The 144,179-nt window shown below is 42.7% G+C and overlaps 2 protein-coding genes across 2 annotated transcripts; both read right to left on the bottom strand.

The window, feature by feature from the left end:
• Positions 1-6,945: 6,945 nt before the first annotated feature.
• LOC145402168 (uncharacterized) lies at positions 6,946-99,469 on the bottom strand. The gene is given in 25 exon segments (XM_080274284.1): positions 6,946-7,182; positions 7,898-8,074; positions 14,618-14,803; positions 17,356-17,457; positions 26,212-26,232; positions 27,370-27,483; positions 28,378-28,438; positions 29,925-29,999; positions 31,276-31,593; positions 33,140-33,280; positions 37,211-37,353; positions 39,005-39,257; positions 39,965-40,161; positions 41,194-41,350; positions 43,961-44,088; positions 44,680-44,799; positions 45,645-45,776; positions 46,088-46,243; positions 46,941-47,251; positions 49,045-49,181; positions 49,490-49,710; positions 65,904-65,997; positions 68,424-68,539; positions 90,690-90,806; positions 99,296-99,469. Coding segments are annotated over 25 exon segments (3,888 nt in total).
• Positions 99,470-126,740: 27,271 nt separating this feature from the next.
• Positions 126,741-138,414, bottom strand: LOC145402216 (mitochondrial glutathione transporter SLC25A40-like). The gene is made up of 7 exons (XM_080274334.1): positions 138,265-138,414; positions 135,220-135,407; positions 134,032-134,308; positions 133,150-133,248; positions 131,517-131,614; positions 130,406-130,466; positions 126,741-127,137 (listed from the first exon to the last, which is right to left on the bottom strand). Exons 1-7 carry the CDS (start codon positions 138,332-138,334, stop codon positions 126,938-126,940), a joined length of 993 nt encoding a protein of 330 aa, XP_080130460.1. The 5' UTR covers positions 138,335-138,414; the 3' UTR covers positions 126,741-126,937.
• Between the last annotated feature and the right edge of the window lie 5,765 nt (positions 138,415-144,179).

Genomic DNA, 144,179 nt, shown 5'->3' on the forward strand with positions numbered 1-144,179 from the left:
CCGCCTTAAGCCAACTGGGTGCAAGTATACTAGTATGCGACACTGGTTCAACCACAGCACCCATTATGTCCGCCAAAGCGGTCAGTGGCTCAGTGAATGCTTCCCAAAGTTTTTACAACTCTGGCGGAAGGTGAACCCACATCCACCAGCGTGCGAGACGCACACTCTACCACTGTACCACAAAGGCTCAATATATATATATATATATACAGTAATCACTCTAATATCCGGACGCCCAATAACCGAACATCCCCACTAACCGAACCTTATCGTCCTGGGATCAAACATTCCCAAAATGGTCCGAAAATCCAAAAAAAATGGAAAAAAAAACGATTTTTTGCCGTCCGTAATTTGAACTTGCCGCGCGCGCCGCGTGAGAGCATTGTTTTGGTTCGTCATTCCTCCGACGTCCGATAGAGCGCCGCTGCATCCTCCCCACTTCCCGCCTGTCTCTCACCGCGACTGGACCTGCGCTCTTCGTAATGGCTGCCCACGTGCTCGCTTTTGTGGTGGTGCCGTACTTGCTGCAAGGCCTCCTGCTGCTCTCTGCCCTACTCTTAGTGTGTGTGATGATGGCCCCGCCTCCTGAGAAAAGGAAGAGAGTGGTGTTGACTCTGGAGAAGAAACGGGAGATATTGGAGAAGGTTGATGCGGGTTGGTCTTCCTCTCGCATTCTCCGCGAGTTCAACCTGGCCCGGTCGACTTTGTTTGATATCAAGCGTTCCCGAGACAAGCTCATGCAGTACACGGCTGACTTCTCGTCGAGAAGCAAACGCAACGTGGAGAGGAAGGTTATGTTTACTCCCAAGTATGCAGAGATCGACCGCCTCCACGTTGATTTGGTATCGACAGCAACGTGCAGCTGGTGTGATGGTACGTGGAACGGAGCTGAAGGCTGCTGCTGAGAAGTTTGCAAGGCTTCACGACGCCCTAGACTTCAAGGCATCCGAGGGTTGGCTCTTCGCGTTCAAGTTGCGACATGGCCTTACTAACCGTAAAGCACATGGCGAAGCATTGGACGCTAACGAGGATGGAGTGGACGAGTTTCGGCACAAGGTGAAAGGCTTGATCGACAGGGAGGGCCTCACTCTCGGTCAAGTCTATAACGCTGACGAAACTGGCCTATTCTATCGCTCGGTGCCAACGAACACTCTCGCCGATGAGACGGAGAAGCGTGTACCTGGCCGCAAGCTTTCTAAGGAACGGATATCTGCTTTGTGTTGTGCCAATGCTAACGGCATGCACCGGCTTAAGCCCGTTATTGTTGGCCGTGCAAAGCAGCCTCGGTGCCTTCGTGGGGTGATGGATGTCCTTCCTGTCGTATGGTACCATTCTTTGAAAGCATGGTTCACAGCTGTGATTTTCAAAGACTGGTTTCACCATCACTTCAAGGAGGTCATACATTACCAGACGAAGACACTGGGAATTCCTCGCGACCAGGTAAAGGCTCTCCTTCTCCTCGACAATGCACCTGCCCACCCGTGCGACAAGGACTTGGTTGCTGAGAATGGCCGTATTAGGTGCATGTTTCTGCCACCTAATACGACTGCTCTCATTCAACCAATGGACCAAGGAGTGATCGTGGCAACAAAGCGCCTGTACCGTCGGAAGTTCCTGGACGAGGTGATGGTGGTTCTCGAGGACGAGGACGAGCGCAGGGAAGGACGTGACACTCGAGGCAAGCGGACTTTGGAAAACCTTCGCCGCTACAACATCAAGTCTGCGCTGTACAACTGGGCTAGTGCATGGAAGGAAGTCCCTGTGAAAACTCTTGAAAATGGTTGGTCTCGTCTGCTTCTCGGAACAGATGTGGAGTACGATTTCCTAGGGTTTGACGTGGATGACTTCCATGCACGGCCACGTACGCACGGCGACGATGTTGATGTGGACGATGTTCGTGAGTGGTTGGACGACGACGAGGGCGATCCTGGGTATCAGACGTTGTCTGATATCGAGATCGCGTCTTCGGTTGCTGGTGTCAGTCCCGAACTTGAAGATTCCGACGACGAAGGCGATGATGATGCAGACTCCGCCCAGCAGGACACTACTCCAGCCATCCCCAAGCTGAGCGCACTCCGGGAACATCTAGAGTTCGTCCTAGACTACCTGGAACACCCGGACTGCGACAGGGAGATGGGGCCCTTGGGACTCGTGGAGGAAGTGCGTGCTTTCCGGCAGCGCATCATCAATCGCCAGAATCGTCGGTCCTTGCGTCAGTCAACGATTGACAGTTTTTTCAGGCCCGTGACCCCCGCTGTGCCAAGCCCTGGTTCCACTCCGTTGCCTCCCCAAGACAGGCCCTCATGCTCCGAGCCACAGCCCAGCACATCAGCTACAGTGGAGTCACCGCTCGACGTGAGTTTGCGGCTGTCTTCAGAGTCTTCTGTAGTCGGTACGCCATCACCACTACCCACCGATGCACCCCTTGGACGCCTGCCAGTGATACTCTCGGGCTCTGACAGTGAATAAACAGCAAGAACTTCTCCACTAGACCACACGGGAATTTTGAGTGTTGTGCAGTGAAAAAAACGGTGTGTTGTGTTAAGGTTTTCAAGTTGGGAGAAAAGACTAAGTAGAAAAGAAATTTAACGTAACTAACCTTCTTTGTTTTGGCTTTGGAAACTTAAAAAAATTGGGAAAAGTTAATGTGCAACACTTAAATTTAATGGAACATTATTTGGACTAAAGTGAACACTGTGAAAAGAACGGACTTCTGTGTGTTAGTGACTAAGTTCAGTGCAAGACTTCAGGAAGAGTGTAGTGCAAGTGCTTCAGGAAATCGTTCTTACTGTCAGAGTCCGAGAGGAGGCGGTTATTCATCGAGGTGGCCAGGGACTTGCTGTAAGTAGCCAAAATGTTTCATGTTGTACTATTTTCCATACTATATTTACCAGAATGTTTCATATTGTATTTTTTCCCATACTATACTTACCAGAAAGTGTCATACTGTACTTCTTTCCATACTAAACTTACCTCATGCATGTGCAGTAGGAATGTGTTTTTCAGAGTTCGGTTAGGTTCGGTTAGGTTAGGTTCGGTTAGAGTCCATAAGTACCAGAATGTTTATTAATGTATGAACATACTTCTAAACCCACATTTTATGTGTCTATTGCATTTATTTCAGTCATTTATGTGCCTTATTGGTGTGATTTGGGTGTTAAATAGGTGCTATGCATGTCCGGAGGGAGTTGTATAGGTGTTTCTCTGTGTTAGGGTCCGTAAGTACAAGTCCATAAGCTGGGGCCCAATATCCGGACAAAACCAATATCCGAACCTACCGATGGCTCTATTGATCCGGATATTGGAGTGATTACTGTATATATATATATATATATATATATATATATATATATATATATATATATATATTCCAGAAGTTCGCTCTGGAAATGGTGGGTCGTTATATCCAAAGTTCTCTATAAGAGGGTTTGTTATATATTGGGTTTACTATATACGGTAAGCCCTTAATTCACGCGAACTTTTTTCACGTAATTTCAGTTATCCACGAATTTTTCACACAATAATTAAAATATAAAATTATAGTATTCAAATAAATAATTTTAATATACAAGAGAAATAAATAAAATATAAAAGTGCCTACCTGCTGCCCATGTATTTACCTATTTGTATTTACCTATTTGTAGTATACAGGAATTGAGCAATGCTCGTGTTGTCCTGTCTCCATATCCACATTTATCAAGTCTACCTTTACACACATGAATGTTTTTCTCATGCACCACCTCTTTGTCTAAGTCATTCCAAATATTTAAGAATATACCTAATTGTGATATACACGGAATGTACTATGCTCGTGGGTTTCCGTCGCTGTTTCTCAATAAGTCGAATTTAACTTTAAACTCGTTTATGCATACATGTGTGTGTGTGTGTGTGTGTGTGTGTGTGTGGGAGGTCGGTCTACGACGCACCACACAGTTTGAATCCGACAGACGAAATATGCGTGACTTGCGAATCGTTATTTGTGGCTTATTTTTCTGCTTTCCAGTGATTGCTTGCCTTGTCTGCCAACATGGGGCCTAAGCGTGGTGCTAGTGATGCATGTGGTAACACATCAAAATGGACTAGCACAGTGATGTTGCTGACAGAGAAAGTTAAAGTGTTGGACAAACTTAATGGAGGAATGTTGGCGACAATTCTCCATCAGGACGATTCCCCGTCATTTATTTACATACCAGTTTATTTAGCAAGTACAATACACTGGTTTTAATATTTACATGAGTTATAAAATCCCCCTGAAAATTAGTTACTAAAGTATTAATTAATTAATAATAAGTATATTTATAGAATGACAGGAAATCGTCCATGTTTTGATGGTGAATTGACTTCGTGGTGAATTGTCTTGGAACCGTGTGTTTGGGGTGGGTCAACTGTTCTTACAATAAAGAAGGCAGAACGTAGCATACGGGAGGCAGTGAGGGCTAGTGTACCAGACTGTGCTGAAGTGTCTCCACCTACGCCTGTGAACTGGCTTGGAACCGTATGTTTGGGGTGAATGAGTCAACTGTTTGGACAATAAAGAAGGCAGAATGTAGCATATGGGAGGAGTGAAGGCTTGTGCACCAGACTGTTGAAGTGTCTCCACCTACACCTGTGCTTCTCAGGTTTCAGTGTTAAATTTCTTACATTTTTGTTGTTTTTCATACTTTCTGCTAGTTTATAAGGTGTATGTAGTGCATAAACAGTATTATTCAGATGTAATATACTTAGTAGACATGCATAATTATGTGCACACAAGGGCAGAACATATACGCGAATTTACCACATACGCGAAGGGTCTGGGAACATAACCCTTGCGTGAATTAAGGGCTTACCTGTATATATATATATATATATATATATATATATATATATATATATATATATATATACATATATATATATATGTATATATATATATATATATATATATATATATATATATATATATATATATATAGTAAACCCACTATATAACAAACCCTCTTATAGAGAACTTTGGATATAACGACCCACCATTTCCAGAGCGAACTTCTGGCAGATATAGCAGTCTTTAGTCACCATACCCAGCGGAAGTTCACTCCCTGGCATAGTAAGTGTACTGTAACAATACTACATTACATTATAGGCATTGTATTTATATGTACAACTTCATACAGGATGGTATTTACTGTACACGGACTGTATAACTATATTAACAACTGATTTCTCTATGTGAAACTTCATAAAGTAAGGTGTGGTTGTGCACGTAGGACCAAATGACTCCACAGATATAGCAACCTTCGGTTGGTAACCCTTTAGTAACTAATGACCATCGGATATAACGAACCTTCAGATATAATGACCTCCCCCTCAATTAGTTCATTATATCGAGGGTTTACTGTGTGTGTATATATATATATATATATATATATATATATATATATATATACGTACAGGCATACCTGTTTAACGATGTAATTGGTTGGGTAAAACCCCATCATTAGGCGGGGTATCATATATCGGGGTACTTTTAACATGTACAGTAATGTGGACCATTTACCAGTCTTAGGTTTCCCCCCAAACCAAGCCTAAAACCCACCCAAGCCCAAAAACAAGTTTAAAGGGAATCTAAATGGCCCAAAAGCTGTCAAGGAAGCTAACCTCACCCTGTAAATAACTCACTGAAACCAACAAATAAAGTCTGAAAATCATAAGGAATAGGTTAGAAAATACCAAACACCGCTCATCACTTACTTCTTGTAAGTCCATGTCCGGTCCTGGTCATTATCCTTGCTATCCCCCCCGAGGCTAGGGGACATGTAGTGCTCCCTACAACTCAATCCTCCTCCTCAAAGCCCTCAAACCCCACCTCTAAGGGAGAGTCAGAGGGGGTGGGGAAGCCTGGTGAGGTGGAGTGGTCGTAGCGGGAGACCGATGCATTGGCTCTGGGGGTGGCGATGGAGTGTGATGCGATGAGGCAGGCAGTGGTGACGAGTTGTGATGCGATGGCTCAGGCAGTGGCGATAAGATGTGATGCAATGGCTTTGGGGGTGGCGATGGAGTGCAATGCAATGACAGAGGAAGTGGTGAGGGAGACAGCTGCAATGACCAGTGAGGTGGCGAGGGAGAACGCTGCAATGGCTGATGAGGTAGCAATGGAGTCAGTTGCGGTGGCTCATGTCACTGCGAGGAAAACAGAGACAGTGGCTGAAGTGGTGATGGAAATGGAGGCCTGAGTGAGGAAGGAAGCGATGGAGTGGTGCAGTGCCTTAGTGGAGAGACAGGTGACTGGGATCGGATGGAGGTTAGGTCCAGCACTACGGGTTGAGCACGTCCTCGGTGGGAGGAGACCCTGGGTGTTTCTCCGCTGTTCGATGGCAGGCGAGATGCTCTGCTGGTTGAAGGTTGGCGAGATGCTCTGCTCTTCGAGGTCTGGGGAGATGCTCTGTTCAAGGGCTGGAGAATTCCTTTGTGGCTTGCTGGAGTGGTGGGGGCCTGTTTGAAGAAGGCAGTGATTGTTGTGTGCCTGGCAGCCCTGTTCTTCTCTGGCATCATCCTGTATACCTTTATCCCCTCCTCCAGATGATGAGATGAATCCCTGCTTCATCCTGGGAGAGGGTGGTGTGTGAGCATCAGTGCAATGATTTTGTCCAGCTTCGTTAGCATCTCCCTGAGGATTGTAATATTGAGAGCTCACACTTCAGGGACGACCTCTTCCTCCTGTGCCTCCTGGTGCACCTGCTGAATCTCCATATTGAGAAGCTCTACATTGTGAAGCTGCTCCTTGTAGCTTTCCAGGACCTCCTCCATGTCATCCTCATGGACCTCCCCAAAGCCAGCCTCGTGAGATGATTCTACTATGTCCTGCCACATAAGCTGCACCGGCGGAGCTTGCATGCTCTCGGGGAAGCTGGTGCAGGAGTGGACAAACTCTGGTCACAGCTTCCGCCACACACCGTTCATGGTGGCCTAGCTAACCCCACACCATACAGCAGTGATGTTCTCTAGGGCGTGGCGTATATTGTAGCCCTTCCAGAACTGCTGCACTGTTGTCCTATCATCACTTTCACAGGCCCTCACCAACTGGTGCATAGTGCGGCTGAGATAATACGCTTTGAACGCGACGATCGTCCCTTGCTCCACTGGTTGCAACAAGGACGTTGTGTTGGGGGGCACGAACACCATTTCTATGTTGCTTGCCCATTCCTGCATTGCAGGAGAGTGGCTAGGCACGTTGTCTACCACCACGAGAAAACTGTTCGCCAAATTCTCCCTAGAGGCATACGACGAGAGAGGTTCATTCACCATTCCTTCATCATCCAATCCCACATTGCCCCATAGGAGCGTAGGAGCCCAGGGCTAGGAAAGTTGGCCCTGATATTTAAGATGACACTGACCAGCTTCACTCATCCCTGAATGGCATTACATGAGCAATCAACCCCAACCACCCCTTTATATAAACCTTCACCGGCTCAATCCGACTGGAGCGCCGTAATTACCCACTAAACCACCATGTGCCAAAATTTGGTTATATTGTTACCACCCAGCATAGTAAATGGTTTTCTGGTGGACAGGAAACCATTTGGTTTGTCACTCAGTGTAAAGTCACCCACAGGCAGAAGGAACTGGAAAGAATGAAGGAAAGAAAGACAGAAGAGGAGGAGTAAAGTCAACCGTAGGCAGAAGGACAAGGAAAAAATTAAGGAAAGAAAGACAGAAGAGGCTGGAAGGAAAGAAAGATGGAGGAAAGGAAAGGACAGACACCCGAGAGCGGAATTACATCTAGTGAGTGAATGGTGAGCGCCCCCACTTAACACGCGAGAAGTACGAGTGAAAATATGATAAACAGATATTGGAAGTCAGCCAGGCCTTCTTGTTTGACTTCCAAATCGCCCCAAGGTTCTCTTTGACAATACCCCACCAGAGCCCTGGGATTCTCAGAGTGGTAGACAAGGAGCGGCTTCAACTTGAGGTTGCCCTCGGAGTTGCCCCCCACCAGGAGAGTCAGCCAGTCCTTCGAGGCCATGAACCCTGGCACAGACTTTTCCTCTGTTGTAAGATATGTCTTGGTGGTCATTCCCTTCCTAAAGAGCCCAGTCTTGTCAAAATTCAAGACCTTCGAACTTTAGCCACCCTCTGCGATGATGTGTTTCAGTTCGTCAGGAAACGCTGCCACTAACATCATACCTGCACTCGCTGCCTCACCATACAACTTCACGTGGTGGAAATTAGCTCATCACCTGAACTGGTCAAACCACCCATGGCTTGCCTTGAAGGTCTCGCTATCATCAAGATTCCACCTCACCAATCATCATTATCATCACCACATCACCAATCATAATCATCATCAGTATTATCATCAATCACCATCACATCACCAATCATCATTATCATTAATCATCAATTACCATCACATCATTATCAACACCAATTGCCATCATCACTGTCATCATCATAATCACCATCACCATCATTAATTATCATTACATCATCACCAATCATCATAAATCATCACCAATCATCATCATCATATCATCAATCATCATCATCCCCACATCACCATCATCAATATCACAGCTTGGTGTGAAGTGGGAAAAATTCATGAGACTGCTCTGGCAATTTCAATGAAAGTCAGACAAATTACAGAGATAGCCTGATATCCGGGCTATATGGTGTGAAGGGGTGCCTGATTAGTCCGAAATCACGATTAATCCGGCGGAAACAAAATACAAGTACTGTACTATTAGACTGATTTATTTACTGGTAAATGTACACTTAAAGTAGCACAAAGACCTTCCCAGTTCAATGTATATTCCTCCAGCTTGTGTCTGTATTTTTCAGACTACAATCAGTTTGGTAAATTACTTTTTCTTGCTGAAAAATTTCCTCCCTGTTATTATCGTCACATTCTTTAACCCCTTAACCACGGGGCGTCACTTTCGTGACGCTCGGCTACAATGGATCATACCGCGGGGCGTCACTTTTGTGATTCTGTGTTATTTTGAATTATCCCGGGCTCTCAAGTGGTGGCTTGTATCATATATCAGTACTGCCAATGTCCAACACTAGTCAGCACTTCAAATCTCATCTGTACTCCCATCCATTGTTGACATTTTAGCTATTTTACCCCCTTCCTGACACCCCTCCCTACCTGCCCTCCATTACCCTCTCCTCTCACCTCCCACGCCGCGCTGCGCTACGGAAATTTCCCCCTTCTCTTTCCACAGATTTCATCCATTGAAATAAGCCCTATGCCCTATATTTTTACCCAATAATATATACCAAAAAAAAAAAAAGGTAAGTGATAGTGTTATACTCCAGAAATTGCCTAATTATCACCTGACAACACCTCACGTGCATTCATTCGCTACATTACCACGGTAATTTCCCCTTTGATTTATGCCTTGTAATCGATGTCTGTAATAATATATATATCAGAAAGGAAGGGAGAATCCTAATTGACATTTACATTCACCTGGAACTACCTATTTCTTTATTCATTGCCGAGATTTTCTACCTATAAAAAATTAGCATGTAAGTTAGCAGCAGTAAGCCTAAAGTGTCATTGTCAACCCTTCCCTTCTCAGATAATTTACCCCCTTCGTGACTCCCCTCCCTACCTGCCCTCCATTACCCTCTCCTCTCACCTCCCACGCCGCGCTGCGCTACAGAAATTTCCCCCTTCTTTTTCCACAGATTTCATCCATTGAAATAAGCCCTATGCCCAATATTTTTACCCAATAATATATACCAAAAAAAAACAGGTAAGTGATAGTGTTATACTCCAGAAATTGCCTAATTATCACCTGACAAAACCTCACGTGCATTCATTCGCTACATTACCACGGTAATTTCCCCTTTGATTTATGCCTTGTAATCGATGTCTGTAATAAAAATATATATCAGAAAGGAAGGGAGAATCCTAATTGACATTTACATTCACCTGGAACTACCTATTTCTTTATTTATTGCCGAGATTTTCTACCTATAAAAAATTACCCTGTAAGTTAGCAGCAGTCAGCCTAAAGTGTCATTGTCAACCCTTCCCTTCTCAGATAAGCCGCGGCATTTAGTTCCTTGTCCTCCACTGCAGAGACAACATGTCGCACTCGCGCCCCGCCATTCCTGCCGCTTCTGCGCCCATTGCAAAGGGCCCCGTGACCTCTACCCCCAAGAAAAGTGTTGAGGCAAGCAGGAAAGGCCTCAGTGACTCTGCAGTGGCACGAGAACTTGCTGAATTGTCAATGATAATAATGGACAACGATTTTGATGATTCCGGTGAATCGTGTGATGAGCCGGATGAAGTTATCGCGCCAGAAACAGCGACAACAAGTGCTCCTACCAGTGAATCTGTGTCTAGCTCCAAGGGAAAGGAGCCTTTAGTGCAGGAAGGAAAAGAATTTGGGAAGGGAGTGAAAAGGCGGCGTGTTAGCCCCAGAACAATGCCCCCACGTGACCCAGCCCGCCATGAGTCACGAGAGCATTCACCTCCCCGTTCCCCAAGCCCCGCTTTACTCATCTCATCATCATCGTCGGCCGAGTTATCTCCGGAGTCTTCGTCGTCGGAGTCACCACCAGCATCAACAGTGAAGGCCGGCCGTAGAGGTAGAGGTAGATCTAAGAGAGTGAAAAGTAGTGTAGCTAGTAGGGTAAGGGCTACTAGTGCTGTACGGCAACCTAGGGTCAGTGCGAGTGACCTTGACCGAGATAAGCCTCCCTCTCAGCCAACCTCCACCACCACCATCCCTCCACCGCCACGCCAGGGAATCCTGGACGCCTTCGCGTGGACGGAAGGGTCAGATTTTGTCCCCGAAAACCTGGTTTTCGATGAGAGCTCGTCAGGAGTTCAGCCTGCCTTCACTATGGACGAAAATGCTGAGTGTGTCGACTACCTTTTGGCCTTCCTAGATGACGAAGTCATGCAGCACATATGTGATGAGACCAACAGGTTCGAATCACAACGTGCTGCTAGTGGTAAAGGTGCAGCCAAGATGCAACAATGGACCATGCTGGGAGTGCAGGAGCTGTATGTGTTCTTTGCCCTCATGCTTCTTATGCCACACTCCAAGAAGCATGAGTTGGAAGAATACTGGTCCATGGACCCCTTACTACCCTCACCGACCTTCAACAAGTACATGGCCAGAGATCGGTTCCGGAACATCATGGGAAACCTGCACTTTGCCGATAATGATGTACCTTCCCAAACCGACCCACTCTGGAAGATCCGGGAGATTCTGAACAGAATGAAGGATAAGTTCATGTCATTCTTCCACCCATTTCAGAAGGTTGTCATTGATGAGTCCTTGGTTCTGTTCAGAGGACGTCTTCGGTTTGTCCAGTACATTCCAAGCAAACGCCATCGCTTTGGAATTAAGTTCTTTGTACTGTGCGACTGTAAGACGGGGTACATCCTTGACTTCGTCATATATTCAGCCAGCACTGTCGATCTCGATAAAACACACCCCTTGGCTTCTCAGGCTGTGTAGTGAAAGTGCTCCTAGAAAAGTATTTTGGTGGGAATCATGTGCTGTATACAGACAACTACTATACAGCACCGAAACTTGCCAAATACCTTTCTGAGCACGGCATTGGCTCCTGCGGCACTGTGAAAAGTAATCGTGCCAACTTCCCCAAATTCCCAGAGGCGGGAAACTCGCAGCGAGGAGACGTGCACCTACGCAAGTCTGAGAAGATGCTGGCAATACGGTGGCATGACAAGAGAGTCGTGCACATGCTCACCACCGTACACAAGGGGGAGATGAGAGACAGTGGGAAGGTCGACCGTAGGACAGGCGAACCTGTGATGAAACCTGATGCTGTGTTGGACTATAATATAAACATGCGGCTGGTGGACAAGTCTGACATGATGATTGGTGAGATCGACTGCCTCAAGAAGAATACTAGGTGGTACAGGAAAGTTTTTCTGCATCTCATAGATATGACGATGCTGAACGCCTTAATCCTGTACAAGATGAAAGTAAAGCCACCCAAGTCCTTCTCCCTGAGGTTGTTCGCCAGGACTTGTGTCCAGCAGCTGCTGGAAAAATATGGTAAGGTGCAAGCAGCAACTCCAAGGCGCCATCCAGTTACACTTCCCAACCGACTTGAGCAGAGGGCGTATATGGATTGGCACAGACTTGAGCTAATGCCTGCCACAGGGAAAAGGAAGGCTGCGATTCGCAGGTGTCAGGTATGTGCGCATACCACACGCCGCACACCTGAGCATAAACGCACCTCTTGGCAGTGCGCTGAATGCCAGGTTCCCCTCTGTGTAACCTGCTTCTTCGATTATCACAGCCAGAAGCAGTTCTAACAGTGCAAGTGTGGAAGCAGAATTATTTGGAAATAATGTGTAAATAATGTGTAAATAGCAGGTGAAAGCAATGGATGTTCAGTTCATATGATTGAACAGTGTATTATAGTTTTATCTTACTGAAAGTGACAGTGAATAACGTATTGTAAGTAAAATAGAAGGGTAAATATTGAAAATAGAATAGAAAATGTAAATAGTAATGTAAGTAATTAGTAATATAAGAATATGAGTACAAATAATTTATGTTATAACAGTGAGAGTGAATCCGTGGCTCTCTACGTATTTTACTGACTGAAAAATAGAAGGACTTCAGTGACAATAAAATAATACGACTGAAGGAAACTTAAGGAGAAAGACTCCAGATATATATATGTGTGATATAGTAATAGAAATATAAAGTGTGAGGGGTTTTATGAATAATAAATGACAGAGTGCCTAGAGCGAACTAGCGCAAGTGCGGCGATCAGACGCGCTCGTAGTTTCCATTGCTTTCACACTGTTTTTTTTTTTAGTATGGATCCCAAACTACTTGAAAATGGTAGAATAGTGTTTATAGTGTTTGTATCTGGCTGTGGTAATCATATAACGGGTTGTCGGGAAGTGTAAAGTGGAGACTTAGTTACCCTACTTCAGAGGTCTCCACAAGTCCTACGGAAACTGACGAAGGCTCAACAATCATTCCAGGAGAAAGCTGAAGGTATGTGCTATAAGCATATATAATTTTATTATTCTAGGACTAATAACTGATTTTTAGCAAATATTTTTTGAGAGTCTGTCGGAGCCCAAATAACCCCGCGGGACACGCAAGTAACTGGTAAACAAGCCCGCGGTGTAGGGGTTAAAGGTCACTATACAATAATTTGTTCTCTTTAACTCTGCCTAAAACTGCCCTCTCCTCCCCTTGAATTTTGTGCTGTAACAAGAGTTTAACCTGCCCCGTCCCGACCACTTTTTGACCACTGGTACCCCCCAATCCCGGCCATTTTTCGACCCTTTTTTTTTTTTGCTAAAACTTTCGCTTTTGGTGAGAAACATCGAAAATTCATAGAGAAATCGCTCACCTGAGGTTTAAAATACTCATTACAGGTAGGAAAGCCTCCTTACCTTACTGGGTTTTCCATCAGGCTGGCACCAAAGAAAACGAGTTCTATGGGAGGATAACTATTTCACACCATTCATAAACGGTATTTATTTATTTACTGTTACGAATTTATATGTAGTACAAGAGTATATTGGTTTTCAAGCAGTAATATAGGCATTATAAGCATTGTTTCACTCACTAATACCTGACCTTTTTTTGCCACATTACCTGATCATCATTTCTAACTGTTTCTTCCTCTAATGCTATGTAAAGTTTGTCCTCCACATTGTCATTGATTGGGGAATCACTCTGGCCCTGAATTTCGTACCGTGGCATGACATGGCTATACTGGCCAGGTCACTGATAACAGGTGAATTGCTGAGAAAAGGGCATGCAGGGGGGGGGGGGAGGTCATGCTGGGTAAGGCATTGTCTCTGCCTGGCATCTTGTTGAGGAACGTGTCCCGTGTATACGTACCAAAAATGACTCGCGAAAATTGAAAATTGTGGAAATTATGAACCTTGCAATTGCAGGACGTTGAAGTACGTCCTCGGGATTAGCTGTGACAAAACGTGAGGACGTGGAAGTACGTCCTCAGGACGGCACGGGTTAATACAAGAATATGGTGCTTATCTCAAAGTGCTTTGGAAAAGAGGTAGAACTGTAATACTGTCTTATTCTACCAATGAGCAATGGGAAATTGCCTGGAAAAAAAAAAAAAAAAAATACCCACCAAATTAAGGCAGATGAACTATAAACATCCTTCCTCTGTCTCTGTCACATATCACATTAAGCACACACAGTAATGGCTCTTTAACAGTGAGTTCAAACTCCTTTCCACATATGATTTTTCACTGATGCCCCTGACAATGCCTTATTTCTGTTCCATGCAGTGTAAACTTAATGAAAATAGCATGTAATACCAATATAAGTTAAGAATCTGGGGCTGGGTAGGAATAGGTCATATTACGAGGTCCAAAAGAGGCACTCAGCTGAAAATTGGGAAGAGTAAGTTTATTTGCATTGCTCTGATATTCTTTTTGGTATGATCTTTCTTATGTGCAGCATGATATTGGAACCAACTAGGTGCAGATAAGGTGCATCCACTGTACTGTATTTGTGGGAAATTCCATCTGGACGAAGATGATAATGATGAATAATGAAATATACCCCATCTCACCTTGGAAAGAAAATAAACTGTTTAAATAATCTGAGCACAATACTGAAATGTAACCTTTTAAACTCACCGTGTAAAAACTGAGAGCAAAAGCAATAATGAACAGGAGGAAGACGGTGAAGAATCTGAGGAACGTGGCGAAGATATCCGTGAACATGACGACATAAATCCCAAAGAAGGGCAGCTTGCGGATTAACAACAGCAGGTTTATCCACGCCAGGAAGATGGACACTGCGCCAACTTGCCACTGCCAGTCCTGTATGGGGAAATTACAATAAGTAATCCTTATATGTTTCCTTCTTGGCATTCTTTTTTACCATTAAGCCCCAGCTAAATACAGAATGACTGTCTTAATCCCCTCACTCCAATGATGCAGTTATCATCTTATTCTTGCTTTCTCCAAACAATTTTAGTTAACTTACAAAACACTTTTGAGCTGATGGGGTTAGATATAGTCTCCATTAACCTTCTTACCACAAGAGTTGGTACCAAACAGAACATAACAGTGGCTAGACTATATCAGTAAAACTTGTTACTGGACTGACAAGGGAAACAAAGTGCCACTGTTAGCTATAAAGCTGATATGCCAATATCCTTTCAGTCTGCAGTATTAGTTCTATGGGAAAAAAGTGTGTTATGTTTCAGAACACATTACCGGTACATACTTAAAATAAGGACTGCCTGTAGTATAATCAAACAGTTTGATGATAAAACCATGCAACAGTCATCCATCCCATCATCCAATCCTATGTTGCCCCATGACGAACACAGGAGCCTGGGGCTAGGCAAGCTGGTCCTGACATTTAACATGAGTGACCAGCCTTACTCATCCCTGAGTGGCATTATGCCATGAGCAATAAATCCCAACTACCCCTTGGATATAAACCTACACAGGCTTAATCCGACTAGAGTGCCTTTATTATCCACTAAACCACCAGGCATCATAATTTGGTTATATGGTTGCCACCCACCGTAGTAAATGGTTTCCTGGTGTAAAGGAAACCATTTGGCTTGTCACTCAGTGACGAGTCACCCATAAGCAGAAGGAAGAAGAAAGAATGAAGGACAGAAAGACAGAAGAGGGAGTGTAAAGTCACCCGTAGGCAAACAGAAGTAGTCATATACTGTATCTACATTTTTTATTGCATTCTCCACTAAACTTCTTGCCCTACATTATTGTCATTTATTCCTCCAAAATAATATTAATAGTAATCATCATCATCAGTATGTATGATGATGCTAAAGCTGCAGTGTGTGTGGATGGTGAACTGAGTGAATTTTTCTCTTTGAAGGTTGGGTTGAAACAGGGATGTGTCATGTCTCCATGGTTGTTCAATCTGTACATGGATGGGGTAATAAAAGAGGTACAAGGTAGGGTAGTGGATGTTGGAGTGGCCCTGGTGAGAGAGGTTTGTGTTTGGGAACTCCTTGTACTGTTGTTTGCAGTTGATACTGTGTTGTTGAGTGAAGACAAAGGGGAGCTGCAGGGATTGGTGGATGAGTTTGGGAGTGTGTGTAACAAATGGAATCTAAAGGTGAATTTAGGGAAAAGTAAAGTGATGGTCTTTGAGAGAGATGAAGTCAGTGAATGTACAGCAAGATTGGATGGTGAGGAATTGGAAAATGTGAGTACGTTTAAGTACTTGGGTAGTGTGATGAGTAGGGATGGAAGTTTTGAGGGTGAAGTGCTTGAAAGGATACAGCAGGGAAGAAAGGTTGCTGGTTCCTTGAAAGCAGTGATAAGAAACAGGGAAGTGAGCACAAAGTGAAAAAGTTACCACATGACAGTATTGATACCAACTCTAACGTATGGAAGTGGAGCTTGGACATTGTTGGAAGGACACAAGTCAAGAGTGAGAGCAGTGGAAATGAGTTATTTAAGAGGAGCATGTGGAGTCACATGGAGAGACAGGCTGACAAATAAGGATATAGAGGAGCATTGTGGTGTGGATGTGATAGGAAGCGTTAGGAGGAATACACTGAGGTGGTCTGGCCATGTGGAGAGGATGGAGGGTGAAAGACTGACGAAGAGAATGTATGTGAGTGAGGTGGAGGGGGGGGAGAGGGAGGGGAAGGCCAAGGATGAGATGGAGGGATGAGGTGGAGAGGTATATGAGAGAAGGGGGTGTGAGTTGGGAGCAGGGCAGTGAAATGGCGAGGGACAGGGCAACGTGGAGGCAATTTGTTTGTGGCCACCCCGAATGGGATTGAGGCATCTGGCAATAGACAGATAGATCATCAGTTCCATAATAATTATCAAACTAAGGATTTTCCTGCACTGAACTATTGTAATTCTGATATACCTGTATCACATACCCAATGTGTAATAAACCATATTTTGAAATTGAACCTTTGAAGTACACTCAACTCAGGAAAATCCTCTCATACTAAAGGGGTTTATTATGGCCACACTTACCCCTCCAGTTCAAAGAGTATAACCTCTAAGCAAAATATAATCTGTGGTCACAAAATTTACATTAAACAGACGTTTCCGAGCTCAATGGATCAAATTATACTCTTTAACTTGGCCTTAAATTGCCATCTCTCCATTTTGAATGTTCACTTGCAACAACAGATTAACACATGAATATGAGTCTAGTCACAAAGAGCTGTTATGGAAAGGATGCAGACTGTAACAAGATATTAACACTAGACTATGGTGCTAGTCATGGAGAAGTTCTCTGTGATGATGCAGAGTTGTAGTAGGCTACTGTCTTATTCTGCCATTGAATTATGTGAAATAAGCTATTAAAAAAAAAAAAAATTCTGAGCCAAAATAAGGTGAAAGAACTCTACCACCCCACTCACCTGTCTGATGTAACAATTTTCAAAATCCCACACAAGCAAAACAGCTGTTATGTAGCAACACCACTCCATCAGATTTTCCAGCCCAAGGTAATTCAGACGAGCCTGGTTGGGTCAATGAATGAATGAGCTGTACACAGATTCTTGGTCATTAGTTGAAGTAATGTTATGGTGAGACTTACAGTACAAAGATCAGATTAACCATTAAGGTGTAAAGTGTTCAGATCACTAAAAAAAATAGTTGGTTGAAGTGTAAGTCATCAGGCCAGATTAAATTCATGTTTTGGTCAATAATGCATACTGCATCATTTATTAACTGTGAATTGTTAATGATGTGTACCTTACGTAAGAGAGGTATAATGTAATACAATTGCTTGTTACTAAGAGTGTGACAGCCCTGACTAGAAGTGCAGCATTTCATTAAAAAAAATTCACTTATTACACCAGAAACTGTCACTGACAGCAATGAGTATCACATTAAAGGAACATGCCCCTCTGTGATACAGTACTGGTACAACAACAATACTAACTGAATAGCAATGCCAGCTGCGGTTGTATGCACTGTGAAACAAGAAGTACCAGCAGAACAGCACAGACTAAATGAACCACAATGCCTCTTCATGTTTGCAAACACTGTCCTATACATAAAGTCAGAAGTGAATAAATAAATAAATAACAGTTAGAGAAAAAGTACTCATTGTCCTAAATAACTAAAACTGCGACTGGCAGCAAGATGCTGCACATTTCAATGAGACACTTCAACACAATACTTTTTCACAGGACTCCCTGTCAGAACTTACTCATGTGGTACCTCTGAACATATGAGGTCTGTTCGGAAAGTATGACTTTAGGCTCTAAAACAAGAAATACAGTGGAATCTCCTAAATTGTGGCTTTATGAGACTAAGCACATGCCACGAACTGAGAATTCCGTGAGTTAGAAATAACTACTCGTATTGTGAAAATTACTTATGGGTCTGTCATCTCGGAAAACTTGCCCCCCTTATCCCCAAACCTAAATCAAACTGGTCACAAGGGAACACTAACAACCTGAAAATGAAATTAGGAAAGCATATTTAGTGGGAATGAACAATATTGTAAGATTCGTACCCGACTCTGACTGATGACATTGCTTGAATGGGCGGGGGAGGGGAGAGGGGTTCTGAGGCTTGAGACGGACTGTGGCCTCTCATGTGGATGAGTGTGCTTCTGCCTCTGTGCCACTTTCTCCTCATCAACCTCCCTCAGGAACCCCCTCAAAGTCCAGTGTGGAGACAACAGAAGCGGTGTCATCATTGCCTTCAGTGCCTCCATGTTGCCATAAAGAGTTGTCAGTTCACAGAGATTAATTCTTTACCAAATGGGTGGGACTCTTCCGTATTTTCTATTGAAACGAGGTTTTCACAAGTTACTTGTTATTATTCCTGGATTACCACTAGTTACTGGGCATTTTTATAAATTTACCTCTGAAAGATATAAATGAGGATTTAGAATGTGTGATGCACTGACGTGTCCAGTCGGAGAGATGGATGGTAAACAATGCGGCCAGACAGTTGGAGAGATCACCGGTAAACACTGCCGCGGGTTACCTGCCTGCTTCCTTACATACCACAAAATAGGTATTTTTTGTTTTTTTCCAGTCACTTTGTAAAGCTGTAAATGTTATCCCACCGGTATTCACCAGTGTAACACCCGAAAATTTGTTTATCCCACCGGTTGACACCAGTGTAATGACGGATATTTATATTCTTACCTGTTGTTGGTACTGATCAACTCATCCATGGATAATACAAGTGGTACTCCGTTTAGTATAATAGTTTATAGTAATTTAAGAAATATTGTGGTAGCGTTTGTAGCTTTTGGCCGAGCTTAGATTTAGTCAGTACCACAGGTGGTGGTCGTTCCCTCAGCGAAGGAATCTTGAATTGGAAGGGGAGTGAATTTGGCTTGAGGACAATTTCCTTGATGAGGTACACCAATAAAGAAAAGAAAATTATATATATTTTACTCTACTTTAATAACTTGATGCTAGTTACCACTAAACATTTTTTATTACATGACCCTTTTTAGTATGAGAGATTGTACATGTTACCAAGGTTTTGGATGATCATTCCTCTAACATTATTATCAGACGAAACAATTTGATACATACCAACGATTTATGAGGTTATTGTACTTTACTTTCTTTTTGTCAGTTACTATTGGGTTCAACAATAGCTTCAAGCCAGTGACCTTTTTACGAGCATGGGCTATCTGTTCGGGCTAGCATAACCTCGAACCAATAAGAATGATTACTCGTGTTCATTTTCATCCATATAATATGCTCTCATCAGGCAATTCTCCAGAATCCAATATCAGTTCAGTACTATTTACAGTTCATAAGCATCATTGCTATATAATCACTAAAAATGCATAATCACTCGGGCTTGTTTAGCCTCGAGGAATAATTCAGAAAAGAAACATAATCACTGAGAATTCGTAATCACTCGGGCTTGTTTAGCCTCGAGGTACTATTCAAACATTGTATAATCACTAAGAATACATAATCACTCGGGCTTGTTTAGCCTCGAGGTTCATTTCAAAATTACATCATGGCTCACAGTCACCAAGTTCCCTCCCACGCTCCTAACTTCCTTAGTTACAAGAAAGAAAACGGTTAATGGTTTGAATTACGCTCTTCCGTTACCAGATTACATCACTTTCAAATTTCTATTTCTTATTTACAAAATAAAATTCACTTGATAGATCAATAATACTATTACATTTGGTTTATATAATAACTCATGGATAGTGTAATGTGTGTATGCTCAAATCCTTGGACAATACTATGGGAAAACGTCGTGCTCACACTGACGTCGCCGGTGTCTCGGGGACTGAACAAACGTCCATTAGATACGACGTCTGGGGCTCGAGTGACTACGTTATACTTTCAGCAATATTACTTCATATAGTCCATAACAAGTACGGATTAAACAAAGAAAAAGAGGGTGGAGAAAGAAGAAATGTGGACGGCTCACCTGAACAAACGTTTATTTGATACGACGTCTGAGGCTCCAGTGAGCTCGCTGGGCAGCGCAGCGACGCCACTGCCAAATCAAATGAGGTGGTGTTTTTGAAATTTGGTGGGTTTCAATTCTCTTTACAATTTATTTGGCAGTGTACCCATGACGCCAGGACTTTTGATTGAATTAGGGAAAATTTGGGATTTATTCCTTACTCAATTTAGATACTGATTCCATCACTATCTCACTTTGAATCTGAGAGCAGCTCATGCCATCTAGTGACGGCCAAGACAAACGGGACCTTTAAATCCTCACAAATGACATTATTTAGGCCTTTAGGACTGTTAATCTTACATATTTGGGTTCTAGCAGCTACATTAGTAAACATTTCACAACTAGGTTACGGAAAGAATTGTGTATTCATCCTTATTCTGTTTAAGGTTTAAACTCGGCGCCCAATAACGACGCACAAAGGAAGGGGACAAGCTGCGCGCATCTATTATCCATTACTCGACTTGACTGAGGAATTCCCATAGCTCAACATCCACAATTACATCACCCACTGCATAGATACAGAGATACATACATATAAAAATAGAGTTAGCCCTACAGTAATTATTAACATATGAATTACTACTTAGGATAGGAACTTATAAACTAATATTCAGGTTACACCCTAACTTAAAAATTACAGTACTTCTAAATATGTAATGCTGTGTTTTTAAGGCGACTTCTCGTCGTAAAAACACGAGCACTGGAACGGGGTCCTTTTACTAGACCGGATGTAATGCACTAACAAAGGAACAGGGCATAAAAAGAGACAGTACACCGAATCACATCTATTGCTTAAGTTCTACTCATTACAGTGTACATACAACAATATTTGACACATAATAGAACAGAGATACAATATACACTCGTTTACATAGCCTGATCCAATATACATTAATACATGGCACAGGGCAGTCGTGGATATGTTTTACTGTTACTTAGATGAGATATCACTTCACTGTGGTTGTCAGTTTGGATTAATTATCGTGTCACTGGTGGATAATAATAAATGGGGGAGTCTCACTTTGGTTAACTGTGATCGGGAGTCTGTGGCGGAGATATTACTATAATAGAGGTAGGGTGCTTATGGCGACATCCGACACTGTCACCAAGTCGCGAGGGAACACTTCACTTGCCTTTCGGCTCACTCACGCACCTACCTCTAGTTCCACAGAAAACTCCCCGTTTCCTTCCTATAGAGGGGGACTGAACTGTTTAACGCTTGCACACGAATTTCTATGATACCACTGTTTAATATATCTTTTATTAGACACTGCCACTGTGCATTGGATCACTGTCACTGTATTCGGGGTCACTGTCACTGTCACTGTTTTACCCTTGTTTCTTGGGTGGTTAAGTCACTGGTACTTACTGTCAGGGAGGCTCCCTTGTTTGGGGCCTCGACCTGAGGGGCGGCTCCTTCCTAGGGCCGCGCTGGTGGGGTGCAGGGAGGCCCTGTGGTCTGGGGGCCTCGACCTGATCGGGGGCCCTCGGGGCTAGGGCCGAACAGTCGGAGGATTCGGGCCTGCTTCCTCTGCTTCCGGGGAGTGAGGGAGCCTGGGTCTCTGTCGTCGTGGACTGCGGTGGAAGGCCTGGGCGCCCTGGGACTGCGGGTGCTCAGGGGGAGAGGCGCCGTCAGGGCTGGGCTGCGGCAGCGTCTCCTGTAGGGCTCCGACAGGGCTAAGGAACGCCCGGGTGTGGGCGGTAAATCCGCTATCGGGCCTTGCCACCACTCTAACGCCTCCTCTTGGCCAAGAAGCCTGGATGGCGACGAAGGGCTCCCCGAAGGGAAAGAGGCTAAAGGGAGACTCACGCTCTTCGTGGTTCCCTGAGTGTGTTCATAGGGCTGAGTTGGGGCTCTACTTCCCCTAGTGTGGACTTTGTCTGGACCCGTGAACTTGCCCGGCGTGCGAGGGACACCTATAGGGTGATCGAGGTCGCCCTTTCGCCGAGGCAAGAGGCCGTCGACGTGGTGTTCCTCCCGCAGTAGGAGACAAGCCGGAGTGAGGGGCTCAAGAGCCGCACCCTCCCCAATACGGACAGATCCTACCGTCAGGGAATTCTCCACCCTGGTACGTGCCCCAGCCGGAGCCGAGTGTCTGCCCGTACGGGAAACGACTAACGGAGAAACGGGATCACCCGTCTGCTCCGGCGAGTCGCCGCTTCCATAATTGGGTAGCGCTACACATACGGTAGCAGGGTCTCTCTACCCTGGACCGTATTCTGGCCGTAGCCAAAGTACAACTGGAGAGGGATGCACACAGGCAACTCTCTCTCCTCAGCGTATTAAGGCCGGAGCCTGAGGTCACCTTCCCCTTTACACACTCTGTCAGGCCGTAGCCTGTGTCTATTTCTCTCTTATGGCCGTAGCCTTGGGCCTCTTCCTGCCCTAGAGGGTGTAGCAAGACCGTCAAGACGGTGTTACCTGGGACTGACCTCTTTTCAGTCCCACCCCTGGTCTGACGGTCACTACCCTGCCTGCACAGTAGTTCAGTTTGCCTGAACGCCTGGGGTTGGGGCACTTGCGGGGAATAGGGGCTCAGGGTCGGGATGCCCCGATGACCCTCTTGCCCGAGGTCACTAACCTCACCGGTGTGTCCTCCTGGGGTGGTGGTGGGGTGGCGGCTCGACGGTGGTGTGGGGGGTGGTGTGGTGGGAGGTCCTGTGGCGGGCACGGCGGGCATTTTAAAATACACACATGAATATCAAATGTGTGGCACTACAACTTCTTGCAGTCACAGTTCAGCAGTATTCGTACCAAAGTTAACATGAGATCGTGAGTTTGTTATAATATAGGTGGAATCGCCGTGCCCATTTGGTAAAGAATTACCTCTTTGAGCCTGTAATGGTGGGCAACTTGGCTTTCTTCTCACCGCCATCAATCCTCCTTATTACATCTAACTTTTGGATGCAAGTTAACATTGGCTTCTTCTTCTTCTTCCCCTTCCTCGAAGATGTTGTAGGCTTAGGAGGGTTACAACCAGCCATAGTAATACTGGGCAGACAAGGGAAGCACTTGAGAAAAATAAAATCCTCTTGTAACAAATCACACCGCAACCGCACACTAACATCGGAGAGGAGACAATGCACTGAGTCAGGTGCCAGGACATCAAGTGCGTACATCCTTCATGCTTGGCACGGGACGGAAGCACTGTAATTGGCTTATAGTAAGTGTTATGCTTGAATATGATCAGTTTAGTAATTGCCATGCATGACTACAGTTGGTTTTCACTCAGCTAGACGCATGGGCTTGAGGTAATGGTAGTGCATATTGCATGAGGCGTCGGAGAAGCATCACTTATGAGGCTGAATTCACAAATTTCGTGTAATTTCTGTGGGTTACTGATACTGCAAACTGTTGCATGATGTTGCTGCATATTATGAATCCACTGTTTAGGATCAGCAGTTTAGGAAATTCCACTGTAGCTAACCTGTTGAGGTAGGACACTAATCCCCCTCGAAGTATGGTAGGCTCCTTCTGACTTGACACACATGGCCCAGCACTCTTTCCACTCCTGCTAACATTTTTCAAAGTCGATTATTGGTATCTCCTGCAAGTGCTTCATTGCATCCATATGAACAACAAGCTCTGCAGATGAACGTTGCCCAAGACATGTTGGAGGGTGGAAACTGCAATCCAGATTTTCAAAAAACTGGATCACTGGAAATGAAACTTGTGTGTATGGGTATGACCCAGACACCAAAGCACAGTCATCCCAGTGGAAGCATGCAGTGTTGCCTCAGCCAAAAGAAAAAGCACGACAGGTCCAGAGCCAGGTGAAATGCATGTTGACAGTTTTTTTTTACTACTGTGGTGTTGTGTATCAAGAATCCGCTCCAGAAGGTCAGACTGTCAACAAACATTACTACCTCGACGTTATCCATTGCCTTCATGGCGCAGCTCGATCGAAGAGGCCAGACCTTTGGAAAGCAGCAAATTGGAAGCTGCACCATGACAATGCCCCTGCCCATTCTTCTCATATGCTTCAAGAATTTTTGGCCAAACACAACATCCCACAGATCCAGCAGGCTCCCTAATCACCAGACATGGCTCCGTGTGACTTTTGGTTATTCCCCATGCTCAAAACTCTGCTGAAGTGTTCCTGATTTGAAACAAGAGAAGAGATGCGACAAAGCACCTGCAAGAGATACTGAAAACCGACTTTGAAAAATGTTTCATGCAATGCAAAGACCACTGGGCTACGTGTGTCAAGTCAGAAGGGGCTTACTTTGAGGAAGATTAGTGTCCTAGCTCAATAGGTTAGCTTTATTTTTATTTTTTTTTGTTTTTACGGCCTAAGGTTGGACACTTTCTGAACAGACCTCATATAACCTAAAGCTACGTACCTGTACATGAACAATAATGGAAGATGGTGCTTCTGTACAGGATAATGGGTCATGTATGGTATATAATAAAAAATAAATGGTAACAGCATATATAGACTGAAAAGCTAATGTTCATGGCATGGTTACCAAAGTAAAATTAAAAGAATGAATATCAGTTTTAAAAAATTATAAAGATACAGCAATTGCACCCACCTATGTACTCTGCATTTGGGTCATTTTCCTAAACTTAATTCCCATCAGAAAATGGGGTAGGTATGATCTAGAAACAGCAAAACAAGAAAACATAAAAGTGGGACAATTACCAACAGACGGACCAATGAAACGAGTCGCAGTTACATTCACTCAAAATACAGACTCTCCTATAAATATATCTTGGTCTTAGGTCTACTACTGTATTTAGAATAGCAGTGCTGTATATCTGCAATTGAATATTCAATCTACCATACAAGCTACAGTACTGAAGTCAGTTGTTCTTTTAATGAACTTAGACATGTGTATTATGCAAGGTGCTTACTCTGCCTTAGAAGCAGCAGAACAGAGTACTAAAGCAGTCAAAACACCTCAGAGGACATCAGTCGGTCCTCTCTCTCTCTCTCTCTCTCTCTCTCTTTCTCTCCCCCTCTCTCTCTCTCTCTCACACACACACACACACCTGTGTATGTCTGCAAAACTCTATGCACTCTACCATAGTTATGAAGCAAAAAAAAAAAAAAAAAACAGAAGACATCAACTGCGGCTTAATGCTGAATGTCAGCTACTGGACCCCCATGGTTGTTGCATGTGCAAAGTTTTGTTGAATGCATTTCTCAGGGTTTGGAGTTTTGCTACATACAAACACACATATACTGTACATACATACAAGCACAGTGTCAGTAATATAACTGGTGAAATATGTGAAGTAACTACACAAATAATGTTTTTTTTATTAGTATTGTACATTTTAAAAATCCCTCAAAAATTCAATATACATTTACAGTAGTGCTTGATATACCATATCCCTTCAGGCTACAAACATCTTGCTATTACCAGATAATTCTGTCCAGTATAGGAAAGTTTTTTCTAACTAGAGGGGTTAGATATATCCTTCATCAACTCTTTCAATAAGAAAGGTGTTTCCTAAGTTGAATAAAATCATCTGGAGGTAGCAACCACAGCATAAATAAAAAGGAAAAAAAAAGTCACCATAATGGAGAATTAATACTGGTACTGCACAATGGTTAAACGTGCCCCTAACAACAAAACTGCGAGTGCACTTTATGACTACACACCTAGAGTGATACACCAAGTGACATACAATGATACATTCTGATGCAGTGTGGGATGGAGGAATAAGCTCACTGTGATGCCATGATGCAAACGTATTGTGACACTAAGGGGATTTAGGTTTGGTGTAATACAAGTGAAGGTGGTACAGTGGTTGTGGTGGTGAGAACGAACTTGATGTAACTGATGTACTTTACCATTAATGTATTACAACACCCCTGCAATGTCAGAAGAAAGTAAAATACAATCACATTATTGTTTGTTAGATACTGTATTTTTATTAACCGTCTGTAAGAGGCATAATTAAAATTTGATAAACTAACATAAACATCTATCTAATACCAGCTATATCCATTTATATAATCAAATATAAATCATCATCACCACCATCATCATCATCATCAAATCCTGTGTTCCCCATGAGGAATGTAGCAGCCCGGGACTAGGCAAGTTGGTCCTGGCATTTAAGATAAGAGTGACCAGCCTCACTCATCCTTGAGTGGCATTACATGAGCAATAAATCCCAACCACCCCTTAGACATAAACCTGTACAGGTTCAATCCGATTGGAGCGCCTTAATTACCCACTAAACCACCAGGCGCCATAATTTGGTTATATGGTTACCACCCACTGCAGTAAATGGTTTCCTGGTGTACAAGAAGCCATTTGGCTTGTCACTCAGTGTAGAGTCTCCCACAGGCAGAAGGAAGAGGAAAGAATGAAAGGAAAAAGGACAGAAGAGGAAGTGTGAAGTCACCCATAGGCATAAGGAAGAGGAAAGAAAAACTGTACCTTATTCAGCAATAGCAAATGTAATCTGAAAAATGTAGAGCATAATTTCATGATGAGTCTAGGCTTATTCCTGCTTAAGTATGTATTTATATCAACTGCCAACTATAAACACTGTAAATACTGAACATAGCACTGGTATTCCTGTTATATTATACATTAGATCAATCTTCTACCTTTAAATATTCTGATTATGGAAGCAAAGCCTCAGTCTCCTGCACCCCTAAGGAGGCAGAAGAATACTGTACTGCCTAATTACCAATACCAATCAACACTGCATCACTATATACAGCACTGTGTTTCATCCATCCACCCATCATCCAATCCTACATTGCCCCATGAGGAGTGTAAGAGCCCAGGGCTAAGCAAGTTGGTCCTGACATTTTAAGATGAGAGCAATAACTAAAAAAATTATAACTATTACCAGTACTGACAGTATTCAACTCATTATACATTACTTATCTGCTAGATGAAAACTTAGTTCATAATTTCATCAACATGAAAATTAAAGTAAATGAAAATTCTTAAACCTAAATACTAGCATCCATGTACAGTACTGTACTTACCTGATAAAATTGGAATACCTCCCTCAGAATGTTAATTACAGCCATAACAATGATAACCCATTTGCCAGCCATTATGAACATATTTCCTTCTAGGTCCAGCTCTTTCTCTACATCCTGTTAAGGGAATTTCAAGAAACAGTGTTATCATCAACATCACAGTCATCTATAAAATTACTTAAGTAATATTTCACAATTTTTTTTTTTTCTCCTTAGATTTTTATATGTGTTCCACTCTGGCTAAAAACTTGGCAGTCCATTCCCTGAGGCCCAGAAATGCTCCTATGTGCATACTCCTTCACATGTCTTGGAATCAAAGCCAAGATGGTTTTGTGATAGCATTATGTTCATCATATGATCTGCATGGGCCCTAAGTATAGCATTCAAAACCAGACATGACAAACATATACAGTGAGTTCTGGTAGTATGATCCTTCATGTGATTGGGTATACTAATACGTTCACAGATTGTTGATTCATGCTACTGATACAGTATCTACAGAATGACACACACAATACTGGCACTATAACATTTCAGCATTCACATGTGGTGAGTGATGTGGAGAGAGAGAGAAGGGGGAGACCAAGGATGAGAAGAGGGGATAGAGTTGAGAGATATATGAGAGAGAGGAATGTCAGCTGGAGGGGGGACAGCCAAGTAGCAGAAGACAGGGTGACATGGAGGCAATTTGTTTGCAGCCACCCTTTATGGGAAGGGGTCTACCAGTACACAGATATACAAAGAAATGTGCATCATCCTTAATAAAGACAACCCTTCCCTATTTATACTTCACCAGTATGGACAAGGATTCATTCTAGCTACCACTCACCCTTTACTGAGCAGGTTTGGCCCTGCAGTGGACCTTAATATGGACTTTACATTAATTGCCTTCATTAGACAGGAAAGCAACAAATTTACACTATAAAAAATATTCTACATAATATAACAAATTGCAGTACAGTATTACATAAGAAAGCTAAGCTGATATCAAAGAAGTAAAGTCAAACTTACGGCACATGAAAGTTCTGCTGAGTTTGTGATATTCAATTCATCCCTCACACCAGCCCAGTCTCTGTGGGGGAACAAGAATTCATAACTCAACACCTGCTCCACACTATGTGACAATTTTAAACTGTATATTCTGTAACCATTAATATATGTGAAAAAGTACTAAACATGACAACAGTATCAATACAGAATTATTTTAAGTACATATGAGTGACAATATCAATACGTTATGTCAGCTTCAACCTAAGCTCATATGAAGAGAGACAGACAGTTTTATACAGTACTGTATTAGAAAAGGAATAGGAACAAACTAAAGGTAAACTGTTAAAGAGTAGATTTCATTAAAGGTAACTCCTGTATCTCAGTGACATGCCATACTTAACCTTTATTTCTCAGCTGACAAATGTGTAACATCAGACAATTGCACAAGACTGGGAAACTCCCAAGTAAGTGTTCCAATACTATCTCACTTAACTCCTATGCTTCAGCTGATGACTTACCTGAGATACTCTGATTAATGCCAGATTATTTTACTTGCTCTTATGAAAACTTCCTAAGGCCTAAAGGTTAAGTGTTTCAACACACTGTACTAACGCTGTAAACTAATAATATTAATGTATTTCACATCCTTTTGGCACTATATAACAGTATAATCTGATTAAATGAAACATATTAAAGAGACCCTATTAATTAACTGAATATTTAATTTTACAGTTCCACACTGTATGTCTACTCTTGAACAATGATAGCATGTATAACCTTTTTGGTCACAGTTGTTCTAACAATCCTACTTTAGAGCAGATAATTTTATTGAGATGGTCCTTAAAGACCCATTCTCAAGAACACATGATAAAGACCTGATGGATATCTTGGTCTTCGTTACAGAATATGTAGGATGTACACTTCATTTAAATACCACTTAATTTTTTTATCTTAATGCCATTACAGTAACCTCTTTATCCCAGGGATGCATTAAAAATATATATTCAGCTAAAGAAAGACCTCTGACCTGAAGAGGTTACTGAAAAATCTTTAACTCTCTCTTTCAGTATGAGGACAATTTTTCATAAGATACTAGACAATGTCAAACAATATCACTCAGCTCAGGAGAGACCTCACAGGTTTGTTTGTTCACTCATATTGAAAGACCTTGTTCATTTTACATGTATCATCTTTGTTCACCTGACGGTGGCTCTCCATGTTGCATGATATACTGTAACACCTTTGTTTGAAGGTCATTTTGCACAGCCTCATCCCAGGTCTACTCAAGTCCTTGCTTGGTGCTTCATGCTCCACATTCACAGTTCTAAATCTCTTCACCCAGTTTGAATCCTCTAACCTCTCCATTTGTCCAAATCACCTCATTTAAACCCAGTGCACATCATAGTACTGATACACTAATACCTTAGAAAAGATTTCCTTATAGGGTTTTAGAAACTCATGGCATAGTTTTAATTTTCTTGTGATCCTATTAATTATCAATCAAATGCATCAGAAGTAACAACATGACTCATTACATTAAAGTTGATAAATATGTGTTTATGACTTACTTTGCTGTAAGAATATAGCCAGTGAGGAAGACAAGGAAGACTGTGTAAAAGATGAGTGTAGAGTAGTACACATATCTGTTGGGAAAATATATCAATATCAGTATTAGTATCTTAATTGTACACTAAACATAGTACAGTATCTGAAAAAAAAAAAAAAAAAAAAAAAATCTGAGGATATGGCAACACATTGCCTTGAAATTCTTATCAAAAGAAAGTTAAACTGCTTCTTGAAATTTTAACTATTAATTATGGTTTTACTTATCACTGTCTATCTTGGAATGCTATAAATGAAGTAGGTCTTTATTCTACTGTTGTTATTGACCATCATCATCACCATCATTCAATCCCAGTTTGCCCCATATAAACAGAAGAAGCCTAGTGCTAGGCCAATCAATCCTGACCTTTATGGCAAGGATGATCAGCTTCACTTGCTGTTGTTATTAAGAACACTAATTAACATCAATCATTACAGTATTTTAGAAAATGCATATCTACTTCACCGTTTCATAACTTCATTCTCCCTTCAAAATCATCTTGTAATCTAATCTATCCAGAATGACTGAATGTGTGGCAGCAGAGAAAGGAAAAATGACATAAAAAACAAAGCATGGTGTAAAGACTGAATGTAAGATGCAGTGAATGCGAAGAAAGAACCACAAAAAGACTGGTTAAGTTCAAAGGCTAAAAAAGAAAGAATAAAGTGTACATGAAGAGAAATAAAGCTTGGGTAGAAGAGGAATTTGAAAAGAGCTGGATAACAAATGGTGAGAAAATAAGCGAAAGAGGTGAAAAAGGTGAGAAGTAAAATGAGTGGATGCAATGGTGTAATTGAAAAAATGAAAATATAGTACTTAAGAATGAGGAGGGATGTAAAATATGGGGAGAGTATCTAAATATGTTGCTGAATGTGGACAGCAACCTGAAAAGTGCATTAAAAAAAAAAAAAAAAAGTACTTTCTCCTGCTGCTGCTTAACTCCGGTCTGGCTGACCAAGTACAGCCGTTGACCCCAGATAAACAACTGTTTGTATGGGGCTGTCCTATAGGTTTAGTACAGTGCTGACAATGTAGCTATAGGGAAGTGGCATCCCCCTGTGGTAGACAGCAACTCACCAGGGTCAGACCAGGGTCCAACCCACGGTGATGTGCAGGGAAATACCAGATAGTCTGGCTCCCAGGTGGACATTGCTACTGCCCCACCCAAGGCCACAATCCTACCATGTGCAGGCTTCTCTTCAGTGCTGCTGGAATTGTTAAAGTGAAATAGCATGTGGGATACCTGTAATGCTCAATCATGCATACTACAGCAGTTATTTATAGGGGCAAATGCAAAACTGTACATCAGTCCTTACCTCCCAAAACTCATCCATTTATGCTTAACCAGAGATATGGATACTGGGTGGGCCAGAAGGTTCAACCGCTTGTACTTGACCATCAATGTCAATGGGTGGTTTTTCCTCATCTTCCGGGCATCATTGGTGTAAGGTTCAGCATTTTCTAACAGCTTTCCATCCTCATCATAGGGAGGTTCCAGTGTTGATGATGAAAACATGGAGTCAATATCACTTCCAATAAACTCTTCTCTAACATAAGAGTCATCTATGAGATCAAACTTGAAACAGGCGATAAAACGTTCATTGTCAGCGTCCATTCCATTGGTTGACGTACACCTAAAACAAGACACGTGCAAATGCAGAAAGCATTGCACTTCAGACACTATACTTATTTTACTCTAACTTGGTCTAAAATTGCCATCTTTCCATTTTGGATGATGAACTGTAACAACAGATTAACATCAGGATATTAGTTACAAAAAGGTGCAGTGGAATGGATGTAGCAACATGCAGTACTACTGTTTGTCTGTCACTGAGCTATGTGATATGAGCTGCAAGAGGCCAAAAATCTGGGCCAATTAAGAGTAAAAATGGTATAGTACTTTAACATGGTACATTAAACGAAGACTCCATTAAAATTTGTGGTACAGGTAGTTCAGTCATGAAGCTCTTTACAATAAATATATCTCCACCTGTTTTACCCTTGACTTCTTTTATGTATTCTCTGATCATTATCATCACCATCATCATTATCATCATCCAAATTTCCTTCCCCACCCCACAATGGGGTGAGGTAGAGTCCAAAGAGTCAGGAAAAAAAAAAAAAAGGTTGATTAAAATTATTTTGCAAATTTTAATCATTTGAATCTGATGACTTTTTAGAAAGTGTATTTTAAGTATCTTTAGATCACATTGATCAGCTTAGAAGAAGCTTTTCAAACTGTAAGGATGCAATATATATATCACAATAACTTTTTCACTACTACAGATCCTTACTAGGTTAAATAATATTATCTGTTGGTGAAATTATTTATATGAAGATACACTCAAACCTCGATTTAAGGGACCTCCATTTAAGAGATTTTGGATTTAAGGGACTCCATATTCTACCTGACAAACGGACAAGACCATTCAAAAGTGATACGTAATGTCTAGGTTAAACATATTAATATGTTTCTTTATACTGTACCCATAAAATAATATTCATAATCATATAAATACGATTTTCCTTCATTTTTTCTCTTCCTTCTGCCTATGGGTGACTTTACACTCCCTCTTCTGTCTTTCATTCCTTCATTCTTTCCTCTCCCTTCTGCCTGTGGGTGACTCTACACTGAGTGACAAGCCAAATGGTTTCCTGTACACCAGGAAACCATTTACTATGCTGGGTGGTAACCATATTACCAAATTTTGGTGCCTGGTGGTTTAGTGGGTAATTATTGTGCTCCAGTTGGATTGAACCGGTGAAGGTTTGTATCCAAGGGGTGACTGGGGTTTAATGCTCATGTAATGCCAATCAGGGATAAGTGAGGCTGGTCACTCTCATCTTAAATGTCAGGACCAACTGCCTAGCCCTGGGCTTCTACGCTCCTCATGGGGCAACGTAGGATTGGATGATGGATGGATGGATATAAATACGTAAGAAAAGTGAAACAATCACTGCTTTTTATAATGAGATTGTCTTTATATGTGGTAAAACAATGGCCATTTTCAAGTAAGGGACATTTTCAAGTAAGTGACAAGTTGATTCCCCATTTAGTCCCTTGAATCGAGGTTTGAGTGTACTGTATGTCATTAGACTAAAGGGCTTAACTTCCCATGACCTTGACCTTTATCAACACTGCCTGAACATGATCTATACCAATTTTGCCTGAACCCTGACCTGTCCAATACAACTTCAGCAACATCTGGGAACTTCTTAATGAGCATCCTGAATGGGGTGATTCGTCGGCCGCGGTCCGTCCTCACGTTCCTCATGGCCTCTTCCCACTCTGGCGACCGGACAATGGCCAGGCACACGTCTCTGAGGGCATGGTGGAAGGAATTATTATATACAGCCTCTTTCCTCTAACTTGGCCTATAATTGCCATCTCTCCATCATGAATCCTCAATTGCAACAACAGAATAATAAGACATTATTCTGCTAGAGACAAAGAACTGATACATGATGGATGGACAGCCCATACACTGTATTAGATGAACAACAGATAATCCTGCTGGGAACTAAGAAGTTATATGAAAAGGATGGAGAGTCTTGTTCTGCCACTGAGGTACAAGAAATAAACTACAAAAGGATGAAAATCTGGGCTGTTAGTATGTATGATCATGCCTAGTTCAATTTAATAACTGACAGAGAAGCTCAACCCACGGGTGTTACATGAGTTAATTAATGCAGATAAAATGTGCGGATGATAATGCTGAGAATTCTGACGGCTATGTAATCTCCTATTCAGTCCTGGAATGATCTATTATATTGGGCAGTTTGTTGACACTTTCTCCGGGAATCATCTCTGCCTTTTCCTGTTTCTTGATCCTACCCATCCTATTGAAATAACAGAAAAAATGATGATGATGATATAGGAATATCTATAATAAAACAACAGAACTCTCAAAATAAAATGATAAAAGAAACCAAACTCAATTAATTTCAACACATACAAAAGAAATACTGAATCACCATCATCATCAAATTTTTTTCCCTTCTAAGGGTGGAGTTAATTGGGAGCCAGAAAACATGGAGATAGTTAGTATGAAAGTGAAGAACTATCAAGAGTATGTGCAGTGAAATGGGCCAGTCATGCATTCACACACAATTCAAGCTCCTGGAATCCTCTCCGGTTTCCAAGGCTAACTTTATGCACATATATCTATCTGTCTATTGCCAGACGCCTCAATCCCGTTTGGGGTGGCCACAAACAAATCGCATCCACGTCGCTCTGTCCCCCGCTCCCAACTCACCCCCCCCTCTCTCATATACCTCTCCACCCCATCCCTCCATCTCATCCTCGGCCTCCCCCTCCCTCTTCCCCCCTCCACCTCACTCACATACACTCTCTTCATCAGTCTTTCACCCTCCATCCTCTCCACATGGCCAAACCACCTAAGTGTATTCCTCCTAACGCTTCCTATCACATCCATATCCACACCACAACGCTCCTTTATATCCTCATTTGTCAGCCTGTCTCTCCATGTGACTCCACAGGCTCCTCTTAAATGACTCATTTCCACTGCTCTCACTCTTGACTTGTGTCCTTCCAGCAACGTCCAAGCTTCACTTCCATACGTTTGAGTTGGTGTCACAATACTGTCATGTAGTAACTTTTTCACTTCCATGCTCACTTCCCTGCATCTTATCACTGCTTTCAAGGAACCAGCAACCTTCCTTCCCTGCTGTACCCTTTCAAGCACTTCACCCTCCAAACCTCCATTCTTACTCATCACGCTACCCAAGTACTTAAACGTACTCACATTTTCCAATTCCTCACCATCCAATCTCGCTGTACATTCACTGACTTCATCTCTCTCAAAGACCATCACTTTACTCTTCCCTACATTCGCCTTTAGATTCCATTTCTTACACACTCTCCCAAACTCATCCACCAAGCCTTGCAGCTCCCCTTCGTCTTCACTCAACAACACAGTATCATCTGCAAACAACAGTACAGGGAGTTTCCAAACACTACTCTCTCTCACCAGGGCCACTCCAACATCCACTACCCTACCTTGTACCTCTTTTATTACCTCATCCATGTACAGATTGAACAACCATGGAGACATGACACATCTCTGTTTCAACCCAACCTTCAAAGAGAAAAATTCACTCAGTTCACAATCCACACACACTGCAGCCTTAGCATCATCATACATACACTTCACAGCATTCAACAACTTCCCATTTACTCCATATATTCTTAATACTTTCCACAATCCTTGTCTATCCACCCTGTCATATGCTTTCTCCAAATCCATGAAAGCTGCATACAACTTCTTTCCCTTCTCTAGAAACTTTTCCACTAAAGATCTAAGAATGAATATCTGATCTACACAACCTCTTCCCTTCCTAAAGCCTCCCTGTTCTTCTCCAACTAATTCCTCTGTTCTTTCTCTAACTCTGTCAATAAGTATCCTACCATACACTTTTCCTATTATACTAAGAAGACAGATCCCCCTATGATTACCACACACTTCTTTTTCCCCTTTTCCTTTGTGCAAGGGAATAATTTTACCTGACTTCCAGTCCTCCAGGACTCTGCCTTCCTCCCAGGCCAATCTGCACATTTTCCACATCCATTCTACTAGTATCTCTCCCCCATACTTCAGCATTTCACCACACTCTCCATCAATTCCTGGGGCTTTCCCCAGTTTAACTTACTTCATTGCTTCCACAACTTCTATCCTACTGATTTCTTCCTGTCTTCTCATATATATATATATATATATATATATATATATATATATATATATATATATATATATACATATATAATATATATATATATATATATATATATATATATATATATATATATATATATATATATATATATATATATATTTTAGATGCACCTCAGACACATCTCCCACATAATGTTGTTATAAAAAAAAAAGTAATGTAAAAAAAGGGTCCCAAACCCTGGTCATGTGCTCTTTTGTACATAATTCATCCAACCAGCTTGATCCCCTGTCAATTCCTACACTCTTTTTACCTTAACCTTACTAAATATTTATTTTTTTGCAGTGTATTTCCCATTGCTCAGTGGCAGAAAATGACCACATTACAGGATTACATCCTATACATTTAACTTCTTCATGACTAGCACCATAATCTAGTACTGTATTAAAACAGTGGTACAACCCAGCATTCAAGATGATATGGCAACTTCGGGCCATGTTAGGATAAAAATAATATACAGTACAGTCACTATTTTCATGCCTAATTGGTACCGCAATTGCGGCGCGAAAGTTAAACTTGTGAAATTCGTGTGCATACTTTACACATTATAAGTGGTAATTGGTTCCGGGGTCAGCCACCTCATTCCCCTTTAGCTACCCATTAATGACACAATACCCCTACTATATAATACATTCAGTTAATCAGACATAAAATATATTACTGAACAAAGAATTTACTAACACTGACACTTAGGCTGATCTGCTTGATGGGGCTTGAAGATGAGTTCCGAGTCTGGAAGCAGTGGTTAGTTACCACCTGCCCCCTCACTGCTCCCTGCCACCACTGTTGAGTCCCCCACACCACCACTTCCTGATACTTCAACATCAAAGCCCTCAAAATCCATTGGGAGCTCATCAAGCTCCCCAATGTCGTCAATGTCCTTGTCCACAGCACCTTCGCCCTCCCCAGCCTGTATGTTCTCCAAAGCCTGGAGTTGTTGAATACCAGAGGACAGGAATGATGTTATTAGAGTCTGATGACGAACATGAACTCTGGCGTTGAAAAGGTCCTTGTAATTTGCCAGAAGTCTATCCACCATCGGGAGGAAAGTGTCTCTGATCTCTGTCCTCCCATCGCATTCCTCAATTTGCTCTTTCAAACAAGCAGTGGTTGCCAGCAAGTCTGTGATTTGGTGAGATGTTGACTCACCTGGTGGGACAGGTAAAGGTTCCTGAACTTTGTTGTCATTGACTCGTTCGTCTGTTTCCAACATCTCCTCAATGGTCGGTTCGAAACAAGTGACTGCGGATATGCGGGGGCTCAAGAAAATCGTAAGAAAATTGCGAGACTCCTAGGAAAAAAACATTCCCTTGCCATCGCGAAACGAAATTTCGCGAGAGTATATATCGCGCAAATAGTGACTGTACTGTAGTCTCATCAACTTCCAAATTGTACCTCATCCTCTCACAATCCCATTTACTATATCCATCCATTTTCTTCTTGGCCTACCACACCTTTTTCCCTTGCCTTATCAACTGTCTATTTGTTATCTGCACTCACTTCTTGCCCGCAGCAATAGCTAACTCAAGAGCATTACGTCGAGATGAATCACATGCTGAGAGGGAGGCACCACGTTCTAGCAGCTGTTTTGTCACTGCCAGATGCCCTGCACGTGCTGCAAGATGTAGTGGTGTTGTCTTGGTCTGTGGGGGCAGGACAGTGGTGGTCAAGTGGCCAGAGGAATGATCTGCTGTTTGAAAGAACATGAGTTTTCAGCAATATCATCTTAGGGCTGGGAACAGCTTGATTATCTGAATTTATTAAAACAGAATTTCAGTCTGAATAGTGGATACTGTATGTAGTGAAGTGTGAAGATTTGTGGCAAAGAGAAGGACTGCTGAATCTCAGAGAATAGACTATGAAGTCTAAGCACAGAGTCAGATATATTAAACCCCTAAAAGACAGGTGTCCGCATATGCTGTCCAAGGGTACTAGGGTAAAAAAGAAGGGCAGTCACACCAGCCCCGAGCCCACCCAACCCACCCCACTCCCCTACCACCACACCCACACACCACCTGCCACCCATCCCCACCCTCACCCCCCAACCCCAATCCCCCACCATCCCTCAATTCCTCCCCACCACCCCCTACCACCCCTAACCCCCATCCTCCCACCACCCCTATCCTTCCCACTCCCACCCCCATCCCGCACACCCCTGACAACCCCCAATCCCCCAACCACTCCCCCACTCCCCCCACCACCCACCACCATCCCCCCACCACCCACCACCATCCCCCACCACCCACCACCCGCCCCCTACCCCCACCACCCCAACCCCCAACCCTCCTCCACCCTCACCCCCACACCCCCCACAAACCCCAAACAACCCCACCCCTCCAATCCCCACTGCCACCCCCACCCTTTTCCCCCACCCCCCACCTCCCCCAAGCACCCAGTCCCCCTCCCCACACCACACCACAACCCCCACACCCCCCATACCTCCCTCCCCACAAATCCCCCACCATATCACAACTGCCGATTATGCCTGTCCTGAGTGTGTCAAAACATTCCAATGCCCATCTTTTAGGGGTTAAAATGTGGCATAGTATTAGGCACTGGTTAATAGTGTACTGCAGCACTGTTTACTGATGTATGTAACTATCTTCATACTTGTGCAATACATAATAATGTGAGCTTGCACAATGGCTGAGAGAATAACCATAATGAAATGCTAATGAATACTGTACAGTAACAGCAATATACCTGTACTAAACTTGTTTATTGCAACAAAACAATTAACCTAACATTACAGTCTTTCAAACATTCACAGCTTAAGCTAAGGTGAGTTTGGACTATACCTTGCCCTAACATGGTAAACATTGTACATGCCTTCTGGGAAATGCGTTATCATGCTGTTGTTTGTTATGTTCCTTCCATCATTTGTCTTTGTATTTTGTAAGAGACCATTAATGAGTACGGAAGTAGGGTGGTTGAACGAAAAGAAAGCTGAACTACAAGAGTGAAATGCAGGGATATGGAGAGGAAATAAATGAAAACTGGTAATGTGTCATGGATGGAAGGTGGAAAAATTAACTGAATAGAGGCAGAACTGCCTGTTAATCCTTCAATCCAGTGACATTTTTTCCATTTTATTCTTCTTTTTTCTAAAATTATATTATTCAGTTTAGGAGAGATTAGACAGAGGCTAAATTTATTCCTTTACTGCTAAAATGCTCCTCTAAGCTAAATAAAGTAATCTGACAGTAGAGATAATAAAAGAGATATCATCAGCTTCAAGGGGTTAAGGGCATACTCCATAGGATGCAATGTCAAGGAATAAACAAACAACCACACCTTATCCATTGGATCCAGTGGTGAGTCATAATCTAACAACAGGCTGACACAAAGTACATGACCTCCGTCTGAGGCACAGTCAAGAGGCGTCCAGAGGGAGGAGTTGCAGGCATCCACATCTGCTCCAGCCTCCAGCAATACCCGCGCCACCTCTGTATGGCCCTCAAGGCAGGCCAAATGCAGTGGGGTGTTTGAGGTCTCATTCACGTCACTGATCATGAATTTGTAGCGTTGGACCAGCTCTCTCACCACTCTGGAGGGCACAAAGAATGATGGAATTTGGCATAAACAGTACTGGAGGCTTTTACTCAACAAATATGGAGATAAATATTAGCTGCTTGGGACTTGTGGCCATATGTTAAAACTTTAAATTTCAGAGGGGAAGTCAAGACCAAAATTTTTATGATAATTTCTGAAATACTTGATGAAGACAGACCATGCCTGGTTTTTCTGTATTATCACCAACTGCACTCTGTAATACAGGTACAGGATGCAAGCCGGTTAAATCTAATAAACATAGGCATTGCATAATGTCCATCATAACAGGAGCCCTGCCAGTCCCATTGCAGTCTAACTTTTATGCATGTCTTTTAATGTGGAGCTTTTTTGTAATGTCTACAGATTATTCTAAGCTTACATCTAGTTATCCTGATCATACTGAAGCTTGGTTCAGGTAGATTTATGAGTGATGGGAATTACACTAAAAGCATCTTTGTTCACAAGCAGGTTCTGGAGAAGGATGCTTTCATTCATTGGAACCTATATGATTAGATGACTGTTGTCCAGCTGTACTAATGTTCCTCAACTCCCTTATTATCCCCTAAAATGAGGATGGAGCATGTATGAAGGGCAACTTCAGCCTGTAGTTCACTGGGTTCAAGTTTAGACGAGCCTGGTGCTACAACAACAACAACTCATAAGTTGTTGTTGTTATTGTCTCTTATATCACAGGTTACTCACTTGACCTGACCCGCTTCAGCTGCCACATGTAAAGCTGTCTCCTCATCCTCATTCTTGTTATCAATCTGTGAGCCGGCCTGAAGCAGTGCCTGGATAATAGCTACATAGCCATGGCGAGCAGCCTCATGGAGTGGAGAGTTGTCATAACGATCACTTACATCCACAAGCTCACGACACTGGTCATTCTTTAGGAGCACCTGTTGGCGGAGATTAGGATGGAGAACAGCGATTATCAGATGTTCCTTGAGAGTTCTGTAATTGCTGAATTAGAGTTTGTGATTGGGTTAGATTGCAATATGGAGATAAATGGATTAATAACTGAGTGTAATGAAAAAATTGGATAACAGAAAAGTACAGTAGGTGGGAATTTTGTGGTAAGTGTTAAGGAAGGACAGAGAATGAAAGAAAAGTGAAAAAGATGGACTAATATATGAATGTTTTGACACTCTTTCACCTTGTTTCTGGATCCTACCTCACCTCACCTTTATGTGGGATTGAAGGTCTGGATTATAAAGAAAATTATGAATTCTCTGTTCTCTTATTTCTTAACCCTCCTCAACACTCACCTCATGGCACCTATTAATTTCTATCATTGCCTCTTTTGTTGACAAATTCGTTCACTGAACCACTCTTTTCACTCAGTGTTTTTATTCTTCATCCCCCCTCACCCCTTTCTCTTTATTCTATTATTTTTTATCCTTCCTCACCCTTTTCTCTCCATTCTCATATTCTTTATCTTTTCTCACCCTATTTTCTCCATTCTATTATTCTTTATCTTTCCTCATATTCATCTCTTCATTCTATTATTCATTATACTTCCTTGAACTTTTCTTCCCATTCTATTAATTTATTCTAGCCCTTTTTCCTCCATTGCAACTTATTCTTTATCCCTTCCCACTCTTTTCTCTCCATTCAATTAGTCTTTACCCTTCACTGATTCCCTTTTTTCTCTCCATCCTCATAGTCTTTATTCATCATAACTCCTTTCCTTTCCATTCTATTATTTTCTATCCTTCCTCATTCTTTTCTTGCCATTCTATTATTTTTCATCCCTGCTTACCTATTTCTCTTCAGTCACTTATTCTTTACCCTTTCACTGATCTATCTTTTTCCCTAAGTGCTCTCATTCTTCACCCCTCCTCACCTTTATCTCTCCATTCTCTAAGTTTTTAGCCTTCCTCACCCTTTGCTCTCCATTTTCTCATTTTTTATCTTGCCTCAACACTCACCTCAAGGGCATCTTCATTGCCCTGCTCAGCACACCAGAACACGGCTGTCTTGTCATCCTTGTCCACTGCCTCCACGCTAGCACCATTATCCAGTAATGTCTGTATGGCCTCGGCATGACCCGCACTGCTGGCCACCAAAAGAGGTGTGAACGAGCCCCTGGGGGCACACAGGGAGTTATTCATTCATTCATTCCACTTTTTCAATTATTCATTCATCCATTTCCGTCTCTATCTTCCTTTCCCCCTCCCCTCCTTCCTTCCTCTCTCTCTTTTCCTCTTTCCTTTCTTTCCAACTTTTTAAATATATACTGTACTGGTATTCATTCATCCATCCATACTCCTCTCTATTTTACTTCCTCCCTCCCGTCCTTTCTACCCACCTTTCCATCCCACTTTTCAAGTACAGTACTGGTATTGCACCTGACATCTGAAAGGCCATTGATTGAGTTTGGCATAAATCTTTAATATTCAAACTGCCCTTCTATCCTTCTATCTGTGCCTTCATCTCTAGCTTCCTTTCTAGTGTTCTATAGCTGCTGTTGTAGAGGGCCACCATTCTTCTCCACGAGCTATCAATAACAGTGTTCCTCAGGGCTCTGTCCTACCACCAACTCTCTTCTTTTTATTCATCAATGACTTTCTAAGCTGTACATCTAACCCTATCCACTCATACACTGATGACTCTGCTTTTCACCATTCCACTTGTTTCCCACAGTGTCCATCTCAGCAGTTACTTCAACAAACAAGAGATAAGCTATGGTGCATTTAATGTTTGGCTTGGCTCATATCTCTGATTGGGGTAAGAATAATCTTGTTGTTTTTAAAGCATCAAAAACCCAGTTCTTACATCTATCAACCTGACAAAATCTTCCACAGGAGTACCCTAAATCTTTAAATTCCAAACTGCCCTATAATTTTTAACAATATCCATCTCAATCCTGCATCATCTGTAAACATACTTGATGTTTCATTCTCTCATGATTTATCTTGGAAAGAACATATTACCTCTCTTGTAAAATCTGCTTCCAAGAGACTGGGTGTGCTATGCTGACTCAGAGCCTTCTTTACCCACACACAGTTGTTGATTTTATACAAGGGTTTTATTTGCCCCTGTGTAGAGTACCACTCTCATGTGAGGGGAGGCTCCCCACATACAGCTCTTCTCAACAGGGTGGAGTCAAAGGCTTTTCATGTCATTAATTCTCCTCCTCTTACTGGCTCCCTTCAACCTCTATCTCTTTGCAGCACTGCTGCATCTTTATCTCTTGTCTGTCACTGCTTCAATGGTCACTGCTCCTCTGAACTGTCTGCTTGCATCCCTCCACCATTACGGTGGGTGGGTAGCACCCATCTCACAGCAAACTCTCATCCCTTATCTGTCCAACTCTCTAATGCATGTGTTAACTTTTACGCCCAGTCATTCATGTATCCAACAGGTCAATTCTGGAACTGTCTCCCAGTGTCTGTATTTCATACAGCCTATGATCTCCAGTCTTTTCTTTCTAAGTGTGTCCAGGCATCTCAAAATGAACAGATCTTAAATCTTGCTCTCTGTTATCTTGTTTTTTTTTTCTTTGAGAAAACAGTTTGCAGGCTTCCTGGCCTTTGGTTCCTTCTTCCTTGTATAAAAAGAAAAAAAGTTGTAATCAATTACCATGACAAAGGATGGAGTGATGCTTGGGTGTTGGGGAAGGGTGTATCCAAGACTAAGGGGTTAGAGGAAGGGGGTATGAGCAATGCCTCTAACCCCTGGAGGGATGAGGCTAGGCCTCAAACTGTGTTTTTAGGGGTCCGAATTCTGGGATTTTCCCATGAAATAGGACTCAGGGTAGGGTCTATTTCTTTATGTATTGGTGAAAATGGCAAAAGGAAGCTGCATAATTGGATGGGTCACTGCAGTTTGTCCATTTTACCTTGGCAGAGATTTCTGTCCTTTTGTTGCTATATTAGTTACTGTTCTTATAATGTTATTATGAGCTGTTTGCTATAGCTCATCCATTTAACTAGCCCAAGATTTTTGTCTTTATGCAGCTTATTTCCATTTACTTGATGGCAGAATATGTCAATACCATGGCTCTGCATCCTTTCCATAAAATTTTTCCATGACTAGCACCATACTGTAATGTTAATCTCCCTATTGCTACTCAGCATTTACGATGAAAAGATGGCAGTTTTAGGTTAAACTGGAGAGAGTACAATATAGCAGATGCCTATATTCTGAACTACAGCACTCACATTTCTTAATTAGCATCTTTTACAACAAATCTTCATTACACAAGCAATATGGTGCACCCTACATTAATAAGTACTGTATACCATTTACTACTTATTGAGAAAATTATACAGTACTGTATAATCATTATGTTGATATTATATATTACCCTACATTCAATACAGAACTACAGTACTTGCTACTTATTGAGAACCTTATACAGAAGCAGTAGTTGCAACTCCAGGCTTATCTGTATGTGAACCCAGTGGACTGAATGCTGTAGTTAACCTTCTTTTGCAGTCCACCATCCTCCTTTTAGAAGAATATACAGTAAGGCATTGTTATAAGTCATCTATATAATTCAGTACCAAATTAGAGAAAGACTGCCAATCAGATTTCCACTGCTACCTATAAAGTTGATTCAGTTTTCTCCAACTGACAGTGCCAAGAGCATGGAAAAATTTGATACTGTACTATTTGGAACACATTTTGGAATCACAAGCTTGTTCTGTCAAGAAAAGTCATTCAAAGGATTAAACAGATTCTGCAACTCACTTGTCCCTTTTCTCAATCTTGGCCCCAGCAGCCAGAAGAGCAACAATGGCAGACGACTGGTTGTGGCCAGCGGCGCGATGAAGGGGTGTCTGTTGGTTGCAGTCCATACAGTCCAGGCGAGCATGGTGCTGTCAAGGAGATAGTAGTAGTAGTAGTAGCAGTAGTACTACTACTAGATGTAGCTGCAGATTCATCTGAAATGTGACCCTGGTGGACTGCAGACTGAAGCTGCCCTTCTCCTACAGTCCACCGTCATCATTCTGGGGGACAGGCAGGGAGTTGAGAGATGCATGTATAACCAGGCTCTGGAGCCACCCACCTATATTGGTGCCACCTTGTGAAGGCATCCCTCTCTAGCATGTTACTTCCCGATGATTTTATTCAACTAGCATCTCTTAGTAAGGGGTTAGTGAAAGCTATATCTAGCCATTCCAGTCTGAAAAGTCCCCCTTCACCTACATAAAAATATAAAGTCATGTGGCAAGACTAAGAAAAAAGTAAAAAATTATACAATCATCATGTAGGGATAATGCTTGTGAATACCAATTATGCTTTCTGGACCCTACCTCTTCCCATCCAAAGGTAGGAAAAATGGGTAAGAAGGATAATGATGATGATGATGATGATGATGATGATGATAATGATTGATGATGATGATGATGATGATGATGATGACAACGATGAAAATGATGCCAACGATGTTGATACGACATATTTACCTCCAGCAGCAATGAGATGAGGTCAGTATCCCCCACAGCAGCTGCAGCATGGAGAGGTGTGGCCAGTGTGTCTCTCTTTGCATCAACATCAGCCCCAGCTGCCAACAACCGCTTGGTTACCTACATTGTAAAAAAAATAATAATAATTTTAAAAAATCATCCATCCATCCATCATCGAATCTTACGTTGCCCCATGAGGAATGTAGGAGCCCGGGGCTAAGCAAGTTGGTCCTGACATTTAACATGAGAGTATTAAAAGGGTGGAAAAAAATGAGGTGAAAATCTAAGAGATGGGGGGAGGCAAACTGGGTTGGGCCTGTATGGGTTTCTTCTGGGGGTGGTTGGGGTTTATTGCTCATGTGATGTCATTCAGAGGCAAGTGAGGTTGTTTAACATTACCTTAAATGTCAAGACTTAGTAGCCTAACACTGGGCTGTTGCACCCCAGTTTATATGGGGCAAAATGATACAAGATGATGATGATGATAATGTAAAACTAGAACAGGTCACACTCCTAAAATACAATACTGTACCGTACTGTATTATTCCCTTCATAGAATATTGTCTGGTTATCAAAGTAATGTGTCAAAGCACTACTGTAAGTCACTTTTTCACTGATACAGTACGCAAAAAATCTTCTATAGGCAGAAAAATGTGCCAGGCTCCTTCCACCTTATGAGTATCAGCTGTCAGAAGACAGTTGGAAGCAAGAAGTGAAATGTTTGGTGAACATCTGACCATAATTGTACATCTATCTGTGAACTATAATGCATGTGCTGGAGAGGGAAACTTTCATGCATTTGCACTGATATAACTTGCTTGCTTATAAATGTCCCTCAATTCCCTCCCTGTTCCCCTAAAGGAGGATTGTGGACAGAAGGAGAAGGGTAAATTCAGCCTGCAGTTCACAGGGTACATGTTCAGATGAGCCTGGGGCCATAAGAACAACAACTCTAAAGCACACACCTCAGAGTGGCCTTTGTTTACAGCAAGGTGGAGAGCTGTCTGGCTTTCACTGTCCCGTTCACCCACAAGTCGCTCCACCGTCGAATTACCACCAAAAGTATTCCCAGATGACAGTAGTAACTCCACAATTTTCTGTTAGAACACAAATTAGTATAACTCTGACATCATTTTCTGACTACATAATGCTATGAATAACACATAACTCACACTATGATTCCAGCACTGTTAACACACACACACACACACACACACACACACACACACACACACACACACACACACACACACACACACACACACACACACACACACAAAATCAATCAATCAACCAACCAACCAATCAATCAATAGTTTTTATTATATTATCACAAAAAACAGTACTGCAGATGAAAACAGGCTGCTGACAATGATAATCCACAAGCTTAAGCTCCATTTCCACCCACCAGATGTCCCTCCATACAGGCTCGGTGAAGTGCTGTTTGCTCAGACTCATCCTTGGAGAAGAGGTTGGCCCCTGCTTGGATGAGGCGACTGCAGATGTCAGCGTACCCATATGTTGCTGCCATGAAGAGTGGTGTCATCTGCAGCTTGTCTCGGGCCTGGAAACATGAAAAAACTGTAATCATCACTAACATAATTTTCCACTGTTAAATTGGGTGACTAGGAGCAAGGAAAAACGCAGGATAAAAGAAGAGTAGTATTAGTATTAACAGTGTGTCCACAGAAACTAAAGTACACAATGAAAATCCATACTACAGTATGTACAGCTGGTTGTTTACTACAACAGAGTGGATGAAAGATTATAATATTATCCTCTCTCATCACTCCCTGTGTGGAAGTGAATAAGGCCATCAGTTCTGCTAAATACTCTGAAAGTAACAAAGGACACCTTGTGACTCTGAAAATATAAAAAGTAAAGGAACCTTTCTAATACAACGTACTCTGAAAGACCCCCAAAATAAAGAACTTAAGTTTATGTGCTTCTGTTACTGTTCCAGGTTATTTTCTGTTAGAATAGCACTGGCACTATGTTCCAGGTTATTTTCTGTTAGAATAGCACTGGCACTATCATTGTTTATGATACTGTACCAACTGATGCTACTGCTGCTATATGACATTATATAGTACCAACACTGTTTTATGCTAATGATACTAACTGGTGCCATTTCACTGATGGTTTCAACACTGTTTTCAGTCGGTTATATGATCTGATTGTATTGCAGGTCTTAGATGTTATCTCTCTGATTGTACTAACACATTGTTTTTGCTACTACTACTATCTGAAGCTACTCATACCTCAGGCATGATTTGTGGACATTTGAGCAGGTCCCTGGCAGCTGGATCATTGCCTCTCATGGCAGCATAATGCAAGGGAGTCTGGTCATAAATGTCCCGAGCATTGACATCAGCCCCACACTCCACCAAGATACGAATAACAGATGTTTCAGAGATGCTGCCGATCCCAAACCCAGGCTTCTCGCCTGATGTGACAGACAAGTTGTTGGCATCTGTTGGGAAGTACAGTACATGCATACCAATTACTGTACTGTAATTGTGAGGTTTTGATGGTCAATATCTGTATTCATCTCTGTTCATGTCTACACTAGCTTTCATAAGTGGATGTCATTTATGATGGTACTATAGTATACTGTACCTAATTACTGGTACCTATAAAACACAAAGTATACAGAAACCACACATAGCACAGAATCTCAGACCTGCCATTCTCTGTGATTCTGGATTAAAAAAAAAAAATCTGCTTGTGCTATATACAGATAGCAGAACCACTCGTACAGCAAAACAATGGTACTTTTATGAAGTGCAAAACAACATACAGAAATAAGTACAAGAATCTTGATGATTGGTATTTCAAATCTGATGTCTGCAGTTGATGCTGTACTTCACACTGTTGGTGAGTAAATTCTTTGCTAAATGACTGTAGAGTGGTGATGCTTGAAAGGTGATTTAAATAAAAATACTGTACAGTGATGGCTGTTGAGAGAGAATGGGACTCACTGTGTTACTCGTATGTTCTGGTGCATGAAGGACATGAACTGGTGGATGATTTAATGTACTTTGGAAGAAAGTGTCAAAACAGAGCAAAAAGCAACTAGTGTAACTCCAGGAAGAAAAATGGCTGGTGCCATGACTGCTTTGATACAGAACAGGAAACTGAAAAGAGAGGCTGCAAGTGGATAATATGATTATGAGCTTGTGCCCTCATGAAACTTAATGCTGATAGGTATTATAGTCAATGAGTGAGAGCAGCAGAAATGGGACTAATAAGGAATATAAGTGGGTTGTGTAAGATGAACGTGATAAGAAATATAAAGATTTGTAGATGTGGAGTAATGATGTCTACTGATCAAATGTTAAGTGAGAGTGTGCTCACAGAATGAATATGAATGGCAAGGTGAACTGTGTGTGAATATAAATTAGTTTGAGAGAGAGGATGGATGGATGGCCAATATGTGATAAGATATGGTAAGAGCAATGTGTTGTTATTGTTATTGTTCAGGGTTAATCTGAAATATGAACTTGGTAGATTACAGGCTAAAGTTGCCCTTCTGCAATCCACCATCCTCTTTTCAGAAGATAGGGAAAGGCATTTCAATAGCTAACCAGGCATTTGATCCACACAATTACACTGGTACCACCACATGAAGGTATCCCTCTCCAGCACTAAGTTAAACTGTTAAAAAGTGAAGTATGGCCAAAAAAAAAAAAAAAAAAAAAAAAAAAAGGACAAAGGATAGAAATGGATGGATTAAGTATTTGTATGTATGGAGATGCACACCATTGGGGTTGCATCTTTTTTTAATTTGGCAGGTGTTGTGACAGATGTTTAATAAAATGAAGCTCATATTGTAGAAAGTTATTGCTTGTGGGGTGGAGGTACAAATTTTAAAGACTAAACTAGTGAGTGAATGGATGCTATTCCAACTGAACTGGCCTTGCCATGGTTTTCTACTTTTTTTTTTTTTTCTGTTTTTGGATCATACTTTATTGGTGGGAAACAAGGTTGGAGTGATGACGGTGATCATGTCAATTATACTGTAATGTGCTGTAGATGACTGTACAGTATATTAGTACTGCACATATATACACTACTGACCTGGTAATCCCATATGCTAACTGAGCACTGAGTTTGCATTACCACTCACAACTAATATAAGAATAATACCAAGATATGACAGATCAGCAGGACTGTTCTGTAACTAAAAAAAGGTTCCTTAGCACTCATCTAAAATTCTATATAAAATGCATTACTGTATATACTATCTTCATCTCTAACAATTGTTTCACACAATGCAATCTTAGTTTAGCAGTTCAATGTGTAAGGAGTGAAAATGTACATTACTGGTAAAGATGTACTATACCCTGTAAAGCTTTCACTTACTGCTCTCCTCTTCACTCTTGTTATTCTCTTCATTTTCATCCTCCTCTCCTATCCCCTCTTCCCCATCCTCTTCCTCATCGGGGATAATGCGTGGGGACGTGGACAGCTTGCGGCTGAGTCTGAGCTGCTTACGGTAACTGGGGGGAAAAACAATGTTAATACAGAAATATCTTATACTATATCTTTAACCCATAACTGTTCAAACACCTATCTATCTGTCTACACATCTATCTAATTGTCTACCTATACAATATACCTATAGCCAAATGCCTTAATTCAGTAAGGAGTGGTTGTCATTCTGTTCTCTGCCATCAGGCTGTCCTTTTACCTTTGGTAAGAGAGAAAATACCATTATTTTTTTCAAAGGAGACCCTTGCCTAACAAAGGGTACAATGAATAAAGTTAAATAAATAAATACATAAATAAATAACTGCTACCAACCCACCGTGCAGCATAGTGTAGTGGTGTCAGCCTGTCTTGGCCTTGAATGTTGACCTGAGCACCTGCATGGATGAGTGTCTTGACTATGTCTGCATGTGCATATCTGGCCGCATAGTGGAGTGGTGCCAGTTTGTCACCATCTAGCTTGTTTATCCTGCGTCGACTTTGTTCTCCAAGGCGAGACAGTGCTTGTTGCAAAAGGTCACTGTTGCCATCACGTGCAAGCTGTGCATATAAAAATGCAAATACTATAATTAATAAAGACATTCAATTTCTGTACAAGAAAACTATGTACAGAGAATGCAATTAAACAGAGTAGGGAGCTTTTGAGTTTCCTGCATGTCGGTCAACTATTTTGCCTGTAACTGCTCCCAACACATGCTTTATAAAAGCAAGATATATTATCAGATTAACTGTTGTAATACTGTTCTGGAAGTAATGAAGCATTGTGGTTTTGACGTGGATGTGTTTGACGGTCTTAAGAGATGTGTTCTGAGATAGTTTGGCAATGTGGAGATCATGGAGAATGAGAGACTGATTAGATGTGTGTATCACAGCACAGTGCAGGGGAAGAGGAGGAGGGGGAGACCAAAGATGAGAAGGAGGGATGAAATGGAAAAATATATGCAAGAGGTGTTGAGAGAGAGCAATCAACTGACACATGACAGGGTGAGAAGCAGTGATTTGTTTGTGGTCTCCTCTTAAGGGATTAAGGTGTCTGGCAATAGATAGATAGTACTGGCAGCCCTACACTTGTGTGTGATAAAGAAGAAACATCTTGAATTCCTCAAGTTAGAGGCAGATATACTGGCAACCCCAAGCTCATTTGAAGGTGAATCCAGCGAACTACAGGCTGAAGTTACCTTTCTCCTGCAATCAATCCTCCTCCTTTGAGGGGACATGGAGGGGGTTGCCTTAAATCTGTGGTGGGAGCCACCCAGTCATATCAGTGTCACCCAATAAAAACATTCAGCTGGTTAAGGGTAAACAAAAGGTAAATTACCATATGAAAGACATTACCTGTCCATCACACACCATAGTTCCACTCTTATGGTTAATCCCTTCCTCGCTACCATTCTGTCTGTGTCTGTCTGTCTGTCTCTCCACTCCCTTTTTCCCCTCCCTATCTCTCTTCGCTTTTTTTTTTTTTTTTTTCCTATCTCTCATTACACCTCTCTCTCTCTCTCTTTCGCCCGCGCGTACACTGACAAGGGGGGGGGGGACTACTCTAGATTGGACTTCGGGATAGCACTGTTCGGAGGAACCCAGAACTTATAGTCTTTGTTAGGGGAAGGTATTTACGGACACTTTTTGGTGTAATCCCGCTGGTTCACTCTGTCACTGGATCACTACAGGGAAGGGGAAGTCACTATTCTTGCCCGAGTTTCTGGGGCGATATCACTTTGTCACTGTAAGGTGTAGGTCCCCACTCTGGTCACGGTGCAGGGAGACCCTCTTGCCTGGGGTCTCGACCTGTTGTAGGTCCTCCTCTGGTCACGGTGCAGGGAGACCCTCTTGCCTGGGGTCTCGACCTGTTGTAGGCCCTCCTCTGGTCACTGTGAAGGGAGGCCTATCTGTGTTGGCCCTAGGGACTGGGGCCAAACAGGTGTAGCAGACGGGCCTGACGTCGTAGGGTCTGCGGCAGGGGGAGGTCGGCGTTGACGGGTTGCCGGGCTCGCCTAGGGGTCCGAGGACTGCGGAAGTCTACCGGGGGACGCGCCGTCAGGTGTGGGCTGCGGCCTCGTCTCCCGCTGGTACCTGGGGAAGACAAAAATTTCCCGGGGGTAGGAGGTAGGTCCCGACTGGGGCCAGGCCTCTGTTCTGGTGACACTTTAGGGGTAACTCCCCCGGGTGGTGCCCGGCTACTCCTGCAGGAGTTAGCTGGCTCTAGAGGACACGCGGAGGCCGTGGTCTCTCTTACACTTATGGAGGGTAGCACAGAGGAGACTCTCTCTCCTGTCTATAATTGCCGTGGCACCAGGTTGATCGGTCCTGGGACCCACTTGTGGCGGTGTGTGAGGGTCTCTTACCGTTAGAGTGGCTAGGGGCATGAGCCCCGTACAATCCACTATTGGGCTCTCTTCCCTCGTCAAAGGACCTCCTGTCCTGATAGTGGCAGAGGGCATTACGCCCTCGTGGCTCACTGTGGCAGAGGAGACAAGCCCCTCGTGGCTCACCTGGGTTACTGCGGCAGAGGAAGGGACTTCCTCGTGGCTCGCGGTGGCAGTAGGTGGAAACACCCCGTGGCTCACCTAGGGACCTCCTGTCCCGTTGGGGTGAAGTTGTGGTCGTCACCTCAAGACTACGAGGGACTGACGTATCAGTCCCACCCCACTGCTGTCGAGGGTTAACCCGCCGTATAACTTGTTGCGGGTCTGGGCTCACCTGGTGTTGAGGTAGTTGCGGGGAGAAGGGGCCCAGGTCAGAGGTGGTCGGATGACCCTCTTGTCCCGGGTCACTAACCTGACCGTTATCTCCTCCTCGGGTGGTGGGGTGGTGGTGGCCCGGTGGTGGTGTGGGGGGTGGCGGGGCGGAAGGTCCGGTCGCGGGCATTTTAATTACGTTGGTCTGGTTAGCTGTGGTTAAATTATACTGTAGATTCCTACTGTTTTGACACGGGATACACTGACGCGTCCAGAATAAATTAGAAGTAGTAGAAAAAAAAAACAATTGTACAAATGACGAATGAATTTAACAAATAAATATCAGTATGAGGAAGAAAGACAATATTAAGGATTAAAAAGGGAGATAGAAAAAAATAAAAAAAAGGAGAAAATTTAGGAAAATGGAAAACGCTTAAGAAAACAGCCATCAGTATGATTGTGGATGGGTCTCCAACAACAACGTGGTAAGTCGGAGAGATCGGAAAACGTTGCCACGGACGACCCGGCCGCTTCCTTTAATATCTCAAAGTAGGTATATTTTGTCTTTTTCCAATCAAGTCTTCGTCACAATGAAACAGTTAACAATCTGTGTTGCTTATGTACCAAATTTATTTGCCTTGAGATCGTCAGTTTGTTATAATATAGGTGGAATCGCCGCACGCGTTTGGTAAAGAATTAAACAAAATTACAGTATATATTAATTGCAATTTACAATCAAATTCAGATATAATACATGTTAAGTAAAAATTACTTTGATTTTCATGCCAGTTTTCTGTATAATGTCGGAAACTGATACCCAAAAAACTGACTATTATCGCACGTATTGGTAAGGTTAGCCATAGATATACAGTATATATACATAGATGTCGCACGAGGAGGCAAGCATGCGTCAGCTTGGCCGCCATGTTTGAAAGGTCCAGTGTTCGCCGCTTGCTATGGTCTGCACCACAATTGTACCACCTTTATCTTCTTTGAAGTGCCACAGTGTTACACTGACAAGCGAACAGTTGGTACCAGACAACAGGGAAAAACTTTTCATGGATAAGGATATGCAATTTGTACTATAAAATCAATATAAACGTCATATAGCCCTGCACTGCTCAGACTGACGTATGCAGACGTGCAGTACTGTACTTCCACACAGTATAGTTGTAATATAAACAGACTAGTTAGTGTGAATGTTAGCTGACCTTATAACGTTTGACAGTATCACAATGCATTAAATTCTATTTCATTGTGGTAAACAGCGTACAGTACTCAGATGCTCATGTACTGAACCATGTAAATGTAGGTATACATAATTGTTGGGTAAAGGTCAAGAATGCCACGCCACCTCACTTTCGTTTTTTCTTGCAATTTTTTTGTGGGGAAGGCACTGTGTACATTTTATGCAAGCAAAATTAGAGTATGATGAATATGTTAGAAATGTGTTTACTCCAGGAAAGCAATATTGGGTCACAGTAGTGTATTTTCTGGTGAAATGACCACCCTAACACAACCTAACCATATATGAACCAAATAATCTCAGGCTCAGCATTTCCATATATATATATATATATATATATATATATATATATATATATATATATATATATATATATATATATACACACCCTGTTGGAGCCCAGTGTCCACAATACTGGACAGAACTGGGAATTTTCAAACCTTAATAAATTAGGGAACCCCCGGGTAGGGACCTATGAGCTTCGCGACTATGAACCGATAGGCGGAGGGCCGTACGCTGAGGACCCTCCCTGAACAGCGCCTCGCCTAGCAGCTCTGGGATCCAATGGGGAGATATATATATATATATATATATATATATATATATATATATATATATATATATATATATATGGGTAGATACATGACACCACAGATATATCTACAGTACAGTATGTATGACACAGTGATAAAGGAGTTCACACCCATGTCTTATAGTGGCTCATAAGCAACTTAATTCCAGCAAGATGTAATTCATATAAATTTAATATAAACATGTTGAAACCTAGAGCGTCTTATTATATATATTATAGTAAAAGCAGATGATCAGTATGGTATAGTTGTGTGCATACATCCATTACAGTGCCTTAAATCTGTGGTAGGAGAAAAAAATAGATATAAATATACAGTAGGCGTATATCAAGTATTTATTCCATTATACCTACTGTATATATTTGATATTTTACATTAATAAAAGGTATAACCAATATTTTTACTATGGTGACATAGTTTACGTGTGTTCACAGTCATTCTTTTATTTCTTTATCAAATTCCATTTCACTTGTTTCAATTAATATATTTTAAACGATGGTAATATGAATTCAACTTCATGCATGTGTTAGGTTTGTCATGAGTCATTATATTGCAGCCAATTAGATTTCAGCAATAAATTAACCGAAGTTAGCTCAGAAGTGCGTGTTGCATGTTTTTAATGTTGATTGCTCTGGAGGTGTTGTGGCAAACACGAACGAAGTAAGAGAAAGTGCATTTTTATGATCTTTAAAATTAGCCGTCACACAAGGAAATCCATGCAATTTTAAGAAAGTTATGGCTAGAAAACGGCAATTGCACCCCGGGCCCATAAACTGCCATTGTTTATTTCCAGTCCGACGACCTTGCCAATATGGCGGCGCCATTGACGTACTGTACATCGGGCCTATGTGGCAAAGCGCGACGCCGCATCTATGTAAAATAACTAGGAGGTCAACTAGGTAGCCTAGACCAGTTTATTGGGGATGAGTTAGGTTTATTTAGATTAGGTTTGATTGGGACAAACGTATTAAAGTTAGGTGACACCATAACATAACAATTCAGGTCTAGTAATTAAAATGAGATAGGAGAGATAGGAGTTATCATTAAATGAAGCTGGGTTTGGTCAGGCTGAAGAGTGTTAGACTAGGTTAGGTCGGGTTAGGTTTAGACAAGTGCTTAAGTTAGGCACAACAGTGCCGTAACCCCATCAACTTAGAGGCTCCCTAAGGTGCACTTATCGTGCAATCAGACCGGAAAAAATCTACGGTGTCAGTATGTTTCACTATCAAAATTACGATAAAATTACCGTGATGTAATATCTAGAACCTGGATATTTAATCTATTTGAAATGCGTGGTTTTGACCGCATCGATTCTCCGGAATATTCCGGAGAATACCGCAGTCTCCCCGACATCAAGGCGGACCAGGAGCAGTGGAGTCTGCCCTCAAGAATGCCGACACCCCCACTCGGACCCCCCGGGGTAGCCGCCGCCAGCCACCACCACTCCGGGCAACAGCTGCGTACGTCAGCCCGGGCCGTGCGCCCTGGTGACACTCAACCACCACGCCGCCGCCACCGTAGGCAAAAGACACTACCTTCGTGTGGCGGAATCACCGAGTTAGCTAGGAGTGGAGTCAGAAACTGTACTCCAGACAGCACCCCTAAGGTAGAGACGATCTATGGTCGCTCTAATAGTGGCAAGGTAGAGACGATCTATGGTCGCTCTAATAGTGGCAAGGTAGAGACGATCAACGGTCGCTCCCTCCACAACCAGGTAGAGACGATCAATGGTCGCTCCCATAAAAAAAAAGACAGAGACGATCTATGGTCGCTCACAACAAAATCAGGTAGAGACGATCAATGGTCGCTCCCTGAAAGCTAAGGTAGAGACGATCAACGGTCGCTCCCTCAGCACACTGGTAGAGACGATCAATGGTCGCTCCCATAAAAAAAAGACAGAGACGATCTATGGTCGCTCACAACAAAATCAGGTAGAGACGATCAATGGTCGCTCCCTGAAAGCTCGGGTAGAGACGATCAACGGTCGCTCCCTCAGCACACCGGTAGAGACGATCAATGGTCGCTCCCACAACAAAAAAGATAGAGACGATCTATGGTCGCTCACACAAAAATCAGGAAGAGACGATCAATGGTCGCTCCCTGAAAGCTCAGGTAGAGACGATCCACGGTCGCTCCCTCAGCACCCCGGTGGAGACGATCGATGGTCGCTCCCAGGGTATAGTGAGGAGGAAAGACCTCCCTGTCTCCCCTGGCCTCTGTTCCCTGTGCGAGGCCCTTGAGAAGACCCACCTGTCGGGCCCCCGTGACAGCCGCTGCCGCAGTCCTTCCCTGCCGGCGCCCCTGCCCATAGGAGACCGCAGTCCGTCGCCTCTTCCGGCCCGCCCCAGGACACCCGGGCGAGACCTCACCACGCCCCCGCAACGCCGGGACCTGACCCAGAGGTTCCTAGCCCTCTTCGGCCCCAGTCCGGAGCCCAGTCCGGAAGCCCCCGGACGTGAGAGGACGCCCTAGTGAGTCGCCCCGTGCCCTCCCGGCTCGCCCTACCCTGGCGACGCCCTCAGTCCGACCGGATCATCACTGAGGTAACCGTGTTTCTCTCCACGAGAGATACGAGGATCCTGCAATTGTGAAGTAGGTTAAGTGTGACTCCTTTTCTCTTAGAATAAGACTAGTGCAGTGATTTCATGTAATTTCCATTGGGGTAACCCAGGACATAATGCTACATTAACGGGCGAGAATATGGATAGAGACCCCAAGTGAAGATACGTGCGAGTGTCATCCCGAGTTTACTAAGGACTTCTCTCTAGAGCCCAAAGAAAGGATAATACATTATTGGAGTGCTATTGGTTAAACTCTGAGTAATACAGTGGAATAGAATTTACGAGGGTTCCGACTTTGTTACGCGTTGGGAAGTGCGAGTCTACATAACCTACCCGGGAGACGTGTAGTATATAAGTTGTGCTGACGGAAATCTAGTGTTACCAAAACTACGAGGACCGCGAGTGATAACTGTACTCCCCTGTTCCGCACGCTATCCCTAAAAACCCTCCCCACTCCTCACCCCCGCTCTTAAAGTCCAAATAAGAACCAGAGTTAATTATCAAAGAATTCTTGCCAATAGAAAACACCTAAACTCCCTTGTTAATATCGGGCCTTATTAAATTTTATCATAACTTCTCCCTCGCCGTTCTAAGTCACTCTCCGTGTCTCCTTACCTCCCCCTCCCCTTCCTGGTAAATCACGAACCCCCCCCCTCTCTCCCCTCACGCGGTCCGCGCGCACGGGTATTTACTGTACTCCTATTACTAAGATTTGTTGTATTGTCATTAATTCTTGCCAATAGAAAACACCTAAACTCCCTTGTTAATATCGGGCCTCATTAAATATTATCATAACTTCCTCGCCGTTCTAAGTCACTCTCCGTGTCTCCTTACCTCCCCCTCCCCTTCCCGGTAAATCACGAACCCCCCCCCTCTCTCCCCTCACGCGGTCCGCGCGCACGGGTATTTACTGTACTCCTATTACTAAGATTTGTTGTATTGTCATTAATATCTAGGAAGCTAGTATCCTGCGAGATACACAATATTTTAGATAAGGTTTTGTATTGCTCTATATTGTGATGTAATGTCTACTGAAATGTCTTGTGTCTAACTGAAATAATATACGTGTATGGTGTTGCCGAAAGTTTTTATGTCCTGCCTCTCTTCATTGCACTAGCTCTGGTCTCGAAAGAGGACCCCGCTCAGTGTTGAGTTGATTTGGAACGAGAAGTCGGGCCAAATTCTACTCAGCATTACACTGGTGGCCAGCGGTGGTTCTAGATCCGAGCGTAGAAGAGAGGTAAATAGGAAATATTTGGAAAAATGGCAACTAAACCGCACGTCCAGTTATCCAAGTTTGACCCTGACCAGTATGACATACATACATATCTTGCAATAGTTAAACCCTTATTGGACATTGGCTTCGATAATGACCAACAAAAAATTGCAGTCACACTTCCACTACTGGGTAAAGCCGCAGCTAACATTGCGCCAAAAATTGTCCCAGAACTCACCTGGCAGAACTTTACCAAGTTCGCAGTCCAAGCCATCACCCCATCATTAGGGAAAGTGGTGGCTATATCCAAATTGGATAGCTTTACTTATGACGGGGATTTAGATAATACCTTGTTACAGGCAAGACGCCTGGTTACTGCTGCCTACCCGGAGGCAGATGAAGAAACCCGGGATCAACACACATTTAATACTCTGCTCAGAGTACTCCCAAGTGTTGTAAGACAACACTTCACTATCCATGATCCAACAGGAGACATGGATAAAGATATCAGTTTAATGAGGCGCCTTTTAGCCGTCCATGCCACCCCTCAACGCATCGGCGAAATAAATCAATTCCCCGTTGACCTCATCACCATCAACCCGTGGGAATTTTCTCCGTGCTACCACGGATGTCCGATCCACGACATCCGTGAGCAGCTAGAAGCTGCCCAGTGCAGCCAAATGACACGAGGGCGCTTACAAACCTCCCCACCTTACGCAAATTCCCCTAAGCCACAGGGGAAGAAAAAACAAAAAGCGCCCCCCTGCCCCCGCATCCCACCGTAATGGCGGGGGCTACCTCACCTCTCCCCCAGTCTACGACAGGGGAGAACGTTATCTTTCCTTTTCCCCCCCTCTCACTATCTCTTCTGTTCTACCTTCCCCTATTCCTGCCCCTAGTTCTAACCTTCCCACCCCACACACCACTATACTCCCGCAACACAAAACCGGCCTCCCTCTTCACAGGCCTTCTAGGACCCTCTCCACATCTTCCCCTAACCTACTTCCTAAAACCACCTTCCCCCGTCTACTGCCTTCCACCTCCCACCCCGCGCCACCCACCGCCATCACCTCACCACCACTACCGACCTCACAACCCTCTTCCACTCCCCTCCCCCTGGCCACCACCCGGACGCCCACTCCACCAATACCACGTCCTACCACACCCACGGCATGAGAGACAACACGTCCACACCTAACGCCCCCCCTCCCCCTCCACCCCGGCCCGCACCACCGCCACCCCTTCACCAACACCCCCTTCTTCCCCCCCTCCCCTGCCCACCACCCGTACGCCCACTCCACCAATACCACGTGCTACCACACCCGCGGCACGAAAGACAACCCGCCCACCCCCAACGCCCCCATCCCCCCACCCCTACCCTCACCACCACCACTACCCGCTCGGGCCGCCTCTCACGCCCACCCGCCCGATATTCCCACACCCCTACACCCCCCACCTCCCCGCGACTTCACACTGTCCAGCTACATCGGGCCCAAATCCCTCCTACCTGTACTCCCCAGAGACTCAACGCCGCATTACTACCACACAAAACCCGGCCTTCGCCCACTCTGTCCGGCATTCCACCTCCAACCACGCCGACAACCACACCAAACAACATGAGGATTAAGCGAGCTGTATGGGCCCCTTCCTTTGCCAAGAACCACCGGCTCCGCGGACCCCACCACCTGTTAAATATCCTCAAGCACACCACCACCCCCTCCGCCCTCTTCCTCACCTATGACCAAACACAAGAGGAAAATTCTTATACTGCCGCCTGGCAGCACACACTCCGACACCTCCAGCCCATCTCCACCACCTCCAACACTCTAGCGTTCCACCTCCAGCCACAGGGACGTGACTTTTTTCAAGAACACGGTGGTGAAATGCGTGGTTTTGACCGCATCGATTCTCCGGAATATTCCGGAGAATACCGCAGTCTCCCCGACATCAAGGCGGACCAGGAGCAGTGGAGTCTGCCCTCAAGAATGCCGACACCCCCACTCGGACCCCCCGGGGTAGCCGCCGCCAGCCACCACCACTCCGGGCAACAGCGGCGTACGTCAGCCCGGGCCGTGCGCCCTGGTGACACTCAACCACCACGCCGCCGCCACCGTAGGCAAAAGACACTACCTTCGTGTGGCGGAATCACCGAGTTAGCTAGGGGTGGAGTCAGAAACTGTACTCCAGACAGCACCCCTAAGGTAGAGACGATCTATGGTCGCTCTAATAGTGGCAAGGTAGAGACGATCAACGGTCGCTCCCTCCACAACCAGGTAGAGACGATCAATGGTCGCTCCCATAAAAAAAAGACAGAGACGATCTATGGCCGCTCACAACAAAATCAGGTAGAGACGATCAATGGTCACTCCCTGAAAGCTAAGGTAGAGACGATCAGTGGTCGCTCCCATAAAAAAAAGACAGAGACGATCTATGGTCGCCCACAAAATCAGGTAGAGACGATCAATGGTCGCTCCCTGAAAGCTCGGGTAGAGACGATCAATGGTCGCTCCCTGAAAGCTAAGGTAGAGACGATCAACGGTCGCTCCCTCAGCACACTGGTAGAGACGATCTATGGTCGCCCACAAAATCAGGTAGAGACGATCAATGGTCGCTCCCTGAAAGCTCGGGTAGAGACGATCAATGGTCGCTCCCTGAAAGCTCGGGTAGAGACGATCAACGGTCGCTCCCTCAGCACACCGGTAGAGACGATCAATGGTCGCTCCCATAACAAAAAAGATAGAGACGATCTATGGTCGCTCACACAAAAATCAGGAAGAGACGATCAATGGTCGCTCCCTGAAAGCTCAGGTAGAGACGATCCACGGTCGCTCCCTCAGCACCCCGGTGGAGACGATCGATGGTCGCTCCCAGGGTATAGTGAGGAGGAAAGACCTCCCTGTCTCCCCCGGCCTCTGTTCCCTGTGCGAGGCCCTGGAGAAGACCCACCTGTCGGGCCCCCGTGACAGCCGCTGCCGCAGTCCTTCCCTGCCGGCGCCCCTGCCCATAGGAGACCGCAGTCCGTCGCCTCTTCCGGCCCGCCCCAGGACACCCGGGCGAGACTTCACCACGCCCCCGCGACGCCGGGACCTGACCCAGAGGTTCCTAGCCCTCTTCGGCCCCAGTCCGGAGCCCAGTCCGGAAGCCCCCGGACGTGAGAGGACGCCCTAGTGAGTCGCCCCGTGCCCTCCCGGCTCGCCCTACCCTGGCGACGCCCTCAGTCCGACCGGATCATCACTGAGGTAACCGTGTTTCTCTCCACGAGAGATACGAGGATCCTGCAATTGTGAAGTAGGTTAAGTGTGACTCCTTTTCTCTTAGAATAAGACTAGTGCAGTGATTTCATGTAATTTCCATTGGGGTAACCCAGGACATAATGCTACATTAACGGGCGAGAATATGGGTAGAGACCCCAAGTGAAGATACGTGCGAGTGTCATCCCGAGTTTACTAAGGACTTCTCTCTAGAGCCCAAAGAAAGGATAATACATTATTGGAGTGCTATTGGTTAAACTCTGAGTAATACAGTGGAATAGAATTTACGAGGGTTCCGACTTTGTTACGCGTTGGGAAGTGCGAGTCTACATAACCTACCCGGGAGACGTGTAGTATATAAGTTGTGCTGACGGAAATCTAGTGTTACCAAAACTACGAGGACCGCGAGTGATAACTGTACTCCCCTGTTCCGCACGCTATCCCTAAAAACCCTCCCCACTCCTCACCCCCGCTCTTAAAGTCCAAATAAGAACCAGAGTTAATTATCAAAGAATTCTTGCCAATAGAAAACACCTAAACTCCCTTGTTAATATCGGGCCTCATTAAATATTATCATAACTTCTCCCTCGCCGTTCTAAGTCACTCTCCGTGTCTCCTTACCTCCCCCTCCCCTTCCTGGTAAATCACGAACCCCCCTCTCTCTCCCCTCACGCGGTCCGCGCGCACGGGTGTTTACTGTACTCCTATTACTAAGATTTGTTGTATTGTCATTAATATCTAGGAAGCTAGTATCCTGCGAGATACACAATATTTTAGATAAGGTTTTGTATTGCTCTATATTGTGATGTAATGTCTACTGAAATGTCTTGTGTCTAACTGAAATAATATACGTGTATGGTGTTGCCGAAAGTTTTTATGTCCTGCCTCTCTTCATTGCACTAGCTCCGGTCTCGAAAGAGGACCCCGCTCAGTGTTGAGTTGATTTGGAACGAGAAGTCGGGCCAAATTCTACTCAGCATTACACTATTCAAGGGAATCATGCTGATAAGAGTGAACTATAATTTAGAGAGAGAGAATGTTGTTCGTGTTTGATTTTAATTTAACGTTCTCCCAACGGCAAATTAACGACCTTTCGCCCGACACCTCGTAGGGGAAAGATATATTTTGTAATTCAGAAACGACCTTGCAAGGGAGTCTGGGAGGTCGAGGTGATGGAGTAAAAAGAGATGTGTAAGAACCTTTCCAACTCCGCCATTTCAGCTACTAGGACGCTTAATTACAAGAGGTTTGAGCGTAGATTGAACTTGCGAGATGGATTAGGAATTAGTATGATCTAACGCCAGCAAACTAATCCCTTAACCTACCTGAATTTTCCTAACTGACCTTTACGTCACTATATATTTATGTATGATAATTTTTTTTAAACCCTTCTAACCTACACTAACAAACTAACACTTACAATTTAACTTCAGTAGTGTAATTTATCTTGCGTAATTTACGTAATCGCTTTGACTTTCCACATCAACCCGAAATATTAAAAGAAACAACAATCTACCGTGATCCGTCTTAAGAAAATTTACAACTGGCGAAATAGTGAAAACCTTATGTGTTTCAGATCGTTTGATTTTTCCGCTACGTATTCGTCAGACTTTGCGAAGATACCTAGCTGTCTGTACTTGACCTAACATAATGAAATCTGAGGTCAAGGCGTGGAGTGTGACACCAAAATGGCGGGCTTTTCCAGCTTCCTATGCCAGTGTCTCCTGCACAAAGGTTCTAATAACGAGCTGGCTGTCACTCGCCTCAAGAGATTTATAGTCTTCAATCCTCCTGGGTTTTGAAAGGGCAGGCAAGGCATTGATTATCACGCGTTAATTCAGGCTTTTTTTTTTTTATCTCATTTATTATTTACTTAGCAGTACTATTATTTTGCGTATACTAAAAAGTTGGTAATTTTTTATTTATAAGTACGTTTGTGGCTGAAGGGCATAGCAAAAAAGACATATTTTTCGTTAACTAAACCATTCTATTTACTGTATTTAACATTACACTAGTTAAGTATATGTCTCCTACAGTGTCATTACTAATTATTAACTAAGGGTATAAAATGAAAGACAAACAAGAGATAAATGTTCGATAATCCAGGCACTTTTATCACATTACTTATTTTCTTTGATGATGAAGTAAGTGGGGTTGGTGGAGGATTAGTGCCCCTCCCTGTAAAACAATTAACTCTAAGCCATTGGCCACCCCGTTTGGGATACATGGCGTCTGGCAATGAATGGATGAATGAATGACTTATTAAATGAACATTAAAGTATAAAGCATTTTCTAACGATTTTAGGAAGACATATATAACTATTAACAGTGCCCAAAGGACCAATGTTATGTTTATCGCAGAGCGGAGGTTTTGAAATGGAAGCAGTCGAGTGGCACAAATTCCGATATCACCATATTTTATTCACTGGGCATTAATGTATATATTGATTACTTAAGGTCATCTTATTTTTTTACTGTTAAGGGTTACATGAGGAAGGTCAAGTATTAAAGTGGTTATTAAGTTGAGCTATTCATGTTTTCTCATTCTTTCATTTTTTTCCGTTCTTATGTCTTTTATCTACATTATTTGAGTCCAGGGTCCAGTAATGATAAATTAGGACCTAGCAATTAAGAGCAATTAAAAGACGCAAATACTGCATTAAAGCCACAAATTCATGCATTTGTCATAATAATTACTCGACACTTGTTTTCTTTGATGATGAAGTATTTACCCTGGTGTTGATGATATATTATCCTTGATGATGTGTTTTTCCTGATGTTAATGATGTACTTTCCCTGCTTATGTATGATTAATTTTCCTTATGACTCCGTGTTCTGGTTTTTATCATCAACACGTGTGATAACTTAAGTCTCTTGTCCTTATTTATCTGCTATTTAACACAGTTTTCCTTACTTCCCAAAGATCAAGCTTTTCCCTTTAAAGTTACTAATATGATAAGGCTGGCGGTAATTCATGCAGTTTGTATTCTCATGTAATATTCAGCTCGGTATTTTTTTTTTTTTTTTTTTTACTTTACTGCAGTGTCGATTCGTTTATTCTTCACTATTCTTTTTCTTTGTATTTTGTCTTAACCAGAAACTTTAAATAGGTATTTATTAACTTTTTTACTGTTGCGTCCATCATTTTTTTTTGCGTTAACGTGAAAAAAGTTGGTTCTACGCAACGTAATTTCCTTCTTTAATCTGTGTACGGTATTCCATATATCTGTTGTTCATCTCAAACTACATAAACAGTAAATGCTAATGCTAAATATCCACGATCATTATTACTCCTTTTCTTTATTTCCTTTTTATTTATTGCTACAGGAACTTTATTTATCTCCCCATGTTAATTATCCACAACCACTATTGCTTTTCTTTATTTCCTCTATTTATCGCTACCGGCATTCTATTATTTATCTTCCCTTGATAATTACCTACGACGATTATTACTGCGTTTATTTTCTCTTCCATTTATCGCTACCGGCACTCCATTATTTATCCCACGACCATTTATTATTAGTTTTTCTTTACTTCCTTTTTATTTATCACTACCGGCACTCCATTATTACTGCTTTTCTTTATTTCCTCCTTATTTATCGCTACAGACACGCCATTATTTATTTCGTCTTGTGCCATTCATCGCTTCCTGCTCGACCTTCATCCATTTTAAGCGCGGATGATTAAAATGTCGGAAGCTGGTTCAAGGGAGTGACAAATTATTCTCCCTAGCACCTCTTCCTTAGTGATTTATTTCTGGATACGGCTGGCTAATATCAATTTGTATGTTTTTTATATGATGCGTATGGTTAGCCTATATTTGGATGCTTTAAATGACACAGAAGAGGGCAGTAGGGAGTAATAAGTAAAATAAATCGCTTAAGGAGACATGTTTGGGAGCTTCCTTAATCGACAAGAATACATACCCTCCTTTTTAAGGGGCTATACTTTTTCCTTAAAATCTTACTCTTTTCTTGTGATCACATTAACCTACTTCTTGTGTAATTATTTTAAGAGGCTTTACATGACTCGGGCTTTCTGTAACTATCGTTGCTGATTATGGGCTTGGGCCTTGTTCGTCTCTCTCTCTCTCTCTCAGGTTCAAAAACAGTGGAGGAGCACAAGGCGTAAAGCCAGCAAAACGCGTCCCTTCGTTACCGTCCTTTATTATAACTTATGAAGCAGACATCTTTAGGTCTTAGGATGGACCTGGATATCACGTATCTGATTTATCGGGACAGTCAAAGGACATTTATTTTTTATGGTATAGCCAGTTTAATTAGCTCACGGGAAGTATAAATTTTAAGTATATACATAATGATATCAATTTTATTTTTACTGACCTTATTCTAATAGTTTTCGAATTTAATGCACAGTTTTTTTTGTTTTGTTTTTTTCGGAAATGGGGCTTACCAGGCTGTACGGTAACATGCTGAATTCCATCACACAGCGCTTTGTCTTATGCATCGTTAAAATTTCTACAGCAGAGATTTTAATTCCCTTCTTCTCTTCCTTGGTCAAAACCTTACCTTAAACAGATAACCCTGAGCACACAAGACGGGAAGGGTGAGGTCGCTGGGCTTCTGTGAATTGTGAAGAGGGTATCAATAACGCCTGCCGCAACACATTTATTTGCAGCTTTTTCCTTTTTTTTATTTTCGTTTTAAGGGAGGAAGGTACCGTGAGGCTTTTTGGCACAGGAAAATGGAAGCTGGAGAATATACATGCTGTGGAAGTTGACACGAGGCTTTTGGAGAAACATACATGATACTCGGTACAGACCAAAGTATAGGACAAGAGAGACGTTGCTTTCTCCTGCTAAAACTGGCAACAGGGAGCATGCAAAAAAAATATATATATATATATATATATATAAATAAGTATGCGTAGATAACATTAATAAAGGAATTAATGGGTAAACAAACAATAATAAATATGAATGTGCATAATTAACATGATGCGACCCAAAGGTGCAAGAGTCGAATGTTACAAAAGACACTGAAAGAATAAATAAAACTTCACTGGTTACATTAATGAACAGTAAATGGAAAATTCCGAAAGTGAGAGCTGTTAAGTACTTAGATGTATAAGTAAGAAATGTGTAGACTTACAGAGAGAGAGAGAGAGAGAGAGAGAGAGAGAGTTGAAGCGAGTGAGAGAAACCAAAAAAGAAAGAAAAGAGATAGCTCACCTGATGCAGCGTCCTTGAGATTAGGTCATAGGAGCTCATACTCCGCCCGAACTCGTGCGTCCGCATGAGTATGTCCGTTTCCTCTTGGAATATGCTGTCCCCCGCCTCGGACCTGGAGGAGAGGAAAATTCTCTCTCTCTCTCTCTCTCTCTCTCTCTCTCTCTCTCGTTGCAAATCTACATCATAACTAAGCCTACATGTCTCACACTTATTCATTTATCCTCAGTTCCCCCCCCTCTCTCTCTCTCTCGTTGCAAATCTACATAACTAAGCCTACATGTCTCACACTTATTTATCCTCAGTTCCCCCCCCCTCTCTCTCTCTTTCTCTCTAACTCACCCCTTCCTTGAGCCCGGGGAAGACATCCTTGTATTTCGCACTGGAAAAAAAGGTAGAAATAATGTCATTTAATAGACAGGTACGCTGAAATGGAAATGAATAAAGTTATTTACTATTTTTTTACAGAGTTTTAAATATCATCACTGGAAAAAGTACAAATGAAATACCTTAGTATACACCTGTGCTAAAGAAAAACCAATACACTCATTTTTTTATATATTTCATTTTTAAATATCAGAACTTAAGGAAATAATAATAATAAAAGAAGTGTCGGTAGTCGGCATTACTGTTGTTACTGTTGGTGTTGTGGCTGCAGGCTTATCTGAATGTGAACCCAGTGAACTACCGGCTTAAACTCTCCATTTGCAGTCCATGATCCTCCGTCTGGGGAACAGGGAAGCGGCTGGGTGACGTTTGTATAAGTAGGCAGTGAAGCCGCCTGGTCAGATCGGTGCCACCACGTGAAGGCGTCCCTCTCCAGTTCCGTGGCAGGAATAAAATATAAAATGATTCTGGTACAAAAAATGTCAACCCCTTCAGTCTGATAACGTTTTTTTTTTTATATTATTATTCTCGCTGCTCTTACACGAAATTCGTAGATAATTTTGTTCAGCCCTATTCGTGAAGGGGTAATGTGGACTACTTTATGTATTTATTTGTCTTCCCGTTCGACTCTGCACATACTTTTTAAACAACCCGTTCACTGAAGCCCAACAGTTCTCCTACGTACCAGACACCACACGTCACCATACATCTTCACATAGCACCATACACCTTCACCATACATCTTCACTTATCACCATACACCTTCACATGTCACCATACACCACATGTCACCATACACCTTCAAATGTCACCACTACGTTCCGTGGTTTGAAACGTCTCTCCTAAGATTAAAATCGTCTGGAGGTAGCAAGAATAAAAATAGAAGTGATACTGGATTGAGAGGGTTAATGGAAGCTGCTGTACCCCATTTTATATCGGAAATCTCTCAACCGGAAAAATATCATCGTCTCTCGGTAGCAAGAGTGACAGGTAAATGACGTGCTGATAGTGACGGGGTTAATGGAGATAAGATGAAGTGTAAGATAATTACGCCCATTTAACACACTCACACACACACACACACACACACACACACACACACACACACACACGAAATATGAGTGACCGTAATCTAGTACACAAGCTACGTGGTTGTCCCGTTCACTGTCACATGTTTGAGTGTAAGCAAACCATCAGACAACGCAGACTAGTACCCAAATCAGTGTCCAAGATATATGTATGTAAGGTATTTATGTGTGTATGTATGTATGTATGTATGTTTACAGTACTGGAAATCCTGAAAAGTTATATAAGGTACTGATAATCTACTGCATGTGATGAAATAATCAAATTATAGTATTAAATCAATTAGTGTGCAAGAGAGAGAGAGAGAGAGAGAGGGGGGGGGGAGGTAACCTTTTGATGTCAGGTAAGATTAATACCAGGCAATCGCTGTCTCCTGTGACCCACTCGGCTGAATAAAACTGCCGGCATTAACTACAATTAAATACCGTACCAAACTATTCCCGACAATGAGAGGGTTAAAAAGGGTTACCGTGGTAAAGTTATTAACAGGTAAAACTGATGTCAGGTGGGATTAATATAAGGTGAGATTTAGGTTAATGACAGGCAGGTGAGAAAATTAAATGGTAAGATCAATAACAGGTAACTCTCGTCAACTGGGGTTATTAACAGGAGAGACTATGTAAGATTAATATCAGACAGGTGAGAAAATTAAGAGGTGAGATTGATATATTGATGTCAGGTGAGATTAATAGGTAAGACTGACGTCAATTGGGCTTATTAACATGTAAGATTGATGTCAGGTGGGATTAACAACATATGAGACTAATATTAATGTCAGGCAGGTGAGAAAATTAAGAGGTAACATGAAGTCAGGTGAGGTCGATGACAGGTAGAATAATTCCACGTAAGGCAAAAATGATATATACGGCAGCATGAAGTTTGTCCACCAGGCAATCTCGACAAGTAATTCTCCCTAACCATTTACCGTATTACCAAACTTTGATTAAAATTTACTTCATGACCTAAGTGTGTGAGTTGTGTGCACTTAGCGGAATCAGGAGAAGGTGCGTGCAGGTGTCAAGGTTAAGCCATAATGTAAACTTTACTCACAGCGTGCGCTTATAACTATTCCGCGCACTTATATCATCATTACCTCTGTACTCTTCTTCAACTGTCCACTTGCGTTTTTTGGACACAAGGAAGTTGAAACTATCGACACTGGTGGTCTTCGTATCAATATAAATCGCGTTTAAATAGATACACGTGAAAACAGCTTTGACGTAATCAGAAGTACGTGCTGAACAATGTTATGCTTCGATTTAGCCGTCAGTAAGGAATATAATATACAATTTCTCAGACACTGAAATTATGGACAGTCTTTGATATCGTACTATACTTTTTCTACGCCAGGACGTAAGCATAACTTTGTTCGGCAAGTAGTTATTATGAAACAACAGTTATTTTCACACGTTATTTTTCTTCTGTAAACGTGATTTGCAGTAACAACTACGAAAAGTATCAGTGTCGATATTTTGAACTTCCTTTTAGCACACAAGTCGCAGGTGGACCATGTCTCTCTCTCTCTCTCTCTCTCTCTCTCTCTCTCTCTCTCTCTCTCTCTCACCAAGACCGGGACAAAAACGCACATACGATCAATTCCCCCTCATAATTCTGGGTCTGATTTGCAGGAAGAACAAGGGGGCTGCCGCATTTCCCTTTCTCACTGTTCTTGCGTCACAAGTAGATCTTCCTTACGAGACGAAAATAACAGCACGATATAAATGTTTTCTGCAGGAAGATCGGGGAAAGGCGTGGGCAAAAATCCTCCCTTGTCTAGTTCTTCCCGTAAAAGTTATTTCTAAGTTACCGGTACGACACCCCCCTCAGGATCGTCAGTTACATTAAGTGGAGGTCTTGTCGGTCTGCCTTCTTATGTGGTAGATAAAAAATAATGTCTATCTATCTCTCTATATGTAGCCCGACGCCATAATCCCGCAAAAAGTGGCCGCAGACAAAACGCCTCCAAGTCGCTCTGTCACCCACCATTTGACTGCCCTCCCCCCAACTCACTCCCTCCTTCATCATAAGATATACCTGTCAACTCCATCCCTCCACCTCATCCTCGGTCTCCCCCTCCCTTTAAGATTATTAGTGTGTTAACATATTATATAAAAGATCTCGCTTTCATTCAGTTCAACGTACTTATCAAAATTGGCACATTACTGATCTCACGGTCGGAACTAATCTCATGGCCGGAACTAATCTCATGGCAGGAACTAATCACTCGGTCGGAACTAATCTCATGGCCGGACTTAATCTCATGGCAGGAACTAATCTCATGGCCGGAACTCATCACCCGGTCGGAACTATTCTCGCGACCCGAACAAAGAAGCGAATACTGAGGTGAAATATGCAGAATAAATCGCTGAGGAAGAGGTGTCAGGAAATACCACCCCACATACACGGATTTGATAGACCTCTTTTCTGCTGGTATTAACTCCACTAGCTGGTATTGTCTACTAGTTGGTATTGTCTCTCTACTAGCTGGTATTTTCTCTCTACTAGCTGGTATTCTCTCTCTACTAGCTGGTATTTTCTCTCTACTAGCTGGCATTGTCTCTCTGCTAGCTGGTATTCTCGCTGCTAGCTGGTATTTTCTCTCTACTAGCTGGTATTTTCTCTCTACTAGGTGGTATTCTCTCTTCTACCTGGTATATTCTCTCTGCTAGCTGGTATTGACTCTGCTAACATGTATTATCTTTCTACTAGCTGGTATTATCTCTATACTAGCTGGTATTATCTCTTACAACACAATTAGCCTCCCGTAGCTGTTAAGCCTTTATACCATATCTTACAACATTGCCTTCTAACATGGGACGTCCTACAGCCTAAATGGCATAGGTTTCGTGGTAGTTCTTCTTTAGCGATTTATTTTGCAGAGACACTTTAACATTCCCTTGTGTGCTATATATACCATTTCACCATCGACACATTTTTCGGTTTTCCACTCCTTTTATTTTTTTTCCCCCTCCTTCTTTTTTCTTTTCGTCCCCCCTCCGCTTTTATTTTATTTTTTTTGGACGAATAGCATACAAGGGGATACTGATATGAACTATTAAGAGTAAATAGCTTAAGAAAAGGTGTTAAGATATCTCCCAGCCCATTTAAAACACGACCCTTTATCACAAGTGTTCTGTTTCGTAATTAACATATATTCATCATTAATCTTCTTCGTGACTAGCATTTTCTTTCTTACACATACAGTAAAGTGTCTTGTCTTCTCGTATGGAATAAAGTGAGGAATCTTGGTGTGTGTTGAGTAAGTATGGCTGATTGTGTGTGTGTGTGTGTGTGTGTGTGTGTGTGTGTGTGTGTGTGTGTGTGTGTGTGTGTGTGTGTGTGTGTGACAAAAAGGAAAATCTGCATAAAACAACAACAATAATAATAACAACAAAAAGAACACTAATACCTGAAGCTGTTATGTGTGTGTGTCTGTGTGTCTGCGTGTGTTTGACAGTTAGGAAAATCTGTATAAAACAACAACATTAATAATAATAGCTACAACAAAAACAACAATAATACCTAAAGCTACATATGTGTGTGTGTAATTCACCGGGTCGGTCAGGATCACTTGATGGTCGTGATCGTCAGCTTTTACCCTCCCGGAAGGGAGCTGAGAGCTCATATAGTCCGATCTAAGGGCAAGGCTGTGACCTTCACACACCCACACACCCGTCCCCTTGCTCAAGGGGGACAGTAACCACCCACTTCGTCAGTGAAACTTTTCGCAACCTGAGCGAGGCGCGAACTCCCGTCCACCAGTTGGCAGGCGAGAGCGTTACCACTGCACCAGCGAGCGGTGTGTGTGTGTGTGTGTGTGTGTGTGTGTGTAGAGACAGATGAGGTTATGTAAGTGTGAGTGGGTGAGTGAGTGTTTTAGGCTATTAGGTATATTGATACAGTTTAACGCTTATCGCTGCTTTGCGTGTGTTTAACTCGTGAATCTGAGGATGAGCGTGTGTATGTATGTTTCAGTGTTCATGTACGTCTAGGGATTTATGTATGTTCTTGGTATGTAATTGTGCCTGTGTGTGTGTGTGTGTGTGTGTGTGTGTGTGTGTGTGTGTGTGTGTTTCAGTGTGCATGCACGTTTATGCACTTAAGACTATGTATGTTCCTGGTATGTAGTTGTGTGTGTGTGTGTGTGTGTGTGTGTGTGTGTGTGTGTGTGTGTGTGTGTGTGTTTGACTCCAACTCCACACTAACTTCATCTTTCACTGCACACTCCTCTACTAACTCTGACCTTACACTAACACCGTAACTCTACACTAACTTGCAACTAACTTCAACTTTTACCTCTTAGCTAACCCCTCTGCTAGCTCTAACCCTAGTACACTAACTCTACTAACATTAACTTATCCACACTAACTTCAATACAAAATGAATACAAATCCCCGACAAAGGACTATGAGGAAATGGATATAATTACAGCATACTCTTGATATACACTCCAGCATATCGATGGCTCTGTATGAGGTCACTGGTATACTTTGGTGAATTATATATGCTCTTGCGCTTAAAGGAAATGTTATGGGATGAATATACTCGGTTATACTGTAAGGAATTTAGGGGAATATGTTCAGTGATTTCTCTCTCTCTCTCTCTCACACCCACCCACCCACACACACACACACACACACACACACACACACACACTTACCCTCTCCGTTAATTCTCATGATGCTAGTGGTCACAAGTCTCTACCCTTCTAACTAATTTAATTAACCCCACCACAAGGGTAACTACTCCACTTCCTTCTTCTCTGCACTGAGGGACACATGGGTGTCAAAACGACACCTCCGTAGGGGTTCAGCCTCTATACACCTCATAGGTGTCAAGGTTTGGGAGAAAATTGAGGAGAGTTCGTTTCGTATCAAGCACTTGGCTAGAACTGAAGTAAATTGCATTCCTCATGATTATGTTAAAGACTATTTTATTTGAAATATACTCAAGTAGTGATAAAAGTTTTTGAAAAAGCAATTTAAAGGTATAACGGCGAATAATTAAACAACGAAACCTCCATTTCTCTGTTTAGGGCAGCGGATTTCGGTCTTTTGACTCTTTGCATCACGTGTGTACCCAAAGCCTTTTTGTCACGTTTCACTTCCTTGGCAATTACATTGATAAATACGGACAGTGTAAGTTATGCTCAGAGCTTTGGTATTACAGAGTACTGTATATGATTCAATATTCCTTAACTTCTGTGCAACATGAACGTTAGAGGCAGATTCAGTTGTTCCTTGTGTAATTGTGAGACTATGGTAGGCATTTTAATTGACTCACTTCATTATATGGACGGCCACGCTTTATGCGTGGGCTTTAGATTACAATGTATTGTTAGTAGCTGCTTTAAGATGTATACCTGTGTAAGGTCTTGGCTTAATCATATAAAGCTTAACCCGCGGCGTCCCGTCGACGTTCTTTTACGTCCACACGTTTTGTCACTGCCAATCCCATCGACGTACATAAACGCGAAAAAATTGCAAGGTTCCTAATTTGCACAATTTTCAATTTTCGCAAGTCATTTTTGGTACGTATACACGTAACACCTTCCTCAACAAGATGCCATGCAGGGACAATGCCTTACCCAGCATGACCTCCTCCCCCCCCTTGCATGCCATTGTCTCAGCAATTCACCTGTTATCAGTGACCTGGCCAGTATAGCCATGTCATGCCACGGTACGAAATTCAGGGCCAGAGTGATTCCCCAATCAATGACAATGTGGAGGACAAACTTTACATAGCATTAGAGGAAGAAACAGTTAGAAATGATGATCAGGTAATGTGGCAAAAAAAGGTCAGGTATTAGTGAGTGAAACAATGCTTATAATGCCTATATTACTGCTTGAAAACCAATATACTCTTGTACTACATATAAATTCTTAACAGTAAATAAATAAATACCGTTTATGAGTGGTGTGAAATAGTTATCCTCCCACAGAACTCTTTTTCTTTGGTGCCAGCCTGATAGAAAACCCAGTAAGGTAAGGAGGCTCTCCTACCTGTAATAAGTATTTTAAACCACAGGTGAGCGATTTCTCTATGAATTTTCGATGTTTCTCACCAAAAGCGAAGGTTTGAGCCAAAAAAAAAAATTTCCTAAAATGGTCGGGATTGGGGGGAGTCAGTGGTGGAAAAGTGATCGGGATGGGGCGGGTTAAACATCCTATTTTTGTTCAGGAGCATTTTCAGTCCCACAACACGACATATACAGTATTGAAACATTGAACAGTGATGCAACAGGTACTGAAGATGCAGCAGTCCTTCATATTGATGAACTCCAAATGTGCAAAATCAACATTTAAGGCCAAAATTGGATTATGAGAAGGTAGTACGGTACCGCAGGTAGTATCATGCTTAACCTACTCTTAGAGAAGAACACCATATTCATTGTACTTAAAATCCATCAAATCTTAATAATGTATACCTGTTTCCCTAAAACTTGAAGAAATTAACCAGTTTTATTAAACTTTAACTCCTGCACTCATTAGTGAATTACTAAGTGTGGGTAGAGACTGCTATTCTGTACAACCAGTTTACGGTACCACATTCATTGTACAGAACTTGAAATACATCAGTCCTTAATGATTTGCCACGCTGTGGCAAGGCTCTGTCAACCACTAGGAACATGAATACCCTGCACATCACGATTCTTTGGGAGCGGTTACTTGTCAATGGTCAGTGGGTCTGCTAGGCCAGACAGCCTGGGGTTACACAAAAATAGCAACCTTAATTTTGCAAACATCCACTTTTTTTTTTTTTTTTTCCATCAGTGGTGGTTGTGCATTGGCATTACTTCATTTTCAGTGTATGATTTGACCTTTTCAGAATGGTGCAATCTCATTTTTTTTTTTTTACTTCACCAGGTGCTACACAGTGTGCAGCTCTTCATCTGATTCAGGGGAATGTTAAGAAGAAACTTGACTTCATAAGGAAAGATAATGAAGTTAGTGAAACAATTGCTGACCCGTGTATTTCATGGCAAGAAGAGTCTTGATGGTTTATTCAAGATTTATGTTGAAAATGTTGTTGTTGCTGAGTCAAGGTGCCTGAATAGTGGATTTCTCTGTTTACTTGCCACATTTTATGTATTTAACACTGCCTTTCCAAAAAAAAAAAAAAAAAAAAAAAAAAAAAAGGTGCCGATAAACACTTTAACTTTCCTTCAGGAAATGGTGCTAAGGCACAGTGACTCATGCAAAAAAGATGTAAAATGCACAAATCTTGTGGCAATGCTAAATTGAAACAAGGTACTGTAGTGGAAATGGTCAGTCAAATATGGTCTCTAGTGCGGAATTATTTTTCTGTGGCAAATATTTATTAGGTGAAGCTGCACAGCATTTACAGTAAACTCACGCTATATCGAACCTCGGTAATCCTAACTTCTGCTATACCAAATTCTGTAGATCTACCAAATAACAAAATAACATTCAAATAAAATGAACAATGAGCAAGTTCACTGAGATTTCCCAGCTGCTAGACCATACAATAGTAGGAAAAAATATTATTTTTTAATGCATTTCTCTGTTCTGCTCATTACTGATTGAAAATATTCAGTATCTATCTAATTTGAGGTTGTGTGTGTGTGTTGAGTGTTTCATTTTTCTTTAGACTATTATTTCCTATGTTTATTAGAATGCAGAAATAGGTTTTTGGTGTTGGAAACGTTGGAAGAGGGGGAGAGAAGTGTAGATGAGATGTGGGAGGATGTGAACAAAGTTTTGCATGAGACTGCTGAATGTACGATTGGAAGGAGACATAGATTCAGGAGAAAGAAATGGATATCAGAGGAAACGTGGGATATGATAAAAAAGAGAGGTGAGGCTAAATTGAGGAGTGAGATGCAATGCGTTGATGAACGAGAGATTGAATTAGCAAGAGCTGCGTACTGGAGTTTGAATTCAGAAGTAAGAAGGTTAGCTGGGAGAGATAAAAGATGTGTGGATGAAAAGGTTGCAGAGACTGAAATCTTAATAAACAAAAATGATGGACAGAGTCAAAGAATAGCATATGAATCGATTAGAGAACTGAGTGGTAATGCAGGTAAACGCAAGGAAATACCAGTTAGAGACAGGGAAGGAAATTTATTGACCAAAGATGGAGATATTAAAAATAGATGGAAAGAGCATTTTGAGACAGTTCTTAATAGACCAATACCACCAGAAGAGGATATACCGTCTGCTCAGGAATATTTAAATATAGAAACAGGAGAGTTGAGGCTTGCAGAAGTGGAGAAAGCAGTAAAATAGTTAAAGAACAATAAGGCACTAGGGGAGGATGGTTTATTTCCGGAAATGTTTAAAGTGGAGGGGGATAGATTAATAATGATCTTGACCAAGCTATTCAATAAGATATGGGTGACGGGGTTACTACCATCAGTTTGGAAGAATGGTGTAATTGTTAAAGTTCCGAAGAAGGGAGACCTGAGTGACTGTGGTAATTGGAGGGGAATCTCTTTGTCACCGATAGCTTTGAAAGTTTTCAATAGTGTTGTTAAATAGGTTGGAGCCGGTGGTTGAGGGTATTCTGAGGGATGAACAGGCTGGTTTTAGAAAGGGACGTGGTTGCAATGATCAGATCTTTATAGTTAGGCATTTGATGCAGCAAGTTAATGAAATGAGAGTACCGTATTTCTTTGTTTTGTTGATTTTGAAAAGGCTTTTGATAGTGTTTCGAGAGAGACTATGGGGAAGATCATGAGACATTATGGAATACCAGAGGAGTTTGTGAGGGTCATTATGAACATGCATGAGGACACATTTTGTAAAGTGATGGTTGATGGTTGTCTGAGTGATTCGTTTGAAATCAAGTCCGGAGTAATTCAAGGTGGTGTTCTATCGCCTTTACTATTTATATTGGTCATTGACTACATTATGAAACGCGTTGGAACAGAAACCGGTGCAGGTATACTTTGGGGAGAGAACAGGAAACTTTTGGATTTAGATTATGCAGATGATATAGTGTTGATTTGTGATGGGCCAGAAGAGATGCAGAGAGTGTTGGACTGTTTGGTGAGTGAAGGTCGCAAGGTGGGTTTGGTTATTAATTGTGGAAAAACTGAAATAATCAATATGAATATGGAAAATGCGCAGGAATATGTAATTGGAGGTATGGTTGTAAAGCAAGTTGATAGGTTTAAGCAACGTTGGGTCTGGTTAGTACTTGGATGGGTGACCGCCTAGGAACACCAGATGCTGTTGGCATCCCTACGTGTCAAGTGGGGTTGGTGGAGGACTGGTGCCCCTCCCTGTAAAACAATTAACTCTAAGACACCATGTGTCTGGGACACATGGTGTCTGGCAATGAATGAATGAATGAAAAAATATTTAGGTACTTATTTAGCCAAGGATGGTTCTTTGAACTTTGAATTCGAGGAAAGGTTAAAGAAGGCCAATCAGGCAATGGGAATGCTTAAAAATATTTGGAATAATAATAATTTTTCTGTGCATACAAAAATCAAACTTTATAAGGTAATGGTTAGGAGTATCTTAATTTATGGACACGAGTCTTGGTACAGCACAGTGACTATGGAAAATAAATTCTTGGTGTTTGAAAAAAAAAAAAAAAAAAGCACTTAGAAGAATATTAGGAGTTAAGTGGTGGGAAAGGATACCAAATAGCAGAATTAGAGAAATAACGGGAGTGCAGCCAGTCGATGAATATGTTAGGTTCTCACGATGGAAGTGGCTAGGACATGTGTATAGGAGACAGGGAGTAGTACGAGGTACACCAGGGTGGGTGGCACTTGGTAGGAGAGGTAGAGGAAGGCCAAAAGAGACGTGGGTGAGGACAGTGAGACGGGAAGCTGGAGATGAGTGTTGGGGAGATCTTGAGGAGTTAGCACAAGATAGGATGTGGTGGTGTGAGTTCATCGAGGCCCTATGCATCCCCGAGGGTGCCACAGGAAATGATTGATTGATTATTGAAGTGCGCCATTGCAGTATGTCTGCAAGTGAGATTGAGGTTGACCATCCTAGCACCTGTACGGGCATCAACAGGAGGTGTAACCCAGAGAAATAGGTGAAAAATGTGGCAAAAAAGTATTGTAACTTCTTAACAATGGATTCCCCTACATTACAGTATTAGTGTATTGTTATGTTACAGTGTATGTGTATGATGATGTTTCATTCATGTACTGCTTTTGTTACAGTATTAGTATTGTCTTACTGATACCATACACAGGTCCTCCCCTGCATTATGTTGGAATGCATGTGGGAGAACCCATCGTTATGCCAGGGTATCGTATAGCGGGGACCATATAACATGTAAAGTACAGGGACGTGTTTGGAAGCTTTGGGATCCACCCCCAACAAAGTCCAAAACCCACCTACATGAGTCCAAAATCAAGTTCCTAGCTCACAATATCCCCTTAATAGCTCTAAAACAAGCTAACCTAAGCCTAAAAACAGTTAATATCTCATCTAAACCCAAATATAAAATATGAAAATTATCAGAAATAAATCTGGAAAAAAATCAGATTTAGTAGCTGGACCCCAAAATGGCAGTGTTTATCCCAACCATGACTAAAACCATCCTTAGCACAAAAAAAAATAAATAAATAAATAAATAAACCTATTGTATCATCAAAGTCTTAACAAAATCAGTATCAGTTGAAATCAACAAACACATCAGGTGAAAACTCATTGTATTACCAAGGACTGGCCTTTGCTAGGCAAAGGGTCTGGTAAAAGTGGAAAAAGACCTGATTGGGATTATAAGTTAGGAAATAAAACCCTATACACATCAGAAAGAGAGAAAGACCTAGGTGTGATTATCAATAACAGACTATCTCCGGCTGACCACATCAGCGAGAAGGTACGGAACATGTATACACTGCTTGCAAATATGAGAACAGCATTCACATACATAAATGAAGACATGCTAAGAAGGATAATAACATCATTCATTAGACCAACCCTGGAATATGCATCAGTAGTCTGGAGTCCACATCTCAAAAAGCATATAGACAAGATTGAAAAAGTTCAAAGGGCCGCTACAAGATGGATACCAAGCTTAAGGGACCTAAGCTACGAAGAAAGACTAAATAAACTGAATCTACCAACACTACAGGAGAGAAGGAAAAGAGGTGACATGATAATGCTATATAAATGCATATCAGGAAAGGAGAAAATGGACATAAATGATTACTTAACATATGGAGAAGCATCAGCAAGAGGACACTGCAAGAAACTGCATAAGAAGAGAGGTGATAAAGACGTAAGGAAATTCAGTTTCCCAAACAGAGCAATTGATCAATGGAATGCAGTACCGAATGAAATAGTGTGTGCCAAAACAATTCACAAATTTAAGGATATGTACGATAAATATGGTCTAAGACACTTGACAGTACGAGCTTGACTCATTGCTGTAAAGATACAATTAGGTAAGAACACGCCATTTCATAGAGATCATAGCCTACTTAAAACGATACACATGAAAACATACAGTACACACTGTACTTAAATGCAATTCATTCATTATCACAATTACAACACAAACGCAGTATAGCTACATACCAGTACACATAAAACGAAATAAGCAGCGGTACTACAGTACATAAACTCATTACAAAGTACAACAGGTTACGGGTACATCCATCAAAATACACAAAAATTCTAAAAAATATACAAAAGTATTTCCAGTACTCACGCGGCTCCACTCTCATTCCACCTGACCCCTCCACACCCAAGACCACTACTGACAATCGCCTGGAATTGTTGAAGGTCGACGAGCACTATCATTTTTCTTTTTTTTCTCTACACTATTTCTATGGTAACTGACTTCAACAAACCATCCCAGCGTGAGAAAGGTAGAGATGATAACAAATTTGCATGTGGTGGGAATGTACAAAGGTTTCGGCATTCTTTTTAGTATACAGGTATGTTTATTTTTGTTATTACGTTTGCTGATTTATAACGGGGGTAAATAATCTGCTCTGATATTACGTACCTGTAACTTAGATTCAAAATAGGATACCGATTATTTTAAGTTAGGATCAGTCTTTTTCCTCAGCTCATTAAAAACTTTTCCCCATCATATGATCTTTCACTGATGTAACGTGAATGTGAGCTGGGATTTCCATGGCAATCCCATTCAGCGTCATCGTAATTCCTGGAACCTCCCTGGCGCCAGCTCCCGATATGTCTAAGCGTGGCGACAGGGGGGCAACCATACTCTTGTTGACTTCCAAGCCTCCTAGCCCCTCTCCCCTCGCGATTTATTTTTCCCATTACGCCATATTTCAATCTGTAATTAGTGTAATGCTGGGTAGAATTAGGCTCGACTTCTCGTTCCTATTTCAACCAACGTGGAGCGGGGTCCTCTTTCGAGACCGGAGCTAGTGCAACAAAGAAAGGCAGGGCATAAAAATTCTCGGCAACACCATACACATATATTACCATAGTCAGACACAGGACATTTCAGCAGATATTACAACACAATATAGAGCAATACAAAACCTTATCTAAGATATGTGTATCTCGCAGGATACTTGCTTTCTAGATACTAATGACGACACAACAATCCTAGCGTATTAGGAGTGCAGTAAATACAGGTGCGCGCAGAGCGGGGGGAGGGGGAGGTTGTGACTCACTAGGAGGATATAGGGGAGGCGCGGAGAATGACTTAAAACGGCGAGGAGAAAGTTATGGTAATACTGGAAGACGACAGATATTAGTAGGGGAGTTTATACGGTTTCTGCTAATGAAAGTACTTTGGCAAATAACTCTGATTCTTGATTTACACTTACTCTTGTTTTAAGAGCGTGAGCGAGTAATAGAGAGGGTTTTAGGGGTAGCGTGAGGAGGGAGGGAATATTATTAATACTTCCTTTCTTGATATTTTCTCGTTGGAATGGGAGTATGACTCTTTAGGCACAGGCTTATTAATTACACATCTGTCAGAGAGGTCCTCCAGGTATAGTACATAGAATCTCGCTTCACAACGCGGAACAAGGGCGAAATACTCTTAATACTACTTTCACAATATTACTTCGCGGCTAGCCAATAGATCTTGTTTCAGCGTGGGGAGAGATAGAACACTAATGGCATTTCTTCCTCACAGTCTTTCTTCCAGCAATGGGGATATGTCTTTATAGATATCCGGGGTGACACTCGCACATATATTCACTCAGATCTTAGTCCACATTCTCGACCTCTAACCTCTCATTGTGATCTGATTTACCCCGATATGCATCGCATAGATTCACTGCACAATACTTGTTCTAGGAGAGAGAGTCACACTTAACCTAAATCACTATTGTTACATTATCACCCGTATTCTCTTAGGGAAGAAAACAAGGGCACGACATTGGTGATCCGGCTGAGCTAGGGGCACTGTCAAGACAGGGCGAGCCGAGAGGGCACGGGGCGGCTGGCAAGGGCGTCCTCTCGTGTCCGGGACTCCCTGTGGCTTCCGGACTGGTCTCCGGCGTAAGGCCCTTGGGACTGGGGCCAAATAGGTCCCGGAACCTCTGTGTCAGGTCCCGGCATCGTGGGGGCGTGGAGAGGTTTCGCCCGGGTGTCCTGGGGAGGGCCGAGAGAGGCGACGGGCTGCGGTCTCCAACGTCTAGAGGCGCCGTCAGGGGAGGACTGCGGCAGCGACTGTCACTGGGGCCCGACAGGTGTGTCTGCTCTAGGGCCAGGCGTAAAGAACTGAGACCGGGGGAGGCAGGGAGGTCTGTCCGGGATGTTCTGGGACAGGATACCTGGAGTTCAATCTCCGGCCTTGGAGACGTACCTCTCCTAAGCACGCCCTGGGAGCGACCATAGATCGTCTCTACCTGGACACTGGGGGAGCGACCATTGATCGTCTCTACCCAAACACTGTGGGAGCGACCATTGATCGTCTCTACCTGGACACTGTGGGAGTGACCATTGATCGTCTCTACCGGGACACTAAGGGAGCGACCATTGATCGTCTCTACCTGGACACTGTGGGAGCGACCATTGATCGTCTCTACCGGAGCACTAAGGGAGCGACCATTGATCGTCTCAACCTGGACACTGTGGGAGCGACCATTGATCATCTCTACCGGAACACTAAGGGAGCGACCATTGATCGTCTCTACCTGGACACTGCGAGAGCGACCATTGATCATCTCTACCGGAACGCTAAGGGAGCGACCATTGATCGTCTCTACCTGGACACTGTGGGAGCGACCATTGATCGTCTCTACCGGAACACTAAGGGAGCGACCATTGATCGTCTCTACCTGAACACTGCGGGAGCGACCATTGATCGTCTCTACCGAAACACTTTGGGAGCGACCATAGATCGTCTCTACCAGAGGGGCGCTGTCTGGAGTATTAGTTCTAACTCCACCCCTAGCTAGCTCAGTGATTCTGCCATGCGAAGGTAGTGTCTTTCACCTACGGTGGCGGCGGCGTGGTGGCTGTATGTCACGGGCGCACGGCCCGGGCTGACATGCGTCGTTGTTGCCCGGAGTGGTGGTGGCTGGTGGCGGTTACCCCGTGGGGTCCGTGTGGGGGTGTCAGCATGCTTGTGGGCAAACTCTGTTGTTCCTGGCTCGCCCTGTCGTCGGGGATACTATGGTATTCTCCGGGAGTTTCCTCGGGAGTACTGTTAAAGCCACGCATTTCACCAACCTGTTCTTGTAAAAAGTCACGTCCCCGTGGCTGGAGGTGGAACGCTAGTGTGTTGGGAGTGGTGTAAACGGGCTGGAGGTGTCGCAGTGTGTTCTGCCAGGCGACAGTGTAGGAATTTTCCTCTTGTGCTGGGTCGTAGGTGAGGAAGAGTGTGGAGGGGGCGGTGGTCGACTGGAGGATGTTTAACAGGTGGTGTGGCCCGCGGAGTCGGTGGTTCCTGGTAAGGGTAGGGGCCCATACGGCCTGCTTGATCCTCATGTTGCTTGGTGTGGCTGTCAGTGTGGTTGGAGGCTGAATGCTGGATAGTGTGGGTGAAGGCCGGGTTTTGTGTCGTGGTAATGCGGCGTTGAGTCTCTGGGGAGTACAGATAGAGGGGATTTGGGCCTGGTGTAGCTTGATGGTGTGAAGTCGTGGAGAGGTGGGTGGTGTAGGGGTGTGTGAGTATCGGGCGGGTGGGCATGAGAGGCGGCCTGAGCGGGTGGTGGTGGTCTTGAGGGTTGGGGTGGGGGGAGAAGTGGGCATTGGAGGTGGGCGTGTTGTCTTGCACGCCGCGGGCGTGGTGGAACGTGGTATCGGTGGAGTGGGCGTACGGATGGTGGGTGGGGGAAGGGGGGTGGAAGGGGGTTGTGGCGAGGGTGTGGTGGTGTGGGCGGAAGAGGTGGGAGTGGGTGGCTGGGATGGGCGTGTTGTTTTGCGTTTGGGTGCGCGGTGGGGCGCGGAGTGGGTGCACGGATGGTGGGTAGGAGAGGGGGGGTGGTAGTGGGTGGGGGGGAGGGAGTGGTGGCATGGGCGGGAGATGTGGGAGTGGGGATTGAGGGGGAAGCCGTGGAAGGAAGGGGCGAGGGTGAGGGGGGGTGGCGGGGGAGGTGTCAGGTGAGGTGCCGGGGGTGGGGTAGGTGGAGGCGGTAGGAGGGGCAGAGTGGGAGGGTGAGGAGGAGACGTAGCACTCATATGCAGCTGTGGATGGTGGGGCGGGGGTCGGAGGGGGCTGGGGGTGTGGGGTTGGGGTGGGGGAGGTGGGCGTGCGGAAGGGGCGCACGTGCCGGTTGCGGAGGGTACGGGGAGTGCCATGGTAGTCCACGACCACCTGGTAAGGGTTGGGGACTTTGATGATGGTGTGGGGGCCCGTGAAACGGGGGGCGAGCTTGTGGGGGGTGGGAAGTTGGGCGACGGCGACTGTGTCGCCCGGTTTGAAGGGGTTGGTGGCTGTGTCGGGTTCAAGGTCTAAACTCCTCTGTAGGTGGTATATTCGCCCTTTTAGCAAGTGCAGCGGGTCTGTGGTGGGAGCAGAAGTGGGCGGTTGCAGATGATGGCGTAGGGGTAGTAGGAGGGGGGTTTCACCAAAGATCCTTTCGTGGGGGGAAACTCCGTCTTCCCGGGGGCAAATTCATGCCCCACTGGACGATTTTCACGTGTGCCGGCCAATCGTTGTCTTTCGTAGCCTCAATTCTGGTGCGTAGCTGATTGACCAGGGTACGATGGCTGCATTCACATACCGCGTTCCCTTGGGGCCAGTATGGTGAGGAGTGGGAGATCTCTTATCCAAAAATCCTGGCCAGTTCTTCTCAGACTTTTCCGGAGAACTCGGGGGCATTATCGGAATGGATGGCTTGGGGAATGCCAAAGTAAGGGAACACGTGTCGGAGTAAGGCATCAGCGACAGCGTGATGTTCCTTAGCGGGGCAGGCTACTACGAATTTGGAATACGTGTTGACAAAAGTGATCACCTATTTATATCCAGATTTGGGGGGGAAGAGGTCCTACTACGTCGACCGCCAGGAGTTGCCAGGGCTTGTGGGCGGTGATATGGCCAGAAGGCCTGGAGGTCCGGGTAATGTCCTTCCCAAGCGCACAGGCGCGGCAAGTCTGAATAATTTCCTTGGCGAGGGTGGAGGGGTTCGGGGCCCAGTAAATGTCATTGAACACCTGTAGTAATTTTTTGGTGCCCAAATGGATGCCGTTGTGGGCGTGTAACTGGTGTAGGGTGTCGCGTGCTGCATCGGGGGCCAAGAGAATGTGCCCGGACAGGGTTAAAAGGTGGTCGCCCTGTCGGCACAATTTGGGAAACAGGTGAGCTGGGATCCAGGGGGGCCGTTCCTTGTGGTGCCAGAGTTTCAGCAGGTCAGGGTCTGGTTGGACCGCGTGGATGGGAAGGTGGGAGAGGGCATCTGCGTTGGTGTGGAGCTTTCTGGGTCTGTATGAAATCTCATACTGAAACTCCTCTAGGGTGTCACGCCACTGGACGATTTGGGCATTATGGGAGTCCGGTTGTCGCAGCCACTGGAGTGATTGGTGGTCGGTTATTATCGTGACTTGGGTCCCGGAAAGATAAGCCCTGAAATATTGGAGGGCCCAGATTATGCCGAGGCATTCTCACTTGGTGGCGGCATAATTTTTCTCGGCCGGGTTCAGAGTGCGGCTGGCGCATGCGATAATGTGTTCCCGACCGGCCTGTACCTGGGCTAGGACGGCGCCGATCGCGTTAAGGGAGACGTCCGTGTAGAGGTGAAAAGGGAGGGCATAGTTGGGAAAGGCCACGATGGGGGCCGAGACAAGCTTGTCTTTTAGCTGTTGAAAAGTAGCTCGTCGATCTTCAGTCCAGAGGAAAGGTTCCCCTTTTCGTGTCAGATCGTGAAGAGGCTTAGCGATCTGTGCAAACCCCTTCACGAAGCGGCGGTAGTAGGACGTGAGTCCCAGGAAGGCACGGACGCCGTGGACATCCTGCGGAGGTGGTATGTCCGCTATGGCACGAAACTTGTCGGGATCTGGGGAAATTCCTGCTTGGGAAATAGTAGGGCCTAGGAACGAGACAGTTTTCGCGGCCAGGACACATTTGGATGGATGTAGCTTGAGGCCTGCCTGGCGAATTCGGGTGAAAACTCGGCGGAGGCGCTGCAAGTGATCGGCTCAGGTCTGGCTAAAAACAATGATGTCATCAAGATAGGCTAAACATATCTTCCAAGTGAGGCCATTCAAGACAGATTCCATTAGTCTGGAGAATGTGGCAGGGGCGTTGCAAAGACCGAATGGCAGAACATTAAATTTGTAACGTCGGCCATTACTAGTGGAAAAGGCCGTCTTGCCTCGATGATCCGGGTGGACGGGGACCTGCCAATATCCAGACTGGAGGTCGAGGGTAGAAAACCAAGACGCCCTGTAGAGGGAGTCTAGGGAATCGTCAATGCGGGGGAGGGGGGTGGCATCCTTAATTGTGACGTCGTTCACGCAGCGGTAGTCGATGCAAAACCGCATCGTGCCGTCTTTCTTTTTTACTAGAACGACGGGGGAGGACCACGGGCTGGTGGAGGGGGAGATAACCCCTGCCTCTTCCATTTCGCGCACCTGGCGGTCCTCATCTTCTCTCTGTCGGGGGTTCTTACGTCGGGAAGGTTGTCGTATGGGTGGGCCTGTCACATGGATCTCTTGGGACAGGTACGTAGTATGTCCTATATCTGTGGGTCCTGTCGCAAACAAATCCTGGAACTCCAGGAGGAGGCGGCGTAAGGCGTTTGACTGTTGGTCGGAGAGATGGTCAGGGATGGGGGGAAGGGAGGCGGGGTGGTGGGAGAGGGACGGGGCGCAGGGCTCGGCTTCCTCCATCTCTCCGATGATAAGCCCTTTGGGGAGGGTGAGAGGGGATGGGGCGAGATTGGCGATGCGAATGGCGGTGTGGTGGGGAGGGAGGAAGGTAGGGGAAACAAGGCAGGCCGAAAGGGGTCCGGAGGGGAGGAGGGGGGAGAACAAAACGGATGGACCTGAAGGCCTGTTCAGGGGCACCCATGCCTCGTGGTGTGAGGGGATGGTAACGGCGGTGGAGATGGTGGCGGGGAAGGAGGGGGCAGGAGTGGGGTGGGGCATCGTGGGGGGAGGGGGGAGGGTGAGTCCTCCGGCCGGGGCCGCGGCGTGCATGTGCAAACGGCTGGGGTGGAACGGGGTGGGGGGCGGAACTGGAGTTGTCGGTGGCGACAGTCGATCGTGGCTCCAAGTTTTTGAAGTAAGGCTAGCCCTAAATACCCATCATAACTCCGGCAGGAGGAATCAAAAATGATGAATGGGTGTTGGGCGGACACTGGCTGGTGGGTGTCGACCCGTAGGGCCCGAGTTTCCCCACGGATGGGCAGGGGGCCATCCCCCGCGTCCACAAGGTGAGTGGTAGTAGGGCGGAGTGGGCCAAACCGTGATTTGTAGCGGGAGAAATAATGGCTGTAAAGGCAGGATCTGGCTGCTCCCATATCAACTAGTAGTCTGGCCTTCACACCATTTATTTTCATCTTGTGGTATACTGGGGGGCGATACTTAGGGGTGATGGCCCCCGCCACCGTGGGTTGGTGCAGGGGCGGGCCTAAAAATCCAGCTGGCTAGGGCTCTCGTGCTCCTGTTCCTGCTCTAGTTCTCCTGGAGGGGGTTCGTCCACGGGTGCCAGCTCGTCCCCTGGGGCCTCGCCTTCTAGGGCGGACACTTTACGCAAACCCGGGGTTGTGATTCTGCGGCGAGCAGCTTTCAACTGGTCCCGTATGTCGTGAAGGGGGCAGCGGGAGTTGCAGGCTGTGAATTCCCACGGGTTGATCAGAATTAGGTTTGGGTTTTCTCGCGGGGCGGGGCGCCGACGGGAGGGGTGTGCCCTGAGTGGGCTAGGCGTCGGGGTCGGGCTGGTGTGGGGCAGAGGCGGACGCGGTGTGGCTGGGGGAGCCGGGGGTCGGGTGGGGAATTTCTTGACAACATTAATTTGTTGTGGAGAAGGGCAGGCGGTCAGGAGGCGCCGTATCAGCTGTATATCTCTATCCATGTCTCCTGTTGGGTCATGGATAGTAAAGTGTTGCTTCACAACACTTGGGAGTACTCGGAGCAGAGTATTGAATGTGTGTTGGTCCCGGGTTTCTTCGTCTGCCTCCGGGTAGGCAGCAGTAACCAGGCGTCTTGCCTGCAACAGGGTATTATCTAAATCCCCGTCATATGCAAAACTATCCAATTTGGATAGAGCCACCACTTTCCCTAATGATGGGGTGATGGCTTGGACAGCGAACTTGGTAAAGTTCTGCCAGGTGAGTTCTGGGACGATTTTCGGCGCAATGTTTGCTGCGGCTTTACCCAGTTGTGGTAGTGTGACTGCAATTTTTTGTTGGTCATTTTCAAAGCCAATATCTAGTAAGGGTTTAATTATTGCAAGGTATGTGTGTATGTCATACTGGTCAGGGTCAAACTTGGGTAACTGAACGTGCGGTTTAGTTGCCATTTTTCCAAATATTTCCTGCTTACCTCTCTTCTACGCTCGGATCTAGAACCACCGCTGGCCACCAGTGTAATGCTGGGTAGAATTAGGCTCGACTTCTCGTTCCTATTTCACCCAACGTGGAGCGGGGTCCTCTTTCGAGACCGGAGCTAGTGCAACAAAGAGAGGCAGGGCATAAAAACTCTCGGCAACACCATACACATACATTACCACAGTCAGACACAGGACATTTCAGCAGATATTACAACACAATATAGAGCAATACAAAACCTTATCTAAGATATGTGTATCTCGCAGGATACTTGCTTTCTAGATACTAATGACAACGCAACAATCCTAGCGTATTAGGAGTGCAGTAAATACAGGTGCGCGCAGAGCGCGGAGAGGGGGGGAGGGGGGGGTTGTGACTCACTAGAAGGAGAGAGAGGAGGCGCGGAGAATGACTTAAAACGGCGAGGAGAAAGTTATGGTAATATTGGAAGACGACAGATATTAGCAGGGGAGTTTATACGGTTTCTGCTAATGAAAGTACTTTGGCAAATAACTCTGATTCTTGATTTACACTTACTCTAGTTTTAAGAGCGTGAGCGAGTAATAGAGTGGGTTTTAGGGGTAGCGTGAGGAGGGAGGGAATATTATTAATACTTCCTTTCTTGATATTTTCTCGTTGGAATGGGGGTATGTCTCTTTAGGCACAGGCTCATTAATTACACATCTGTCAGAGAAGTCCTCCAGGTATAGTACATAGAATCTCGCTTCACAACGCGGAACAAGGGCGAAATACTCTTAATACTACTTTCACAATATTTCTTCGCGGCTAGCCAATAGATCTTGTTTCAGCGTGGGGAGAGATAGAACACTAATGGCATTTCTTCCTCACAGTCTTTCTTCCAGCAATGGGGGTATGTCTTTATAGATATCCGGGGTGACACTCGCACATATATTCACTCAGATCTTAGTCCACATTCTCGACCTCTAACCTCTCATTGTGATCTGATTTACCCCGGTATGCATCGCATAGATTCACTGCACAATACTTGTTCTAGGAGGGAGAGCGTCACACTTAACCTAAATCACTATTGTTACATTATCACCCGTAGTCTCTTAGGGAAGAAAACAGGGGCACGACATTGGTGATCCGGCTGAGCTAGGGGCACTGTCAAGACAGGGCGAGCCGAGAGGGCATGGGGCAGCTCGCAAGGGCGTCCTCTCGTGTCCGGGACTCCCTGTGGCTTCCGGACTGGTCTCCGGCGTAAGGCCCTTGGGACTGGGGCCAAATAGGTCCCGGAACCTCTGTGTCAGGTCCCGGCATCGTGGGGGCGTGGAGAGGTTTCGCCCGGGTGTCCTGGGGAGGGCCGAGAGAGGCGACGGGCTGCGGTCTCCAACGTCTAGAGGCGCCGTCAGGGTAGGACTGCGGCACCGACTGTCACTGGGGCCCGACAGGTGTGTCTGCTCTAGGGCCAGGCGTAAAGAACAGAGACCGGGGGAGGCAGGGAGGTCTGTCCGGGATGTTCTGGGACAGGATACCTGGAGTTCAATCTCCGACCGTGGAGACGTATCTCTCCTAAGCACGCCCTGGGAGCGACCATAGATCGTCTCTACCTGGACACTGGGGGAGCGACCATTGATCGTCTCTACCCGAACACTGTGGGAGCGACCATTGATCGTCTCTACCTGGACACTGTGGGAGCGACCATTGATCGTCTCTACCGGGACACTAAGGGAGCGACCATTGATCGTCTCTACCTGGACACTGTGGGAGCGACCATTGATCGTCTCTACCGGAGCACTAAGGGAGCGACCATTGATCGTCTCTACCTGGACACTGTGGGAACGACCATTGATCATCTCTACCGGAGCACTAAGGGAGCGACCATTGATCGTCTCTACCCGGACACTGTGGGAGCGACCATTGATCGTCTCTGCCGGAACACTAAGGGAGCGACCATTGATTGTCTCTACCTGGACACAGTTGGAGCGACCATTGATCGTCTCTACCGGAATACTAAGGGAGCGACCATTGATCATCTCTACCTGGACACTGTGGGAGCGACCATTGATCGTCTCTACTGGAACACTAAGGGAGCGACCATTGATCGTCTCTACCTGGACACTGTGGGAGCGACCATTGATCGTCTCAACCGGAACACTAATGGAGCAACCATTGATCGTCTCAACCTGGACACTGTAGGAGCAACCATTGATCGTCTCTACCGGAAAACTAAGGGAGCGACCATTGATCGTCTCTACCTGGACACTGCAGGAGCAACCATTGATCGTCTCTACCGGAACGTTAAGGGAGCGACCATTGATCGTCTCTACCTGGACACTGTGGGAGCGACCATTGATCGTCTCTACCGGAACGCTAAGGGAGCGACCATTGATCGTCTCTACCTGAACACTGCGGGAGCGACCATTGATCGTCTCTACCGAAACACTTTGGGAGCGACCATAGATCGTCTCTACCAGAGGGGCGCTGTCTGGAGTATTAGTTCTAACTCCACCCCTAGCTAGCTCAGTGATTCCGCCACGCGAAGGTAGTGTCTTTCGCCTACGGTGGCGGCGGCGTGGTGGCTGTATGTCACAGGGGCGCACGGCCCGGGCTGACGTGTTGTTGCCCGGAGTGGTGGTGGCTGGTGGCGGCTACCCCGTAGGGTCCGTGTGGGGGTGTCGGCATGCTTGTGGGCAAACTCTGTTGTTCCTGGTTCGCCCTGTCGTCGGGGATACTATGGTATTCTCCGGGAGTTTCCTCGGGAGTACTGTTAAAGTAACGCATTTCAATTTTTTTTTTTTTTTTTTTTTAATAACAGAACGGAGGAAGGAAAAACAAATGGGAAAAAAAAAATAATCCATACACCAGATTACTGGTGTCCTCTGTTCATAAAATATCTGTAACAGTTAGACTTGAACAGTTGTAGGTTGAAATTTGGAGGAAAACAACTCTAGGGAAGCGAGTTCCAGAGAGATGCAGTTCGGGGAATGAAAGAATTCTGATAGGCAGAAGTTCTGCAATATGGTTGAGTGACATTTCAGTCATGAGCGCTACCAGATGCCCGTGTAGCACGAGGGAAGGCATGGAGAGGTGGCACCATGGACGCAACTTCGTCTGAGCATTTGCCAAAAAAATATCTGTAAAATAATGCAAGGGAGGCAACATTCCTTCTTACTTGCAGGGGAGGTAGTTTATATGTAATGGCAGGGTTGTTAATGATTCTAACAGCTTTATTCAGTTAAATAATTGGAATAAAAAATGCTATCAGGCAACACGTAACCAAAACACAAACATTCTGTATAAGACGCCTCCTCCACAGAGCATAACATCACCCTTACATAACACCAGCTTCCTTATATACAATCAGTACACCTAAATATACCTGGTAGAGGCAAAGAAACAGCTTACTTACCTTTAAAAATGCAGGTAAAAATTATAGAGAGTTTGCACACACACCCTACCTCTCGCAGCTTCAAGACATAACTGACCTCTCGGTTCGCCTGTCTCTGGGGTCCTTTTGATGTGTTCTGTGCCTCAAATGTGATATTATTGACGTAGTTCACTGTAATATATCCTTGCTTCTTTACTATATGGGCTTGTGTGTTCTGTTTAGGAAAATTGTTAAGCAGTTATGAGAGAACAAGAGATTTTTTGCGCTTGCGTGCGTAGCCTGTGCGTACGAGAGATCATGTGTATGTGTGGAGTGTGTAAAGTGTGTGCGTCTGTTATCCCCATGGAGGTTGTTTGCCCCCGGGCCATAAAAGAGCGAAACTCTTCCATGTTCTTTCATACTCTACGGTTTTACATTAGTTATTCATCTGCGAGAGAATGCGTATGGGAACACGAACATGCCATGAGAGAGAGAGAGAGAGAGAGAGAGAGAAAGAAAGAGAGAGAGAGAGAGAGAAAGAAAGAGAGAGAGAGAGAGAGAGGGAGAATGTTCCCTGTGTACCTCATTTATGGCCTACTCCACTCTGAATCTTCAATCATCTCTCTACCCTCGTCCTTGTATTCGTTTCTTTCCTTACGCGCACTTTCTTCAGATATTTTCTTGGGCGTGTATTCTCGTCGGTTAAGAAAGCTCCCTAACACCTCTTCCTAAGCGATTTATTTTTCATTCTTTCCTAATCCTCCTTTTCCACCCTTTCCTCCTCCCTTATTCATCCTGTTTCTTTCATTCCTCCCTCATCTCAATCCTTCCATTCCTTCCTCCTCCTATTCCTTCCTTTCTTCCTCTTATTTTTCTTATTCCTTCCTTCCTCCCCTCTTTCCTCCTTTTCCACTTATTTCTTCCATTCCTCCTTCGTTAAATCCTTCCTTCCCTCCTTCCTCTTCCTTTCTTCCTTCTTATTATTTCTCCTCTTCCTTTCTTCCTTCCTAGTATTTTTCCTCTTCCTTCCTTCTTTCCTCTTATTCGTCTTATTCCTCCTCGTGCAACCCCCATTGGTGGTAGGTGGTGGCGACCATCATCCACTCACTTGATGTAGTGCTGCCTACTTCTTCCTTAGCCGTTATCATTCTTTTTCTGTGCCTGCCCTACTCTCTTCCTTTCTTTCCTTTACAGGTAGCTTTACATTGAGTGACAAGCCGAATGGTTTCCTGTAAGCCAAGAAACCATTTACATCGCTGGGTGGTAACCATATAACCAAACCATACGTGCTCTCTACGTGTCAAACAAGTGGGTTGGTGGAGGGTTAGTGCCCCTCCCCGTATAACAAATAACTCACATTCAAATGGTCAACCCTTACGGGATTATGGCATCTGGCAATAGATAGATAGATAGCAAGCCCCATCCCCGTTTTCGTTGTTACATGGTAAGCTAAAGGAAAATTATCCGACCCCCTGTATTCTCCTTTTGTTACATAGAATTCTTGGGTAATTGTTTGTACTCTGGTGTTTGTTGTTGTCTGTGGGATTTGAGTGTTTGTTTTGTTGCACTGAACTGAGAGAGAGAGAGAGAGAGAGAGAGAGACGTAAAAGGGTGTAAGGGAGGTATAAAATGTAAATGAGGCGAGGAGAGAGAGAGAGAGAGAGAGAATGAAGGAGACGAAGTAAGAAAAGGAGGGAATACAGAAAGGAAGGAGGGAATTCAGGAAGGAAGGAGGGTGCAGGAACAAGTAGAAAAGAAGGAATGAGAGAGAGAGAGAGAGAGAGACGAAGGGAAGGACTGAGAAATGAGAGAGGGAAGGAGAGAAACATGGTGTAGAAACGGGTAGAGGAGAGAAATAGAGAGCGAGTAGAGAGAAGGGAGGGAAAAGAGGAAAGAGAGTGACAATTGAGAAAGGAGGGATGGGAGAAAAGAAAGAAAAGAGGAAGGGAGAAGAGAAGGAGAAAGAGATCAGTGGAGAAAGGAGAGAGATGAAAAGAGAAATAAAGAGCGCGAATGGGGAAGAGAGGGAGGGAGGGAAGAAGGGCAGAGGGAGAGAGAGAGGAAATGAGATAGAGGGAAAAGAGGGAGGGAGGGAAGAAGGGCAGAGGGAGAGAGAGAGGAAATGAGATAAGGGGGGGAGAGGGGGGTCTATCGTGGCGCCAAAGGGTTCAGATCAATAGTATTGTATGGTAGTCTATGGTAGGAGAGAGAGAGAGAACTGAGGCGTACCCTTTTTCTGTATCTATTTATTTATCTATTTTTGAAAACCCCTTTGCTCTTCTGCTCAGTTTTTTATTTTTTTTATTTTTTTTTAATGCGAGGGAAAAAGGAACCAAAGGCCATGAGCCCGCAGTAACAGTTCCCTCCAAGAGAAAAACAAAATACAATAGAGAGCCAAATTCAAGATCCGATCATTTTGAGATGCCTGGACACTGCGTTTGAAAGACTGGAGATCATAGGCAGCAGGAAATACAGACAGAGGGAGACAGTTCCAGAGCTGACCTGTTGCATAAATGAAAGACTGGGAGTAACGGTTAACTCTTGCATTAGAGAGTTGGACAGAAAAGGGATGAGAGTTTGCTGCCAGACGGGTGCTACGCGCCCGTCGTAGAGGTGGAGGAATGCAAGCAGACAGTTCAGAGGAGCAGTGACCATTAAAGTAGCGATAGAAAAGAGATAAAGATGCAACAGTGCGGCGAAGAGACAGAGGTTGAAGGGAGTCAGTAAGAGGAGGAGAGTTAATGAGACAAAAAGCCTTTGACTCCACCCTATTGAGAAGGGCTGTAAGTGGTGAGCCTCCCCACGCATGAGAGTTGTGCTCCACACAGGGGCGGATAAAACCCCTGTATAGAGTCAACAATTGTGCAGGGGTAAAGAAAGAGCGGAGTCGGTTTAGCATACCCAGTCTCTTGGAAGCAGATTTTACAAGAGATGTAATATGATCTTTCCAAGATAAGTCCCGAGTAAATGAAACCCCAAGCATGTTCAAGGATGATGCAGGATTAAGCTGAATATTATTGAACATTAATGGGTATACCTGTGGAAGATTTTGTCGGGTTGATAGGTGTAAGAACTGAGTCTTAGATGCATTAAAAACAACCATATTATTTTTACCCCAGTCAGAGATACGAGCCAAGTCAGACATTAGGTGTGCCATAGCCTCATCCCTTGTTTGTTGAAGTAACTGTTGAGATGGGCGTTGCGGGAACCGAATGGAAAGGTGAAGGGTGGAGTCATCAGCGTATGAGTGGATAGGGTTAGATATACAGCTTAGAAGATCATTGATGAATAAAAGGAAGAGAGTTGGTGATAGGACAGAGCCCTGAGGAACACCACTATTGATAGATCTAGGAGAAGAAGTTGATATATATAGTATACAGTTTACAGTCCATTCTTTTTTTTTTATTGATTTCTCTCTCTCTCTCCCTCTCTCTCTCTCATTATTATTATTTTTTATTATTATTATCACCATCCTCCTCCTCTTCCTTCTACTTCTCCTCCTCCTCCTCCTCCTCCTCCGTTCTATGGGTCAAGGAAGTACAATAGATAATGAAGGTAGATAGATTGGTGTTAGATAGGAGTCATTAATAATAGATGGGTAGGTGAGATGGAAGGAAAGGGAGGGAAGAAGGAAGAAAGGGAAGCGAAGGAGGGAGGGACGAAGGAAAGAAAGGAGGGAGGAAAGAAGGAAGGAAAGGGAGGGAGGTGAGAGAAAGGTACGGGAAAGGGATGAGAGGGAAGAAGGGAGAGAGACAAGGGAAAAAAGGAAGGGTAGGGAGAAAAGGAAGAAGGGAAGGAGAGAGGAAGGAAGGGAATGGAATGGAGAAAGGAGGGATGGAGAAATGACGGATGGGAGGGAGAGAGGGAAGGTGGGAAGGAGGAAGAGGGAGGAAAAATGGGAGGGGAGGAGAAACAAAGGAGGGAAATGAGGGAAGAAGGAAGGGAAGAGGGGAAATAGGGAAGAAGGAAGGGTAAGACAGGGAAGAGAAGAAGGAAAGAGGGAAATGAGAAGGCAGACGAAACTTGGAGGAAGTGGGAAGAAGGAAGGAAAGAGGGAGGAAAGGGGGGTAAAATGGAAGGGAAGTGAAAGGGAGAGAGAGAGAGGAGAGAAGGAAGGGAAAGGAAGGAGGAAAGCAAGCAGGGAAAGGAGAGGAAAGAAGGGAGAGAGGGGAGGGAAAAAAGAAGTAAAGTAATAAATAGGACTTGACTGAATTAAAAGGAACTGCATGTTGTCCCTTCGCGGAGGTATGCGCTGTATTGAGTGCCATTCTAGTTTCTTTTGAAATTTCACGGCACATATTTCAACACATTTTTTTCTTTCTTTTTTATGTTATTTAATGGTGTATAAATTCAACATGGCATTATTCTCTCTCTCTCTCTCTCTCTCTCTCTCTCTCTCTCTCTCTCTCTCTCTCTCTCTCTCTCTCTTATTTAAATGATACTGCATGATTATTATTTTTTATTTTGATTTATCGTTCCGGTAATTGGATGGCTGGATTAATTGAATTTTGGTGACTGGCTGATGTGTGAATTATTATTATTATTATTATTATTATTATTATTATTACCAGTAGTAGTAGTAGTCGCAGTAGTAGTGGTAGTAGCAGCAGTAGTAGTAGTAGTAATAATAATCATCATCATCATACAAAAGATATTTATTTTAAACAGCCAATCACCAGTCATATCAGTAACAAAACATGTAAGACAGCATTCCTTCCTTCCTACATAATCCTCCGTCTTAGCCAGGTGACTTAAGATTTCCACAGGCATCTTAGTAACATCTCCAGAGCAATACAGAGATGAAAAAAACAATACTCCCTTTGTTTACATAATTCTTCTTACTGTATACTGAGCACGCACGCGCGCGCACACACACACACACACACACACACACACACACACACACACACACACACACACACACACCTGACATCACTAGGTTGCTTGTAAACTGAGAGAGAGAGAGAGAGAGAGAGAGAGAGAGAGAGAGAGAGAGAGATCCCCCACCTTATTTTACGACTGATTCGATTACTTAACTTGGGATCGTATTATAAGTGGCTACGGAGATATCTTAACACCTTTTCCCTAGCGATTTATCCTGTACATTAAGCCTCAATATTTTCTTGTGTGTTATTTATGTAGACCACCGATATTCAAACTTCACCGATATTCAAACTTCATCAATATTCAAACTCAGCTATATTCAAACTCACCAATATTCAAACTTCACCGATATTTAAACGATATAAATGCCATACAAAAAATGGTGAGGTTTAATATACAAGATAAATCGCCAAAGAATGGGTGTTACGAAGCCTCCTGTGCCTCTTAGGATGCGTCTCTCTCTCTCTCTCTCTCTCTCTCTCTCTCTCTCTCTCTCTCTCTCTCTCTCTCTCTCTCTCTCTCTCTCTCTCTCATCAGGGCGCTATATTTGCACCATCTTGCTATTCTTGAGCAGACCTCGCCACACTATGCAAAAGCTGAGAAATGGGGAGTCAGGAAGAGAGAGAGAGAGAGAGAACACCCTTTCCAGTTTAGATGGTCTGGTGACTCGATGCAGGAGAGAAAGAGAGAGAGAAACCCTTTGCAACTGAGATGGTTTACCTGTATTTCCGTGCAGGTGAAGGGAAGGCTATGCGCAGTCGTAGAGTTATTCACTTAGCCGTATCTTTCATATTGCATAGACTCACTTTCCCTTTACCTGAGGACCATAATTTAGGTGTCACGGGAGGCTTCGTTGCACCCGTCCCTTTGCGACTCATTCAGATCACACTTTAGCGTTCTCCTGTGCGCAACTCATTTCGTTTTATTTATCGACATGGTTTGCATTAATATATATGTGAAAGCTGAGGTATAATGCACCGAAAAAATCTATCTATCTATCTGTCTATTGCCAGACGCCTTAATCCCGTAAGGGGTGGCCACAAACAAATCGCCTTCATGTCACCCTGTCGCCCGTGAATGAAAAAGTGTTACGAATATTTAGCACATTACACTTTAACATTCTCTTGTGTGTTACTTATTTCATTATAATTTTTTTACATGGTTTGCATCAGTAATATACAAGAAGATATTGAGGTATAATAGGATAAATCACTCAAGAAAAGCTGTTACTAACCTCCAAAGCATAAAATACAAAGCTAAGTTATTTTCTGTACCCGTTTTACACTAACTTGACCTAAAACTGCCATCTCTCCTTATTCAGGGGAGAGTTGTAGACTAAATACTAATATAGGATGCTAGTCACGAAGAAGTGCTGGGATGTAGAGCCGTAGTACTGTCTCTTTCAACCACAGAGCTACGTGAAATAAACTGGAAATTAAAGGACTAAAATCTAGGCAAGGTTAAGGTGAAAAAATAGTTGACTTCTGGCGATTTTCCGTATGTGATAAAAATCCTATGTGAGTAAAAAATGATAAAAATCCTGTGATAAGAAATAATGTGATAAAAAAATACTATGCAAGAAAAATCCTGTGATAAAAATTCTATATGAGAAAAATCTTATGTGATAGAAATTCCTACAGTAAAAATCCTGCTACAAAAATCCCATGTGAAAAAAATCTTGTGTGATAAAAAAATCAAAAGAAAAAAAAATCCTGTGAGAAAAATCCCGTGATGAAAAAAAATCCCACGTGATAACAGTGCTTAGCGGGGTCGAAGGTTATAGATCCGTCACGGTCATATATTTACTACCGCATGATATTCTAGGAAGGGATTTAAGTACTCCTATTATTATTATTATTATTATTATTATTATTATTATTACTCGTCTTAAATGTCAGGACCAGCTTGCCTAGCCCCGGGTCCCTACGCTCCTCATAGGGCGGCATGGGATTGGATGATGGATGGATAGATGGATTATTATTATTATTATTATTATTATTATTATTATTATTATTATTATTATCATCATCATCATTACCATTATTATTATTATTATTATTACTATTATTTTGGTTCTTATTATCTCTTCTAATCCTCACTTCTGTTATTTTTCGTCTTTTGTAGTCTTCATTTTTCGATTTTTTCACCTCATTTTTCCTAAAAGACATCTCATTTCTCTGTTTCACCTCCTCTACTCTAATTCCTCATATTTTTTTTCCCCCTCCTCTGTTCCTCATTTCTCCTAATCTTTCACCTCGACTTCTCATTTCTCCTAATCTTTCACCTCGACTTCTCATTTCTCCTAATCTTTCACCTCGACTTCTCATTTCTCCTAATCTTTCACCTCGACTCTAATTCCTCGTATTTTTTTCCCCCTCCTCTATTCCTCATTTCTCCTAATCTTTCACCTCGGCTTCTCATTTCTCCTAATCTTGCACGTCTTCTACTCTTTATTTCTCATAGCTAACTTTTCATCTTCTCTCATTTCTCCTAATTTTTCACCTCCACTATCCTTCATTTCTCCTATTTTTCACTTCCTCTACTCTCATTTCTCCTCGTTTTTCACCTCTTCTGCCCCTCATTTCTCCTAATCTTTCATCTCCTCTACTCCTCATTTCTCCTCATTTTTCACCTCTCCTCATTTCTCCTTTTTTTTTTTCACTCATTTTTCTCTGCTGGCTAATATTTGTGAGGTTTCTTTGTTCATAGATGATTCTCTCTCTCTCTCTCTCTCTCTCTCTCTCTCTCTCTCTCTCTCTCTCTCTCTCTCTCTGAGCTAAGTTTCATTTTGCCAGGATGATCAATTTTTTTTTTTTTAACTCTAACTTAACCTATTATAACATATCCTGGCCTATCATATCCTAACCTAACCTAACCTGTCCTGTCCTATCCTATCCTAACCTAACCTAACCTAACCTAACCTAATCTATCCTGTTCTCTCCTGACCTAGCTTAACCTGTCCTATCCTATCCTAATCTAACCTATCCTGTTCTCTCCTAACCTAACCTAACCTATCCTATCCTATCCTGTCCTAACCTAACCTAACCTATCCTGTTCTCTCCTGACCTAACTTAACCTAGCCTATCCTAACCCAAGAGAATACTAACAATGCTGTACTCTTTTCATTTTAACATGGCCTAAAATTGCCCTCTCTCCATCGTTAATGCTTAGTTGTAGCCATAGATTAGCACTAGCAAATGATGCCAGTCACGAAGAATGCTATGGGAAGGATATAGATCCGTAGCATCGTCTTATTCTGCCACTCATCTACGTGAAATAAGATGCAGAAAAGACGAAAATCTGGGCCAGGTTAAGGTGAAAGGACTTTATCAATGTCCTTATAATTTCCCATGTAATTAAAAAGAAGAAAATAAAAGGAAACAATAGTCGCACTACGGTTCTCTCACCTTAGCTATAACACTTCTTCGTGACTAGCTTATTCTATAGTGGTAATCTAATGTTACGACCCAACATTCAAGACACAGAAAGGGTAATTTTATGCCACGTTAGAGTATAGCATTTAATAATTATAGCAATTTATAACAACCTCCTTTACCTGTAATTAAGGTAGATAGATAGATAGATAGATAGTTACACAGATCGGTAGATAAATATGAAAAATAAGAAATAACCAAATTTTCTCGAGCAAACAAAAATATAAAATCCTTACCTGGCGAAACCTTATGAACCCTTTACCTTCTGCAGGATAAATCGAAGCAGGATCGGTGAGTGAACAGAGGGAATGTGTATTTTGAACCCCAGTGCTGGTTCTCCGATTGAGCGTGCGTGCGGGGGGAATAATGTATCGGATGGGGGGGTTCCCGTAGAAATTTTTTGTACCCTAAGTTCCTCTTTTAATTCATAAACTAGACCATCTGGGGTGTCATAAAAACGAGGGTAGACTTTTGGCATGATGGTCAGTTGGCAGAAATTCAGGGCTTTATATGAGGCAACTGTGGCTATAATCGGACCCAAAAATTGAGGGGTGGGAAATTCAATGTTGTATATCTCCATCATAAATCACTGTATAATAATGAATCACCTCTCAAAATGTTTGTATTTAGAACCTCTACACAATGGTATATGATACATGACATTATATTTCACAGGTAGGTCACTAGAGGTCAAAAGGTCATGAAAATTTAAGTTTGCTTATATTTTGAGTATCCCACCAATATTTGCCATTCTAGCTCAAATGCAAGATTATTTTGGACAATTATTAGCTAAATCCTTTACTTTGGACTTCAGTACACATATTCCAACATCTCATATTTCGTTATTACCCAAAATATAGTAAAGGTACAAATTGAAAAAACTGAATTTCCATAAACAGAAAAATAAGGCCATTTTTTCCGCTGAAATTGTGTATGCATTCTATTTCACAATTATTATGCGCTTTCACTTATATTAAGATTCTATTAAACTATTGAAGATGTTTTATTTAATATTATTTATGCTTCAAAGCCATGAATTTTTACTGAAATTTTATTTCAGGTTGTTGAAGAACCATGGCTGAAAACACTGTGAAGTTAACCGGGTCGTCGTCCGCTGCTACAATTGTTGGAGCTTCCAAGTGTATAATATGTCAATCATCATCTGGAGTAACTACAAGCAGTGAAAATGGGAGAAAGAGGATCAGGGAAGCAGCAGAAATCCGAAATGATTGTGTTTCCAAGAGACTGAAATTGATAACTAGCGATAATTTTGTTTATCACATGAATGAGTCTCTGCAACTTTGTAGTCTTCTGGGAGGTCAGGTTTTCTGGAAGGTTTATAAAACTCTTTCAACTGTTGGCACTTAAGGTTTGCGTGAAATGACTTTGAACCATGTTTAACTCCAGCTTCTGATACTTTTGGTTTCCTCTTATGAGATGTGCTCTCATCCTGGAACACAACAGTGACCGTGTCATGTGTCCCTTCCATCCCTGACAGAGTGGCTTCATCATGATCGAAGTTATCAAATGAAGCTACTGTAAAAACTGATGGGTCAAAATGACTAGGGAATGGGATTTGCTCCTCACCACTAGCAACAATGAACATGGCCATATCATTATGGTGGCGAGCAAGTTCATCATAGCTAGAACATAATCCAAATCTATTGAAACTAGTGATCAATGTGGCACTTTTGCAAGTATCATAAATGGCTTGGGAGTTCATGATGTGAAGGGGTGTTCGCTTTCTACCACCATTGAGAACATGAAACATGATTTGGAATAGGCTCTGCATTTGCCTCACTTTAGCTGGTGAGACAGGTGGATCCTCAGTGGCGGATGATTCATAGTCTGACTCCGATTCCTGGTCCTTATCTGTAATAATAGTGCAGGCCTTATATGCATTGACATCGAAGTTGAACAGGTGGCCAAAAAACTTAAGGAGAGGTTCTGGGATTACAGTACTATTCCATGCCATTTTTAAGTCATTCGCATCACAAAACCGATCTGTCAAATCAAAATCAACTGACATCAGACATTCTCTAATTACTTAAGCACACTCCCGGATAGGGTCTGCAGATCGTATCGTTTCAGCTAAAGTCTCTTGGGTGACACTAGCACTGAAGAACAACAGAGATCTGTTCACCTGTTTTGGCAAAGTAAACTTAACATTTTCACCAAAATGATGAATAATTAATAATTTCACCTCTTGGTTTGTGACGTTACCTGAAGGGATCTTTTCATTCATACGGTCTCGAACATAACTAAGTTCCAATCCTTCACCATTAGACAAACGTGCTTCAATCTCCTTAATAACCTCTAACCAGACTTCTTTCTTTCTGTTTACTGGACCTCCACTACAATTAAGACTTGAACGTTCATATTCCATCAAATATCTATTAATGCACCGTTTATGACACAACAAATCTGCACCGAAAACAGAGTTTATGTCTTGAAGGTCACAGGTCCTTCTATATACATCATCCTGCAGGGAAACTGTTGCTTCTAGGAACCTAGATGCTCTGTCTTTCTCCGATATCCGATATTTCGCAAATATACCTTGGCATTTAATTTTCCCACATATCACACACGTTTTTCTGGATTAAGACATTGAACTCTGCCCACTGTGAACAGCACGAGGGGTGCTCTGTGATCTAAAGTGATGAACAGATGCTGTTTCAGCCCTGCCTCCTTCATAATCCTTTTCTGGGCTGTCAGATTTCTTCGCCTGAATTGTGTCAAGAGTTTCGCGTAAGGTGTAGGTCTTATAACATTTGTTATTCATGTGATAAACAAAATTATCGCTAGTTATCAATTTCAGTCTCTTGGAAACACAATCATTTCGGATTTCTGCTGCTTCCCTGATCCTCTTTCTCCCATTTTCACTGCTTGTAGTTACTCCAGATGATGATTGACATATTATACACTTGGAAGCTCCAACAATTGTAGCAGCGGACGACGACCCGGTTAACTTCACAGTGTTTTCAGCCATGGTTCTTCAACAACCTGAAATAAAGTTTCAGTAAAAATTCATGGCTTTGAAGCATAAATAATATTAAATAAAACATCTTCAATAGTTTAATAGAATCTTAATATAAGTGAAAGCGCATAATAATTGTGAAATAGAATGCATACACAATTTCAGCGGAAAAAATGGCCTTATTTTTCTGTTTATGGAAATTCAGTTTTTTCAATTTGTACCTTTACTATATTTTGGGTAATAACGAAATATGAGATGTTGGAATATGTGTACTGAAGTCCAAAGTAAAGGATTTAGCTAATAATTGTCCAAAATAATCTTGCATTTGAGCTAGAATGGCAAATATTGGTGGGATACTCAAAATATAAGCAAACTTAAATTTTCATGACCTTTTGACCTCTAGTGACCTACCTGTGAAATATAATGTCATGTATCATATACCATTGTGTAGAGGTTCTAAATACAAACATTTTGAGAGGTGATTCATTATTATACAGTGATTTATGATGGAGATATACAACATTGAATTTCCCACCCCTCAATTTTTGGGTCCGATTATAGCCACAGTTGCCTCATATAAAGCCCTGAATTTCTGCCAACTGACCATCATGCCAAAAGTCTACCCTCGTTTTTATGACACCCCAGATGGTCTAGTTTATGAATTAAAAGAGGAACTTAGGGTACAAAAAATTTCTACGGGAACCCCCCCCAGCCGATGGACTAGAAGGGGTTCTTTTGCGTCGTGGTCCTTGGTTAGGGGAGATTTCGTGACACCTGTTCCTTTGTGATTTATTTTTTGCGTTCTGCACCTCTCTTTTCCTGGCATCCCTTCCCTGCTTGCTAACTGTCTTTCCCTCCTCCACATCTTTCTTTCTTGCCACATTTACCTTCTTTCCTCCCTCCCCTCTTCTTCCTTCACTTCTTCCTCTTCCCCCTCAATTCCTCCTTTTTTCTCTCACTCTCTTCTCTCCTTCCTCACTTCCTTCTTTCCTCCCTTACTTCTTCCTCTCCTCCCCCACTTCCTCCTTTTCCTCCTCACTTCCTCCTCTTCTCCCTCACTTCCTCCTTTTTTCTCTTACTTCCTTCTTTTCTCTCACTTCCTCCTCTCCTCCCTCACTATCTCCTCTCCTTCCTTGCTTCCTCCTCTCTTTCCTAACTACCTCCTCTCCTCCCTTACTTCCTCCTTTCCTCCCTTACTTCCTCCTCTCCTCCCTCATTGACTCTCCTCCTTCCTCTTTTTCTTCCTCACTTCCTCCTTGCCTCCCTAAGTTCCTCCTTTTCTTCCTTACTTCCTCCTCTACTCCCTCACTTCCTCCTTTTCCTCCTCACTTCTTCCTTTTATCTCTCACTTCCTCCTCTCCCTCACTTCCTCCTCTCCTCCCTCACACACTCCTCTCTTCAACATTCTTTAAGCGTGGATATACTTAGCATAAATAATATCGAAGAACATGTTATGGTCCAACAGGGAAAATAAATCACGAATAAATGTTACGACCTCTCAGAAACGCCTTCGATTACGACTCTTTGTTGAGCCGCACAGGTGTTCCACAGGTGTGCATAATGCCAAGTCCGCCATTTTTGGATCCATAAAGCGGCTAAAATGGTATATATTCTTGATGAACTCTCTCTCTCTCTCTGAATGTGTGTGTGTGTGTGTGTGTGTGTGTGTGTGTGTGTGTGTGTGTGTGTGTGTGTGTGTGTGTGTGTGTGTGCGTATTTGATTTGTGCACGTGCAGCCCATATGTCAATCAATCAATCATTTCCTGTGGCACCCTCGGGGATGCATAGGGCCTCGATGAACTCACACCACCACATCCTATCTTGTGCTAACTCCTCAAGATCTCCCCAACACTCATCTCCAGCTTCCCGTCTCATTGTCCTCACCCACGTCTCTTTTGGCCTTCCTTTACCTCTCCTACCAAGTGCCACCCACCCTGGTGTACCTCGTACTATTCCCTGTCTCCTATACACATGTCCTAGCCACTTCCATCGAGAGAACCTAACATATTCATCGACCGGCTGCACTCTCGTTATTTCTCTAATTCTACTATTTGGTATCCTTTCCCACCACTTAACTCCTAATATTCTTCTAAGTGCTTTTTTTTCAAACACCAAGAATTTATTTTCCATAGTCACTGTGCTGTACCAAGACTCGTGTCCATAAATTAAGATACTCCTAACCATTACCTTATAAAGTTTGATTTTTGTATGCACAGAAAAATTGTTATTATTCCACATATTTTTAAGCATTCCCATTGCCTGATTAGCCTTCTTTAACCTTTCCTCGAATTCAAAGTTCAAAGAACCATCCTTGGCTAAATAAGTACCTAAATATTTAAACCTATCAACTTGCTTTACAACCATACCTCCAATTACACATTCCTGCGCATTTTCCATATTCATATTGATTATTTCAGTTTTTCCACAATTAATAACCAAACCCACCTTGCGACCTTCACTCACCAAACAGTCCAACACTCTGCATCTCTTCTGGCCCATCACAAATCAAAACTATATCATCTGCATAATCTAAATCCAAAAGTTTCCTGTTCTCTCCCCAAAGTATACCTGCACCGGTTTCTGTTCCAACACGTTTCATAATGTAATCAATGACCAATATAAATAGTAAAGGCGATAGAACACCACCTTGAATTACTCCGGACTTGACTTCAAACGAATCACTCAGACAACCATCAACCATCACTTTACAAAATGTGTCCTCATGCATGTTCATAATGACCCTCACAAACTCCTCTGGTATTCCATAATGTCTCATGATCTTCCCCATAGTCTCTCTCGAAACACTATCAAAAGCCTTTTCAAAATCAACAAAACAAAGACTTAACGGTACTCTCATTTCATTAACTTGCTGCATCAAATGCCTAACTATAAAGATCTGATCATTGCAACCACGTCCCTTTCTAAAACCAGCCTGTTCATCCCTCAGAATACCCTCAACCACCGGCTCCAACCTATTTAACAACACTATTGAAAACTTTCAAAGCTATCGGTGACAAAGAGATTCCCCTCCAATTACCACATTCACTCAGGTCTCCCTTCTTCGGAACTTTAACAATTACACCATTCTTCCAAACTGATGGTAGTAACCCCGTCACCCATATCTTATTGAATAGCTTGGTCAAGATCATTATTAATCTATCCCCCTCCACTTTAAGCATTTCCGGAAATAAACCATCCTCCCCTGGTGCCTTATTATTCTTTAACTGTTTTACTGCTTTCTCCACTTCTGCAAGCCTCAACTCTCCTGTTTCTATATTTAAATCTTCCTGAGCAGACGGTATATCCTCTTCTGGTGGTATTGGTCTATTAAGAACTGTCTCAAAATGCTCTTTCCATCTATTTTTAATATCTCCATCTTTGGTCAATAAATTTCCTTCCCTGTCTCTAACTGGTATTTCCTTGCGTTTACCTGCATTACCACTCAGTTCTCTAATCGATTCATATGCTATTCTTTGACTCTGTCCATCATTTTTGTTTATTAAGATTTCAGTCTCTGCAACCTTTTCATCCACACATCTTTTATCTCTCCTAGCTAACCTTCTTACTTCTGAATTCAAACTCCAGTACGCAGCTCTTGCTAATTCAATCTCTCGTTCATCAACGCATTGCATCTCACTCCTCAATTTAGCCTCACCTCTCTTTTTTATCATATCCCACGTTTCCTCTGATATCCATTTCTTTCTCCTGAATCTATGTCTCCTTCCAATCGTACATTCAGCAGTCTCATGCAAAACTTTGTTCACATCCTCCCACATCTCATCTACACTTCTCTCCCCCTCTTCCAACGTTTCCAACACCAAAAATCTATTTCTGCATTCTAATCTGAATTCCTCCTTTTCTTCTCCTTCCCTTCTAAGCTTAACAATATCGTATCTACCAACACCAGATTTTTTCCTTCTTCTGATTTTTAAGTTTAAACCTTATTTTTGCAATGCTGAGTTGATGATCACTACCAATATCCGCTCCCCGTTTAACATGAACATCTAGCAGAGAACTTCTATGCCTCCTACTGATAGCGATGTGATCAATCTGATTTTTATATTTTCCACACGGCGACACCCAAGTTGTCTTGTGTATATTGCAATGCTGAAAGAGTGTGCCCCCGATGACTAAGTCATTTGCTAGACAGAAGCTTCCAAACCTCACTCCGTTTTCACTCATCCTACTACCAACTCCCATCTTACCCATACATGCCTCAAATCCCTCATTTGAACAGCCCATTACTGCATTAAAGTCTCCAACGCAGATCAAAACATCATGTCTAGGTACCCTTCCTACTCCTTCTTGCAACTTTTCATAAAATGTGTCTTTCCTTTCATCAAGTGCATCATTAGTAGGTGCATAACACACAAACAGACTGATGTTGCCATGATTTGATTTAAACCGTGCGTATAACAATCGCTCATCTATAGGATCCCACTCACATAAAGCCTTATTTGCCTTACAACCCAGCAACAATCCTACTCCCTGATAATGCATTCCGTCCTGTCGGCCAGATATCAATAAACGTATACCATCCTCCAAATCCAACTTATCGACTCCAGTTAATCTAGTTTCTCTCAGAGCACAAACATCAAGTCCGTAATTTTGAAAAACCTTCACTAACTCATCGATTTTACCGTCATGATTTAGCGTTCTCACATTCCAGTTACCCATATGTAAGTGTGTTTATTGCTTCGTTTTGTAAGCATATGTATTGACTTACGTGTGTCTGTGTACTTGCCTTGTGTACATGTGTGTGTGTCCTTACAGGTATTGGGTAAGTATGCATGCGTGTGTGTGTGTGTGTGTGTGGCATAAAGATAAAGAGAGATAGGTATAGATTTATAGATACAGAGAGAGAGAGAGAGAGAGAGAGAGAGAGATCGACTGGTTTTGTGTGCGCATTGATTGTGTCCGTGAATGCATCGGGAATTTTTACTAGAGGGGGGGAGGTGCTCCTGAGGGATGCCTTCACGTGGTGGGACTGACATGACCGGGTGGTGGAGCTGCCTGGTTATACACACGTCCCTTCATCTCCTCCCTGTTCCCCAAAAGTAGGATGGTGGGCTGCAGAAGAAGGGTAATTTCATTCTGCAGTCCACTGGGTTCACGTTTCAGATGAACCTGAGGCTACAACAATAACAACAACAACATAACAGCTGCAACAACAACAACTACTACTACTACTACTACTACCACCACCACGCCACTATTATTGCTACTCCTGCAACTACTACTACTATTACTACTACTGCCGCTATTCCTGCCACTACTATTACTACTCCTACTACAATTACCGCTTACTGCTACCACTACTGCCAGCACCACTACCACTACTACTACAATTACTATTACTACTACCACCACCACCACCAATAATAATAATAATAATAATAATAATACTGGGGAAATTACTGTAATGATACTCTGTTCACTTTAACTTGGCTTAGAGGAAATGTCATCTCTGTATTTATTAATGGGTTGTAACAGTTTATCAGTACTGAAATATGATGCTAGTCACGAGGAAGTGCTGTGGAAAGGATGTAGAGCCTAGTATTGTCTTTTTCTGCCACTGAGCTACGTGAATTAAGCTGCCAAAGGACGAAAATCTGGGTCAGTTTGCATAGGTTAGCAGGCAGTTGATTCGGTACTACACACACACACACACACACACTCACACGCACACACACACGCACACACACACACACACATATACTTTTTAGTAGTAGTGGTAGTAGTAGTAGTACCGGTAGTTGTTGTTGTTGTTGTTGTTGTTCTGCAGTTCACAATCCTCCCACTTGGAGATAGAAGGGTGGGGGAGCTGAGGGACGTTTGTATAACCGGGCAGCTCCACCCACTCACCCAGCCATATCAGTGCCACAACACGAAGGCGTCCTACTCCTACACTTAGACTATATACAGGCATTGTTCTTGCTTTTTTTCATTCCGTCCTCTGCTGTACTTAGTTAGCATGGGAGATGGGAATATTCTAGTTGTCACTCTCCCTACCGACAAAAGACCCGTTCCTGCAGTGGACATCATATCGTGTGTGTGTGTGTGTGTGTGTGTGTGTGTGTGTGTGTGTGTGTGTGTGTTAATCATTTGGGTGGTCGTGTATGTGTATATTTGTATGTGTAACAGTCATTTGCGGAGGTGTGTGTGTGTGTGTGTGTGTTTTAATATTCCGAGTGCTGGCGTATGTGTATATGTGTGTGGATTAACCATTCAGGAGTGTGTGTGTGTGTGTGTGTGTGTGTGTGTGTGTGTGTGTGTGTGTGTGTGTGTGTGTGTGTGTGGTAATCCTGTACGTACTGATGTAAACGTCTTTGTGATGGGGTAATCTGTTTAATGTATCGCCTCTCTTCAGAAAGAAAGGAAGGAGGGAGGGCAAAGGGAAGGGAGGGAAGGAAGGAGGAGGAGGAGAGGGTGACGGATTAAATGGAAGGAAATGGTAGGAAGGGAGGGAGGGGGGAGTGAGAAAAAGGGGCAGGGGAGGGAAGGAAGAAGACAGATAAAAATGGGAAGGAGTGTGTGAATCACTGGGAGAAAATGGGAAATAGGGAGGGAGGAAAGAGGAATGAAAGGAAGGGAGAGAAGGAGTGGGAGAAAGGGAGAGAAATGGAAGACAAAGGAGGAATGAGAAGGACAGAAAGAATGAAGATTGAAGGAGGGAGGGAAGAGTGAGCAAGGAATTGAGTTAAGGAAGGAAGGATGAGGAAGAAGAATCAAAGAGTAAGAAGGAATGGGAAGGATAGGAGGGATATTGGAGGAAGGGAGGAGAGAAGGAGGGGTGAGGAGGAAGAAGGATAAAAGGGGAGAAGAATGAATGGGATGGATGGGAAGAAAGGGGAGAGATGGAGAGGGGTTAGAGTAAGGAAGAAAGGAGGAGAATGAAACAGGAGGGGAGGAGGGGGAGAGAATGAAAGATGAAAAGGAACGGGAATAACAGCAGGAAAGGACAGTGAAAGGGGGAGGAAGGAGTGGGTAAGAAGGGGAGGTGAATGAAAGAGTAGGAGAGGGAGGAAAGGAGGGATATGGAGGGGAGGGAGAGAGGAAAGGAGGGGTGAAAAGGAGGGGAAAGGGGGGAGGAATGGGAAAACTAGGAAAAAGGGGGAGGAGGGAGAGGGAGGAGGCAGAAATGGAAGAGAATGATGGAAAAAAGAGAAGGAGAGGAGAATGTAAGGCCATGGAGAAATGAGAAGGATGGAAAGGAATAGAAAGGTAAAGGAAAGGACGAGATATCAAACGGGATGATAGGGAGGGATGGAGGGAAGATAGAAGGGGGAAGAAACATGGGAAGGATAAAGAGGAAAGGTTGAGAGATGAGGAAAACGAAAGGAGGAGGAAGCGGAGGAATGAGAGGAAAGGAAAGAATGGAGGGGGAAGGAAAGGGAATGATGGAGGGAGGAGAAGGAGAAGAGAAAGGGAGAGACACGTGATGGAGGGAGAAGGAAGGAAAGAGCAATGGGAATAAGAGAAGGAGATAGGAACGAGAGAAAAGGAAAAGGGAGTTCTTCTTCTTCTTCTTCTTCTTCTTCTTCCTCTTCCTCTTCTTCATCCGCTTCATCATCATCTTTTTCCTCTTCTTCATCATCATCATCTTCTTCTTCTTCATCATTATCTTCTTCTTCATCATCATCATCATCTTTTTCCTCTTCTTCATCATCATCATCTTCTTCCTCATCATTATCTTCTTCTTCTTCCTCATCATCATCTTCCTCTTTTCTTCTTCTTCTTCCTCTTTTCTTCTTCCTCCTCTTCATCATCATCTTCTTCACCATCATCACCATCTTCGTCTTCATCTCCTCCTCCTCCTCCTTCTCCCATAATGGTTCCTTCACACAAGCTTCTTTTTGCCTCACATTTTGCAGTACGCTCATAAAATCAATGTACCCCAGTGAATCGGTTCGTACAGTGAACGCACAATGACGTAAACCCAAAACACGCTCCCCAAACGCCCGTAACACTAGAGCGAGATTCATAAAAACCACCCAAGCCTTTTAGAATTATTGATGGCGTACCTAGAGGCTTTTTCTAACTGGCTTTGGAGATTTCGTAACCCCTCTTCCTTGGCGATTTAGTCTGAACCTTTACCCCTCAGTTTCCTCTTGTACGTTCCTGATGCAAGCTATATCGATTTTTTTAAACGATAGAAATAGCATACAAGAAAGTGTTAAGGTATAAAAAGTAAAATAAATCGCAAGAAAAAAGGAGCCACGGCGCTTCCTATAATGACCTAGAGTACGGTGGAAAAAAAAGAAATAAAAGTTCCGTATTGCCAGTGCCCCTTTCGTCGGTTATGGAAGCTCCCTAACACCTCCTCCTTAGCGATTTATTTTTGGATGTGGCTGGTTAATTTCCCTTTGAACGTTATTCATGGAGAGTATGGCGATGTTGGAAGGATTTATGTGACACAGAAGAGGACAGTAAGGTGTAGTAAACAAACGAAATCGCTTAGAAAAAAGTGTTAGGCGGCGTCCATAACCAACGCGAATACTGGCGCTTGTGTGATAGGTATTTTTATGTAGTGTGGTAGGGATAGGCGTTTTGGGTATCTACCAATATATGCAGTGTGTGTTATGTTACCATTGTTGTTGTTATTAGTAGTAGTAGTATCTATCTATAGCCAGACGCCTTTATTCCGTAAGAGGTGGCCACAAACAAATCGCCTCCATGTCACCCTGTCCTCTGCCATTTCGCTGCTATCCCTCCAGCTCACACACACCCTTTTCATATACCTCTCCACTCCATCCCTCTATTTCATCCTTGGCTTCCCCCTCCCTCTCTCCCCTTTCATCAAACTCAGATACGCTCTCCTCATTAGTCTCTCGCTCTCCATCCCCTTCACATGGCCAAACCGCCTCAATGTAATTCTCCTAACACTTTCTATCACATCCACATCTACACCACAACACACCTTCACTTCCTTATTTGCCAGTCTGTCTCTCCATGTAACTCCACATGCCCCTCCCCTAGATAACTCATTTCCTCTGCTCTCACTCTTGACTTGTCCTTCCAACAAGGTCCAAGCTTCGCTTCCATACGTTAAAGTTGATATCACAATACTGTCATGCAGCGACTTTTTTTACTTCCATCCTCACCTCCCTATTTCTTATCACTGCTTTCAAAGAACCAGCAACCCTTCTTCCCTGTTGTATCCTTTCAAGCACTTCATCCCCCAAACTTCCATCCCTACTCATCACACTACCCAAGTACTTAAATGAGCTCACATTTTCCATTTCCTCACTATCCAGCCTCATTGTGCATTCAGTTACTTCATTTCTCTCGAAGACCGCAGCTTTACTCTTCCCCACATTCACCTGTAGATTCTGTTTCTCTCACGCTCTCCCAAACTCACTCACCAAGCCTTGCAATTCGGCTTTGTTTTCAGTTAACAGTACAGTATCATCTGCAAACAAGAGAACAGGAAGTTTCCAAATGCTGCCCTCTCTCATTAGGGCCGCTCCAACATCTACTGCCCTACCTTGTATCTCGTTTATAACCCCATCCATATGCAAATTGAACAACCGTGGAGACGTGACACAATACACATCCTTGTTTCAATCCAACAAGTGTAGTATAAGTGGATGAAAAGTGTTTAAGTTGACCTTACCATGTGACCTTCAACCTCTTGGGTGATCCTCAACTCGTCCACCAAGTTTGAACCAAATCACATAAGCCTGTCTTCGTTATTTTGCGCACACAGATACAGGGGTCGGATTATTACCATGCTTTTTGACCTTGACCTTTGACTGCTCTTGAAACTGAATCCCTTCCTTTTTGCCTGACCTGATTTCCATAAACAAACAGAACTGAAAAATATAAAAGATACATAAAGAAGTGAGAAAAAATTGAAATAACCAATTGAAAACAAACTTAAGGGAATGCCCTGATGAAGAAATGGAGTTGTAATAATACTAATGGTGGACTGGGAAAAAAAATAAAAAGAGAAAGAATGAAAATATACCTAAAAGAGTCGCCGCAAGAAGAAATTGTCCTGTAATCATAGGAATGGTGGGTAAGGTGAAAAATGAAGAAAAAAAAATGAGCAAGAAATAGAGAGCGAGCGAGCGAGCGAGAGAGAGAGAGAGAGAGAGAGAGATTTGAGCTAGAGAATGATTAAATGGATGAAAATAACTATGAAGGAATGGCTGGCAGAAGAAATGATCCTTTAATAATACTAAGGGCGGTTATGGTAAAAATTAAGAAAATAATGAAAAGATTTGAAGGGAAAACGAGTTATATAACAAGATGGAAATAACTGTGATGGAATGGTGTGAAGAAGAAATGGTCCTGTGATAATATAAATGGTCGTCACGTGGAAACGACTGCAACCACCACCTCCACCCCTCACGACAGGCGGAAAGATGCAACCTCCCCCTCCCTCTCTCTCTCTCTCTCTCTCTCTGACACTGCGCTACGTGAAATAAGCTACAAAAGGACGAAAATCTCGGCCAAATTGAGATGAAAGAAATATAATGCTTTTCAGTTTCAATCCGCAAATCCACAAATATCTTTCAGTTAGTAATTTCCCTCTTTTTAGTCAGCGTGTCCCCATTCGTTATTTCTCCTTCATCCACTACCTCTATCTTGAAGTTCTACCCACCTAGAAACTTCTCCTCCTACTCTACTTTTAAATCCATATCACCTAGAAATTCCCTTAAATCAGTGCTCTACATCCAGACTCCGATCAGTAAGTATTTCCATGCTGATAATTCTTTTACTCATTTTCATCAAACTCCACGATTCTCTTTCAGCCAATACATCTTTCTTTAATCAGTGCCCACAAATTCACACCTTTCATTCACTCGGTACTTCAGCACTCTAATTATTCTTTCAGTCAATGTCCCCACAGTCCATTATTATCATTCAGTCAATACCTCTCTCGTTTTACTCAACGACCTCAGTCCACAAGCTCCATTCTATCCATCATTTTCACTCACCAATAACTCTTTCAGTCAATGTCTCCAATCTCTCAATCAATGCCTCTCCCGTTTTACTCAGTGACCTCAATCCACAAGCTCCATTCAATCAGTAATTCTACACTTTCTTAATTTTTTCAGTGTCTTCACGCTCCATGATTTTCCTTGAACCAATCCTCTCTCTCTCTCTCTCTCTCTCTCTCTCTCTCTCTCTCTCTCTCCAATCAATGTCCCCAATCCTGGTTTCTTCGCGAATTTCGTCTCTTAATTGCAGAAGACGTGGCCTGGAATGGTAGGTAGGACAGTATTGTTTCATCATCATCTTCTTTCTCCTCCTCCTCCTCCTCCTCCTCTTCTTCCTTTTGTTTCCCCTGGTTTATATGGAAATGAACTCGATGGACCAGAGGCTAAATCTGTCGTTCTTTTGTCATTCATCTTCTTTTTGGGGAATAGGGACTGAGTTGAGGGATATTTGCAGAGCCGGGCAGAGAAGTCGACCGGTTAGATCGGTGCCACCACGGGAAGGCGTCACACCCTAGCCAAAAAAGGGGGAAAAAAAAAAAAAAAAGAACAGGGGCGTATTATCTGATAATGTCTACTGTAGAGCGACTGGCCAGGAGTACCAACACGAATAAAGAGATAAATAAATAGGTAAATAAATAAAGACATAACCAAAATAAAGGCATTAAGATAAATACAAGATGCCATTTAATACTCACTGTACTTGAGTTTGTCGTAGTGGTTGAGTGGGTGGGGTGGCGCTGGCTTGAGAGGGTCCATCATCTTCCCCCTCACAACACCCCCCTCCATCTCCCCCCTCCCCACCACCGCCTTCCTCAGCGTGGGGGTGCCTGGGGTGGAGGAGGGGCTGTGGGCGATGGTGGAGTTGGGGAGGGTTGATTTGGTGGGGGTGTGGTGTGTGGAGGGGTGGGTGTTGGTGTCGCTGTGTAGGGTATGTGTGGAGGGGTGTGCGTTGGTGTGGCTTCGTAGGGTGTGTGTAGAGGGGTGTGTGGCCTGTGTGTATGTATTTTGTGCCTTGGCAGGGGAGGGTTGAGTGTGGTGTGTAGTGGTGTCAAAGGAGAGTGTGTTGTGTGTGGGCAAGATGGCTTTTTTAGGGGTAGGGTAAGCAGCATGAGCAGACAGAGATTTGAGCAGTGTAGGGCGTGTAGTAGTTGTGTGTGTGGGCAGAAGTATGTGATTGGCAGAATGTGTAGAACTGGGTGGGGCTTTGGAGGGTGAGGTAGGGTGAATGGTAGAGTGTGTGTTGTTAGTACTGTTAGCGTGGGTAGGCGTTTTGGAGGGTGAGGGAGGGTGTGTAGTGTGACTGTGTGGGGGTGTGTTGAGGGTGGAAGGTCGAGTCATCCTCTCTGAGTAGGGTGGAGGGGAGGTTAAGCCTGTGTTTGGAGGAAGAGCATCATCATCATCTGCTGCACCGCCTGTACCTGTGGGGTGTGGGTTAGTTTTTGAGTCCAGGGTTAATGTGTCACCAAAACTCTCTCCATCTCTCTCCACTTTGCCTCCCGTCTCACCAGTTTTCTCTCCACCTTCTCCCTTCGAGGTTCCTGCAGTTGTCTCTTCATGCCCTCCATCCATTTGCTTCTCCGTGGATGTCTCTCCAAGTTTCCCTCTGCCTTCATCTCCCTCCTGTCTCTCAGCATTATCTCCTGTAAAAGTCTCTCCAGATCTCTCTCCATCCATCTCTTTTCCCTCCATGCTGGGTCCAGTGTCTCCAGAAGTCTCTCCATTCTCTCCACTTTTCTTCCCTCTTCCCTCCGTTCTGGGTCCTGTCTCTCCACTCCCTCCACCTCCACCCTCCTCGTCTCCTCCCGGGTGAACCATGTTGAAGAATAGATCCTCCACGAATTTATCTATCTCCGGGGATTCTTGCTGGTTTCCTCCTTCTCCTCCTCCTCCCCTCCTTCTCCTCCCTCTGTCTCTCACTCGTCCGCCAAACTCGAAGAGATCCCTCATATCCTCGCTCCGTTTTCTTTTTCGATCAATTTCGTCCTTTTTAAATCTCTCCTTGTTTTCTCAAATTTCCATTCTCCTTGCGTTTGTTTCTGTAAAGTATTAGCTCTTCATATTTCTTTCCTTTGCTATCTTCTTTCTTATGTTTTCTATGCCTTTCTTCCTCTCGTTTTTCTGCAGGTTATTTCTTATGCCAATCTTCAAGGTACTCTGTAAAGAAAACGGGTTGGGGATGAGTTCCTGGGATAGCGATTCTATCAAATAGCTTTAGGGCTTAAAAAAAAAAAAAAAAAAAAAGTGAATGAAAGTGGAAATAGCAATGATTTAATAGGAAAATAATCATATCAGGAGTTTCTGTACTTCAAATATACCTGCAGTACTTATATGTTTATCTGTGACTCTGTTTTCTGTAGCTTAACACATCTTTCTGTCTACTTTATCTTTCTCTCATTTAACTCTAAAAGATACCTTTACAAACTTTTTGATATAGCAAAGAAAAAATCGTAGCCGACATCTAACTTGTCTTGAAAAACTGGAAAAGAAAGTTTTGAAATAATAAAAAGAAAATAAAAGTGTAACTTAACAGAAAACATCTAGAAAGACAAGGAAGGATTATTATTATTATTTTATTTTTTTTTTTTTAGTGCAAGGGGTAGAAAACGTTCTACTAAAACTAAGAGTCTTGAAAAATAGGAAACAAGCAATTTACACTTTTAAAATATCAGACGGAACATACATACTTCTGATTCAAAGGCTATATCTTAGGAACACATTCCTTACAAACGTTCTGATTAATAAAGGAAATAATGTACGGTATTTCTAACTCGAAAGGATGCATATTAAAAATATAACTATGCAAACGTTTTGAAAATGTTAGAAAGATGTATCTTAGACTCGAGGGAAAGCGTCTTTGAAAAAGATATCTTCAAAGGCCTAAAAAAGTATAAGAAAAATATACTTCTGACTCGGAAGAAAACATCTTGGAAAAAGATGCTTATACAAACGTTTTGACATACTGCAGCACAGGAAAAATGTATTTCTAATCCGAAATGAAATTGTTAAGTGTCGGTACAAGTGTTACGCGATTTTAGAGGAAAAATGTGCTTCTGACCCTAGAGAAAATGTAAAGAAAATGACAAGATAAATATCTATCTGTCTTTCTATAGCCAGACACCATAATCCCGTAAGGGGTGGCCATTTGACGTTGAGTTAGTTGTTTTACGGGGAGGGGCACTAACCCTCCGCCAACCCACTTGTTGACACGTAAGGAACACGTACCGGATGGGTTGATTATATGGTTACCACCCAGCGTTGTAAATGGTTTCGTGGCTTACAGGAAACCATTAGGCTTGTTATTCAATGTAAAGCCACCTGAAAACGAAAGAGGAGTAATAAAAAGTGACAGAAATGATGGTAGCAACAGGAAGAGCGGTGGGCAGACAGAAAAAGAACGGTAAAGGCGAAGGAAGATGTAGGGTAACACTACATCAAGTGAGTGGATGATGGCCGCCACCACCTACCATCCACTACATCAGAGATATAGGACACCCATTTTAAAACGGTAAACGAGTAAAAAAAAAAATCTAACTCAGTAAAAAAGTCTTGAAGAACTGGAAATGATAAACCTACAGCAAAGGAAACGTTTAGGAAGAGCCAAGTCGAAAACGTTCAAAGACGCGCGGGCGGCCTCGTTGTTATGACCACACGATGAGCGAGACTGACCCTCCTTATCCTGCCCCGCCGCCAGCCAACGCACCCACCGCTCTGTCCCTTTCTCAGGATTAGTCGATATGTGATTCATACCTGGCCACTCACCTCCCTTCACTACGTACTAAGCTGACCAATCGCGTGTCTGCTTTTAACCCAGTCTCTCTCCTTTCAGCCAATTGCCTCTCTCCTTTCTATACCCATTGCTCACTCTTCTTAACCAATCACATTCCATTCGATCCCATGCTTACTTATTTCATTCAATCGTACTTCTTCAGTATACAGTATGCTTTATTTTTCTGGCTTGTGCGTGCCAAAGAGGGACGCCTGCACGCTGTGGCACCGATAAAACCGAGCTGCTCTGCTGTCTGGTTATACAAGGCCCTCTCGACTCCATCTTATTTCCCCAAAAGATGGATGGTGGACTCTGCAAGAAAAGGGTAATATCAGCCTGCAGTCCACTGGGTTCACATCCACATGGGCTTGGGGCCACTGCAACAACAACCTGGCCAGCTACTCGTCAAGCTCGCCATGTCTCAGCTTTGAACCCATGCTCAACCCTCTCAGCTAATCGCCTCTCTCCTCTCTATAACAAGCTCTTAACCAATTCCGTTTCTTTTTTCATGCCATCCAGGTCTCTCCCCTCCCCCCTTTTCTTTTTGTTTTTTATTTTCTCTTTACCTTGACTTTGTCTAAAACTACCATCCCCTCCATCCTGAATGCCGAGTTACAGCCATAGATAAACACCAAAATATTGTGCTCATCACAGAGAAGTGCCCCGGGGAGGATGTAGAGGTTTAGTATCGCTTTCTGCCAAGTTAGAGTAAAAACAGTACACCTAATTATGTCAGCACTAGACCTAAGTCGACCTGTTCCCAGGCATATTCGTCTAAGCCAGTCAGTCACACCCCTTTCTTTCTGATAAGACAAAATTCCAGCATCCCAGTGACGTCACAAACTCACACCCCAGGGCTGGATGTAGCAATTTCGAAAAGGGGGGGGGGCGTGATTCCTAGCGGAGTTACCACCCAGTCGATTAACATAATTGAAATGTATTGCCATTTTTTTACGATTCTGTGATAACATTTACGTAAGATTTTTACTGTATATATTTTGGTAACAAACACTTTTTTAAATAATTGGTACTCATTGTTCTGCCGAAAATTCGAGTGCTAACGCCAGCCCCCCACCCAAATCCATGCCACATACCGTGACGTCACAACATACCTTACCTACCGTACCGTCCATAAAGCAGCCGTGAAGCAGTACATGAATAAGTAATATGAACCTTATGACGGATGTGCGCTGGGGCTAAAACACGAGGTATTGACTTTCCTCCCCGTTAACCCCCTTTCAGCTATGACTTTTTTTCTTTCTTTCTTTTTTTTTTAGGACGCCACCTGACGATTTTATTCAGCCTTCCTTCTGGAAATCCAATGAAGTTTTTTTTTTTTTTGTTTTTTTTTGTTTATTCCTACAATCTCCAGGCAATTTTAGTGGGGAGATTGCAAGTATGGCCGGGTTAAATAGGGAGGGAGGAAGGAAGAGAGGGAGGGGAAATACGCTTATAACACTGAATCACCACACAAAAGGGTCCCCCACAAGGCAGAGCAAATGCTGATCTTGGAAATGTCATGTCCCTAGATTTGAAGGAATAGCAGGCACTGATATTTGTTTCGTATTGGCTGGACATAGTTTAAAAATGAGCTGGGATGTCTGTCTTTACTGAGCTGGGCCAACGTTAGTCTTAGAGGACCGTGACTCGATCCGGCTGTGGTTGCGAGATTAAAGTAGGTGTAGTAGCAGTAGTAGTAGTAAAATAATAATAAGTAAAACGTGTTGTGGGTAATGAGGTTAATTATGTCTTCAGTGAGGCGATTGGTTTGTTGTTCTCTTATTGCTTTGCTTGCGTTGGCCGGTTAAATGTCGTGTGGTTTGATTGTGGTTGCTTGTTGATTGTCTCAAAACGTTAGTTATTCTATCATTTATCATTTGAAGTGGTGTACTGGTATTATCTGGAATTAAGTCGTCTAGAGTTAACTGGAATAATGTGAAAAAGTTTGCAGTTGAGTACTTTCCTCGTCAGTCACACATCCGAAGTCAGTGACCGAGGTCGTTTCTGAGGCACAGTAATCGCCAGCACTGTCGATCCTCCAGTTTGTTTCCTTGGCCGTATGCTGAGTGGAACAGGTGTAGTGGCACCTCTTCCTAAACAGTTTACTCGCTGATCGCCTGCTGTAGCACCAGAATCCGGACCTGGTGAGGGGCAGCTGGAATTGCTCGACTCAGGTGTTCATCAACCCTTTTTGGCTTGGTATGTAAAATGAGTACCTTAGGTAACACCTAAGGGAGGTAACTGGTTACCTTGGTGATACAGTGGCCTTGTATCCCAGGATAGTGGGTGAATAACCCGCGTAAGGCTCAGGAACCTATGCAATTGAGATAAGCACCGCGGCTCGGCGCCTTATAGCATCTGCTACCATTTGTAGCCTATGTTTACGTAGTATCGACAGCTTGTCTCATTAACGTACCGGGCAATAAAGTTGTTCAGTACACAAATAAATTGCAAAGGAAGTTATGTCACAAACTGCCTAGACCCACTTAACATACAAGCCCGTCAATCACTCACTTCCAGAAACACCTTAAATATATAGGCTGATGACACAGCCGGAAACTAAGTGCAGTGGAAAAAAATGTCATTACTTGTGTGTTTTGCATTCTGGAACACAGGAAGGAGAGTTTTGAAAGACTGTATGTTTGTTCTGTTTCAACTGCTGTACATAATTTTTGTTCTGTCTTTCCCCTTTTCGTACCCCTCCCCTCTCCCCTTCCCTTCCCTTCCCTTCCCTAGCATCCCCTCTCCCCTACCCCTGCATATGCCCTCCTTTCCCTTCCCTCTTTCCGTTTTTTTCAGTTTTCCTTTTCCTTCCTTCCCATCCCCACCCTATTCTCTCTCAAGTAAAGTCACAGGGGGAGTCAGGCGGAGGATAGGACGCTGACGATGAAACAAAACTGAAGAAGACAATGACATTATGTAGGTTTGGCAATTCAACTGTTCTGGAAAAGGCTTGTGAGTGCTTTTTCTTCTCTCATTCCTCCCTTCCCTCTCTATCTTTCTCTCTCCTCTCTCGTTCCCTCCATCCCTCCTTTCTCCCACCCCTCCAACCTTCCTCCAGTTCCCCCTAAACCTCAAGTTAACCCCTCAGATCTGCTCTTTATGCCTCGCCTTCTGAGGGGTTCCCCCAAGGAAGTGCGCCCGCCTCACCCAGTCTCTTGCAACATCGACACATCCTTTGCATTATTGAGCATTATGTTGCAGTGCTTGTGTGGGGGGAGGGATGTATGGAACTGCTGATATTCTCTCTCTCTCTCTCATCTATATATCTGTGTGTGTGTGAGAGAGAGAGGGGGGGGGGATTTGTGCTCCCGTGGGTGGATATACGATACTCCTTTTACGCTAACTTGGCCCAAAATTGTCATTCCTTCACCTTGAATGCTGAGTCGTGACAATATATTAACACTAGAAAATTATGTTAGTCACGAAGAAGTACGATGAAAAGGATATAGAGCCATAGCATTGCCTTTTTCTGCCATTGAACTACATGAAAATTACCTGCAAAAGGACGAAACTCTGGGCCAAGTTAGAGTAACTGGTGTAGCCTACAGAATTGTAATTACCTTCATTATGCCTACACCGTTTTAAGTACATGAGTAGCCTTCACGTGTACGTGTATGTATGTATTAATTTAGGAACTTTATGTATACTGTATGTATGTTTCGTTGAGTGTGTTGGTGTTTGGTATGTATTTACTTACAAGTGCATGCGTACTTCTGAGAGCATAAGTGTACTTGTATTGGTATGTGTGTATGTATGCAGGTAGGTCTAGTACCTAGTATTGTGTGTATAAACCTACTGCAAATGCGTTTGCACATTTGTGTGTGTGTGTGTGTGTGTGTGTGTGTGTGTGTGTGTAAATATATGCATGCAAGAACTATTCTGTTTATACGTGTGTGTGTGCATTTATCTAGTTGTGATATACAGGAATGTGTGTGTAGATATATGCTTGCATGAACTACTGTATTTATACGTTTGTGTGTGTGTAAATATATGCTTGAATGAACTACTGTATTTATACGTTTGTGTGTGCGCGCGCGCGTGCGTGTGTGTGTGTGTGTGTGTGTGTGTGTGTGTGTGTGTGTGTGTGTGTGAACTTCTACCTACAAGTATTTATGTGCATGTTTGTGGGTGCTTGTGTGCGAGTGCATGTCATGGAATTTGCGTGCTGATGAGTGTGGGTGGTAGTGTAAATCATTAAAGTAAGGAAAGTTTCAGCATGCAAATTACTGTATAAATTTGCATAACATGTCCCTCTGATGTGTAGGTGTGTTGAGTTCTGTTTGTAACCAATTTATGAATGATCGTGGAGTTACATGGAGAAAAGACATATGTGGAGTTACTGGAGTTACATGGACAGATAGACAAATAACGAAAGAAAGGATTATTGTGGTACTGCGTTGATGTGGATGTGATTGTAAGAGTAGAAATACTCTGAAACTGTTTTGTCAGGTAGATGGGGTGGAAAATGAGAGACTGAGTAGAAAAGAGTATGTTAAGTGAGGTGCAGGGAGAGACCAAGGATGAAATGGAGGGACGGATTGGCTAGATATATTGAGAGAACGGGGGTGTGCTGGAGCACGGGCAGCTAAATGGCAGAGGACTGGGCGACATCAAGGCAAATTCTATCTAGCTATCAGGAGATAGACTGATGTGGATCTTAAATGTAACTATATCTTTCACCAATAGTGTTCAGGGAGCTCTTGCCTCTCCTGACATTGAGAGGACTCTTCCTACGTGCTAAGGGGTCTTTGTATGCAGCATGTGTTAGGAGTGTAATGTTGTATGGTAGTGAGACCTGGGCAGTGAAGGAGGAAGATATTCGCCGGCTCAGACGTTCAGAAATGACAATGCAGTGCGTCCCTGTGTCCAAGGCCTGGAGGGGCTGGGTTTACGATGGAAGAGTTGAGAGGTAGGATGGGACTGGAGTGTATTGGTGTTGTGATGAGGAGAGGTAGATTGAGATGGTTTGGACATGTGGAGAGGATGGGGGATGATAATTGGGTGAGGAAGGTGAGAAGTGTTAATATTGGGGGTGGGGTTACGAGAGGTGGACCGAGAAAGACATGGGACGAGGTCATTAAGTGTGACCTCAGGGTTAAGGGACTGAACAGGGAGGCTGCAATGGATCATGCAGTGTGGAGAGCCGCCATTAGGTGACCAAGGCCGACTCATGCAAGCATGTTGGAGCCTTTAAAAACAAAAACGAAAGTAATTAACTTTTTACCTATTTATGTATAGCTATACACCTTTATTCTGGAAGGGGTGGACCCAAACTAATCGACTCCATATCACCCTGTTCTAAGCCATCTGGCTGCCCTCTCTCCAATTCTCTCTACCCTTCAGCATGCATTTCTCCACCTCTATCTACATCTCACTGTTGGCCTCCCCCTACCCCCCCGTCCTTCCACCTCACTCACATACATTCTCCTAGGCAGTCTATCATTCTCCATTCTCTCCACACAGCCAATCAAGAGTCTAATTCATTATATTCTTAATATTTGTAACATTATTTTGTATCATCTTACTCCTGTTTGTGACAAACTCAGAGATTCCAGTATGGTGAGAAATGAGATAAGAACTAATTATCTGTATATATTTGGGATATAAATGTTACATAAATAGAGTTCTGGACATGTAATTACAATGGTTCTAGTTGCTTTCACTGTAGCTAGTCTGTCAAGCCACAGCTGTCTTTCAGAGCAAAATGAGTTGCATAGAAAAAACCAGGCTGAACTACATACAGTATCAACTTTCATTTTTACAGACATTCATAATACCAGTCGTAGGAAGAACCAGACCTTACCATACACAATATCAACTTTCACTTTTACAGACATTCATAATACCAGTCGTAGGAACAACCAGACCTAATCATACACAGCATCAACTTACAGTTTTACAAACACTCATACCAGTCATTGGAAGAACCAGAGCTAACTATAGGCAGCATCAACTTTCTTACAGGCATTTATATACCAGTTGCAGGAATGACGAGACTTAACCATGGAGAGGATAAACTTTCACTTTTTGATATTTATATATATGAACCAGACTTAATCATAAAGAGCATCAACTTTCACTTTTTCATCTTTATACAAGAGGAAGAACTATACTTAACCATATACAGCATTAACTCTTATAGACGCTTATTATTCAGTTGTAGAAAGAGCCAGACTTAACCAAAAAAGGCATCAAATTTCACTCTTCCAAACACTTGTAAGTGCAGGACTTAACTACACAAAGCATCACATTCACTCTTACGGACACTTACATTCCAGTTATAGGGCATGAAATTGTACTATCATTATCAAAAGTTCATCGACACTTCCGTGCCTAATATGGAGATGGAGGGTGTTACATACAGTATTTATAAGTGATAACAATATGATGTATACAACAGAGTATGAGACTGAAGGAGACTGACATTTGGGGAGGGATGGGAAATATGAAATGCAGAACACAAAGCTGGCAAGGGATTGTCCATGAATTTTTGCTCATGACAGTACTTATTATAACCCTATATACCATCAACTTTCACTCTTAGACACTTGCATATTATTTACAGGGCATGAAACACTCTACTGTACAATGATATTCAACTTGTGTTAATAATCTCAAGTAGTTTACATACACTGTACTCGTATTTCTGATTAAAAGCCAACACTTCTTAAATAAAAGACTGTACACTGTGTTGTCCAGAAGAAACAAGATAATCATCATGTATACTTCTAGTACGATTTTCAACACAAACAAAAAGAGTCAAGTGAGAATCAGTACCTAAATGACTAACAATTATGAAGTGGCTGGGTCATAGTATTAATCCCTTCAATCCAGTGACAATTTCTTGGTGTATTCAATTGATTTTATTTAATTAAAGAAAGGCCTCCAATAGTGAAAGGGTTACTGAAAGGTATATCTAACTTCTCCAGTTCTAAAAGCCTTCCTAAAGCTGTGGTCACGTGGACATTTTCAAGCACCAGCAATCTGAAGAGCAATTAATTCAAAAGTTTTCACACGAGCCATCTTGTCCACACAATCCCCAAAGAAAAAAACAAATGAATGCTGCAAAGAAAGTGAGAAACGAACAATCATATTCTTCCACACTGAGTCCTGCTGGTACACATGACAACCACAGCAATAACAGCAACGAAGATAATGGCCAAACAAGCAGCTGCTGCTATTCTGGCTGATTATAAAAAAGAAATGGAATCTTAACAGAAAACATCTGTTGACTCAGAAGTGGCTTGCCTGAAAAGAATGAGAGAACATTGCTATAAACTGGTCAGAGAGCATAGTCAGAAGAACCCAGAAACCATGAGGTAGTGGATACCACAATGCAAATCCTAAAATCTTCATCTGTTGCCAAATTTTTCCTATTATTGTGAATGCTGGGGGAGCAGAGGGCTTCTTTGTAATCAAAAGCTGATCAGACTAACATCCACTGAATACTACTCGTGTGGTCTTAAATTATTTGAGTATTTTATTCTTATAACTATTTACATACAGTATAATACATAAACACATACACATCATTTAAGCCTGTGTTGCCCCACGAGGAATGTAGGAGCCCGGAGCTAGGCAAGTTGGTCCTGACATTTAAGATGAGAGTGACTAGCCTCACACATCCCTGAGTGGGATTATGTGAGCAATAAACCCCAACTACCCCATGGTTATAAACCTAAACAGGCTCTATCTGGTTGGAGCGACTTAATCACTCACTAAATCACTAGATGTCATAGTTTGGTTATATGGTTACCACCCAGTGTAGTAAATGGTTTCCTGGTGTACAGGAAACCATTTGGCTATAGCATAATAAATACGCTTAAAAATGAGCATTACACATTGTGTAATAAAATATTCTCTAAAATCTTTCATGTAAATACAAACATGGTTGTACCAAAACAGTTCACAAATAATTGCCCTGAAAACTCTTGAATTATAGCGTATCTAATGGAAAACCCAATTCAGGAAGTAAGAATTGCTCATAAACATCCTTGTGTGACCACAGCTTAAGTTCAATGAAATCATTTAGAGGCAACAAGAATATACTTAAAAAAAAATTTGGACTATAGGAGCTGAAACTGATAGCACTTGTGTGAATACAAGACCTCAATTTCTTAGGTCATTAATGGAGAAGGTGCGACTATTAGATGTAGTTAGCCTGAATACCATGTTACAGAGTGTATCCAGCGAGAATGTGGAGGGAGGAGGGAAGTCATATTTTGTTGTCATCATGATTTTCACAAAAGAGAGTAAAATATTGAGGGCTTACTTTGCCCTCATGATCTTATATATTATCCCTTCAATCCAATGGCATTTTTATTTTAATTGTTGCCCTTTTCTGGTGACTTTAGTCAGCTTACGAGAAATTTTCAACGACTGTTAAGTATAACCTTAATTAACTTCAGTATGAGAAGTCTTTTAAGCTGAATGAATATAATCAGGTACAATACTCATTTCACCTTAACTTGGCCAAATTTTTGTCCTCTGGGAGCATTTTCACACTGGCTGATGGTAGAAAAAGACAATACCACAGCTCTGCATGTTTTCCATAACACTTCATGACTAACATCATATATTAAGTGTTGATCTCTTGTTACAACTCAGCATTCAAAATGGAGATATAACAATTTGAGGCCAAGTTAGAGTGAAAGGGGTATAGCAGGAAGCATCATCATCAGTCCCATGAGAAGCGTAGAAGCCCAGGGCTAAGCAAGTTGGTGCTGACATTTAAGTCATCAGATTCAAGGGGTTATTAATGCCATTCCATCTCGGAGTCTACATATTTGCTACTACAAAACACTAGCATCACATCATTGGCGGGGTGGGGTGGGGGTAGGGGGATTCCTGAGTCATCTACTGTACATGAGCACATCAATCCCAACTCATCCCTCCTCACAAACTTTATACACCACATGTGTAATGGCAAGTAATATTAGTCAACAGTTAAGAATTGTATTATAACAAAGTGAAATAAAACTACACATCAATCACAATAATTATTATTATTACTTTTTTTTTTTTTTTTAGAAAAGTCCCTCCTATTATGCATTGTCATTTCCTACACACAACTATTAATTCCAGCCCACAGTCGTCATTTTTATTTTACTCTTGCAATATTTATATGATATTATTTAACTTATGAGATATCTTTCACTAAAACACATATGCCCTAAGCTGGATACAGTAACCCACTATTAATATAAATAATGTCACTGTACTGAAAGGGCTAATGTACTGGTCATATCAAGGGGAAAAAAAAAATCAAATAAAAATTGATGCTACTGCCAACCTCGCATTACTGTACAATAAACTGATACAACATTATAACTTTAACATCATAAATTCATTCACTAATCTTCAACATATAACATTTTCTTTAACAGCAGTCACATGCATATCCTTACAAGTAAAATTCACATATACACGTTCATTCTTCTGTTGTCAAATTTGCTTAGCCGCAGCATTTATCACAACCTTCAAATTGCATCACCATCCTCACCGTTTCCAACAAAAAAAATAAGGTGCGTAAAATCTCAACATAGGAAAAGGAAGCACAAAGCTGGAGAACTATCAACAGAATGCCCAGGGAAATGGGTCATACATCAATTAGTTTGTCATTTATATCAATTACTTCATCATTCAAACACTGAGCTCTCTGTTCTGCCCAAGATGCATACTGTAAATCTCCCACACAAAGATATATTAATATTTAATATGACTGAGTTCCATTTGCAACACTTGTGGGTTAGAGATTCTGCTGACTGTTTTACAATGTTTGCAGTGACTTCTACTGATTATGCCCTCACGGAATTAATGACCTATGTACCATATTTCCCAGACAACTAACACATTTCCATTATATTCAGGTACAGATCCTGAAGTGTGAGAATCTAACAATAAATACATACTGGCCAAGAAGAGAACAATGTAGCCAAGGCAAATAAAACTGCTGGACAAATGGAAAAGAATAACAAAAAAAGTACTGTACAGTTAGAACCCTTTAATTTGATTCCCCAATTATCCATTTTTTTCATTTTTTCATCCCCCACCCTTCAAAGACTATATACACAAATTTGTGTGTGCTGTGCACTTGTATACTGCTATTAAATTAGGTAAAAATCTGACCAAAATTTACAGACATATAAAACTTCTTCTCTGACAGGCAACAGTTGCAGTTAATTGTAAGCAACATAATGTTCTGTGTATATTAAACTGTATTAATATTCTGTATTGAATTATTCCTCTGGCCTGGCAATCCAATTAACTATAAATAAAAGGATTCTTACTGTACCATAGATGAGAAGGGCTAAAAGCACTCAAGACAGCAACAAAGCAGATAAACCAATAACGTTATTGTTCCACAGCCAGCTGTTGCCGATGATGCCTGAAGACCTTCTTAGCATACTCGTAGGAGGATATCATTATAGCACAGGCAGGCATGACCTTGGCTAGCCGAGGGACCAGGCCAGAGAAGAGTCCTCGGATCCCCTGGCGCCGGTAGATCTCCTTCAACATGTGCTTGGTAGAGCCGGAGTTCTTACCACCATTTTCTGTTAAGGGAGAAAATGCTCTGAAGGAAACATGTCTTTTTAAACTGAATTAAAATCCCGCCCCAAACTGGTGGTGTAATGAGATGATGCAACTTCACCCCTTCTCTCTGATGATATACAGTATTTTATCAGTACTGTACAGTACAGTACTACCAGATCCTTTTACTTCATTAACCCAATCACAACAAGAGCAATCCAAGATTGCAAACCTCTGCCAAGGTGGAGTGTGTTGTAGATCTTGTGGAGATGTCATCTTGTAATTTTTGTGCAAGCATTGTAGGCATTATTTATCGAGTTACAGGCAAAAAGGTTGAAACTGCCACCATCCCACAATGGTACAGAATCCTTTAAAAAATGTCTGGATCTGGATGATACTCCAGAATACCACCAAAATCTAACTGACTGTTCCTTGGGCCAAACCCTACTCATCCAAAAAATTTCAGCAAAATCCATTCTTAACTTTTTGAGTAATCCTGCTAACAGACAAATAAATGCTGGCAAAAAACATAACCTCCTTGGTGGAGGTAACAAGAGGCCTCCCCTAGACTGAATGAAATCATCTGAAGGCAATGAGAATAAAATGAAAAACACATAACCAGGCTGAAGAGGTCAGGGTGGCTGGTGCTTATCCTTTCTGATTTATTAACTTCCTCGATGATTACGGCAGTAATGCCTCACTTGACTTGCACAATGGAACAATTTTTACAGTACAAATACTCTTCTGGAATCATGCTACTATTTCATTAATAACAAGTCAGTATGTACGGTGGTGTCATGGCTTAAACAATTCACAATAACTTTTTATTCCCCCCCCCCCCATCTCCTCAAAACAAGATAGAAATCCAGATTAGCAGGGTGAGGATGAAGCTTTTTATTGCTACAAACTATTTATACCCTTGCATAGAACAAAAACATCCTAACCCATATCCTACATTCACATGGAATCTGAAGACAAAGTGCAAGGCTACTTATCTCCTTAGGGCATATGAGTTGGATATGAAAGGAAAACCCAGGTTCAATTCCGTTAATGCTCTACTGGCAGAGGGAGGCTTCTTTAAAACCAAAGTGCAACTTTCTACCTTTACTTTGTATACCTAGGGTATGCACCAGAAGCAAGTGTTCACGTCTGGGGAGATGATTGCCCCTGCCCTGCATAATCCTAGGTCACCCTTGGGCATGGTGTAGCACTCATTAGCCCATCAAAAAAAGGTATCAGAGTGGTTACCATTATCCTGGAAAGTATTACCACAGGGTCAAGGCCTGGTAGCTGGCCTTGGACAATACTCCCAGACTGGGAACTCAACCACATTTAGCAAGCAGTCAAAGACAACACTAACACTACTTATACATATCTCCTATACACAGCACACCCTCTCGAGGGCTATGTTTCCTTCCACTCCGTCTGCTCAGCCAGAGCCAGGGTAGAGCAATGACAACAACTTTGGATACTACACCTGTCTTTTGTACAGTATGTTATTAGTACCTTTTCAGTAATAAGATGGCATATAAATATATATATATAAACAAAACACATCAGACAATACTGTTTGATGTGCTTTATACATAAACAAATTGCTGAAGAAGGGGTGCCATGAAATTTCCATAACTGACAAGATCATGGCTCCTGATCAGTGCCTTTCAAGCCCATGTCACTCTTTTACTGAGCTAAATAAACCCTTCTTGTAATTCTTGTGAGCCCTTTCATGGTGGGGATGACTCTAACATTCCAGTCCACCAAATGCCCAATGACTGTATTTGGCTTAGAGTGAGCCAAAGGAGCCCGCAAAAGTTACTACTGTATTGTCACCAATAACCCATTCATAGTCAACACAACTCTAGTACTGCCTCGCTGACTCTACAAAGTCACTGGTAATGTGAACAGTTTCATAACACTTCCAGAAGCAGTTAATATGAAAAACATTCAAGTGATTTGCGCCATGTTCTCACGAGTCATAGTAGGATTACAGGTTCCATGAAACATAACAAAACACTCTACCCATTCGCAGGGTCAAAGAAGCAGCAGGAGACATGCCTAAAGCTGCTGGCTCAGATATGCTTTCCCTAATTTTTATTTTATTGTTTTCTTTAGGAACTACTGGTTGTACCAAACTCCAAAACTACAACTGGAAAACTTATGATAATCTGCTTCTAAATTTACTGTTAAATCTTTATGGCTGTGGGAAGTTTTCAGTTACAAGGCAGAGAATATTTTTATAAAATGCTTTTCTTAATTCAGAGAGATGAAATGTAGTCATACTCTTGATTTTTATTTCATTTATCCAACTGTAAGATAGAGTGATAATTTGGAAACCAATAGTGTGTGCCGTATGGCAATAAAAGCAACGTATTTCTGGGAAAAAGAATCAGTCAAATAGTATAAAATATTTACTGCCCAGCCAACATGGCCAAGCATGCAGCCTGCCATGAAAATGAAAACTTCAGCTTACAATCTGTGAGAGTGGGCTATGGTACTTTTCCAATGTCCAAAGTCTGATGTGGTGCATTAGAAAATGACGACGTATCACTTGGCAGTCCTTCATGCCAATCAAATGGCAGGTGTGTTTCTGTAATGTCAGTGAGTGTTGTGGAAGATCACTAAATACTGTTCTAATAATGTTCAAACCCCTTGACTGTTTTCCGCCCTAGCCTACAACTGACATTGGGTTGTCTCAGTCTGCAGTTCCCTACTCTAACATGTGACTACTAGTTTTTAAAGAACTTTCAACAATATTAGTGACCAAAGAATATTACAATCTTCCAAATTTATGTCTCTACTGACGACCACTGCTACATTCCCCACCAAACTAGTATTCAGTGCTCAAACAGGGATGTGGTTTTACAGAAGTCCCAACTACTGTGCTGTATGCTAGTGAACATTAGTACAGTCTAACAGGTTAATGTGTCTATAACAGTGTACATCAGTGAACAAGCAATATTAGTATAATTATACTGTAATGTACAACAATGAGGAAAAGTTCAATAACACTTCTTAGCCAGGTATGTCAATGCAAGGTGTCACAAGAACTGTTGTATGTTATGACAATATGAAGCACACAATAAAATAGCATGAGAAGGAAAAGTACGCTCTGTTGTTTGGGGACGAATGAGAAATATGAAAGACAGGACACAATGCTGGCAGGGGGTTGTCAGTAAACTTATGCTCATGGCTGTCCATAGTGGCTGCCACTCCTGCATTCCCCACCCGACTGTAGCGTTAGAACAAAGCAGGGGTGTGGTGGTTCAGGCTGACCTGAGAATATCTCCTCACCGAGTTCAATCTGACGGTGTGTCTTTATCACATCCAGAGGCAGAGTTAGTGTGCCTGCAATCTGAAAAATAATGTGGATTTCAATTTCTGCCTCAAAGTACTGGATAAAATTATCACCATCACCACAACCACCACTACCATCATCATCATCTACCATTACCACTATTGTCATCTATCATTATTCAAACTGACTAGCACCATATACTCCAATTTCTTTTTCTATATTATTTTATTCAGCTTTGGGAAACTTCATGTGGTACAGGTTAACGAAGGCAATATCTGACTTTTCTTGTTTGAATAAATTGGCTGGTGATGGCAAAGATAAAAGAGAAAATATATCAATGGAATGAGTAACACAGCCCTAAGCCCCTACTCTCTTGATTGGACACTAAAGATATACTGTCACAGTTTATTTTGGTTAGGTTTACATGTTACTAAGTAAAATGTATTTCTACTTAAAATGGAACTAAGCAAATGCCATGAAAAAAACAAAACAAAAAATGCTAATACTCTTAGGATACTCTAACATCTCATTTCTTGCGTGCTTGAACTAAAAATTGCGCTAGAAAGCAACTCTGAGTTAAAGAGTGTACAGTATAAACAGAGAGAAAAGCCCAGTGAGGTGGGAAAAAAAAAAAAAAAAGTATAATTTTTTAGTGATCATGTTAAGCAAAGTTTTCCATAACACAAACCCACATAAAGCAAAAGCAATTATCATTATAATGTAAGTTTTTTTTTTTAATAAGCTTTTCTATACAACTGGTACTGTAAACTAAGGGCAACAGGTAAATGAGCTTTATATGCAGCAATGGAATATTAATAAACAATTTTTGGTAATCTACAGCAGACTTAGTAACAAAAATACATAAATAAAGGATGGCTTTGAACAAGGCCTTATTGTGTATGGGAGGCTACCATTAAAGACAAAAAATGTATACTGTGTAAATAAATGAGAAATAAAAAAGGATGGCTTATAACAAGGACTTACTATGTATGGATAACTGCCATTAATATCCAAAAAATAAAAATAAATAAATAAAAAAGGGTGGCAATTAGCATGTATCGACTGTACACTGTATGTTATTGACTACCTGTACAGCTGCCTACTCACCCCTCCTGAAATGGCTCCAGCGCACAGGGTAAATTCAAACGTGGGCTGCTGCTGGTTCATTAGGATCTTCTGTTCTTCATATGTCAGCCAATACAGCACTGAAAGACAACATGGAGTTCACAGCACTGTCAGAGAATAGCACTTTTATTTAATTTTTGCTGCCTTTAGATGAGAATTTAACCCCTACAGCCACATCATCATCATCATCACCATTATTATTTGATTTATTTATTTTTACTACCTTCAGATGGTTTCATTCAGCATCTGGGACTTTTCCATCAAGACAGATTTCAAAACAGCCTTAATGCAACCCCATACAGTCTGAGGAAGTCATTTTTATTTTATTCTTGTTACCTTCAGATGGTTTTATTAAGCTTATGAGTTATTTTTCCATGTGGAGGGGTTCAATATAACAATCATTAACCTTTTCATAACTAGAGACTCATATTGGATGAACAAGAAGATTTAGTGTTGAAGCGACTGAAGAGAATAATATGCCACTGGACTGAAGTGGTTATGCCATCTGCATAAAAGTATCTGGTAGTGGACTGGTTAAAATGGAAAAATGTCACTGAGCTAAAGAATTTAAGAGGCTACACCAGGTATCAGGTATCTTAAGAACAATGAAGATCCATCACATCTAATACTGAAGTTCCAAATGCAATGCAGAGATTATGAAGGAGTAACTTGGTCTAACAACCAGATATTGCCTCATGGTCTAGTGGCTACAATACCCTTCTCGGAGTGACGGTCTTATATTAGTATGAGCTTCAAGAGGTAATTATTATTAATTTTATTTTTAACACTGAAAGTTGACTAATTATCTATCATCACATATACGGTACTGGACTATAGTAGTCTAGCCTTAGTTCCATACACCTCAAATGGAGTAAAATGGGCTTGGCTGTTATCATATTTACTGTTTTCACTTTGTTTCAGCACCACTGACTTTACAGTACCACAAAAACTCTTACTGGTGATAGTGGTTATTGATGTAAGTGGGATAGCAAGCAGGAAAGGGACTATGGTATAGAAATTTATTGTTATATATGACCTACCTTGTTTTTTTTTTTTTTTTTTTTTTTTTTTTTTTTTATAACCTCTTTCCTTAGATGACACCCTTTTGAGTTAAGTCTTGCTATTTCCAGATTATCTTAAGTTTAAATAGGATTTTGGAACTGAAAGAGCTAGATGTAACATACAGTATGTTAACCCATTAAGCCAATCTGCATCTTCAGAACAAAACCAGTCAGGAATATAACTTTCTCTTGGTTTCTCTGTATCACACTTATATATTGTGTTAGTGTCAACAACAACTAAAGAAGGTGACATTCTATCACCGACATTCCAATCTCTCTCTCTCTCTCTCTCTCTCTCTCCCCCCCCCTCTCTTTTTTCCAACCAACGGACTGGGTGAGGCATGTTCCAAAATGGAAAGAAAGAGAAAACACAAAAGGAAAACTTAACAACAGCATGCCTAGTGACATGGGACATACTTTACAAACTCATTCACTCTCCATTCACCCTGTTGTATCATTAATATATAACAATACTGTGTTAAAATACATATTTATTTCTCGTACCAAAACTGTAATGCAAATATCCCTTTCCTCCAGATCACCACGATACAAACCTGAGAACGGGACATCTCGTAGGACAGTGGGCACCCATCCTCGCCACAAGCTCTGGATGCCGCTATTTGTGACTTGTGTCCTTAACACTTTGGTCACCTCTGTAAGGGTGTGAGGTGCTTCATTAGAGGCTGAAGTTGGTGAGTACGAACTTACATGTACAGTGGTTAATGTGTCAGACAGTGCTGTATGATCTATTCAGTAACTCAGTGTAACTATTTGGCAAGTACTGTACATTAATACATTTTAGTGACTGGCAAATACAGATTTCTATATTGCTAAAGTGTTAGTGAAGCAGGATTTATTTAATAACATATGGTGGTTTGGTGAGAACAGATTTCTGTGCAGGTAATCCTCATTAAAAGTAAGTGATGAAGTTATTCAAAAAAACTAACAAATCACCTTCATAGGTTTCAGTGGAACTCTGAGGTAACTTTTCTGTTACAGTATTTAGTGAGTGCTTAAAAGAAAAAAAAACAGGCTCCTTAAACTGACAGGCGCATGTACAGGGTGCAAGTTTCAGAGAGTTTTACGATTTTTAAATACCGGTACATTTACTATAATGTGTTGACGTGACTTTTTGACCTGCAAAATATAGCCATTTGCCTTAATGGTGCATATGTAAATCAAGACCAGCATATCTGTGTTTGATAATCAAAGTCATAACTGTTGCTGTAGGTGATGATCACAGTTTTTTGTAACTGATGTGAATTTAATATCGAGTTATTTTTTTGAGGTACCTCGTAGTGGATGACTGGCTACCATCAGTCATATCCCAATTAATGAGTGTCACAGATGGTTTGACTTTTCTGCTATGTATTCATCAAACCTTGAGAAGAGACACTTGTTTTGCTGACTGTATTTCACATTACCTGCCAACTTACCACTATAAGAAATATTGGAGGCTTGCATTTTTGTGCGGATAAGCTCAAATGGTGACACTACTGTCACAGCCCAGGTTCTAGCCAGTCCACCTGCCATCCCACCAGCCAAGGAGGATGGGTTATCTTGGCTGCTGAAGTGCCTCTGAAAGACTGTGCGAAGCTGCTCGTATGTGGTGAAGTAGATGACTGTGTTGGGTACCGCTACAATTAAAGTCGGAGAGAGGCCTGACCATAGTGACTGTATGCCCTCTTGCTTGCTGATTTTGACGAATGCATCCTGGTGAGAAGGCAAAGGTTCAGCATAAAAGATACTGAAACAATTCCAAATTAAAACATCCCTTCAATCAGTAGAAGTCCAGCTTGGAGGAATAAAGTTTAACAATACTTTACAAAGCACAACATGCCTTGAATGAATATGATTCAAAATACTGTAGAGTATATGTGTGTGCTATTTTGTAAAAATACATACAATGTCAATTCCATTTACATTTAATACCAGTTTACAGTATGAAAATGACAACAGAACTCAGGAATAACAAGGATTCTCAATGAATTAATACCGGTCTGCAGTCGGCTACCAGTATGTAGTATTGCTTTGGCTGCAATGGCTTGAAAATGCAGTGACCACAATGATGATTTTATTCCAATATTTACCTCAATATCTGAAAGCAAGTTAATTTTAACAGCTTGAAAATTTAAGCCCACGTACTAGTGGTCCGTTTTATTTAAAATTTAGAGGGTGGTTGAAAAGATTAGGAGAAATACACTGAGGTGGTTTGGACATGTGGAGAGAATGGAGAATGAAAGACTGACTAAGAGGGTGTATGTAGGTGAGGTGGAGGGAGGGAGAGGGAGAGGTAGACCGAGGATGAGGTGGAAGGATGGAGTTGAGAGGTATATGAGGGAGGGGGGGGTGAGTTGGGGGGAGGGGAGTCAAATGTTGGGTGACAGAGTGACTTGGAGGCGTTTTGTCTGCGGCCACCCTTTGCGGGATTAGGGCATCGGGCTATAGATAGATTTTTTTTTTTTTTTTTTTTTTTTTTGAACTGCCTTTTAAGCTCAAAGCAAATTTTTAAAATACAGCCTATTAAACTTCAGTTACTACTTCTAAAACTAATTTACAATTTTTCCCTAACCTGGCTACAGTAAAGTGCTGCATACATGAAAAAGGTTGCTGCCAAGTCTTACCACTGTTCCATTAAGGTGAACAGGGACAGGTCGTTCATACCATGCACCATGTTCTGGGTTAGTGCAGATGCTGGGTGCACATTTACACAGGTGGTCCATCAAGCCATTGCAATAGAGGAAGCATGTACGACTTAGTTCCGCACGCTGCTGGGCTTGTAGGCGAACCTTCACCACATCAAATGGTGTCACTGAAACACACAAAAGGTTTTAAGCATGTGTACTTGATGGTAGCTTGGTGGTCTAGCAGGTTACAGCATTCCAACCACATGTGGTTCAAGAGGGTTAACATCTGAAGAATGGTTGGAGTTTGCTGCTCACATTATACCATTAGTCAGGAGCAGTTAACAGGTCACTCTCACCTTAAATATCTCAACTAAGCAGACTAGCCCTGGGCTCCTATGCTCTTGATGCAGCAAGAAATGATAAAGCAAATACTGTACCTGGCAGACAATCTGGATGAAGCTGGAGAGGTAGATGTCAAAAGTACAGGTTGGTGAAACAGACTACCTTGGAAATGCCTATTAATATAGCACAGATGAAACGTCATGTAATAATCATGAAACACTGTATTCAGTTATATGGTATTTGTCTTTCACAGCAGATGTCTTAGTTCTGCTTGCCTCCCACAGAATGTAGCAACACACAGCATGAGATATATAAGTGGTGTTTATTGGAAACTGTGGTTCAAACTGGTTTTTAATACATTCAGAGACCACTGAGTACAATAATTCAGGCCAAATATGATTCAAGTCTAATGGAAACTACAGACAGTAAACTCCCCCCCCTCCCCCCCAGTTTGCTACATTTAATTAACACTGCAACACAAAGGCTATGACTAGAAACCCATACAGAATCAAAAGTGGCAGTTTCTGTTGGTTTATTCAGTTTTCAAGCATAGCACTCTGAAATGCATAATGTACCGTATAAGAATAAAAGATCTGGTGACCAACTGGTGCTGACTATCTGCTCAGAGAGTGTCCAGCACCTGGTGTATTGTTAAATTAATACCATACTAGGACCACAATACAATGATCCTCTGATTTACATAGCTAATGTGTTCACCTTGTTCTCCTTTTATCCTAAATCCGTGTATCTTGGTTCCTCTAAACTATTTCTTGTATAATAATAAAAAAAAAAATGCAGTACAGAAAATGTTTTACCTCAAGCCTGACCATCCCTTTCCAACTAAAAATGATGTATGATCCCAACAAGCCTACTGATATATTTTATAGACATATACTGTAATACCCTATTGAGGTAAAACACACAGATAGACAGGGAGAGACAGTGACATTAGAAAGGTACTGTATACAGTAACAAACGGTGACACTATTGCAACCTATTCATGATTGTCTTGATGCCTGATCTTTCCTTTTTTCTTGGCCAAAGGTATACTGACATGCTTTAGAGATGGTAAAAGTATATACAGTACAGTACTGTGAAAGTGTACAGCTGGGTATCACTGTTCACATTACTGCAATAAATTTCCATCCACTAAATTTCTCTAAACCTGTGGGAGAGCAGCAAAAGAATACATTCCAAATTCTGTGGTCTACCTTAAATGAAATGGCTGTCACTTAAAACCTATTTATGTATCTGATAATCTCAAATTCATGGGGGTAGGGACTTGGATGGTACTGAATGTTCTCTGATGTTTCTCCCCATTCCATGTTGGGGGAAAAAATCCTGGTAAATTTTTTAGTTTCAGACATCTCTGGATTTCAACATGCAAACAATGTTTTTCCAGTGGCTTCTGATGTGGTCTGAACGATTCTGACCTTCATTTCTATCATAAATCGCTAGTTTTTGCAATTTTCTTCCATCCCCACCTTGGGGATTTGCTAGGGCAAAATCACAAAAACTAGCACTTTCTAATAGAAATAATGGTCAAAACTGTTCAAAACTCATAAAAAAACATCGGAAAACATACCAGTAGTTTGCATGTCTAGCCTAAATCCTTAACCTAACCTTACCTAACCCAGCTGAACCTATACTAACCTAGCTTACCCACATCAAGTACCCTTAAAATCAGACACTTGGCAATCAAACTTTCTTCTCTTTTGTTTTTGTTTTTGGAATGGGGTTGCTATGGCCAAAAAAACAAATAAGTTTATCATCTCTGAAGCAACACGGATTTTTACAGTTACCTGAGCTGCCAGAACACCATAATGTCTTAAAAACTTAATACTGTAGCGTCAGATTTGTCTGAATAATCCCTGTGAAATTTTGCAATTACTCTCACGGCCAGAAAACGGAGATGCCATCCTGATACTGAAATGCAAATTATCCGGCGCGAAGTGACCACCAGTTATGCCAACCTGTGACTGGTGGAGATGAAAACAAAAGCACCAATCAGCTGTCCCCTAAAAAAACATGGTCAACCACAGCACACGTTTACTGGCAACTAATAATGAACGTACAAACAAACAGGAGCCCTGTCATGACATGTGAAAGATTTCCTGACATAGGCTGTTCCAAAACACCGAAAAAATTTGTAAAATCATTTATGACGGTATTATTAATTTCCAATTGGGCGTTCAACAGTTCAAAACACTCCAGATAAGGAGATCTGAAGACTGAGGAGGTTAATACAGTATTTGAAATTCCCCAGATGTCCAAACCTAAAAAAATACTAAGATCCCCACCCACAGTGCTTTCCATCCCACATTTCCAGATGAAACTATTCCCAGAGTGCCTTTCACATACCACTTATAATCAGATGTTCAAATTATTCCCCGAGTGCTTTTCACATCCCACTTTTAATCAGATTCTAAGAAGGAAACTGTGGGTAGTTCATGCCTAACTTCACATATATTCCGTGATGTAAATGGGGCCTTAGTAACACGATGAACTCTCATCAGTTAGGCTCTTTCATGTATGTAAGAAAGTACTGTGAATTTGCCTGCTGCTTGGTGGAAGCTCTGGCATTGCACAACAGTTTAAGAGGCTTAATGATACTTGTCAAGTGCTACATTTACCACCAGTAACACAAAATATGAATTTTGTAACCATGACATGGCATAAGAATAAGCAGTTGCAACTTACTAAATAGCGATGTAATAACAGCCCCAGTACATGATGAGATCATCTGATGGACAGGGCTGAGGTCTGACATACTGCTGCCTCCCTTCTGTTACTGCACACACTAATACAGTCATAAACGTTATCTGGTTTGCATTATATAAATGTTTACTGGGCGAGTACGGCACGAGGTAGATTGCCAAGGATGTCTTCAACTGTATCCGGTAAAAGTCTTACACCTATTTTTATGCCAATGATTCTGAGCTTACTAAATATATTTTGATATTGCGAAAACACTCACTTATATAAATATGTATAAATAAAATGGGGAAGAGGTACCTTTTTATTTCTTTATTATCGAAAGAACATACCGTGGATGTGAATCAATTTTCAACTTTGCGCATGTGCCAGGACGACGCCACCAGACCGCCATGTTCCCCTGCTAATTATGGCTTGACAGTCTGCTATGATTACATAATATTCAGGAACATAGCTAGGATTATAAAAAACTGGGCAGGCCAGGTTTATATAAGGGTGGCCCAAGAACCCTTTAAGGGGGCATGGGCATGTAAAGTGAACACGCAGGAAAAAGAAGAATGTTCTTCCTTCAAAACAAAATAACTCACGATAATTTTACTCATAACATTGATTAATTTTGTTCTTGCAGAAAGAAGAAGAGCAATGGGAGGATCTTACTTTCCTTGCACTCTCCATAACTTTTTCACATAGCTTAGTGGCAAAATCTGATAATGCTACGACTTTACGTCCTTGCATTAGTAGCATCATATTCTGGTGTTTGTTGTTTCATATCAGCATTCAAGATGGAGATACGTAAATTCAAGGCCGAGATAGTGAAAAGTGTATAGTTATGACGGACTTGATCTTCGTGATTTTGTTATACGGTAGTTCATTCGCTTTGAATACAAAAATAACTCTGCTCTACATCCTTTTCATCGGACTTTTCTGCTACATATTATTATGTCGGTCTGTTCACTCCTCCTTGAATGACTCATTCAGGGAGGAGTGAACAGAGTAAATCCCGGAAAAAGAAAAAAAAAGTAAAATCGTAGGCAGAGCACCAGGAGGTATGAAGGTTGCAATTTGTGTGCCTGCATGATGTAATATTTTTTTATTTTGATTAATTTTATTTATTTATTTATTTATATTTAACTTGCCGGAGATTTTTGTCCCATTGCAGTTTACTTCCTTCCCGTGGTTCAGTGGCAGGTAATACAACGGTTAGCCTTTCCATGGCACCTTTTTATGACTGAGATCATTTTGTAGTTTTAATCTCTCTCTCTCTCTCTCTCTCTCTCTCTCTCTCTCTCTCTCTCTCTCTGCAATTTTCTTTACTCATTCTTGGTGCAAAAGAGTGATGCCTTCATGTTGTGGCACTAATGTAACCAAGCTGCTCAACTACTCAGTCAAACAGACCCCCCTCAACTCTCCCTTTGCCCCGAAAGGAGGATAGTGGACTGGAGGAGGACTTCACCCTTGCAGTCCACTAGGTAGGTTTACGTTCAGATGAGCCTGGGGTTGCTGCTGCTACTACTACTGCTACTACTACTCTTTCGTCTTTTCTTGTTCTTCTTCTCCTCCTCCTCCTCCTCTTCCTCCTTCTCCTCCTCCTTCTGCTTCTTCTACTACTTCTCCTCTTCCTTCTTCCGCTCCTCCTTCTCTTTCTTCTTCTTTTACTACCGTACTTCTCCTCTTCACCGGTTCCCCCTCCTCCTTCTCCTCCTCACCATCATCATCATCATCATCATCATCATTATTATTATTATTATTATTATTATTATTATTATTATTATGTTGCTCTTTTCTCCTCCTCCTCCTCCACCTACTGCCAGCACTAGATCACTCATAGAAACTCACACACCACTCTTGCATGTCATAAACGAGTATATTCCATTTCTATCGCCATAATTCGCACAAATAACTTACAGGGAATATTTAACGCCCCATAAAAAACATCCCTTCCTTCACTAGACACTCGCGATAAATCATAAAATAACCTAGTGTTCGTTCAGATTAAACTGGCTTTTTGCTCCTTTTCTTTTCAGCGTATTTCTCGTAGCTCGGTGGCGGAATGAGACTTCTGTAGCACTTCTTCGTGACTAGTATACTATTTGAGTGTTAATTTCTTGTTATAGCTCAGCATTATTTACACCAATAGTACGTGTATTTTGGAGATCTACGGTAGGTCTTTTTCAGTTTATTTCCCGCAGCTCGGTACACAATGAGGGAATATTACGACTGTGTATCCTTTCTGTAGCACTTCTTCGTGCCACACACACCACAAAGCCAGCCATGAGACAGGACGTGTGTGCTGGGCAATCCCCAGTTCCTGTCCTCCCCCCTTACACTTTTTTTAACCAGCCCATATCCCATTGACCGGGCTAATGTATGGCCCAGTCCGCACTATACCTGTCTGTGCAGGAAATCTTTAAACGAAACGAACGAACTTCTTCGTGATTAGCACCATATTCCAGTGCTAATTTGTTATAGCTTAGGTTTTCGGATGGAGAGATTTCGATTAACGAAATGTTCACCCTGTTGCAGCTTATTTCCTGTAGCTCAGTGGCAGAATAAGACGGTACTACGACCCTATATCCTTTCCATAGCACTTCTTCGTGACTAACACCATATTCTACGAGTAATGCTACAGCTCAGTATTTAGGATGGAGGGATGACAATTTTACACGTATTTGAAGTGAATAGAGTATACAGTAGTAATTACGGAGACACTTCATCCTCATAACTGAGGCTTATCAATTTCATACAATCAATATTTAGCACTGACGCTGTGAGAGTGGCCCAGTCCCGTCAGATGAAAACAAACGAATATAAAAACCCATGAGAAAAAAGAAAATGATATATCCTAGGCGTTGAGTTCTGAGGGGAAAATTTAAACTCTCTCTCTCTCTCTCTCTCTCTCTCTCTCTCTCTCTTTAGGGGGATAGTGAGTGGATGAAGAGTGACTTATGAAGGATAGGTATTTAGGGCTGCGTGTTTGGAGAAAGATTTTTGTTTGGTCATTCATTCCTTCATTCATTTAGTACTGCTATTACTCCTCCTCCTCCTCCTTCTCCTCCTACTGCTACTACTACTACTCTACTACAACAGCAACAACTACTACGATTACTACTACTGCTACTACTACTATCATCGTCATCATCATCATAATTGCTCATTGTTATTATTATTATTACTATTATTATTATTATTATTATTATTATTATTATTATTATTGTTATTATTATACTGGAATAAACATCTAGCATTAAAATCACCTCAGTACCTTCCGTAAATAAAGGTAAATGTGAATCACTCAGTAGGGGAGGGGGTTAGGCAGGGAGAGGGATGGGGGAGGGAGTTAGGGAGGAGTAAAGTGAGGGTGGGGGAGAGGGTCTGGGAGGAGGTTGGGTGTGGAGGGTATAAGTGAGGGGGGTGGGAAGGGGGAGGGAGTCAGGGAGGGGGTGGTGTGGAGTGTGGAAGGAGATCAGGGGGATAGAGTGGAAGGGAGACAGAGAGGTGATGGGATGGGGAGGGGGAGGGAGGGGGGTACAGGGGGTGAAGTGGGGGTGTAGGAGGGGATCTGGGTGGAAGTGAGGGCAAAGTGTGATGGTGGTTAGGGAGGGGGTGGAGTAAGGAAGGGAAGTCAGGGTGAGGGAGGGAAGGGTCAGGAGGGGTGAGGGTGGTTGTTACGTAGGCGGGTCAACTACGAGTACACAAGGCAATTAGGAACTGCTGATGTTTACGTGGAGGCTGTGAGTTTGGGCCCCTGTGTTTCGGGGTTATGAAGCAGGGACAGTATTTTGGCCTATGTGTGTGTGTGTGTGTGTGTGTGTGTGTGTGTGTGTGATCTTGATTTTTTACCTGTTCTTAATGTGGAGTTCCTCGTTGGGTGACCCTTAACCCTTCCAGTAACAAATGTAACTTAACTGAGAGAAAGAGGATGCCAAACCCTTATTACTCTGGAAAGCGATATGGGCAACACCTCAAAATTATTCTTAGATGTATGATTGATTACCTGTTTGTCATTATTACCTGTATTTCTCATTAGATTCACCCTGAGTTTCATTGAGCACCTTACATTTTTAATTTAGATTTAGATTCTTTATTTAACATTCAGAAAAAAAAAAAAAAAAGCATGAAAGCAAAGGGAGACACTGGCGCATGGGGTAAAAAACTAAAAATGATCATATTCAGTTCATTTACAAACCCAGTAAAGAAACACGGGACGACTTGAGGAGGAAAAGACTCTGGGTTTATTTAGATTCTTTATTTACCATTCAGTACAAACCTCAACGCTCTGGGGAACGTCGCTGAAGGTCAAGCAGGAAAGACGCACAGAAATTATCTTTACTAACGTTACCCATAGTCCCGAACGTTTTCTTTACAGGTTGAGGCTGGGACTTGTATTATTTTAAAAGGTATCATTATAACACTGAGTTGGCTAAAATCTGATCAGAACAACTAAAGTTAGGCTATTTCGTTAACACACACACACACACACACACACACACACACAATGGTCAGCTAAAAAAAAAAAAAAAAAATCGTCCTTGGATGGCCCTCACCATTTCCACCATATTTAGTTAACATCTGGTAAAATCTGAGTCATCATGGCCGTGAGATAACTTCTTTTTTTTTTCCAGTACGATGGTCTTTCAGAAATTTCTCGGCCTCGTCCAGAAACAACGGAAGTAGCCACAACATTTGGGTGTAGCTATAATATAAAGCCTCATATGACCGTAAACAAGAACTCACATCATTCTTTGACATTCGGTAGGTCAGACCAAAGCCCCCAAAACAGACAAGAAAAATGACCGCGCTGTGATCAGATATATGCAAAACAAGAGTATGACCTCCAAAGAAAATCCGCTAAGAGATTGTAAACACATTTGGTTGGGATTGTTGTTGTTGTTGGAAGATTCCCTGCACATATAGCGCAGGCCGGGCCATACATTAGCCCAGTCAGTGGTGTATGGGCTGATTAAAAAAAAAGAGTAAGTGGGGAGAACAGGACCTGGGGAATGCCCAGCACACACGTCCTGTCTCCTGACTGGCTTTGTGGTGTGTGTGTTGGGATTGTCTTTGCTATTCGGCTATAAAGAAGTTGGCTGCTGATTTAAAGTGGGGCAGGGAGAACGCCCAAAATCATCGACCACGGATGATCAAGTGGAGGCCATTCACCGCCTGGCTTTGAATGACGATCGTGCAACAGCTAACAGAATAACCAACACATACAAGAGGATGTGGATTGTAGAATTTGGAGAATAAATCGCTAAGGAAGAGGAGCTACGAACTTCCCAAGGCTTCTTAGAATACGATCCTCTATTTCTCTATATTATTATTAGTTTTTTTTATTTATTTTTTTTGCGCATTTCAAAAGGGCGAACTGGTGTATCGTTTAACTCTCTCTCTCTCTTTCTCTCTCTCTCTCTCTCTCTCTCTGTTTACCACCGCGCCCTCCGTCAACACGCCGCCATATTGGATCCATGAATTCCAAGCGCTGGCCGCCTACCCCATACGTTTAGGTGACATCTACTGCCTGTGTGTTTTACCTCGGCTTGTGGACTGAGGTGGAGGGTACTACGTCACCGGAGATTATGTTGGCGAGTGGGGAGAGGAAGGTGGTGGTGGTGGTGGTAATGATGGTGGTAGTAGTGGTGGTGGAGGTGGTAATGATGGTGGTAGTAGTGTGGTGGTGGTGGTGGTGATGGTGGTAGTAACAATAGTGGTGGTGGTAATGGTGGTAGTAATAGTAGTGGTGGTGGTAATGGTGGTAGTAATAGTAGTGGTGGTGGTGGCAGTAGTAGTAGTAGTGGTGGTGGTATTAGTAGTGGTGGTGGTGGCAGTAGTAGTAGTGGTAGTAGTTGCAACCCTAGGCTCATCTGAACGTGAACCCAGTGGACTGCAGGCTGAAGTTAGCC

Source organism: Coenobita brevimanus, chromosome 57 (assembly GCF_032717465.1).
Source record: "Coenobita brevimanus isolate Jiangsu-jjx chromosome 57, ASM3271746v2, whole genome shotgun sequence".
Classification (NCBI taxonomy): Eukaryota; Metazoa; Arthropoda; class Malacostraca; order Decapoda; family Coenobitidae; genus Coenobita; species Coenobita brevimanus.

Bases quoted from the DNA above. Each gene is read 5' to 3' on its own strand.
- LOC145402216 (XM_080274334.1), bottom strand. From the start codon at position 138,334: ATGTCAGACCTCAGCCCTGTCCATCAGATGATCTCATCATGTACTGGG. The intron at 133,249-134,031 runs GTAAGTTGGCAG...ACACCCTTACAG, and splicing joins CTCCAATATTTCTTATAGTG to AGGTGACCAAAGTGTTAAGG. The intron at 131,615-133,149 runs GTTTGTATCGTG...GTTGTCTTTCAG, and splicing joins ACGAGATGTCCCGTTCTCAG to TGCTGTATTGGCTGACATAT.